We start from the raw sequence: 143369 nt of genomic DNA, 5'->3' as shown, positions 1-143369 counted from the left end.
ATAATGAATGTTGGTAAACTTGATGCCCAAAGGAGCAGTGGTGGAGAAACTCTGTACAACAATCTTCAAAGAACAGGGTGTCCATGTGGGAGAAGGGAAGCCTTTGCAGGAAACAGGGGATGTGTCCTTTTGGGTGTTTATTTGCCCCTGCTGCTGTACCCTCAGCAGAGCCAGGATGCTGCATGGCTGTGCTGAGAGCAGGCTGCTCAGCAGATGGAAGCATCACACTCAGATCAGGAGGGGAACAGGATCTGCTGGTGCCAAAGCCTTGTTACCATGACACTTAATCTGGTTTAGAGAAATCTAAAGCAATTTGTAGCAAACTGTCTGAGAGGTGATAACAGGTTTAAATTTATGCAAGGAAATTCTCAGAGAAATTCTGGAGTCCTCAAGTGCCCCACAAAGGATAACAAATATTGGAGGGCAGAAAAGAAAACACATTCTAGGGGAGTTGCTTTTCAATCATAGCTGCAATGCTGTGCAAATGTTCATGCAGATGTCAGCACTCAGTCAGAAAGGTGTGTAAGCAAAACTTGTGTTTGTTTAAAAGATAATTGGTGCTAGTGAAGTGTAGCATATTTTGTGCTTACCTGAGGCATGATTACCAGAATGGCAACTGGTCCTAATCTCCCAATATCAACAGAAGGACCATTTTTTTTCCTTAGCTAGCCTGTTCCACTTTGTATATGTTAGTGGTCCATACCACAAATAAAAAAATGTTGGGCTCATCTTTATTTAGGACTCCATCTTTGTGACATCTGCAAATTTTTCCACAGTTATTTTCTTTTTACTTCCATACCATTCCATGACGAGCCTCACTGAGGACTTGTTGAAATCTTTCAGCTAGCTCTGAATCCGTGCACTGTTTGGGTTATTTGTATCACCCCATCTCTATCAGGATGTCAAGGCTGGAACACTGAATACACACTTGTTCTTTTATCAGATTCTTTATCTATTTTGCCACTCTTTTACCTGAAGAGGACAAACATTTTGTTTGTTTGTTTGTTTGCACAGATCTCCCCCTATATATGTGGATATTTTTAGTGTCAGCACAACAGTTGCACTCCTCCAGTCTTTGGGAACTTCACACTACCTGCATTTGACGTTTTTAATGCCAAAACCTATCAAGAAGTAACAGTAGGCCAGAGCTGCTCCACAGTCTCCTTTTTCACAATTCTTGGGTGCAAATAAAACAGGTTGGCTTAGTAACAGTGTCCCAAGAGATGCCTTTTATCATCATCTGACTTATTTACTAACTTGACCACAGTTCATCATCTTCATATGATGTGGGGATATCATATTCCTTCCTCCAAATATAAACTGAAACCCTTTAGTACTTCTGCATTTTCTGCATTGTTGTTAACACGTTTATAATTTCCTTTGACTAATGGGCCTTCTATGATAGCTAGGGTTTATTTTGTTCTTAATGCATGTCTAAAATTTCTACTTGCTATCTTAACTTCAGTCCCGCTTCCTCTTTTAACAGATTTCTGCCACACGCTGGCAGTCGCCCGGCCTGTGGCAGCTTGCCATGAAAACCTGCCTTTCAAGAGGTTTTTTCAAAAATAATCCTCCCAGGAAGGGGCTTCCTGGAAAAAAGGCCGCTCACACACAGCAGGACAGGGGCTGCCTGCAACCCAGGAGGCAGCAGGGCTCAGTAATTGTTTACTGAGGCCATCCGTACCTGTTTGGAGGGTTTTAGCTATGGTGGAAACATTCCTGTCACAATATTCATGTGGATATTCAGGATATTCATGTGAGTGAGCTGCCTGTGGGTGCTGCTGATGCACTGACTGATCCCCTGATGGGCTGAGCATGTCTTCAGGGAGGAGGTAGCAAGGCTGTGATGTCCAGAGAGCCTTGAGGTCAGGCTGTGGGTTTGCCTGAGCCTGCCAGCTCTGAGAACGTGACATTCACCAGTCTCTGTGACCACTGTGCAGAGCAGAGGCCTTGTGCACAGGCCACAGAGGTACAAAGAAGGGAGGAAATGGCCTGCCAGAAAATACACCCTGCCTTCAGCACAGTGGCAGAACCTGGGCTTGGTGTGGTTTGTAGAAATCAATAATACTGATTTGCAGCAGAGGAAAAAGCTGGAGAGCACATGGACACATGGAATTTCTGGCTGCCTGAGTATGAGTGCCAAGTGCCATTGGAGGTGCTCTGAGCAGTGGGGCTGTGTCTGCAGCTGCAGCTCCAAGGACAGGCGTGCTCATGCAGCTCCTATTTCATAGCTGTCAGCTCCTTGGGAAAGCTCAGGATACCTTAAGGCATCTCAAATGACAAAAAAATGCAAATTGTTGGGCATTTGAATTAAGTCTATTGAGCAAGAGTCAGATTAATACACCATAATTGAGGAAGCTAAGTGGAGATACTTTATTTGCAAATGAAGCCTCCTTCATAACCAATGGAAATCTAGGGAATGCACCCTAGTAATTTGATAAAGAATAGGGAGGTGCATTTGGGGAAGCTGAGTAGCTCATTTGAAATATTGTCCATTGGAATATGGGACACTTTTGCCTCAACAGAGGCCCATTGTGTCTGCTCAGGTACCTCACCTGGCCCCTGGCTGCTGCTCCTGGGGTGCAGGATGTGTGTTACAGCTGCCCTCCCTGTGTAGATGTCACTGATGCAGCATCTTAAATAATATTAGCCATTTATGTGTGCAACAGGAAAGCCAAAACCAAGCCCTAGAACTCCACTCCAAAGGAACATTACTCAGCCAGCTCACACAGAGATATTTCCATTTTGGTGTATTAATCTGGAGCTGAATCTCACTCGCTGTGTTTGATGCAGGACTCTCAGATTTGTTGAAATAATCGTTATTTCCCAGCCTGAGGTTGTGCTTAGTTTGTTTGGGAAGGTAACATTTCTACTCTGCGTGTCAAAGCGTAGCTGCTGTGGCCACAACTGTATGTGGTTTATTTTTAACCCGTGCCGGATATGTCCTGGGCTCAGATGCCCCATTTGAAAAAGCAGAATGTACCAGAAGCTTTCTGTCCTTTGCACCACTGAGCCCTACAGAGCCTTCACATGATTTATGCCCATTAGTGACCACAGGGAGAGGAGAGCATTGGCACACCCAGCAATGTGCACCATGGCCTGAAGTGAGGGAGGCTCACTGATATCATGTGGGCCAGGAGCTGCAGCACTGTGTGATTGTCCCTTATAAATTACAGCTTCTGGCACCTCGGGTTTGCTGTGCTTTATTCCTGATGTGAAGAGATGTTTTGCAAGAGGAGAAAGAGGAAATTGCAAAGACTTTCTCAGGCACCAGTCTGTTCCCATCAGAAACAGAATCGTTCTACTTCTGCAAACACATCAGCTCTCATCAAGGCAAAATTCTCTCACTTTCCTGGAGGAGAAAATCACTGGAAATGCTTTGTGGCATCAGTGACTTTTGTGTGAGCAGAAACAGAGAAGAAATCCCTTCTTTTTCTCAGCCATTCAACATGTCACCAGATGGTTCTGCCCTGATGCACTGGAGAAGATTCACCTGTGAATGGGGCTGAATAATCATTTGGACATATTATATCTATCAGGAGAAGATTTCAAATTGCTTTACAAACAGCAAGAAAGTAAGTTTCATAACGCTTGGTGATGTAAAGCAAGGTGAAGGAAAATTCATATAATGCTGAAAATATGTGGTTGGCTCAATTTTGAAAAATATAGGGCTTGGAAAAATAAATGAGCTGCCTTATCATTGTACTAAGAGCAGAAATAACTATGGTATTAAAAAACAGAGAAAGGAACAAAATATACACTGACTGTTTACAAATTAGAGGTTAGAACAGCTCGAGCTCTTCCGATTTTTGGCAGCAGGAATGAGAGCTTGCAGGCAAAGACAATTTTGTGCTGCACTGAAACTTTTGGTAGCTTGTTTCACTGGTGGTTGGGTAGCCCACATATTTTCTAAAAGTCTTCCTATAGACTTCCAGTTTTTCAGTTAACTGTATGCTTAGTGACTACCATTTTTTCTTATCATTATTATCTCTTCTTGATATGCAGATAAATATTATAATAAAGCTGATTGATAGGCTTCAAAATCAGATTGCCATAATCCCTCCTGTATTCCTACTGCACCCTGCAATGTTTCACACTGTCCTGGCCTCAGCTCTGGTCTGTAACTCCATGGCATCTCTTGTTCTTGCTTATACTGATCCATCCTATACCATATCTATTTCTGCCTTAAGATTATGCGGGTATAACTCATTGTTTAAATAACTTTGTTTCTTGCAAACCATCATGTTCATTTATGGATAGTAAAATTTTCAAGGGGTGAATCACAGACAGTGCCACCCGTGTCTCTCCTGTTTCCTCGTTCTCAGTTCAAGATTCAGATATTTTCATTAGGAATGATACAGTTTGATGTTGAAACTTCTCTTGAAAATGCTGCTTCCGGGATACGTTCTTCAATCTAAAGTGGGGAGTTGGGCTCTGGAGTCATCGGTACTGTGTCTGTGACAGAGTGTGTGCTCTCCAGAGCTGGACTGCAGGGTACCAGACAGCTTCCCCAAGGAGACAGCACTCCTTTGTTCAGTTCTGGCTGTGTCCTTGGCTTATTAATCGAGTTCTTGGCACAGTTGTTGGACAGATGTCCACAGCGGTCGCAATCACAAGACTGTTGTGGGTCTTCTGGTTGTTAGGTTTGGTTTCTAAGGAGCTTTCAGCTCCCTTTTCATTGTCTGTGCCCTTTTGAGAAATAGCTGTCCTCTCCACCACCTTTCTGAAGGGTGAGGCAATTTTCTACATAGCTCTCTCTCAGACTGATAGCATTGCTATGTCATCATAATTCAGCTGTATCAAATCCACAAATATTTTTTATTTAACCATTGGAGAGATGGTAAAAAAAAATTGGAGGCGCTGCCTCTGCTGGGTTTTTACTGTTTATACTAGCTTCACCTGAGTCTTGCAGGAAGTCCCAGCAAAATTCATGCTGATTGTGCCAGGCAATGGACTGACCCTGGTGAAATATGACACAATATGACTCAGGTGCTGAGCCAAACTACAGTTCAACAAGTGACTGCAGAGAAATCAGCTGAGGCATTCCCACAATGACAAGGAAACAATCTGTATAATGTATTTTAAGAGCAGTGATGATAATGTAAGAATGTTTTTATTGTTCCTATGAAAGGTCCATCTAGCCCAGCACTTGTTTTCTTCAAAACTTTCGAAGTGGTGAATACTCTGGAGGGAGAAGTGTTATATTTTTTCAATTGATGATGGGTTTTTCTTTTTCAGATTTTCCTAGGCTCACTTGAAACCTGACTGAACTCCTAACATCCACAGCATCCTGAAGCAAGGAGATCTACAGCTTAATCACACAATCTGCACATTTTGTGGCATTTTCCTATGCCTCTTTTTGCAGTGGAGTATCTTTCAGTAAAAGGTCTCCAGGCTGTGAAGTCTGACGGATTTGTACTATGGTATAAGGCTGTTCTCAGATTTGTTCTTGTTTCCCTTGCTGAAAATCACTAAATGTTCTGTTTGCAGTTTTACTATTGCTGAGTATTGAACTGCCAGCTTTTTGGAACTCTTACAACCCAAGCTCTCATTCCTCAGTGGTAACAACCAGTTCAAGGCCCCTTTTATTTGCTGTTAGGAAGATTTTTGCAATTATGTGCTCTGCATTTCAGCTTGCTCTGTTGCTCAGTATGATTAAGTCTCTCCCCACACCCAGCATTTATCTTTACTACCCCAAGTAACTCAGTATCAGCACATTTTTTTCATCTCCCTTCTCACAGCAAATCTTGCATTATAGTATAGTTTTTTATGACTATGTTGAACAGCTTTAATGCCATGCCAGTCCCCAAGGAAGGAAAATGCCTTTCTTCACAGTGAAAACTCTGTTTAAATCCTGCCTTCTTTTTCCCCAGCTTTTTTGCCATTTTTTTGAATATTGGTGGTCAGTTTCTTGAAAAGTCTTGAAAAATAACAGCACTGAAGGTGTTTTAGAAATCTGAATAGGCTGGATGTGCTGGATGTCCCTTTTCACATGCCCACTGACTCCTTCAGGGAACTCCAGCAGATTTGCTTGTGAGGCATAAGTCTTCTTTCTAAGAACTATGCAGACTCCTTCATAACACATTATTGCCTCTCCTAAGTGTTTTACTATGCTCTTTATTAATTCACTCTGATCCAGATGCCACGCCTGTAGAACCCTAACTTTTGGAACAATTAAAGAAAAATCACAGTCACCTTTATTGTCTTTCTCTTCTCAGAAAAAAGTGCTGCTTTTAAGCCAAAGGTTGTACACCACAGTTTGGCTATGTTACCTTAGAACTCCTGGGAAAGGAGGTGAAAGGGTCTTGCATGGGAACTTCCCTAACTCTCTTAGAGAAGTAAGATATTTATTCAGCTTTTCTGTAATGCTGTGGTATGATTTTATCTTCTCTGAGGTTAACTTTGAACTTCAATCATATATTGACTCTACTGATTCCCTGGTTTGTTTCCTGCACTTGATGCATTTGGAAAAGGATTTACTATCAATTTCTATACTTCCTGCAAGTTGCTTTTAAACAACAGTTCTGGCCTATCTTACTTTGTTTTTAAGCTTTTAAAATTCATTATTATGTATGTATTTGCATATGCATTGAGTTTTAAAGGACACAGTGATACATTCCACATCCTTTCAGGATGTAAAATATCTGCTCAGGTTTGCTCAGTTCAAAAGGAGGATTGCAGCGAGGATGCCTGCCAGGAAGATGCTAAAAGCAATGTTAAAGAGAGTTAAAGTCGTCATGTCAACAACTGTTTAAAGGTAATTGTGGGAGCAACAGGGCAAACACAGCCCACATACAAGAAGGATTTGAGAAATGGCATGAGGATATCATTAAGCTCAAAGGGCAGGATTGGGTGTCCTGTTGTTAGGGAGCAAAGCTGAAAACTGCCTGCTTTCCCTGGCAGTATTTGCCAGCCACACCAGCAACTTCAGCTCCCCCCACCAGGCAGAAGTCTGCAGGAGCTCCACACTTCCTCACACAAGAGAGGTTTTGGTGCTGCTGCAGCCTTCAGCCCTGGGATGCTGCTCCTTTTGTTGTGCCCAAAATAAAGCCTGCTCCTGAGACATGTCTGCTTTCACATTCTCCTAATGATGATTTCATACCTCAGTCCTCCTAGGTGGTACTGAAACCTGTGGCCACCAAGCTTGCTGGTGTTCCTGCCTCCATAGACACGTCTGCAGCTGGAGAGCTCTGCAAGGCTCCATTGCTGTGCTGGGTTTGATGCCCTTCACCATTCTTGGTGTGAGCCATCTTAAAAAGGCTGTAGTTCTGTGAGTAGTAATTTCCTTCTGGAAACTTCTCAGCCATGTAAGTTATATCTCTTTGACTAACAACACCTCTGAACGTTGTTAGTCACTAGAGCAGGCTGGAATTGTTGCGATGATTTCCGTTACCGAGCACTTTGCTGCAGCAGCCTGGAAGGAGTAGGAGGAGATCACAGCACAGAGCACTCAAATCGTGAATTGCACGTTGCAGGTTTAGCTGTGGGTTGTTTGGGATTCTCTGCCCCTGCAGCTGAGCCTATCTTCCATTTGCTCAGTTTCAAAAGTGAAAAAAACAGCACGTTACCTTGAGACTTGTTTCACTGCCACTAAAAATTTGGTGTTTACTGTCATTCCAATTATATGCTTAGTGTGAAACTGGTTACATTTTGGATTTTAAGGAAATACTCCTTTGGAACTCGTGATGGAAACTGATGTTTCTCACTGGGCTTGCCAGAACACAGGTTAGCAGATGAGGTCATGTGGGAAAAGTTGATACTTTGTGCTAACAAGGGCAGGCAAGTTAAGGAAAACACATTTTTCTAGTCTCAATAATGGCCTTCTCCTCACTTAATAAGTATAATCACAAGGATTGAAAATCCCAACTATCCACAGTGTGGTTATTTCCTCTGAAAACAAGGTAGGTGACCAATTACTTCCTTGGAATTTTTACAAAACCCTGTTTTTCAAACATTGTTCATGCTCTTTCTAGATATTTCATGGAACTGCAAAACACATTAGTCAAATGGGCATCCCTGGGTTTCCCATTACAGATCTCAGTCGTGTAGATGCCAAACCCAAATTGTAGCTGCTTCCACACAAGCACACCGAGAGGCAGGCAGGACAGAGTGTTGTTTGCTGCAGAGAGGAGTGACACAATCTGCTTGCAAATGCAGTACAGCAAAAAAGAAATGGGATAATCTGTGATGCCAGGGACAGCCGTGACCGCAGACAGATCACTTTACCCTTGTCCAGCACATCAGCAGCTCTGCAATACTGAAGACAAGGAGGGATGTACAAGCTGTCAGCCAAATATGTTGGAGAAGTATTAGTGAGTTTATTTCCTTAAAGCTTCAGCCAGAAAGCGTGACAGAAGTAGGCAAAATGCCTTCACGAAGCCTTGCTTTTTCTGGCATGCTTCCCCCATCCATAATGGATTGTTCTGTCTCTACAGGGATACAGTTGGGTCCTGGAATTGGTTATGTAACAAATTAATTGCAGTATTTGTCAGCATAGAAAACAACAACAAAAAAAGCCAAGAAGGAAGTTGTATTTCGACCATAGTTTTGGTAAAAGTCCTATAAACACAACAGCATATTGCTAATGAAAACATTTGCTCTTTTTCACATCTCTTTGTCTTTGGAATTTAAATGTTTTTCAAGTTTCTCTGGCAATTCTAGTGAACAAACAAAGAAAAGTACCCTTTGTACCTAAATATGTTGTCATTTTAATGCATGCCTGTTGAGGAAAGGATCAGAATCCTTTTACTTCTTGGAGCAAGGGAGAAGCATGCCATTATTGATGTGTACTGCTCTGTTACTGAGAGGCCCCATTAGGGCCCCTTGATCGTGTCTCTGGAGCCAGACTTGTCTGCATTCCCATGGGGGAGCAGCTAAAAGAAAGAGCAGCAAGCAAAATCCAAAATGAGCACAATTCTGGGGTAAACAACAGAATGACAAATGCCTGAGCATATTTAAAGGCTTAGGTGTGTTGAATATTTAAACAGGTAACCCAGTCCTGAATCCCACAGTCAGGACTCCAGCTTTTAATCTGTAATTCTGTATTTCTGTCATTCTCTGATGCTTTTCAAGCACAGCACAGGTATCTGAAATTTGACACAAACACTTTCATTCCTTGAGACTGAGCAGGTTTTTGTGCTTTTTTGGTAGGGTAATTGGCAGAATACAAATAACCAAAACAAAAATCCCCAAGCACCGTGTTCTTATTCCCACCCCAGGAATTTGTGCACAGTTTGCACTTTGGATGGTGCCTGATTTGGTGCAGACAGCTTATACTGGGCTCCTCATGACTCTGTGTGCCACATGACTGAACAAAAAGCAAGGAAAGAAACTCTCCTGGTGCAGCTGGAGCTCAAAGTGTGCAGTGAACCATCACAAGGGGGAAATCAGGTATAAGCAGAGATTGTGCAAGAAACAAAAAGTCTGATGGCCACAGGCAAAATGTGTCTCAAGGCCAGGAAGTGAGACTTGCCAAGTGTCAGCTAAATTAGACATGGGAAGGCAATTATAACAAATAAACCAAGGCTTTGCAAGCTTGTTTAAAAAAAAAAAAAAAAAGAGAACCAGGAAGGAGGAAGCATAGCCACAAAGCATTGAGGGACAGTGTCTTTCTCAGAATTCTAGGTGAGCTCGTTAATGAACTCACGAATAAGTATTTTCATAAGTCTGTTAGATTTGGAGTCTAGTTCAGCTAAAAATTACATTTTATTTTTCATAATGAGGATTATGCAAATTCTGTATTCTGGAAGAATGGAGGGGAAAGCACTATCAGAACTACAGTCCCTTCAATGTGATTTGCCATATGCAAATGTGAAGAAAAAAAAGACTATGAAGATGTAGAGATAAATGAGATAAACCAGATTTTTTCCTCAGTAGTAGACCATGTCAGGCTAACCTGACCATTCTCTTTTATAAGAACATTATGGGTTATATTTACTTGAAAAATTGGGTTGGAATGTTTCCCCACAACAGCAGATTATTGTAATTCAAAACAATTGGATAGCTTCAATGACCACCAAACCTGCCAGAGTTCAAGAAGCATTCATACAATGCTTTCAAGCACATGGTGTGATTTTGGGGGTATTCCTGTGCAGAGCCAGGAGTTTGACTCCATCATTATTGTCTGGGTCCCTTCCAACTCAGGATATTCCATGATTCCACAATTTCAAGAGTACGTATTATGTGGACTGCTAAAAGCTTCATATTCAAGTAATGAGTTTATTAGTTTGAGACAATTGAGAAAGAGCAAACTCATAAAATAACTATGATTTCCTGATGTTACACAAGTGTGATCCTAAAAAGTACTGGGCGCAGCATTTCCAGGAGGAAGGAGCAAGCCTCCAAGTCCTCCCAGCTGGATCCCTGCATGCAAATTGGTTGACAGAGAAAGCTTGGCGTTTTCAGGAGCAAAATTCAGCTCAGAAGAGAGATGGAGAAGGGCCTGTTACCCTGTAACACAGTTTGTATCAGGGTTAGGCTTGGTTTGTGGGTGGGGAATGTTTTCCTTGCGGAGGGCCGAGTGTGCCTTTCCAGCGAGTTTGGCAGCCCCCTCGTTAGCATGCTCTGCTATCCAGCAATAACACACACAGTCATTTAATCACGGGCTGTACCCTGTAAAATGAAATCACAGGGCAAATTCAGCCAGCAAAGTGAAGGTTCCCCGCACCTGCTTCAGCTTAATGCGCTAATCTGCCTTCTCTGGAGACTGAAAGTTCTGGGTTTAGTCAGGCAGGAAAATAAATGCTGTAGTTTCCACCAGCAGTCAGGATGTTCTGACACAGAACTCACACCAAAATCGGTGGAAGAGCTGCATTCAGACAGCTTTCCTGGTTGTGGTCTTCCTATGGGACTTGTGTTACCCAGCCTGCCCACGGCTGTGCACAGCTCTCAGTCTCTGTGCAACAGAAACCTGAGGCTGCTGCTGGCTGCAGCTGAGAGAAAGCTTAAGAAACTTCATTTTCCTTAGGCCCTGCCAGTGCAACGCCTTCTTCATACTCAGAAATGATCTTTCTGTTTATACTGAGGCTCCTTCACATGCTATAGCAGATGTTAACAGCACCGTGTTTATGTTACAAATCAATCAAAGGTCATCACCAAACCCCATTTCCAGCTTTGGTCAGTCCCTGTTGTACTTTGAACACGGGGATTTCATTTCACAGACCAAGACCCCTCTCTATTGTATTCAGAAGAGGGATTCTCTTTGCTGCTTTGTACTACAGTTCTGTGAATGACAAAGAGAAATACTAATAAATAGCATTGACAGGAAGTATTGCACCACCACTTTATTTTCTGACCACAGAAACTACTCTGGTACCACCATAAAGGTCAAAAGCTTTAAAACCAGGTTGAAGTATAAGCTGTGTAATCACTAAAGAAATCTGCTACTTTTTACTCAAACAAGCCTCAGAATGATACATAGATCAATGTAATACTGCCTTATTTTATATTTTTGTTACAAAAGTAAATGGAGTTAAAACTGATCACTTTGTCCTTCTCAGAATAGTAATTATTTAATATTAATAATTTAAATTTAATAGTAATCATTTTTACGAGACAAAAACCACATTTTAAATTACTGAACTTTTAAAAATAGGTTTTTAATATTTTTTTCTTATTTTGCTTCTGCATACTTTTAAATGTAATTTTGATTTTTCACACCTCTGCTCATATCACAGAATAAGCTGAGTTGGAAGAATCATCAAGTCCAGCTCCTGGCCCTGCACAGGACCATCCCCACAGATCACACCATGGATCCAAGAGCCTTGTCCAAATGCTTCCTGAACTCTGTCAGGCTTGGGGCTGTGACCACTTCCCTGGGGAGCCTGTCCCATTGCCCAACCACCCCAGGGTGAGGAACCTTTTTCTAATATCAATCATAAACTTCCCCTGACACTAAATGGTTTTCAATTTTGTGACTGAAAACCACATAAAATTTTAAAAACCAACCCCCAAACCCTTCTTTTTTTACCTACAACTCCTTCCGTCCCCCTCCTCAAACATCTGGGAAGTAATAAACAGCAAGTGGAAAAACAAACAAAAGCCCATTAAAATTTAAAATTTTGAATTATATACTATACTATAATTTAATATATACTTCCATATCTTAAATTAACATTTAACATGCTAATTTAACGGGAGCCAGTGCCTGCATGGGCATCCCCATGGACACAGGACACCTGGAGCAGTGCTTTGACGGGCTTCCCAATGGACACAGGGCACACGGGGCAGTCAGTGCCTACACGGGCTTCCTGATGGACACAGGACACACGGGGCAGTGCCTGTACGGGGTTCCTGATGGACACAGGGCACACGGGGCAGTGCCTGTACGGGGTTCCTGATGGACACAGGACACACGGGGCAGTGCCTGTATGGGGTTGCTGACGGACACAGGACACACGGGGCAGTGCCTGTACGGGGTTCCTGATGGACACAGGGCACACGGGGCAGTCAGTGCCTACACGGGCTTCCCAATGGACACAGGACACACGGGGCAGTGCCTGTACGGGGTTCCTGATGGACACAGGGCACACGGGGCAGTCAGTGCCTACACGGGCTTCCCAATGGACACAGGACACACGGGGCAGTGCCTGTACGGGGTTCCTGATGGACACAGGACACACGGGGCAGTGCCTGTATGGGGTTGCTGACGGACCCAGGACACACGGGGCAGTGCCTGTATGGGGTTGCTGACGGACACAGGACACACGGGGCAGTGCCTGTACGGGGTTCCTGATGGACACAGGACACACGGGGCAGTGCCTGTATGGGGTTCCTGATGGACACAGGACACACGGGGCAGTGCCTGTATGGGGTTCCTGATGGACACAGGACGCACGGGGCAGTGCCTGTATGGGGTTCCTGATGGACACAGGACACCCGCAAAGGACTGTCACCGTTTGTAGCTATGCTATGCCCTCCTTTCGCCCTGCCCCTGGTGACTCCCAGGCAGGCACCCGCTGCCAGTCAGATAAAAGCCGCTGCCCAGCTCACGTCCTGTGGGGCTGCAGCTTCTGGAGGCGGTGGAGTCACGGTCCCGGAGGTGTTTGGGGGAAGACTACGCGGCCCTCAGAGCCCTGGTCTGGTTGACACGGTGGTGCTCGGTCACAGGTGTGACTGGACGGTCTGGATTCGGTGATGCTGTGCCAGCTGCAGAGACCCGAGCAGGGACCGCCGGCAGCGTGCAGCGTTCAGCACAGCCCGGCAGAGCCCGGCAGAGCCCCGGGAGGGCGGCGCTCCCACGGGCGGTGCCGGCGGGGCGGGAGCGGGGGCGGGAGCGGAGGCCGGGCCGGCCCCGGCAGGTGAAGGAAGGGGCGGGCGCGGGGCGCGCTGCCCGCAGCAGGAATGAGCGGCCGGCGCGGCTGCCCGCGGAGCTGAGGCGCTGTGCCGGCGGGAGCGGGGTGCGAGGGATCCCCGGTGCCCGCGGCTCCCCCGTGCCCGCGGCTCCCGGCCCTCTTCCCGCCGCGGCGCTGCTGGAGGGCGCCGGGAAACTCCTCGGGTGAGTCACGGGAGCCTCGGGAAGCGCCGGGCCGGCCCCCGCCGAGCCCCGGAGCCGGGCGGGGAAAGGCGGCCCCCGGAGCCGCCGCCCGGGCTCCCCGGGGAGGTTCCCGCGGCTCCGGGGAACGGCGGGACGACACGAGGTGTGTTCAGCTCCATGGGTTGATGCCTTCGGTTCGGTGCCGCTTTGCTGACTGCAGGTGGGAGGTGGGATGGAGGAAAGTCGTCGGTGTGAGTTCGCCCGTGGGGAGAGGAAAGGCTCTTCTGGGCGCAGAAAAAAGGTGTAGTCGCTTTCCTTTGGGAAGGGATGAGTGAAAGAGCTGTATTGCCCACTTGTGTTGAGCTGTGGCTTTGGTGTTGAGTTGGGAGCACCAGGATTCATTTCCTAGCATGTTTCCAATGATAATATATATATGTTAAAGGATGAGGCAAGACTTCTTAGCGTTGAAACATAGCAGTGAAACATAGGGTACGAATGTGTTGTGCAGCATTTTCTTTAGTGTTGCTATCTACTTTAATCTTGCATGCCCCCTCTTTACCTGGGTTGTGTCTGTCACTTCAGCCTAGGTATGAAGTTCGTGTCCCTCTGCAGGTGTAGGTGCTGTGCCGCTGGGAGCAGTAGAGAGTGAGGACACCTGGCATGTGCTTATTTAATTTGTCAGCTTTTATCCCCAAGTGACCAGTGCAAATTGGATCTGCTAGCCCAAATGAGTTGAGATGGTGGATAAATGTTTCCCCTCCTACAGGGAAAGCCTGTCTGCTAAGACTATTTTCTGATCCTGATGCTGACAAAGTACAGGTCAGTAGTGGGACTGAACCAGCCTTGTGCTGTGTCTAAATCCATCATTACAGGTGCAGTAGTTCCTGAGTGCATGCCACAGTCTCCTGCTGATGTGTACTTGGTCTGGCTGTGCATTGAAGTTTCCTCTTGGAAATTAGTTGCATTAAGCTGCTATGTTTCTTACTACAAGAAGCATTTGTCCACTTCTTCTCTGCTCTAAGGGTTAGTATGTCACAGTTTATTATTAAATTTAGATCTGAATAATTTTACACCTCCTCTGTTTATTTTTGGTTGTATTTGTACAGGAAATATAGAGCCGAATCCTCTGTTGTTTATTTCCTTTATGCGCCTCTTTCACGCTTTAGACAAAAGCAGAATTAACTTGCTATTTTTCTTCTAGGCATAACACATTTCTTTCCCTTCCTGTTGCAGTATTTTATAGCCATCTTGGTGTTGCAGGAGAGCTGATTAATGGATACCACTTGCCAATATTCCATTATTGAGGAGTCAGTACTGGGTCAGCTTAGTGGTGGGTCAAATACTGCTTCCTATTTGTCATTTTCTTGTTTTAAAATCTCTCAGCTTTCCATGAACTTTTCCACAAAGCATGACAACTTCATGCTAAAAGGTTCAGAAAATAAAGAGCTTTTTAGAAAAAAAGTGGTAAAGGAGGGAGATGCAGAGATGACAGTTCTAGAAAGGGTTAAAGGGTTTGAAGTTATCAAAGCAGTAAGAATGAACACACCAAGATAAGTTCTTGCAGAAACCTGGGCAGGGCTGTCTGAGCCAGAATTCCTGTGTTTGAGGCCAGTCTGATTCAGCTGTCTGAATCTGTAAACTCCTACAGACAGATGAACCCCTTGTACTTCGAAGGCCAGATTGCCAATCTAATATTGTTGCTAAAAAATTAACTTGCCTACAAAAAATGCAAAATAGAGACCGTGAAAAGTCTCCTTGTGTAATTTCTTAAATGGATGTGAAGCAGACTCCTTTGACTGAGAACCAAACATGGCAGCCACTCTGGTAATGATGCTTAGTGGAAATGCAAATGCTTTAAGAAGTGTTAACTTCTTTACAGCGCCAAAACACACACATGGGTGACCAAAAGGCACATGCATATTTGTCATTTTACCTGCAGGAAAAGTGCCCCTGACACTCAAACCTGGTGGTTGCAGTGTTGCTCTTTGCCCCACAGCCCTTAGGTTGCTGGTGCATTTATTGCTCTGCATTACAAGGTTGCAGGAATAGAGAGGTGTGTGTGTTTTAACCTGACAACTCCGACTTTGTGTGGGTGCATCTCCCAGCCTGTTTGGCATGGGATGTTAGACCATGGGTAGATTTTACTTTTATCAGACAATTCAACAGCTTCATAAGCTTGGAATGTGCAGCATTGTGCAAGCATTGTGTCCATTAATTGTTTCTGGCTTAAGCCCTGATCTTAAAAGTACTTGCAGATGTAAGTAACTCTGCGATTTGTAGACTTTTAGTTTGTGTTACTGAAGGATCAGGATCTTGGCTTGTTTGCTGCTTCTACTGGACCTTGCAGGAATGTTCATAGAAGCTCAGACTCTCAGTAGCTTTGATGAATAGTTCTGTCAGGAATGGTGAGGACTCCTGACAGCTACCAGGCAGCAGCCAGGATAAATTAGTTTTGTTTAGATTTAAAAATATTAGTTGATACAATGATTCAGTGATTCTTCCATTATGTGTTTTGTCTTCTAATAGGTTGGTGTTTTTTTTGGTTTTTTTGGTTTTTTTTTTTGTTTTTTTTTAATGGAAGGAGAAAAGAACCTCTTTGATGTTTATTCCTCTCTCATGTAGCTAAGCATTCTTCTGGCCTTTTTTTTAAGGTAATCTTACTCCATGAAGGCATTTCCTCATAACATTTTTTCACTATTGCCTTGGAACCTGTACTGTAGTGGAGCAATGCTGGTAAGGGAGTTTGGGAGTGTAGAAATCAGGGGGATTTAAGGCAGCCTCAAAGGTAATCTGAGGCTGACTCATTTCTGTAAATATAGTACTAAAAGGAAATTTGTATTTCTTACACTTATCACATGTACATATGTCACTGTCTGTTCCTCCAAAATTTATGAACCATTGCTAACTCTTGTTAATCAACACCCCTCTCCTCCTATCAACACTGCTTGCTTCATGCTGGAATGACTGAGTTATGCCTTTTGTGATATGTGGAAGGGAGAATTGAAGGCCCTGAAGTTTTGATCAGCATAACTACCCTGCGTATGGTTGCTAACTCTAGGAATTATTTATCATGGTTTATATTACATATTTTATATGTGTCTCTGGTTTGCTTGTTTCCAATGACTAGACTAGACCACGTGGCAGAGTTTCTCTACACTGTGCTTTTTAAGAGCAATATAGTGGCTACAGTATTTCTCCAAGATCTGTTTGAAGTTTTTTTTTTTTATCTTGTCTCTTTTCCGTATGCTTCTATGTTGAAATTCTTAGTTTTTCCTTACAAAGAAAGGGAATCCAAGAGTCTACATTTCATCTCACACATGCAGGAATTTGAAAACAATTTTTCTCGAGATAAGGGATTAATTTTCAGCAAGGCAATAGTTACAGGAAAATGCAGGGACATGAATTCCTATGGAAACAAACCTAAATGTTGTTCTCCCTCTCTTGCAGCATACCAGCATAACTGAAATAATCTATTTATTTTGTTTTTGTGCCAGCTCATTTCCTATAATGACTGAGTCCTTATCTCTTCCAAGGTGGTTTTGTTGCAGTAGTTATGCATGTCTGAATATCTTTGGCAGAAAGATACTTCAGGGTGATTTACAGTGCAGAGAAAGAATTACAATCACTCAGAAATCAATACTTGGCAATACTTTTGGCTTCAGCTCCTGCAGACTGGGGTTTTAGGAGCAGAGAAAGGAACAGCTTGAGTGCCTATCGGGAGGATTCCTCTTGTGGCTTTTTGCTGTAGTCATGGGCTGGTTTAACCAGGCTAATTCAGGGACACCTAAGGTGTAGCTAGGGCTCTTTCTAAAGTGCTTCTGACAAATCTTAATTTCATGGAAAGTGGACATTCTGGATCTGTCTCCTAAAACAGCTGTAAACAACTGAGCTAGATAGATGGTGTGAAATAAATAAGTGTAAAATTAGGCAAAATTTAGGAATAGCTGCTTGCTGAATTTTGTTGCTGGATTAACTTTCATGTCTGTAGTTGCCCTGAGGTAGGGGAAGCACACTTTTGCTTCCTTACTATCTTTTCTTTCTAGAAAAGCCACAGGTAAAACTTCCAGTAGTCCAGGGAACACTTGTTTTCATCTTCTTGATGTTTGAAAATTCTCACTGTTCGGCTGGTTATGGTTAAAGCTTTCTGGATTTTTATTTTCTTTATGCAAAGTAATATCAGCAACTGACAACCTGTACATCATTAATCATGGATGGTCAGGATCACTTCCATCCTAATGGAACAGTAGGTACATTTGAATCCTTAGATCTCTTCTGTCTTCTAGAAAATGTATATGTCTCTAATTCCAATGTTGCTCTTCAAGTGTTAATTTGGCAAAGAAGGAACTTCCCAATTCAAACTGGCTTTGTATCCTTATGCTTTTTAAAGGTAAACACTTTGCTCCTAGTTAAACTTTGCTCTAGGACTCTGCTGTAACTTAGAAAAACACAAAATTTGATTTGGTCATGGTTCACCATTTCCTTTTATCTCTTAGGGCAGGAATACAGGAGTTTTGGGGTTCTTTTCTTTATATTTTGACTGACTCATTTATGTAGGGGATGCTCCTATGTATGGTAGTGTGTGACCACTTAAGGTTGCCTTTGTTAATTCCTGATTATTCCTCATTAATCAAAGTGGATTTAGTTGCCTACAGAGACTTTCACTCTCTTATTAAGCACTTAGAAAAATTAGTAACTACACATGCATTCAAGGTCACTTCATGAAAACTTTGGAGTGCTCCATGTAAACAGATTAGGGCTTCTGTTGCTTGATGTAGTAGACATTGCAACTAAATTTTGTTTTAATTTGTACAATATCTTGACATGTGCATGCACAAAGGACTTGTGTAAAACTCTTCTTTGAAATTCTTGATTCTTTCAGTGCAGGGACTGTATTGCAATCCCCAAACAGGAAAATTCTTGAGCGTGTTTAACCAAGACTCTTATTTTGTTATCCCTTCAGCTTCGCTAAATAAATGAGTGCTAGGAGAAAGTCAGATTTCTGCCTTTAATCATGAACTCTCTTGTAAGGACTCTTCAAACAGGAAATCTGTCATGCCAGATGTTTTCCTCTGAATATGAAAATGGAATTTCTATTGGAGCTCATATGGGAGCAACAATTGAGTGAAGTATCAATCTTCATTTTAAAAAAAATCTGATAGCTATGCTGAGTACTATTTAACCTCTTTTGGGGAGTACAAAATCCCTGAAATTTTAAAATTTCTGTTGTTGCTGGCAGAAGCACTGCACAAATATGCAAAGGTCATGAATGAGGTACCTAGGGAGAAGACAATATCTGTGTTTTAAGCAAGCATTTATTATTCTTTTCCCTCTTATGTGCCTGTACTGTATGTTTAAGCCTTTCCTCTAATGGGATGGATAGCATGCAACTGAAAAGAACCAGAAACTAAAATCCCTCATCATTGTAGCTAGGGCCTGAAAAGAAGCAGAGGAGAAGCAGTAATATGTACACCAAAAATTTACTTAAATATGCAGTTCTGAGAGGTGGCTGTTAGTGTTTTGTGTTCTGATTAATCTCCTGTCTTAACTGATTTGTCATTTTTCAGCACCTGGCTTAAGCCTGGTTACCAAGTTCCTGTTAAGTGGTTAGTCCCAACTTGCTGTAGGAAAACAACCTGCATTTGGAGTTGGAATGATTCCTCATTCTTGCTTCTGGCAGGACTTGGAAAGAAAGGGCTGGGAGGCAGTGGCACCAGTGTGCATGTCTGGAACTGCTGCTGCCTCAGAGATCTTTTTGTCCAAGTGTTGACAAAAGAGAGAGGATGGGAGGTGTGCTGCAAGACTCATCATGAAAGGTGATTTGTGCATAATAGACATGACTCAAGGCAAAAGATTTCTCATTTTGAAGTGTAGCCAAGTAAATGAGAGAAGAGCAAATTGTAGAAGGAATTAGGAGAATTTAGTATCCCTAAGCTTTGTACTTGTATGGTCAAGGAAATGAAACAAAACCATACTGGGTGGTGGAAACAGAGCTGCATGAATGCGCTCTCTCTCTTAAAGGACAAGAAAATTAATTTAGATTGGACTTCAGTACACTCAACTCCATTGTTATTCAGTGTAAATATACTTTCTCATTGTTGAGGTTAACTCCATCTTTTGGTGTAATTCTGCTGTAACAGATGGAAATAAGGTCAGGTCTAGTTTAGCTGGCAGTATTCCTATTTAGGTGAACCATGAACCTGTGCTGTGCAACTTAATAATTAATTATAAAAAAAAAACAAAGCTTTTCAATGCTCTTCATATGAAATGACTGCTTCATCTTTTATTATCATTGAGTTTTTTATTTAAAGATATGTAAAGTGAAAAACAGGAACCCTTGGAGAAGGGAAATCTGAGTTAGCATGTCAGTTCCCACTTCCATCTTCAGTTCTTCCCCAGACAAATAAGCTCCCTACTCTCCGGCAGAGCTTTACTCTGCTGAAATCAGTCACTGAGATGACTTTATCTTTACTAATGCAGCACTTCAGGGCAACATCTCAGATCCTGAAATATATTTTAATAAGTGTAAAAGCATGTTTTACTAATTTTCATTTTTAATGTGATAACAGCTTAGTAATGAAAAAGGAAGAAGAGAAGTGGAAGTAGAGTGTCGTGAATACCTGGGTCTTGTCTGGTGAAACATATTTTGTAAGACAAAAAACTAGTGGTTTTGTAGGAAGCTTTGTTTCCTTGTTCTAATTTTAGCTTAAGCTACTGTAGTGGTAGACATGAATCATCATTCTGGAAACAGTAGTTTTTGCAAATGAAGATTTTTAAAAATATTAATAGAATTAGCAGTTAGATTTTTTTTTTTTTATTGGTGGTTTCTTTCAATATCTTCATGTTAATCTTATTGCAAATCAACATATCTTTGAAATGGTCCTTCATCTCATGTTTTATTAGCTCTTACATGATTCTCCAAGACTTAAAATACTTCTAAACCTCAGCTTGGGTGACTGACAATTTCTCTATTGGTGTATTTGTTAAACTTGTTAAAATTCTACTATGAAGTAAAAAGTTTTGGTTTAAATTCCACCTCAAACTCTACCCAGTTCCCCTTAACTTCATCAGAAGTTGCATGTGTCCAAGTGCTGAGATTGGTGTTGAAACCAGACCATGGTTACCCTTCAGAGCTCATTCCTGCACCAAGCAGCAGAGGCTTAGATTATTAGTCTCTAATCCTGTGACTGCCCTAAACTAAACTACTGAAAACTAAAAAGAGTACTACTACTACTAAACTAAAAAGAGTAAATCATTACCTTGATGTTGCTTAAGAGTAATTCTATTACAACACATCACATAATTGTTTGCTTCTCCTAGACCAAGCTGGAGCTCTGAAGAGACTTTGGTTCAATGCGTGAGGACTGCAGGACAGTTATTTCCTCAAGTGGAGCATCTCTCATCTCAGACTGCTGTGGTATGGCTGATCACTGGCTTTGCTTTTCATGAAGTGTAATGTCTCCTAAACCTTTTACACAGACCTGTGGTCACACTGTTTTCACCAAGCACGTGTGCTGAAGCCAGCTTCTGGTATTTCCTTATACTAATAAAACTGTACACCTTAGACCCCTAAACTCATGTAAGAACTTCCCATCTTTTCTTCTATTCTGATTTGTACCTATTCCTGGAAGGATTAGCTTTTTTTTTCCTATTTTTTTTTCCTGACAATGATGTAAAGAGAAATTTAGCACAAAGAAACCTGGACTATGAGCCTACAGGTCCTACTGGCAGATGAAAAGCTTATAATTAGCTAATTCAAAACTGATCTGTACGTTTAACTAATCAAAATAAGGTACTTTGAACTATGTTTGGGTGAAAAAGTGACCTGACTGGAACAGCTGCTGAGCATCTGCAGCTGTTAATTTCCATTAATCAGCCAGGCTTAAACATTCAAGCTTTCCACTGTAATTTTTCAGTCAGTTAATCAGACTCCACTGTGGTGCCAGGTAGGCATGTTTCCAAAGCACTGTGCATTTTAAGTGAGTAAAGTGGGATTTGTTTATACAGGCTTTGTACGTGTTTTGCGGGGAAAACCAATTTCTGCCGTCCAAGTGGGTGTACCACGTACAGGAGCATGGGACAATTATTCCTCTGCAATCTCTGCTTGGTGTCTAGGAAAGAATCCTTACCTTCAGTATGTAACTGGAGACTTGGACTAGGTGAATATACTTATCAGAATGCTGACCAGAAAGGCTTTTCTGAGAAGAAAAAACACCCATTGCAGGAGGGGCACACAAGTCTTGCTACAGGATTTGTAGTTTTCTTCCTCCTAAAGACCTGGAAATAGAAAACCACCTTGAAAAAATAAAATGAGGTTATATACAACAGAGTTGTCATCCTGGGTTTAGGAGAGCCCAAACAAATAATAAGATGATGCATAGTCTGGCACAAATGTATTCCACTCCCACCATCCATAAGCTTGTGTGGTATTCTTACTCAGGAGTAAATTAAGCATGGCAGACTGCTGGGATTATGCTGGATAAATACTTGCTGTGTGACTGCACTGGGGGAGCATGGGAAATCTGGAAGGGAAAGAGGAATATTTTAAATGTACTCTTCATGTTTAAACTAGGAGAACAGAGTTGGATAGCCAAACTATTCTCTAGCCACTTAGAGGAAATTGCTGTATTTGTGGGAAGCTGTTATGGGAAGAACTCACAGTGAAATTCTTTTTTCCTTCGATACTCAAAGCCTTAGTGAGTCATCTGTCTCCTGTCTTCTTCCCCCCCCCCCCCCCCCCCCCCAAAAAAAGAAAAAAGGAAAGGAAAAAGCCCTTATTTCTGTCCCTTGGCAAGTGGCACAGCTGTTGTGAAGAAGGTTTTAGTTCAGAATGCCACTGACTCAAGTGGCCTGAAGAGCCCAAATGAAGCCTTGTCCAAGGGATGTGTGGATGTGTTAAATCTCACATCTTTTGCTTTGAGGCGCAGATAAGCTTTCTCACAATGATGGAAACAACACTGATAAGGTGGAATACCATGTTTGCAAATGTACACATTGCTAGATGATCCCAAAGTGATTAAATCTGGAAGCTGTCTCTCATGTTGGCATGGTGCCTGCTGTGCCTGTGCTGCCAGGCTGTTTCTCCATGGCTGCATGATATCCCCATTCCTTCAATGGTCCTAGTTGTGTTTGGGGGCTCCTCTGCTTCCTTCACTGGTTCCTAGAGGAATGAGAGGACTGCCAGGAGCAGAAGGATGTGAGAAAGGTGTCGGTGCTGCTGCACTTGCACTCGCGGATTTGGCTCCCCAGCAGAATTGGGTTGGCAGGTGGCAAGGGCTTAGTGACAAGTCTGTTAATTACTAAAGATGTACTAATTGCTGTTCTAATGGGCTACAAGAGTGTCATGGTATTTAATAATTACTGGGTAGTAGGAAGCTCTCTGCTGGGCAGTTGAGCTGAGAGATGAGTCTCCTCCTCTTCTGGGTTGGAGGTGTTGTTCCAAGGAATGTGTCAATCAGTTGATTGACAGGTTTTGCTTCTTGGGAGGAAGACAAGCAGAAGGGATTTGCAGCAGTGTCTTTGCTGTGAAATCTAGCAAACACAAGTCTTTTTGGTTGAAACTCTTAGTTTGGCAACTTTACACAACTCCCTTCCTTCCTGGAGCGTTCCCTTCCATTTTAGGTAGCAGGAAACGTATTAATTAGATGCTTCTAATTAATCCTTGTTTCTGTGCCTACACCATTTCTATCTTTCTAGTGAACATACTGAGTAATTTGCCTGCCATGTGTTATTCATGCTCTGTAATTTTTACAGCCCTTAGGAGATGAAGCCTTAGCAGAATTTTGCTCTAAATGTGCTTGCTGGTCTGTGCTAATTGAGGTGGTGTGTGGAAGAAACACACCTGACACATGAATCAGTAGTTTGAAGTGTCATTCTTAGAGAAACAGCAGTTGTCAGGAAGCTGTCTCCCCACAGTCCTTAGTAGCATTGGGCAGACTTCCTTTTCCTTAGTTTCTTATTGCTGGAATTTTAGGGTTTTGAGCAACTCGGAGGCAAAGACCAAATATAAACTTGGCCTGATAGTCAGGCTTTAGTCCACATAAAAAGCTACTACAAACCTGATGTGATCCTAATATTCCTGTGTTAGGAGGATAAACTGTATCACTATTTGCTATTTAGCCCTAGTGCCCTATGGTCTGATGGGTTTATGTTGCACATTTCAGCAAAATGGTCTAGAAAAAGAGGGAGGTTGTATTAGAATGAAAGGGTTGATGATAGTGTTCTGTAGAACAGTCAAAATGTCAAATGAATGGGGAGTCTTGGGGAATAGATTCCTTGTGATCTCTAACGGAACAATTTAATCTCCAGCAAAGTGGAATGAAAAATAATGAAGAAAAACAATACAGCATTCCAAAGAGGCAAAAAAAGTGAGGTTTAAAATTCCAAGGTATACAATAGGTAGGAAGAATCTTCAACAATTCTCTTGTCCTTGCTGACTAAAGGATTGATTTTCCACATTCAGTTAAACTATAACTAGTGCAGGCTTTGCACTTGATTGTACCCTGCCAGCTGCTGGTTCTTGGGTAGACTGCTCAGGAGAGGAAGTGGCACTGGAGCAATGGCTCTGACCCACAATGATTTTGTCATTATATCAATCTTTGTTAATCTGTGATGATGCCAAATTTAGAAAATTTTCATAAAATTCTGTAGACAATTTTTTTTCAAGTATGTAATGGGATAATTGTAGTTTGAAGTGTTTGGGTTGTTAGATTTTGATCTGTTGGAGAAGTCAGAAATTCTAAATTAGCTCTGTTGTGTCTTGGAAATGTATTTCATTGATATAGTGTCTTCCTAATTAAAAATAAGTGACTGAAATGGATGAAAGATTGTCACATGAGTTCTGGAAGAAGAGGAGGCTTTTTGAACAGAGAGTCCAAAAACACTCTGTCCAGAAAGTTTGGACACTTTTAATGCTTTTTGGTACACCTCCAAAGCTGAGAGCTCTTTTTATGGCTGTAGAGATAAACAATTAACAAAGTGCAGCTGCACTTTGATAGAGTTATTATGTGCAGGTTTTTAGAGGATGTTAAGTGGATCAATCTGTATGATTTTATACACTAAATAAAATACCATAAATAGCATTAAATAGTTTTAAATGTGCAGAAAGGGTGTTTTCCTCCTGTAAAGTTCAGCTTTTGTAGATCTTTTATTTTGCAGTAACAGTAATGCCCACAGCTGAATCAATCATCTGTGATGTTGTTTGGCTTGGGTCTAGATGAACTCTTCTGTTTACTATACAAAGATGTCAGGTTTGATTACTTAGGTTGGCACAGGACCAATCCCACTGACCTAAATTTCTGAATTTCCTTTGTGCAAGTGAAATCCAGCCTCAACTCTTCATTGTGGACAAGAAGTGATTTGTATTTAGAATGCCTTAAGAATATCTGGGATGTGTATAGCAGGAAGAGATTCTGTAAATCTGCAAAAGCTTTTGCTGGAAATGTTATATGCTCCATATAAATTCTGCGTAGGACCAAAACCTGGAAATGAAAGAATGCTATACAGACCCCCTGGACATGATGACCTGAGAGCTCCAGGCAGTGCATAAATGTCAGATTTTGGGGGTTGTGAAGGAGCCCTTCTGTCATAACCAGGTCATCTCTGTAAAGAGTCTGGCTGCACTGTTTTGAGAGAGCTTTTCAAGGAAACTATAAAAGAGAATGGTGCACAAAAGCAATGTATTCTTTGTAGCTCATCCTGCCAAGAATAGGACTGCTGACATTCATAACACATGCCATTTCTTTAAGAACTGTAGATATATTTATTTCTATATGTGTGTGTGTGTCTTTTCAGTCTGTAATAAAGAAAAGTTAGTTTCAGTGGTGAAAAGTCAGTGAGGCCAGGGATCAGACAAATGACCTTTGGACCATCTTTGTGACCATGAGAATGGAAAGAATGGGCAGTGCTATAAGATGCTTGAGAAAGAGAAATTGCTTATTTCTAAATTCTATGATAGGATAGGTTAATGTGATGCCCAGAAGCATCTTCAAATTTAAAAAGTAGAGGCAATATTCTAATTAGACTGTAGAGTGGATGTAAAAGATTCCAGGCTCCTGCTAGATTCAAACTTTGTCTGTAATAATTTTTAAAAGTGTTGATGGGAAGGAAATGGAAGTATCTTTTAAATGTGGTCCCATTTACAAACTCTTTTTTTAGCTGCCTTAATGGGTCAATAGGAATGGCTGTATGGAGTCAGATCCAAGGAGAGCTTGCAAATGAGTGTAAGAACTTGGCACAGATAGAGAATATTCTTCTAGCCTAAGAATTTGCACCTCAGGGGCTTATTGGAGTAATTTTGAAGTGCCAGAGACTGAGGTCTTGGAATCTGAGATGGATTTCTGTATTTCCAATTTTTCAATCACTGTGTGAGATTGTGAGATGTGTTACAGTGCTTTATTTTTCTTTTCCTTTGTTTTCCTTCTTTGAAATATTAACAATTTCCAATCTAGGAAAGGTTGTGATTCGCATGTGCAGTATCATTGCATCCATTCCCATTATATGCAGTGTTCTCAAGTCCTCTCTCCAGAATGAAGAAGTTGTACTCTTATAAACACCTTTATAAGGTTTGTGTCTTGACATACAGAACAGGTTTGAAAAGGAGCTGATTTGAGAAGAGCTACATGACATCAAGATCAGATGCAAGTAAGAATCTAGAATTTGGGTTTTAGATCCTTGCCTTTGGGCTATCTTACTGTCAGGGTTTCATTATTTTCATAATATTATGCTGGGGGTTTGTACCTATTTAGAAGCCTTGCTGCAAACTTGTGGCACCATGGCAGTAATATGTCTGATTAGGCAAACTAGTTTGTGGTGTAAAATATCACTGTTGTTCTTCATGTCTTATGAAATACTGCGTATCAATGTCTTCTGTGCTTGAAAATAGCCCTGAGTGAGCTCACATTTGAATGCAGTTCTACAACTCTGGAGATTTGAGTCAATCTCAGGCTAATCCTTGCTGTTGGAGTTCATTTAAACAAGCTTTAGGGGGAATGAATTTCTTTCTTTTTAGTCATCCTTCTGAAGGAAGTAGTGATTTCCATAAAGAAATTATAATAGAAAAGGTCGTTGTCCAAATTGTCTTGTAAAAGTAGCCCATTGGATGAGATTATACATTTTTATGGTTATTTTATGTGATATGAATTGACTGTTCCCTCTCATGTCCTCCAGGTTAAAATTGTTTTTGTACTGTTGTCTTTCTGGAGTAGCTTTGCAGTGTACATTTGTTTCAATTTTAAAATCTTCACTTAAAATCCCAACTAGACATGATGTTTATAATTTAATTAATCTGTTGTAGAAAGTAAGCGTGAACTTACAGAGTTTCTTCTTTCTGGTGCTTGTAAAAAAAAAAAAAAAAAAAACAAAAGTAATAAGTGACGAAATACACGGTAGCCTTAAACTCTGGTTATTGTAAACCGTGTCCTTACCAGTTTCAGTCCTTTGATCCAGTGTTTTGTGTCAGTGGTAAGATACTTATGCTTTACCGCATCCTCTGGAGAAGTTCATATTGGCATTTAAAACAAAGAATCCATGTTTCTGGTGCACCTACTTACCTGCATGAGGCTTGGAGCATAAGGAGCTTCAAAGCTGCTGGAGGTGGGGACAGTCCATTAGTAACACAACCCAGCTGGACCTTCTCATTCTATAAATCACACTTGCATGATTATTAGCTTATTTGGATATTCTGGTTCATAGTCAGAGTTTCCAACTCTGAGAACAGCAGACTGTGAGATGCTTCACTGCATAATTATTTAAAACCTGGCACCACCTACTGTGTTGTACAGCAGTATGGTACAGAGAGTCTTTGCAGTTACTGTGTCTTTAAATTGGATCCAAAGTCTCTATACAGCAAAGCAAAAATAGAAAAATCTTTGTTTTGGTTTGTTTTGTTTTGTCAGGGTCTAGCAGAAGTTGAGCTTCCTCTTTGGTGCTGGCTGCAGCCATTTGCTTGAAGAGGTATATTTGCTTAACTATAAGGTTCCTGCAGCCACCAGGAGAGGGAAACACAGGCTTGAAGGACTCACAGATGACATGAACAAATGCTTCCTCTAAACCAGGCCTTGCTGCATTTGTTTAGGATTCAATTAGTAGCTTGTTATTGGGGTCAGTGTTTTTATGAATTTACTCACTGCATTTTTTGTTGATAGACACTCAAAAGGACGTTATAACCTCTATGTAGTTTTGTTGGTTTTAATATCCAAGTGCAGGAATGTTTTAAAATTGCTTATGTTCAGTAATTTTATTGTTGATTTGCATCAACAATACTCTTATTAGCTGTAGTAGTCTTGGGTCTCAGTTACATTAGTCTTGTATAAGCGCAGTATACAATGAACTCATGGATGTTGTATATCTTGCCAAAATGCCTTAGTATCAGAAAAAATTAAATCTCTTTTCTTCTTTTTTTTCCCTTTTGGACACTTGATGTACTTTAAATCAATATAAGTAAGATTCTAGGAAAGCAGAAAAAATATTTCCTAACAACAGACTTAACTTAATATGGCAAGATATCTGCTGGTTAATTGTACCTGTTGGAAGTGCTTTAAAATCACTAATAAATATTTGACCCCTTCCTATGTATTTCTAAAAGCCTTTAGTTAGATGTTGCTTTTACTAAAGTTCAGTGGTTCTCCAGCTAAAATGCTTAAAACTGTTTTGACATCTAGACAGAAATTATTTTAGCATCCAACAGTTCTTCCTAATTTATCAGTTTTGAGTATCTTAGTGATAGAATTGTGTGCAGTTAATCACAAACCAGCCTAGCAGTAAAATTGTTGGAACTGAAAATTTCTGCCAAGGAAATGTCTTGTGGAAATTCCCACTTTCAGTATCTATGTGTCTTTGGGGAAACTCCCTGTGCAGCTGTCTTCAGGAATAGGATCTTAACAATCACATTTGTTCTTCTGCTAGTTAGATAATTTTTTTAACCTATGCTCTATTTTAAATTGTTCTACAAGCACTGCTGAAAGAGCAGTTAATCACAGCCACAGTGGCATTTACAGTCTTTTGTCTGAGGACCTTGTATATAAATAGCAGTTAAAAGGAACAAAGAATGTGTTCATCTATTTTCAATAGTAAGTGGAAATGGAGTGTTGGTAATGTATCGAAATTTATATAAAAAATAAGCAAAAGGCAGCAAATTATCTTTGGGAGTGCCTTCCAATGTAAGCGTTGTTTATACCAAATGTTATCAGTGTGATCTGACTGGCACAGACTTGACCCAGTTAACTCCCTGGGGTTTTGAGGGGCCTTTGGATTCAGTAGAAATCTGTGAAACTTGAAAAGCTACGCATAACAAAATTGCCAACATCTAAAATTATGCTGGAACAGCTGTACTGATCTTAATTCAATCCTTATTTCATAGAACCATTTAGGGTGGAGAAGACCTCTAAGATCATTGAGTCTTAACTTTCAGCCTAGCACCAACATCTATTCACCACTAAACCATGTCCCAGGTGCCACATCCACATTCTTTAAACGCCTCCAGGGATGGTGACTCCACCACTTCCCTGGGTATCCCATTCCAATGCTTGACAACCCTTTCTGTGAGGAATATTTTCCAGATATCCAACCTAACTCTCCCCTGGCACAACTTGGGGCTGTTTCCTCCCATCCTGTTCCTTGGTACCTGGGAGAGGAGACCAACCCTCACCTGGCTGTGACCTCCTGGAAGGGAATGGAGCCAGTGAGGTCTCCTGAGCCTCCTTTTCTGCAGGCTGAGCAACCCCAGCTCCCTCAGCTGCTCCCCACAGGACTGGTGCTCCAGACCCTTCCCCAGCTCCATTGCCCTTCTCTGGACACACTCCAGCCCCCCACTGTCTTTCTGGAAGTGAGGAGCCCATTAATATAAAGTCTTGCATTATTTTTCAAGGCTGGCTGGTGTAAGCGAATCTGTTAAATAATGATGTTCTTTTATTGAGAGATTGCAGATGGTTCTTGTCTTCCAGCTGCTCAATCTAACTTGCTTTTTTGGAAGCTATGCATAAACAGCAAGTACTTTGTGGCTGTACTTTGATTTGTGGAGATTTGAGCAATATATGACATTAACTGTATCCCAAAATCAAAATGATGCTATCATCTTCTAGGATGTGTGCCAAACTGTTTGATGAAACAATCATGAAAAGTTACAACTTTGTTTTAAAATTGATATGCTCATTCTCTGAGATATGGCTTTTCATTGCAGACTGGTGCTGGCTGGCATTTTTTTAACGTTCCAAGCCAACAATATGTGTGTAGATATTCACAACCTAAGAGCTGCTGGGGTGGGTATAAGTAGAAACTTGGAAGCTTTTAAGTGTTCACTGGATATATATTCGATTGAATATATATTATCAATACTTCAGTTACCTATTTTAAGTATATGTAACAAATAAGTAAAAATATTATTAGGACTTCATGTCCTCTGAAGTAAGCTGAAGGAAGGGATGATGGTGGAAATTTAAAGTATAGGAGTTCTTTTGACATTGAAAGAGGATTTTTGGAAGTTGTGGCCTCATGCCTTCTCCTTGTTGCTGACTTATCTTTATAAAAAAAAGATAATAATGCAGTTCACCCAGCAGAAGCAATTCTGATGGATGGTTGTTTGTATTTTCACAAGATTGCCTTACTTAATCAATGAAGGATTCAGTAATTTACACTTGCTCTTCTATAATCTGCAGTTGTGAAGCTGTTTCCACTGCCATCTAGAAACTTGAGACTAAACTAGTTTGGTAGAATTAATAAAATAATAAAACTTCTAATAATCTACTCCTGACTCAAACTTAGGGCACATTCTGTTCATCCCTTACTTTCTTAATGCCTTATTATACTGTGGACCTCTGTAGAAATAATGTATGAAACCTTACATTATTCTGAGTGGAACTTAACCACTGAGCTGACTTGCTGCAGCTGACAGAAAGTGTTTTTCATGCTATTTTAATATTTTTAGTGCTTTGTTGATTTTTTTGTGCCTTGCCTGTTGCTGTGCTTTTCTTGTGCTGCTTTTATTTGCAGTCCATTCTTGCAGTTTCCTGTAAATTTGTCAGCAAGAGGAAGTGCTCCTGCTGCAGACAGAGCTCAGCCCTGTGGTGAGTTTACCACAGTGAGGACAGCGTTCTGCCAGCTGTGTGTGCCCCCACATGCCATTAACTAATGATTGCTAGGATTGCTTTGGGCTGCCAGCAAGAGCTACTCCTGACAATGCCAGGGAAGACTGGCTGATTTCCTCAGCAGCCCTGCTGGAGTGAAATCCAAGTGTTGGTTTCAGATGCTTTGGTTCTTCCTTTAAGGCTGAGTGATAACTTATAACATAAAAAAAATGGAATATCTCTTTTGGAGTGAAATTCTCCCTAGGATAGCTTGGTGCAAGGCTGCTTCTCACCACTGATTTCATGGGGACAAATGAAGATTAATCTGAAAACCTTATGCCAAAGGTCCATGCATAATAGAATTTTGCTTTGTGAAGGAGGATATATTTAAAACTCTTTCACTTCCCTGGCAGAATGGCAATCAAATCCATAAAGTTTTCATGTCTTTTCAGATTCCTTATTTGCAATTTTGAAGTACAGTCCTTCTGGTGAATGTTTGGTCCAGAAAGCTAAACTGAATCTAAACCTTGTTGTTGTTCCTTGGTGGAACACCTGCTCGTGTGCGTGTGTGTGTGAAGTGTCTTCTGTTCTGATTCTAAGAACATCTTGATAGTGTTGGAAATCACTAGAGAAGTCGAAGTGGGATCTTGGAACTTGAAATGAAGAATTCTGCTGCATTTCTGAATACTGAAATGAAGACAGAGAGAACACAGCATGAGAAAGGTTAGAGAGGAGAAGCAGTACCTCAGGAACACTTGTTGGATGAAGGAGGCATGGTTTAATGAGACTGCTGGAGCCAAAGAACATGGTACTAGTAGTTGTGGAGCTTGGAGGGGAAAACCAGGAGTGAGGTGTGTCACATCAGAAAAGGGAAAGAGGAACTGAAGGGTTTTTTCCAGTGTTGCATATGCTCAACTGCTGTCATTCTAAATCTATTTTTTTTACTAAGTTAGAGAAATAGCTTGCAAAGATGCTAATGCAGATTTAGCCGAATATGCTTAGATAACAGAACTGAGGGAGGAAAGACAGATATAGGGCAGCGTGCTTTAAATGGGTAACTGATACTGTAACAAATAAAGTAAGTGAATTTAATTCACAAACCACTGAGCTTAGTCCTCTGTAATTACTTTGTGTGACAAATCTGTCAAGCCACTGAGACAACTGGGTATTGATCCTTATTGAAGAGGAATCTTGTGTTCTGATATGTGAATCCTTTTGGCTCACAACAGGTTTGTGGATTTAAGATTCAGTTTTCCTTCCCATAGAGCCTGGCAATGGAAGGGGTGCAAATGGGTGCCCTGTGGTGAGAGCTGTTTTTCTAACCCGTACAGCTGTGAGCAGTATCTAAAATATTACTTTCTTTTGTGCTTTGACTGTTGGGTCATTTACAAAAAGAGATGTTGCATGGAGCTTCTTCCTTCTATTTTGGGATACCGATTCATGTCCGCTTCCCCAAAAATATGTGAAGTAATCCTTGCCTGACATAATTATATATGTTTCATCCATCACTCTGAAATTTGCTAGTTGATTTTGTCTTGTTCAAACTTTTGAACCTGGAGTGTTTTTAAATTTGGACAAATCAGTGAAACACTTGAACCCTTTTAAGAACTCCAGATGAAAATAAGTGTAAAACAACGACATTTATTCATTATCGGTTGGTAATACTTGTGAGCAATTGTTCACTCTTGAATTTGGATTTTGTTGTCTCTTGTGGTTTGTGTAGCATTAACTGTACAGGCAAGACATGCTCTAAAGCATGTCTATGCTGCAGAATTTTTCAGGATGGCTATTTTGATTGTCTAGGGCTGAAGAAGAAAAGACAAGCTCCAGCTGTGGGGGAGAAAACAGATTAAATACTTACAGTTCTGTGGGGCAGTGCAAGTACCTGAGGCACAGGCTCTTCAGGAGCACAGGCAGCATTTCTGAGCCGTCTCTGCCAGCGTGGGAGCTGGAGCACACTGAGAGAAAAAAGGACAACTTTCTTTTTCTCCCCTAGGAAAGTGGTTGATTGAAAGGTGAGTGGGAAGAAAGCGAGTGCTGGAAAATCCCCTCCGCTCTGTATCTCGATGCCTGCCAGGCGTTTGAGCTGTGTGGGAATTGATTTATAAGCTCTCTGGGAAGCTGGGAAATCTGACAAAGAGAGCGCTGCCGCTGACAGCGGGGGAACAGGAAGTGACAGAGGAAACAAGTCATTGCCTCGGCGTCACTTTTGGCCACAGGGCGCTGCAGATGCACCCGCGCCTGGGCCAGGGCTGCTTTCCCTTCTGTGCGTTGGGCAGACGGCAGCTACTGCTGTGGCTTCCAACCTGGGATCCCCCAGAGGTGGGAGAAGCGCAGGGATGTTCCTGCCATGCCCGAGAGGGGTCAGAAGTTGTTGATGGCTTTGTCATCCCAAAGGAAACAATCGCTCGGTGGAAGCGGCTGCAGAAAAACCATGTGTCGGTCGGACAAGGGCTCCAGGTTAGTGCTTTTGTGGCTTGTGTTCCTGTCATCTTGTCTCCTTCAGGTCGAGAGCAGACTGAAACTAAGAGTAGAATATGGTATCTGAGCTAAAATTCCTTTAGCTGAACTAAAACACTTTAACTCATGCAGAAGATTAAATGATAAAGAATTGGAGTGGGAAGAGATTAGTTGGGTATTGGTTGAAAACTTGTCAGAAAAGAAAAGCAAGTTGAAGCAAGTTAAAGAGAGTAAATTTAGCTACACAGTGTATCTCAGGCTTATTTCTCCGTTCCCTTTGTCTTGAAAGATATTTTTTTACTTCAGTGTTTGTACTGTGCTATTAATCTTTCTGAGAGAGTATTGTGAAAGGGGCTGTTAGAAGTATTAAGAAATGGAATGTGTAACCAAAAAAAGTAGGAGAGATATGGAAAAGTATTTCAGAAGTATTGGAGAATGGTTAATAAATAGACAAGAGACCTGATAATTCTGTAGAAAGCAGTTATAAGAACAGATGGTAAATGTTTAAATGCTTGAATCAGAGAAATCATTCTAACTCAGAATTGCTGAGAGCATATAGGGGAAACTTTTCATGTTCTGCAGTGTGTAATGCTGCTTCATTTTTGGTAAAGCCTGGATACTTCAGTCACCCTCTGCATGATTTGAAGAATATATTCATTTCTGTAAGTTATCTATTATGTATGTCATGTTATTTGGAAGTTATTTATTCAGTAGTAAACTAGCATCTGGCTTAGCTGGGCTTTACTTCCACATAAAACTTAAGGACTAGAGGTTATGAGATTACAGTTGTAAAAGTTTTCAGATGTAGTTGGCATAGAGAGCATTGTTACAAATTCGGATCAGGTTTACTTTCTGTACTGCAACTTTGGAGGCTGTTTTTTTGGTTTTTTGCAGCATGACCACCAGAGCCAGATCATAAATATTATTATAACAAGTGAGAACTTTTAAAACAACTGTTGGCAGCTGTAGTCTCAGAGAAGAGAGTAATATTTTTTTGCCTATATACTGCAAGATGTGGAGATGATCACATCTGCCATATATTCTGCTGAAGTTAAGCAAGAACTGAGGGCTCTTCCAGGATGCAATCCTTAATTGAATCAACTTGTATTTGCTTTAGTTGGGATGAATGCCTATAGCTCTTAGGGCCAAGAGGGGTAAGTGTTCTTCTACAATGTAATCCAGATTTTTAACCTGGCAGGATTTTACTTTTACTCATGGAGGGACTTTCAGCCTATAAAGTTATGCCCTAGCCTTCACTCTGGCTGTTCTCTATCCACTGAGTGAGGGATAGATTACAATTGCTTCACAGATGTATACATTTATCTAAAACACAATAACAGAAGTCTGCTATCCAGTCAGAGTTTCAGCTTGGTAGCAGTACTATGATTCAGAAAACACTTCTGCATCTGAGTGGCCCTGTCTTGGTTATGAGAAGAAGTGTGTGAATTCACTTTTATTCATGCTGTTTAACTTTCAGGGTACTTTGAAATAAAAACTGGCTCATTGTGATAGTGTTTGAGAAAAGTATACTGATGCGATAGACTTGGGCTGACTTTACTGACACATGAGCAATACACTGCAATTTGGTTTGGTTTTCAGTCTGGTGGACCAGTTTGTATATAAGAAGCAGTTACAATAGTGATTATATAAGCTCTGTATCATGCTCCAGAGTGTTGATTGCACCATTCTGTCTTACCAAAAGCACCCTTGAACGATGAAGCACATCCTAGAAACTGCTGTTCTACTCCCTCCTGCTTCACTGCAGAGCCTTTCATCTCCCTCCCAAGCATAGAATTGTCACAGGGATCACCTGAGAAACAAAGTGATGCAAGACCTTTCCCTGACTGCTGCCATCCTCTTCTTGTTCAGAGGGTTCCATTCAGTGGGGGAGAAGATTAATTCAATAGCCACATGCAGTGGGTTTGGTGGAAAAACTGATTAAAAAATTTAAAAATATGCCTCTAGTTCCTTGGTGAGTGAGAAGAGAAATAAAGTGTGTAGCTATTACTAGAATCTTTTACCAGACAATGCATGGGGGTTGTTGCCTTCTGTTTGTGACAGAGGATCAGTGTCAGAAGGAGCTTTGGCTGCACTGAGTAAGGCCTTTCTGTTAATTTGGTTGTCAGCCCTGTGGAAGAGGCTCTCCAATGCACCAGAGGTGAAAATCTGTAACTGGGGCTTTGGCTTGTAGTGTAAGAATGTGACTGCAAAAGAAACAAGTGGGAAATGTCCCTCTGTTCTCAGTAATGCCAAAGTTAACAGTGACTTCAGTGACTGCTGTGGCACCTACCTGGTAATGCAGCATCCATCTGTTCTTGATGTAATCTGTTAAATAAATTACAACAGGAATATCAAGAGTTGAAGGAACCATTCAGTGAGCTAAAGGCCACCATACTATAGATGCTAAGACCACAAAAATCTTTGAGCTTCAATTTTTTCCTTCTCTTCCACCCCTACAATAAAGATTCTGAAGTTAGATTTGTGTTGACAGCTTTCTCCCAGCAGTAGGATGCAAAATAGCAACATCTGTCCTTACAGAACTGTTTTCTACAGTCAAGAAAAGAATAAAAATCAGATTAGGTCTAGAGTCAAAGTACTTAAATGCATTTTAGCAGCATAAGTGAAAGATTTCATCTCAGAATATTGAAGTCTTCCCTAAGTGTCTACCATGTTCCTGCAAATGAAAGTGCTTGAGGAGTGTACAGATATGATGAGGAGTGTTATAAGCCACACTGAAATCCAGATAATAGGCTTAGCTGCCTCTAAATCTGTTGAAAAGCCTGGTGCATTAGGTGGGCTCTTTAGTTCATGTAATCTGTACTTGATGTCATGGATTTCAGCTGTGTCTCTTTTTACTCACTTCTTTTATTCACTTAGCTGGGCTGGGGAAGTTCCACGTTTTGGTCTCTGTTTTCAGGACTGTTTTATAGTAAGTAGCCAAAAATAAGAAATTTTTGTGAAAAGGGGAAGCAGAACCTGATACTCGGCTGTCCTTTCCTGTCAGGTAAATCCCATAGTCTGCACACTGTAAAAATGGATTAATTTTTTTTTTCTCTGTTTCCATAGTTTTCTTTCCTGTCTGCCTTAAGATCTGTTTTTTAAGGTAGAGGAGATAATGCCCATCCAGACATGCTTTAGTGAGTGGTCTGACTAGGGCACTCCCCTATAGAAGGCAAACATGACCAGTACAAATATTTCTGCTTTCTGTATTTACCTAGGGTGCCATATACTTATTGCCAGTGTTTGACTTTGGCTTCCTAGAAATTTCAACTCACTGGTTGTTTTGGATAACTTCTCTGAGACATTGACCTCTGCCTCTTCTGATAGGTTTTCAGCCTACATACGGAACACTGAAAGAGTTTCATACCATGCACTGGGTGCTTCAGTCCTTTCTTTTGTTTGTAGTAAAGATACAGAGGATTGGAGGACCTAAGATGAACATGAAACTCTTGGATGGCATTGAGACTAATGTTGGAAAAGTAGCATCAGAATATAATCATCTGAATGAAAAGGTTTCATTTTTACTTAATCTATTTTCTGAATGTAACTAGAAACAGACTGAAGTAATTTAAGTTCTAATGGTTAAACACTGTTGTGTGTATTCTTAAAAGAATAAGCCCAGTTGCCTTTGCAATCCTCATTTCAAGGAAATCACTCTTAGCAGTGCTCATGTGGTTTGGTGTCAGCAGCCAGCTGGGTAACACTCTCCTTTTCCCTCACTTCAACTGTTCTGCAAGATGTGGAGAAATAATTTGAAGGATTTAGGGGGGCAGGGGGAATGTTAGCTTCTGCTACTATTTTTTGATTTTTATTCTTAAAAGCTTAAAATACATGAGTAGCTCCTTTTTGGACACATTGCTGTTGCTAGAAATTTTGTTGTGGAGGAGGAGGAGGAAATAACTCAGCTTGGAAAGATCTCAGTCATTTAATAAGAACAGGGAGGAAACAGCAGAAGGAAGGACACAGCTGAGTAGAACAAAAGCAACTTACTTTTTGGTGAGCAGGAAGGTCCAGGGGGAAAATTGGGATACCATGGTGTCTTGACACGTCTGCTGTGGGAGCCTTTTAGGGCCTTGGATCCCATCTTCTCTGACTGTATCTGCTTCCTAACACTGGAGACCAAAACCTAATTTATGTGATTAAATCTTCTCGACTGCCTAGAGAATTTAATTTAGTTTAAACTCTCCTGGTAGAAATTGCTAGGAATTTCTCCCCTTTCCCACACATGCATCATCACCAAACAGCAAACAGATCTAAATCCTAAACTGATCCTAAATGCAAGATCCATTCATTTGCATTTCTGTTTTCCCTAACCCATACAATGGGTACACACTTTGCTGTTGCACCTCAACAAATCTGAAACACTTCCTTGTTCTTTTCAGAATGGAAAAAGCAGTTTTAGGTTGGAGGGGCAAGTGCTTGGGTAGGGTGTTGTGCTGAGGCTCTTGGGTTCTATGCTGAGCCTCACAATTTATATCCCTTACTATCCCTTTTGGGAAAAGGAGAAATGAAGAAGATCCATTTAATTTCAGTCATGCTCTGAAAGTTTTTCAGTTCTAAACCATCATTCATTTATCAGAAACTAATTAACTGGAACTTCATTAGTTTGCCTTTCACCTTTACCTACACCTGATGGTAACAGATCCTTTTATGTCTAGGTCAAAATTCCCATTCTATCCACATGTGATTTCTTTTCCCCATGACACAGTAGGATTTTTAGCCTGGTTCTGTTAGTAGTTGAAGAAAGAAAGGGCTCATCATGATATATCAGAATAAGTTTCTACCTCAGAAACGAATCTATTTGGTTTAAGATGACAGCAGAAAGAGTGCTAACTGCAGAGATGCTTGGTGGAGCATTACATAAATAATTGATATATAAATCAAATGGAAGCCTGCAGGAATCTGAGAGTACCTTCATTTGCACAGTATGCTGTCACATTTAACATACAGTATGAGATTATATACTAATCCTTTTAGTTAAAGAATTAAGAGTTAAAGAATAAAACATGTAAATATCTGGAGTAAGTAGTATTGGATGCTGCAGTTACTAAACCTTGACTTGATTCTCTTGTTGCACAGACAATGACATTTTCTGTATATACGTGTGTCATGTGGCACTTGGGAGAAGAAACCAATTTTATTTCCAGTCACCTGCCTGATTAAGCCTTGCAGTGTTATCTGGAGTATTTTTAAAACATAACCACTTAAGCAACATTTACTAAGCACTTTTTCTTTGTTTCAACAACTGTCAATCACTTTTGAGAGCTGTATAAAAATAAATCGGGGCTTTTTGCACCACGTTTTTTTATACATTACAAAGTTCCTGGAATCTTTGAACACCCTGTCTGTGTTACATTCTTGAGTGCTGAACCACATTAGTTGTTTGGAAAGCTTGTTTAAGGAAACAAGCTTTGCTTCTCAGTACTCTCATTCCTTAAAGTAAATCTGAGTTTTAAACTGTTTTTAATTATTCTAAATTGCAGAATGATGGCCTCGCAGGAGCAGGTCTGGCCAGTTCCAATGAAGGCAATTGGAGCACAAAACCTTCTGACAATGCCTGGAGGAGTCACCAAGTCAGGGTATCTTCATAAAAAAGGAGGCACCCAGCTGCAGATCCTCAAGTGTAAGTTGAATGAGGTATTAACTAAATTAAATGTTTTAAATGCTTGCCTCTGGGCCCAGTAACAGATTTTGTGTTAGCAGACTGTTGAAGCTGTTTTTCCACTTTGTATTGGAATACAATTTTACTGGAATATATATATATGAAAGACTCCTATTGAAAGATTTTCCTTTAATTGCTTTGCAACTTTAAATCATAGATAATATATGTTGTGGTTGATTTTATTTTGCTTGTTTAGTTCTCTTGTCAAGTCCTTCACAAGTAAGATTTTCAAGACAAACAGATTCCCAGGATATGTATGTTTTCTGAAAGAAACTCGTACTCAGCTTTTTTTTTTCCAGTTGGTTATTCTGTACTGGAAAAAATATTCCCATCTCCCACTGCTGTTGTGAAATGGAAATTTTCTCACTGCCAACATTGGGCTGTACTTAATAACAGTAATTTCTTCTGAAATCAGTGTTTATTTACATGGGGAAAAGTTCATATTTTGGGTTTATATATATGCTATTCATTTGGTATCCCTGTTTATACTGAAATGATGCTTATATAGTTAAGGACAAAGATTACTGCCTTTGATAAAGGAAGCAGTATTGGCCTCTTTCAAAAGAAGAAAACAGGATACCATTTTATTGGCAGGATTATGCACTTGAGGTGAAAGAAGAGAGGGAGATAATGGTTTGGGGATGGATGTAAATATGTGTTTGTACCCTGTGGCTGCCTTGCTGCTATTGCTTATTCCACTAATAAAGGAGCAGAGGTGCAGGTCAGGCCTGCAGTCTCTGAGGCTTCTTTTGAAGCTTTCAGATCAGCTGCCTCTCATGTGAGGGAATCAAATATTACCCTTAGTGCAGAAACTGCAAATGGACAGCTTCACTGTGTGGCTGATCATCAGTGAGCTGTCACTTAACTTGTTTGTGCTCATTTACAGCAATTCATATGACTACTAAGGTCTTAAACAATAGTTCTACACATGCTACGAGGTTCTGGTTGTTCTGCTGCCCTTGCATTTATATTTTCATCACTTTTTATCTTTTCAGGGCCACTGAGATTTGTGATTATCCACGAGGGATGTATTTACTATTTTAAGAGCAGCACATCTGCATCTCCCCAGGGTGCATTTTCTTTGAAAGGTTACAACAGGTAAGTGCCAAGGAAGTTGTTAAACACCCAAGCTCCTTTTACTTAATGCTAGGGGCTATGGGTTTCATTTCTAATGAAGTTAAACACAGCTACATCTGTTGTTTGGGTTAAGCATTGATCTCAGATTTCAAGAAATTTATTCCTTTCAAATTGTATATATGACATTTCCTGTGCTTGGTGAGTGGATAGCCTTCTTTTTCTGTCATTTAACCAGTAAAGCTGTTTGAATTGCAATGGCCTTGCTCCTGTTACTGATTAATGCACACTGCACATGCAGATAGATTCTTTCAGACAGACCTTCTTTGTTCTGTAGAGACCAGAAAGGAATCAGAAGAGAAAATTTATGGAGTTACTAATTCAGCAACTCTAGTTAGTGTTGAAACTGTATCAGCTACAGAGTGCTAAATAAGAGAATGCATGTGCAAAGTATCTGACTCATTTCACTACACATTTTTAATCTTTATATTTACTTTGCAAGTTGAAGACAGGACTATGTGGCTTTCAAGTTAGCCAATACTATCAGAATCCGAATGCAGCAGAAGTACAAGGCCTACTAATAAGAGTCCAGCCTAACTTTAGGGAATTGCTGTTGAAATTGGTGCTAAGAAAGGTTTAGCGAGAAAGAGGGAGTGTAGAGAAATATCATTGTGTTGATCCTAACCACTGCAATTTTATGGCAATTGTATATGTGTACCTTTCGCTGTATAATATTCTCAGAGTTCTGGAACAAGGAATTGCCTTTTCTTGGATTGAGAGCTTTTCTAACAGAGCATGACAATGGCACATTTTTAAGGGAATGCACTTGTTAACATTGTAGCTAGTTAAAAATTCAAGGGTAATTTGTAGGAGAAATCCGCACTGTAATTTTGTCATGATACCAATTTCTGCTATTAACACGAATGTGAACAATACCATGGAATCTGTAAATGCTAGAGATTGTTCATTCCTTTTTATGTATCTTCATTCTAGCAGCCTTGGTTGGAATAGGGACCAGGTCTTGATTAATATAAGGCACAGAGAAACATTATTGAAAAAGAATTTGAACAGAAAGCATTGTTAGATTGAGTAGTTGCATAAGGGGTTTTTAGATTTTTCTTCCCCCTAGGATCCCCAAATGAAGAAATTCGTTACACACACGAAAAAGAAAGTGGTTAAGTTATGCTTACTTTAAACTAATAAAAAAATGTGCAAGAAAGTGTTTATAAGGGAAACATGTAAAAATGAAGTTTGCTTCTATTATTAGTTTTTCCTTATTTTCATGGGAAATGTTTTGATTTCCCTTCTGAAATAGTGACTTCTTGAAATAAGGGCCACGAGCACCCTGAGTACCTCTTGCAGTGTGTGGTGCTTATGAATAAGTGTGATTAATTAACTCTTGAACAGGCCAAAGCAGCTGTTTATAAAGGTCTGGCTGGGGGATTAACAAGTGCTCTTCCTTTTGTATTGTCCCTTCTACCACAATAATGGAGAAGTACTGCAAATGCACAAATGGGGATTTCTGTGGTGATTTTCTGGGCTTGGGGATATTTTCCACAAGGCAAAACTGGTCAATGAAACTGCTTTCTGTCAGTGTTTATGCCCTGCATAGCAGCATTAACTCTAAATGAAGATGTTTCTGTATTGGTTGCTCTGTTTCTCAGGGTGATGCGGGCAGCTGAGGAGACAACATCAAGCAACGTGTTTCCTTTCAAGTTGGTTCACATAAGCAAGAAGCACAGGACGTGGTTTTTTTCAGCTTCTTCTGAAGATGAAAGAAAGGTAACTTTCTTCTTTTGCAACAGCATTTTCTTTGAAGCAAAAAGAGAATCCTGTACTTCCCTAAAATCTAAATGAACTGGAAATGCAGCTGAAATTTGTATACCTGGTTCTTGAGCTCCTCTGAAAATCGTGTCTGAAGTTTTAACCATTAACTTAATGTTAATTTAACTTGTAATTTAGGGAATGGCTGTGACATACTAGATAGTATGGGTTTCTCCATATTTCATAAATATTCCATATTTATTTTTCATCAAGTAAAAAGTAATAATGTGTAAGACTTTGATAAATTCTGAAAACTGTTCAGTGAAATCTCTCACTCATAAACACACTCTGAATATATATCTGGCTTTAGGAATAACAGCCTGAAATTTGCGAACTGAAAATTTAGTACTTCAGTAGGTTCCTACAGCATTTTAGATAGTCAAAACATTTGACTGCTGAGGCTTTTCAATAAAAAAGCAATGGATAAATATTATTTCACTGTATGTTCCCTGCACAGTTACTCTGATCTTACAGAGGACAAGATACATCTGCATTTAATGATTTAAAAATTGATGTGTTGAATGTTGTATTTTCATTTTTGTTTAGAATTGGATGCTCTCCTTGAGAAGGGAAATTGGTCACTACCATGAGAAGAAAGAAATAATAACAGAATTTAGGTATAAACCTTTATTCTTTATTGGCTTTTTTATCCCTTTTGCATTAGCTCTTTACAGTGGTGTTTTAGGCTTTTTGCACCTACAAGTAACTTTCTGTTAAATAAGAGCAGGCACAGTAAGACCCAAGAGGAAAATCCCATCCCAATTTATACTTTAAAGAACATGAAGAAAACCCCAAATCTTTAAACAAAGAGCACTTTCAATGTCAGCTTTGTGTAATAGAAATGAAATCTTTCAAAAGACAGCAACAACATATCTGACTGTTAATTGGGAAATAGGAACAGATTGCTTCTGCTTTTCCAGCATTCCTTTCCAGTGCTGCAGTCCTGCTAAACAGAAGTAACTCTGTCCTTTCTCTTGCAGTGACTCTGGTTCTGATGCTGACAGTTTCTATGGCTCAGTAGAACGTCCCATTGACATCAAGTATTCCCATCATTCAGCAGATAATGAAGGTGACAAATTCAGACACTGATAAATAAGGCTTCTTTGTTGCTGATTTATTTCTTCTGAATTCTGCAGGAATTATTCCCATAGTTTAAGTAAACTGATCCAATTTGTAACTGGTGTTTTTTTACAAGGTGTATCTCTGTAGTTTTAAATCAGCAACAGATATTCTCGCCATTAACTGTTGACACAAATAAAGAATTTCAGATCCTTTAAGGAGGCTGATTAAAAGTGAGACAGAAAGCCTGTCAGGCAGGCATTCGCAGCATATTTCAGCAGCTCATTTCCTAGTCAAGAAAAATGTTTGTGAAAACCAACATGAGAAACCTTGCCTTGAGGTTCAGCAGGGATCCTTTCCTTTGCCTTTCCCCCTCTGTCCTTTCAGATTTCCAAGGGCAATGTTGATGGGAGCAAGTCCTCTCATTTCCTGAAAGGAAATTCCTGATTATTCTGCAGGAATGGGTCTTGTAGGAAATCCTGTTCCATTGCTGCAAGCAGAGCAGAGCAAACTTATCAGCATTTCATGTGGGGTTGCAGTTTAGTCCTTCTGATTTTATGGGAGAGGAGGCTTGTATACAAGATAAATGATGATAAGAGGCCTGGTAGGAGTTTAAATTTGGAAAATTAGAATAACTGATTTTTATCAGATAGTATTACCTATTTTTAGGGCATTCCTCTGCATGTTGTCCTTCAGGCTCCTCTTATAATCAATGATCAGAGATTACTGCCTAGAAGTAACATGTTTTTTGTGGCTTGGTTATTCTGATTTACAGTTAAAGGCAACACGGAAACCACTTAAGCAGTTTCTTGTGGTGCCTATTGTTTGTTGTTGTTGTTGCCAGAGCAAGGCAAAATAATTAAATTTGTTTTGTGGATCACTAAGCTTGTTTAATCTTCCAAATTGCAAAATCCTAAGTTTTTCTGTGGTACGGTTAAATTCTGTGAGTTTTGTTGTTTTTTTTTCCAAGTATTTTTGTCAATGCATCCATGTGGTTGTGTCTCTGCAACTTATTTGAACTTCTCTCAGGAAGGCTGGAACACTAGAAAGGGTCACCAAAAAATAATTTTTTTCAACTTGTAAGTTGAAAAAAAAATTTAACGTGCAGTGTACTTGATTTGCCTCTGTTATAAGAGATGCCTTTTTTAATTGACATGAAAAATTAAGGAAACGCCTAGAGAGCAGAGAGATGGATCCAAACTATTAATTTTTTTCACCTCTTCAGAAAAAAATACCTGAAAAATATCTGTTTTAAGGAGCCCTAAGTACTTGATATACTCTTTCTTAGGTTTCCTAGCTTCCAAGAGTATTTTTCAGAGTCTGACACACTGATTTTTATCTGCAGATTATGACCAGGAGGAAGAGGATGAGTCTTATTTGCAGCCAGATACTTCTGACATAGTGAAAGATGGTAAGTGATTTCTTTGATTCCCCATGAAAGGCCCCCAGTGAAGGCAATATTCATGTGGAATGCCAGGTTATTGTCTTGTATTAGTCATTACTATTCCAGCTGGTAGGATAACTGAAGTAATGCAGAGGTATCTAATCCTGAGAGGTATTTAGGGTCAGGAGTTTGTAATAACAGCAGTAACCATTTACAGAAAGCATGTCATTTCTTTAGGGGTGTTTTCTTGGAGCCTCCTGCCTGGAGTGACCTGTATGTGGTCATCAGTCTGGAGCAGCAATCATGTTTTTAAGGAAAAAACAATACAAAGTGAAGTCTTTGCTAAGCCATCGTAGGCCATCATGCCTGAAGAAAAATAGCAGGAGTTTATTACCTAGAACTTTCAGAATTCTGCTGAAAGTTAAATGCTTATCCAGACTGTTGAGTACTGTCAGACCCTATGCCAGTGAAATACCTTAGATCACATAGAAAATTGATTTGAGCAGTCTCCTTTGATGACATACTGTATTCCCCCTCAGTGTGTCACATTTTTTATTTTTCTTTCTGCAGACATGGTGCTGCCCCCTGCGTACCCACCTCCGCCCGTTCCTCACGTCAGGAAATCTCCCTACTCCGAAGCAAGGGCACATTCCTACTCTGGCAAACCAAGTGCACCAGTACCACCACCCCCTCCTAAGAGGAGCTTACCTGAAATCAAACTAGAGCCACCCCCTGTGCCCCCTTTACCTGTGTTCAAAAAGCCTGCAAGTGGCAAAGAGTCTCACCCGCTGCCCCCAGAGCCTGCGCCTCCAGCCCCAGCCCTTGCTCCTCCAGAAGCGTGTGAGAAGCTGAAAACCTTAAACCTTTCCCCACGGACTCCTCCTCCTCTGCCAGCCAACAAACCCAAGTTGTCACAGCTTGCTGAAAAGCTAGCAGAGCCCAAAGTGCCAAGGGAACATGGTAAACCTGGACTGTTTGTGCCACCCGTGCTCCCAAAGCCACATGTGCCAAGCCACCAGCCCCCTGCAGTCAAGCCCAGAACAGAGAAATCTTTAGGTCCCCAGTTACAGTAAGTATGAAAACACAATGCACTATTTTTTTCAGTCACTTATTAGTTAACAAGTTTAGGCATACTCAGATTCATACCAACATCTGTGTCTCTTCCCTGCACCATCCCTCTCTCTGTTGTGCTTTTTTTGCCTGTTATTTGAAAATCTGCAGTGAATCAGCTGATCTGGTTGGACCTGTTCTGTGCAGGAGCTTGGACTAAATGATCTCTAGAGGTCTCTCCTTACCCAAATTAATTTGTGATTATCTAAATTAATCTGCAAGTACTGCCTCCAGCTCTGGGCCCCCCAAAACAAGAAAGAAACTGTTGAAACTGGTCCAGAGGAGGCCACTGAGCTGATCTGAGGGCTGGAGCACCTCTCCTAAGAGGACAGGCTGGCAGAGTTGGGATAGTTCAGCCTGGAGAGGAGAAGGCTCTGGGCAGACTCTTAGAACGCCTTCCAGTACCTAGAAGAGCTACAAAAGAGCTGGAGAGGGACTTTTGACATGGGCATGGAGTGCTAGGACAAGGGGGAATGTCTTTAAACTGAAAGAGGGGAGGTGTAGGTTCAGATTAGATATTGGGAATAAATTATTTACTGGGAGGGTGGTGAGGCATTGGCACAGATTGACACAACCTGTGGCTGCCCCATCCCTGGAAGGGCCACATTGGATGGAGCTCCAGTCAACCTAGTCTAGTGAAAGGTGTCCCTGCCCATGGCATGAGGGCTAGAATAAGATGGTCTTTAAGGTCCTTTCCATCCTAAACCATTCTAGGATTGTATTATTTGGAGGTTAAACTGAAGCTTCAGTTCTAGTTTTGCTATTCCTTCAGTGTTTAGTGTAAATTTGTTCTGCTTTCCTGATGAGATATCCTTCAGTTTTCATTCTGTTTCTGCCAGGAGATCACCACCAGATGGACAGAGTTTTAGAAGTTTTTCATTTGAAAAACCAGCACTACCCTCCAAGCCAAGCCAACCTGATGATGACTCTGATGATGATTATGAAAAAGTAAGATGAAGCAGATGATACATTCTAAAAGAATATTTTTTTCCTTGGTTATGTATATCTTTGGGAACATTTAAAGTGCATTATTTCAGGACAAGAGTTGTTTTTTGAAAACATAGTGTTGTGTATTTTTTTTTTCATTTCTTTTTGAGCTTTAGTGAATGCCTTGATAAGTTACAGAGTTTAAGATTGGAGAAAGAAGTGAAAAGTAAAGATTAAATCACTGTTAATAATTTTAGATTATGGCTGTAGCTTATTTGCATAACAAGTTGCTAGGGATTTGAGTTGTCATTGACTTAATGGTGATTTATTTTCTTTGTATTTTTTACAGGTTGGGCTTCCTGTTTCAATATTTCTTAATACCTCTGAATCCTTTGAAGTTGAAAGGTAAAATGTGATTTTAAAATAGTTCCTTAGAAGTCCTACAAAAACCTGTACTGAACTGTAATCCAAAGATAATTCTGATAACTTGTGTTTAAAGCATGCACTGAAGTGTTTAATATGCAAATCACTTTCTAGATAAATTAGTTCAGTGCTGATATATCAATTGACAGATGAGAATGCAATGTGATTTGGCTCCATCTGGAGGAGGCTGTTTTGCCAGGATGCTGGATGGACCAGAGAGCCAGATGATCTGTGCTGCACTGCTGGTTCAGGTGCTAGAACAGTGACTTTGTTTCACCTATGATCTACTATGAATTATTACACCCAGACCAGATATTTGTATTGAGAATTTTAAGACTGTAGGTATTTGATTTTCTGAGTGCTAATAATGTCATGTACATGAATGATTGTAATATATGTCATTGTTTATTCTTTTTAGGATATTTAAAGCTAGTAGCCCACAAGGACAACCACAAAATGGATTGTACTGTATTAGGAACTCATCTACTAAGCCTGGAAAGGTAAATTGCAATTTCTGAGTCTAATCCCCAGAAAACTTCTTGATTGAGATATACTGCATTTTATATATGTTAAAAGTACTTAACAATTTAGATGTGGTCTTTTCTTAAAGCAAGCAAATATGAGAGAATCCCTATCATAGTGTCAGTGATTGTAAAAAAACTTTTTGGGCTTAATTTTAATTAATTCCTTAATAATACCTTGACTTAGAAGAGCTTGGTGGCATAGACTGAATACATTGCATTTTTCTTCTTCAAGGTATTGGTTGTATGGGATGAACCTGCAGGAAAAGTGAGAAACTACAGAATCTTTGAAAAGGTCAGTAGCTGCACTACACTTGCATCTTTAGATTAAATATGTCAGTGTGTATTAAAAGGGGGGGATGCATATAGGTAAATATCAGTCTAAATTTGTTCCCACCTCTGACAGTAAAAATCAGCTGATTTACAAATATCTGATCTAGGATAAAAGTTCAAGTACTCAGATCTGGGCTTTTTAATTGCTGTATTATATATCATCATAAATTTCAGCCCCAGTCAAATCCTAGTAAATTCCTGAGTTTAATTTGGACTTATTTGTGTGACTGACTAGTTTGCAAAGGAATAGTGTATTTGAAGGGACTTAGTTCTGATGATGATGTTCTGGCCCTTTTTCCTTTAGACATTGAGCTAGAAACACTACTGTCAATGGTTACATTTGTTTTTTCTACAACAGGATGGCAAGTTTTACCTGGATTCAGACATCCTATTTTTGAACATGGGAAGTTTGGTGGAATACTACAGCACTCATGTCTTACCCAGTCATGACAGCCTGATTCTCAGGTGTCCTTATGGTTACTCCAAGCCAAGGTGACAGGACAGCCATGGCTCAGTGCCACCCTGCTGCCCCTGAGGACAGGACTCTGCCTGCTGGACATCCCGCTGTTTGCACACACAAACTGGGTCTGTGTCCACCTTTTATTATTCTCTCATAAATTGGTATATAAATTCCATTTAATGAACTTCTGGTAAAACCTTAGAGTCCAGATCAGTGGATTTTATGGTCTTTTTCTTTACAAAGATCTGAACTGATTGTGCTGTGAAAGCTGTCCAGGATACCCATACCTTTTATAAAACTGCTGCTATTACTAATCTCCTTGGAATGTCGAAGATGAACATGAACAGAGAAGTGATCTGAACACAGCTGATTTAGAAAATGGACACTTCTGAAATTATGTCAGAATTTATTTGTGACAGGGAATACTAATTCTCTGACTTGGAGGAACTACTCCTAAAGTCAGCATTGGTGCTCAACTGAGATATTTTGTATTACTTGTATAGCTGATGTGTACATAATGAAGATTTCTGTGCAAATTATTTTATTTACTATAGGTAAAGATGATCAGGAAATGAGGCTTTTTTTTAAGCCACCTCTTATACCCTTGTACCTTCTGAGTACAGTAATCACTATCAGGTACTGTCTGGCTGATATGGGTGTGGCATACACATACTGCTTCATGCCATGCACTTCAGAGAAGTGTGGGACAATATTGATTTGGCTTTCATGGGAGCTCCATTGTCTGGTTCTGAACTGGAAGGGTTCCTGCCACTGGTATTTTTAAAGGGAAAAGAGAAAGGGCTACTTCAGATTTTGGGGGAAGGGAAGGGAGCCATTTGAATGCTCCAAATTCCAATTAACAGTTTGATCTCATGTTGCCATAGTCAAAGTTTCTTTAAAAGAAAGCACAAAAAACCACCTGAAACCATGATTGTGATGCTACTATCAATCCAAAAATCTTTGTGGTCACACTTTACTGTCAGCCAGCTGCATTCTTTTCTATTCTAGGGCAAAACACACTACCCTAGTCTGCTACCAAGACTTCTTTTTTTATTAAAATTTCTACTCAGTTTGTAGTTGCATGCAAAACAAAATCTGTCTTTAATCTGTTGTCAGTGATAGACATTACCAGGGTGCTTTTAACATTTATTCCCTAATATTTTTGGGACAGTTATCCTAAATCCAAGGGCTTGATATTTATGCCAAAATTACTCAATTTCTCCTCCATATTAAAATTCAGGAATAAATTTAGTAACGTCTTAAGTAATTCTGTTGATTCAAAAATAATGTCATAATGGTCTCATACTCTAATACTTGTAATAATAGTAAAAAAAAATCTGTCACTCCTGAAACAGGAGAAGGCATCTAGTTTTTATCAGTCTGAATTTGTATTCATAAACTTCTTTTTCTGTTACCCTTTAAAAGTTTATTCATGCCCATTTTAATCTTGTTACCATTAGATGGTCACAACTTTAAAATCATTAAAAAAAAAATAATCAGAATTTGCTTTTTATGAAAACAATAAACCAGGATTTAGTCCCTAGGGAATTTTTCTTACTAATCAGATGGAATATGAGGATCATATACAGGAACTGAGGCAGGAAATTCTGCCTCCATCTTTTTCAAGAGACACAGACATACAGAGTATCAGTCTTTTGATCCCTGTTCCCACCTGTTCCTGTAATAGGGCTTATGTGTGTAAAGAATGTGAAGTACTTAAAATTTAGATTCTCTTGAATGCTGGATATTTTTAATTTTATTCCTTTTATTTTAAATTAGTATCCCTGTGATGCACTATCCTGACATTGATCTCTCTAAAGAAGGCTCAGCCAAGACAGAATTTAAAAACACTTCTTTGGCAAATATTTTTATGTATATCAGAGTAAGTTCAAGTTTCTTGCAATATTCACACCTGTCTACAGAGTAAGATTTTCTCTGTCTGAGAACAATTGACTGCATTGTGTCATTACAATGTTATTTATAGTATGCTCTCTTTGGGGCCCTATTCAGATATTTGATTGTTTGCTCAACTTATACTCAGAAGATTTTTAAATTGTAAACATCCATTTAAACCCTAACACACTCTTTACCTGTGTAATACAAGAGTTGCAGATATGTAAATTTTTGTGTAATTTCCTTTTTGTATCTAAATGTATAGATTTCTGAAATGGATAAACTTTCAATGCCAGTCCACCTCATTTTGTGTAGTTGTCTTTAATTTCATGGGGGTGGGTTCTGATGCTTTTGTTCATACCCGTGTTCTTCTAATAGTGGAGTTAGAGGAATTAATTTTCAGCATTCCTAAGAAGCAAATCTTCATGTTCTAAACAAATCTGCAATCATTTATATTCTTTCTTGCTCTTGCCCCTACATACTAGTCTAGTCTGTTTTATAACAAATCAGGTGAGTTTCTGGTGTTTGTAGAGAGGAAAGACACAGCCACAATGCATGGCTCAGTATGTCTCCTGTATTTCTCACTAATCTGCCTCTCCTCGTTCCTTCACCACAAAGCAGCCTTTGTGTCTACAACCTCCTACAAACTCCTTAACTTCCAAATAGTTTGTGGGGAATTGTAAAAACAGCATTTGATGTGCAAAAAGAATGTAGTTCATGAATTTTGGAATATCCAAGCAAAAGTCATTGATACTAATTTGGAAAAAGTCTTGCCTCCTGTGACTCCAGATAAAAGTGTTACAGGTCATATTTGGATGGGGATTGCTGTTCTAGGAAAAAAAAATAGAGTGCTTTTGAAAATAAAACAAGGGACAATCAATGGCAGCATGTCATAAAAAGTGAACCAAAATCCAAACAATTTTTCTATGACAATAGAGGTGCTTTGTGTCAGCAGTCAAGCTTTCCCCACCTCAGAACTTCAGTTTTCACAAGAAGGTGAGTAAGTAGCAAGAGTATTTGTGGCCTCAAGTGGCTTCATCCTTTGGAACATGTAAAAGGGCACTGAAGATTTCAGGAGCTGAAAGTGTGATTATGTAGAATTTGGGGACATCTGCTGGTCAGCCTGTTCCACACAGGGATCCACACAACAGGAATCCAGCAGCTGAGCATGTGTGTGCAACTCATTTGGGACAAATCAATCTTAAGTGACTTCAGATAGAAGCTAGAGATCAAAGCTAACTTCAAGTGGAAACTTAACAGGCTGGGTCTTTGAAACTTAAGACTCTTTTGGCATATTTGCCTCAAATAAGTAACAATATTGTTTAGCGGAATTACTCATCTGAATGTCTTCTAACCTAAAGAACAAAGAGATAAATTAATCTTTGTGTTTAAATTATTCTTAAAATATACTTTGAGGCAGAATTTACATAGTGGACCTCTGAGCACCACCTAAATTTATGCACATCGTGGAACATTAGGCAGCTGTTCTGAACATGAAATACTTGACCTAGCAGCAAGCAAATGTTGCAACAGTTTCCATCTTATGAAATACCTCCTTGAAGTCAAAGAGGGTTTTTTTCGCTAACAGTGGGAGTGCTTGAGATGGCCACAATTACAGACCCCTAAGTGGGAGAGCTTATAGTCCTTTTACTCTATTTAAGTACTGAAATATCAAGTACCAAACACTACTAGAACTTCTAGATGAAGAGCATTTGAGCTCACTTTAAAATTGCATGGGCTGAAGTGATTATGTTCAGCAGGCTTCAGGTATGGAGTAAGCCTTGGAGCACAGCCACCTCCAAATCTATTCCTCAGGGTTCCCATTCCTGTGTTGTAATTCCAGCATGGTCATTACTATCCCTCACTTGTACCTTCCTCCCTACAGTGTCCAGTTCCCAGGAAGGGGGTAATTCAACATGTCAGGCTGATGACATGGGCATGTAATCTTGGAGATATCAAAGAATCACTTCTAATGTGGTTTTACTCACACATATCTCTCCTGGAGAGATATGCACAGAAATGACAGTGATAAAAAACATTTGAAGGATTAGATCACTGGATATCTAAAACAAGGGAAAAAGGCATATAACCCTTGACTTACCACCTTCCCTGCCTTTGAACAACCACTTCATGCAAGCTCCTGCTGGGCACTATCCCAGCACAGCTGGTTCTTGGACTGGCTGATGTGCACTGAAATTCTGGCCTCGACAGCCTTTTGCATGGAGTTTTGCACCTCTGCTGAAGGCCAGTGATGTGAAAGGGCCACCAGAGCAGCACAGAAAACAGGAGAGTCTGTCCCATGGAAAGTTATTAAAGAGTTTTATTACAGGGCTAATATGGAAAGGTGCTCCGGCTGTGGCTTCACAAGCTGTCTGTTTTAGGCTTCACTGATTATGTTGTGCTTTAATTTACATTAATTTGCACTGTGCTAACATTCATGCTGATTTATTTTTCCAAGAAAATGACAGCCACACCCTAACCATGGGAGTACTGCTGAAAATGTGCCATTCAAAAATTAAATGTGAGTTTAGGGAATTAAAAATTTGATATTCTAATATTACAAAGCTTCTCTCAAGATTAATTAACTTTCTCCTGTATATAATAATTAAAATAGTAACTACCTTAAAATATTTTTCTTATGCTTCTCAGCCCTCCTCATTAGATTGAACTTACCCTGATATGATTTTCCTTTCTCTGCTTTACCCTCTTGAGTCTGCTTGTAGTTCTAAAGTTAGTTCAAAAGTTCTAACTTCTTTTAATGACATTTTTACTTCTCCTCCTATTAAGGATGAAGATGTCATTACAGAGCAGCTAAAAACAATTTCAGCAGCTCTAGTCACACTGGAATTCATGTAGAAGCAGCTAGAAGAAAACATACAACTAGAAGGCAGATGGTATTCAGGAAGTCATAGATGTTGCAATTAAATTAATTGGCTTTACTTGGAAAAGCATTTTGGAAAAACAAGCCCTAACCTTCACAAAGGCTATTGCAACATTAAAAGAGAATGCTGGTTGCTGGAGTTCCTTTGTGTAAAGCAATCATTGCACTTTTGCTTCTGTGTAACTGCAACTGCTGTTAACCAGCCTGAACCATGCAGCTCCTATTGCATTTTATCTCAATCATCTATAAAAATTTCCCATATCCCCTTAGCATAAAGTCAATATTTTTCCAACTTAAAGCCCAAAGTGGCCTCTCAGATTAAGATTGTATAAAATTTGGCAACACTTAGCATCAACCTATTCCAGCTGCTCCGCCCTTTTGCCCACCTGCTGTTTCGGTTCCCAAATTTTTATTTTTTTCCAGCTCAAACAAACCTCAGATGTGTCTTTGTTTGGCTGTGAAGAGAGATGAAAGTAGACCAGTCCACATAATCTTTCTATTGAACCTACATTAAAATTGTTTCTACATGCTATTTTCAGTCCATTAGAAAGTTTTCCTTCCTTGCACAAATGAGTAAAATTCAAAAAAGAGCTCCCTCTGAAGAAAAAGAATTCATGTGCTTCAGACATAACCTTACATACAATGACCAACTTTAGTAATACTACAAATAAGCCATGAGATATTACTGGTGTTGTGCACAGCTGAAACGAAGAGAACCCCTTACATAACTTTGAAAAAGGCATTTAAATGCAGTCATTTCAAAGACAAATCCCTCATGAGCTTTTCACTAGTCATGCTGCATGTGTGTAAGCTCCCTTGTCCCATTTCCAGCAGTCCTGGGTGCCAGTGAGAGAGGCAGCACTCATGGGCCCGTTCTTGGGGTATTCTGTACAGGTAACTTGTTTGTCCTCACACACCCTCCCAATACTCCAACTGTGGTAGGACTGGCCAGGGCCTGGCTTTTACTTTGCTGGCACAAGGAAATTTTGCTGTTAAGACTCTCCTTTTGAAGACCCATGGAAAAAGCAACAGAGAATTCACATACAGGCATTGCTTTATTTGGAGAATCCAGAACTTTCTCTGGGAAATGGAGTCTGTGTGAGATGAAGTACAGATGATGACAGTAGGCAAACAAGTCCTGCCCAGTCAAAAGATTGTCAGGACAGAACAGTCCTGGCAGGTCAGGAGAGAAAGATCTACCTTACTGCTACCTTACTGTCCAGTTTATAGGTGAGAAAACTGACCTGGAACTGCTTATGTGGAGTAAGTGCACGCCATATAAAGGAAAAGATAAATGTCCTAATGCCATCAGCCTAGTGCTGTGCTTCTCTCAGGTAGCTGGGAGCTACTTGAGCATCCAGAAGTGTTAATGCCAGGTAAAGAGGGCAGGTGCCTAAAAATAACTGTACAGTACTGTTTTTCTGATATCTAATAAAGCCTCATGAAAATAATTTGTAAATGAATACATTCACATTGACTCTTTGATTGAGACTCTGGGATGTTGGTTGAGTCCAGTGCTGCTGCTGGAGCCTGCTGAGGAGAACAGCTATTATTTGAAAGCTAATAATTATTCTCCAGAACATGTGCAGGTGTGCAAATGGCAAGTGTAAGCCTGGCAACAAGCTTGCCTTGGTCTTTTTCTCAGAATCCTCACCAGCAACCCAAAATCCTGAAGGAATCAAAGTGCTGCAGGCTGAAAACCACAGTGTAGTTCATGTTGTATCTTTTGTTGTAGCTGTAATGCTGCAAACCCAGCTGGTAAGAGTTAACAAAGACAAGTTCTTCATGTCTTAAATAATGCAGAAGTGCTTTCTGAGATTGTCTTGTCTTTTTTCTGCAGCAGAGCACACAGCTTTAGTCTGTGCCAGTATTTGTGAGCCCTCCCTTGACTTTCTGCCCATGTAACCTTGCCTTTGCCATTGCACCAGCACTGCCCTTCCTGCAGCTGGGCAGAGGCAGGTCAGGAACCGGGGCAGGCCAGAAACTGAACAGGGAAGATAAACACAGTCATGCATCAGCTGTCACAGTCTCAGCCTGTGGAGGGAGTTGCTTGATTCAGTAGAAAGCTGCACACACCCCCCCCCTCCCCAATTTTTCTTTCAGTTTAGCCAGGTGAAACAATGGCCTCATGATTACGAAGGATAATGCAAGGGGCAGGGGGAGAGCTGGAAGGGGACAGCAGGAAGCTGTGCCCTTGGGCAGGTCACAAAGTAGGACAGCAGAAGAGAAAGGTAAAGGAACAGCAGCAGAAGAGCCAACAGGAGCTGACAAAAGGCATCCTTTGATCAGCTCAAGCTGCTCTTGTCACTGCACCCTGCAGTTACACAAGCACTTTGAGCCAGCTCTGCCAGAGAAAGAAATTACCCTGCCCTCCCCCAGCCCTGGGCACTGCTGCTGCCCTCAACATCCCCATCCTTCCTGCCACTGCTGGTCTTAGAGCCACACACTGAGCTGGAGAGGAAACCCATTAAGTTGGAAACAAAGCAGTATTTTTTTGCTGAGTTAGTTCTAACATGGATTCATTCTCCCATTTACTTTCCGAGACAAGAGAGAGCTCTGTGAGTTAAATGCCGTGGTGAGAAAGGGAAAGAAAGGAAGAGAGATGCCAAGATGGAGTATTTTGACAAGCAATCAAAGAGAAGACACTGCATGGGGCAGGTGGCTGGAGCCTGCAGGTGCAGAGCAGGGGCAAGGGCACACTGCCATGTGTGTACACACATCCACTGGGTTCACAGGGATCAGCACCAGGCAGGTGAAATATTCAGATACAATTTGCTAATCATTAGTAATTACACTAACACATGTCCAGCTCGGGGATGGTTTTGATTAGGCAGATCCATGTCCAGGACGGCCTTCTTGTCAGATGTACTGTAATCATCTTGTGTCATTACTTGACACATGAACCACCACTTTTGGTGGCTGAATTCACAGGCATGTTTATGCATATCTCTATGGCCTGTTTTTAGGTAAGTGGTGCGTGTTTCCTTGGTGGAGGTGATTGGAGCAAGCTAAATTCCTCCACATTCCACAGGAGGCGTTTATGGATCCTGAAATCCATCAGATTCCACTTGCTGGAGTCTTCCCTACATATGGGTAACTTGGGGATGAGGGTTATAGACAGCAGAGGAGAAGGGTTTACTGTTTTGAGAGCTTGTTCCCAGACCACCAAGTCTTCATTTGCCCCGTGGCAGGCAGCATTCCGTACAACACGCAGACGTGTAGACCAGCAGAATTAACATTATACAGAAACGATAGTACAAATGGACAGAAAATAGAGAACGGAAGAAGTTAACTTTACAGTTGGTGCCGTGACTGTGACAAACCAGGGTTATACCAGCACACAGCTCTCCAAGGATGCAAAGCCCTAAGGAGGCGATTTAGAAAGCTCTGCTCAGGCTGCCCTGCGCCAGCCGTGCCATGGATCCGCACACTCCCTGCACCGCGCGGCTTCTCGCCGACCTGGCACTTCCCGTCCCCAGGATATTCCACTGCTCGAACCCCTTCGGCAGTGACAAGTGTCTCCAGCCCTCGCCACGGCAGGTCTCAAGCTGAGTCCTGCCCTCCTGGCCCTGCTCTGAGCTGACAGCGATCGGACACCGCCGCCGCAGCGCGATAACGAGCCCTTATCGCGGCGCGTCCTCGGCGATTGCCGATGTCCGCCTGCGCCTATCTCCGGGCCCGCTCTAAGATAAGCTCCCCAGGCGCCGCGCCGCTGCGTTCCGCTGGGACCCAGCGCCACAAGAAGCCTTTCCCCGTGTCCGGAGGCTCTCCCCAGCCCGTTCCCGGCCGCCCGGGCCCCCCCGGCGCTCCCGGAGCCGCGGGACCCGCCAGGGGAGGCCCGGCCGCACCGCCCCTCGCCCCCCGCTCCCCTCCGCCAATGGGAGAGGCGCTTACTCGTCGGGCGCGCGCCCTCCCGCCAATGGGCGGCGCCGTTGTTGGGTTTGCGGGCTGTGGAAGCCGCACCCTGTCGGGCGGGGGCCGCTCGGTGCCTGAGGGGGCGGCGGGAGCGGCGGGAGGCGGGGACCGAGACAGCGACAGCCTCGTCAGGGGACCGGCCGCCGCGGCCCCTTCGCTCCTGCCCGTTCTCGTCTATCCTCGGGTGAGCGACGCGGCGCTGGCGGTGCGGAGGAGGCTGAGGGGCGCAGGCAGCGGCGGGCGGGCTGTGAGGGGGAGACGGGAGGAGGGGGCGGCAGGAGGGGCTGGGGCGCAGACACTGGAACCGGCTCGGTAAGCCCGGAGCGGAGCGCAGGGGGCCGCGTCTGCCTGGAAAACGTGGCGGGCTGTGCGGAAAAACCACTGCGCGCAGCGTGCCTGCGGTGAGGGGCTGCGGCGGGCTCGGGGTCACCGCGGAGGCGGGGGCGGGACGGGGCTGCGGTGCCGGCCGGGATGGCTGAGCCGCGGGGGCCGGTGCTGCCAGCCCTGCCGCCTCGGGAGGCGCCGTGCCCGTGCCGTGCCCGTGCCGTGCCCGCCGGGATGCTCCAGCCACCGCCGCAGGAAGCGCCGGTCGGCGCTGGAATCTCCATTGCAGCCGAGCGCTGCGTCTGCCCGCGCTGCCCCCGCCGCCCTTCGGCTCCAGCTGCCCCGGCTCAGCCCGAGGGGTGACCTGCGGAGCGTGCGGGGCCAAACGCGGGCTCTGGAGAGCCCAAGGCATCGTCCGCGGAGCACGTAGGAGCGAGGGAGGGTCTGGGATGTGTGCGAGCGGTGTTGGGGATTGGCGGGGCACCAGCAGCAGGCGGGCAGTTGTTGTTTTGTTTCCTCTGCTTGAAGGGGTATCTAGATTTTAGCGTTTCTAGGGTCTGCTTTTGATACAAAATGTCACATGCCTTTCTGCACGTAATTGCTGCGCACTCGCTGTGCTGCTTTTAGGGTTGATTCTTAATCTGTGTTGGCTTTAGTTAAAACTAGCAATTAGGGAGGGGGAAAATCCAGTCCAGCTGGAAAAATACCCATGGCTGTGTTGAGGTGGGGGCTAGGAATAGCACTGAATTTACATCTTTCGTGAGATGCTGCTGTAGCTCTGTGCTGTAAGCTCATTGCTGCTTTGGTTTTATTCTTTGCTTTTTAGAAAGTTGCTGTAGATCATAACATTATCATAAACCAGAGGTATTCAGTTTTTTTGCTCTGTGACTTACGTTTTTATACGGAGCTTTACAAAACCTTACCTTGAGTTTATGAATTCTCAAACTGCAACTGCTGCTGGATAATTCCTCTGTGCTCTGCTGGAAGCTACAGGTCTCTCCCTGCAGACAGGCTGTTTACAGCTCTGCTTCTTGTAATGTGACTATATGTGCCAGTAGAATTCTTGACAGTCCTTAATTGTCACAAATTCGGGTTTTTTGGTGTTTTTTTTTTTTTTTTTATTTAATAGAGCGAAAGAATTTATTTTCAAGGCATACAAACTATTTCTAAGATTGGCTTCCATTTTTTGTTAAATTAAATATAATGGTATAAAAATTTTGTTTCTCAGTAAGGAAATATTCTTTTAAGAGCACTTGTGTAATAAGTGAGGAAAAAATGCAACTATGGGCTAGACTTCTGAAACAGGTGGCTTTGGTATTTCTTTCTAGTCAGTAAACAGATTTGATGCCAGCAAATTTGATATAATCTTGAGTGAATGTAATGATCTGTACGATTTCCCTCACAGAATTCAAACTTGGTGGTTTTCTGAGGAGAGTTTTGAGGAAGAGGCATTTGCAAGTTTTTACATCTTTACTGTAGCAAGATAAAAACATGTGCATTATTGTGTTTGCATGTTTAAGTGTCCTGTAGTTTTACTGCTATGAAGTTCTGTGCTGAGAACAGTGCTTATAAACCAAAAACTGTTGTATTAACTGAATTGTTTTCTTTCTGTAGTTGATGATTATAAGTGTGAAAAATGTGAATGTGCTTCAGCTGAAGCAAGTGTTTTGGCTGGCATGTTGTGCCAGTGCGTTCATTGGAGCAGGTTCACTAATGCTGCAGAGGGAAGGAGGTCATTCACTGAAGCAGTATTTTTCTGTGACAGTTTTTATAGAAGTATCCAACAGAAAATGACTCACCTCTTCTCTTTCTTTGAGATTCACCATCAATATTAAATGTTAATTTGCACATATGGGATAGGCCTCTGAGCAGCCTGGGCTGGTGGAAGATGCCCCTGGCAGGGGGCTCAGAGCTAGGTGATCTTTAAGGCCCCTTCCAACCCAAACCAGTTTGTGATTCTGTGTATGGACTTGCATCATCTGCTGAAATTAGGTAGAGAAAACCCCTTTGAGCACTGAGAGACTTTGACAGAAGTAGGGCTAAAACTACTTCTGCCCCAAGTCTTGCTTTTTGAAGTGTAATTTCACAGCATGAACTGCCTTTGGCAAATCTCATCCAACATTCCATGACTTGGCATAGGAGGAAAGAAAAAGAATTTTGGAGTAGCTGATTTTGTTAATAAATAGAATTAAATAATAGAACAGAAAGTTTCAAACTAGGAGAGGCTGCTTAGCATGTTGATTGCTACTAGCATGTTTCTATGTGACAAGTGCTTCCTGAGGAGCCCTGGCAGTAAATCTTGCACCCACTGCTTTTCTGACTGGTAGAAATAGCTGTCTTCATTATTAAAGACTTGTAGCAGTGGTCAATAGTGAGTAATTTGTAAACCCCAAACTTTTGCTGTGCAAATGAGCCAGTCCTGCTTTGAGGGGAAAATGCATATAAATAAAACTTGCCCACTACTTCAGTGAATCAATGTGGCTTTTGCTGTGCAGCAGAGACACCTGAGGCAGGAGGGCATGAAGAAAACACCATGCTGATTTTCTGACTTTGGTGGCTCCTAAATTAGAACTTACTCTTGGACCATGCTGCACCACAAAGTGATTTGTGAAATAGTACTGTAGCAGTAACTCAGGCTGCAACTAAATATTTCTTTGTCAGTTTTAGGGTGGTATGTGCTTTATATTTGAAAAGTGATTGTGAGCAGATGTGAATGTAAGTTTCCTCTGCTGATTCCGTTGTGCAGGACATTTGACATCTGCTGAGGATCCTGTCCAAGGCTCTTCTGTGAAGTTATGCATCTTCTATAACAACAGATTCAAAAGAAGATATATTTTTAAAATTGTAGAAGTCCCTAGATCACCTAAGTTAGGCAGTTTTCATTCATGTAATTTAATCAGCCTCCTCAGGGGAATAGGAGAATATTACCTAGTCTTGCTACTTATTCAGCATTTCTCTTCAAAAATACTCTGGTTTTGCTAGGGCTGGGAGCAGGAGCTGTACAAACCTGTCAGTGGAAAAAGATGTAAAATGTAAAGCATGTGAACCGGTTCCTTTCCTGAGAAAAGCTTTTCATTAGAGGTAGTAATGCTTAAGAAGTACTGCTTATACAGATTTTGATCTCTAGTAATTTTTGCTTCAAATTTACCCTTTTCTCTGGCTACTTTTTCTCTCACTTTAAGGTATCATGTGTACAGTAACAGGGTTTTGTAGGAATGGATGGTAACATCTGTTACCATCTCAGTAAGCATCTGTTGTTTATTGAGCATTACCTTGCTAGCCTTTAGTCAAATTGAAGCAAGTCATTGGTTTCTTTGCTCAGCACCCCGTGGATGTTGTTTGCTGTGGTCTCCTCAGTTGAGAAGGTTTGGTGCTTGGGAGTTGCAGATGTTGTAGGGAAAGAGGCTCCAGGAATGCCCTTTTCAGAAGTACTGCTGTTCCAACCAGGGTGAGCTGAGATGGGCTCGTTTGCTGTTGGTTTCTCGGCTGTTTAGGTGGCCTGGAAAGGCCCAGGGTGGCCTTGGACAGCCCGCGCTTCAAAGGACGAGGAGAGACTTCTGATCTTGTTTCGGTCTCGGTGTTTATTAATTGTTTATCTAAAAGATTTTCTTTCAGCCCGACAGAGGTCTGCACAGCAGCCAGCCATGGGCACACTGAGAGCCCCCGGGGCAGTCACCTATCTTTATACCCGAAGTTACGTGTACAATATTTATCATTTTTCCCCAATACCTTCTACTCTTATTAACCGGTGCACTTCTAGTAAAGACCAATCCCAAAGTGCCACCATCACCACAGAAGATGGAGGCCAAGAAGAAGAAGAAGAAGGACAGGACACGCCCCAATTCCTCCATCTTACTTCTTTAGACCCCCCTGTACAGAAATCCTAAACCCCATGTTTTACACTCTAATTAACTTATCCCTTCACCATTCACCCAGTGAAATCTCCCCATCCTCATACAGGTGTCATCTCCTGTGTAGGATCAAAGTCCTGCACCAGACACTTCTGGCAACATTCCAGGACTCCTGAGCCCCCCAAGGGTGGTCTCGGCCACTCTGCACCCCCATCCTGAGGGGCTGAGATCCCACAGTTTGCCATCAGGACTCGGGTACAACAACTCAGTAAACGCTCCTGGTCTTCAATGAGTTTAAGCATTGCTGCTGCTCTGGGGAATTTCAGTCTGGCTGTTCTTCACTTGAGGCAAGGAAAGGCTCAGGGCAGAGGTGGCAGTGAGTGACTGCTGCCCGTGGGGCTGGCTGACCCCTGGGTGCCTGCTGCTGGGGCTGGGCTGCCTGGGGCCCCTCAGAGGGGCTGGAAACCTTGTCCTTGAACGTGTGGCCAAACAGGAGCAGCAACTTCTTCAGTCCCTTCCTAGCTTGCTCCCTTTGACCTTGCTGATTGGATTGCATGCTGAGGAGTGAGCTCTGCCTGCTCTGCTGGATTCACTTGGTATCCAGTGGAGGATCAGCCTTTCAGACTCACATCAGTTGCACTAACGAGTGGAACAACAAACGAATTTTTCACTATCACTTATTTGTATGGTTTTCCCTGCAGATTAATTAAAAATGAGCAATTATATATATATATAGCAAATATATATATATAGCAAATATATATATATAGCAAATATATATATATATATATATATAAAATAAATAAAAGCAAATCTCAATTCAGTTTTAGAACTGTGATATTATGGACTACTCTTTTAAACTGGGATTTGGCATATGTGTGCTCTTCAGACTAATCAAACATTCCTTTGCATTTTTAATTGACAAATGTCTTTTAAATCACTGATTTTTGTACCATATGTTACGTATGATTTTCAGATCTAGACTCAGGAAGTTTCAAAAAATAAGAAGTAAAATATTTCAGAATTTTGAGATTTTGTTTTTCTTTCATACACCTAACCGAAGTGCTGTAAAGAAGTCATGGAAACAGTAGTAAATGCAGTTAATCAGTAACAGTTTATGGGATTTTTGATACTTTCAAATCAAATGACTGGATGATTGTTGTGGTACAGTTATGCTCCAAAAACTAGGGGGTAAAAAAAAATCTAGGTTTTTGGTTGGAATCAGTAAACATCCAAAAGCAAATTTGGATTAAAAGCTGTAATTTGACTTGGAGCCATAAAAACTTAGGTTTTTGGATGTTGTTTTTGATTTGTTTATACAAATTTCAAATGTGTTGTATTTCTCTTTATGCTTTTTATTTCTTGAGAAATACATCTTGAGAGGTCAGGTGCACTGTTTCAGTTCTATTATAGCTTGTGCCAGATTGAACCAGAGAGTGTTGAGGAAAACCTTGACCCATGAAAACTGTCTTCTCTGTTTTTTCTATTGGCTGTTTTGTGTTGTTGTTGTTGTTTGGGCTTTTTTCTTTTGCTGCTGTTCTGTGTGTGTGTTACAAATGACTGAACATAAAGTCACTGTTGGTGCATTGTGACTGTGGAGATGAAGGATAAAGCATAGCCTGAGTTTGGTGTTTTAACAGGTGAAGCGATTTCTTTAGGTATTGTCACTCCAAAATAGTGATAAAAATCTATCAGGTGTGTACACTCGTGAAGCATCCATTCCACATAAAATCCATTGAAAGAACACATTGCTGCTGTTGTGCATTAACTGAGAGCTACCATGTACTTGGCTTTTTTTTAATCCAAAAGATCTTGTCTAGCAAAGCCTTGTGTGGTGACCTTGAATCAGCACAGCTTAAAGTGTTCCAGAGTTAGAGGGACTTGATTTTTCTCTTCAATTTCTACACCTGTTAGCTCAACCCAGCTGAATTGAACAGGAAGGTGGTGACTTCAAATATAAAAGGTTTCTGCCAGCAGTGAGATGTGATGGCCAGAGTTGTGTCCCTGCTGAGAGAGGGCCGTGGCTCGGGGCTGGCTCTGGGCAGCAGGGGGGTGGCTGTGAAAGTGTCACTGTCACCCAGCCAGGCAGGCCATGGGCAGGGCTGTGGCTGTGCAGGTGTCACACACACACTCACACACACTCACACACACACACAGAGCCAGGCAGGCCATGGGCAGGGCTGTGGCTGTGCAGGTGTCACACTCACACACACACTCACACTCACACACACACACTCACACTGTGGCTGTGCAGGTGTCACACTCACACACACACACACTGTGGCTGTGCAGGTGTCACACACACACTCACACACACACTGTGGCTGTGCAGGTGTCACACACACACACACTCACACACTCACACACACACACACACTCACACTGTGGCTGTGCAGGTGTCACACACACTCACACTCACACTGTGGCTGTGCAGGTGTCACACACACACACACTCACACACACACACACACTGTGGCTGTGCAGGAGTCACACACACACACACACACACTGTGGCTGTGCAGGTGTCACACACTCACACACACACACACACTGTGGCTGTGCAGGTGTCACACACACACACACTCACACACACACACACACTGTGGCTGTGCAGGAGTCACACACACACACACACACACTGTGGCTGTGCAGGTGTCACACACTCACACACACACACACACTGTGGCTGTGCAGGTGTCACACACACACTCACACACACACACACACACACACTGTGGCTGTGCAGGTGTCACACACACACACACTCACACACACACACTCACACTGTGGCTGTGCAGGTGTCACACACACACACACTCACACACACACACACACTGTGGCTGTGCAGGAGTCACACACACACACACACACACTCACACACACACTGTGGCTGTGCAGGTGTCACACACACACACACACACACACACACTGTGGCTGTGCAGGTGTCACACACACACTCACACACACACTGTGGCTGTGCAGGTGTCACACACACTCACTCACTCACAGCCAGGCAGACCATGGGCAGTGCTGGTCCAGCCCCAGTGGCTGTTGTCACTGTTGTCACTGTTGTCACTGCCTTGGCCAGCCTTGGAGAGCCAGAGAGGGGAGGAGGGAGCATGGGGCTCACACAACAAGTAGGGGGGACATGAGAACTTAAAAAGGATAAATAGGGAAGCATATGAGACTTCAGTTGGTAGCAAATAATATTTCATTAGTGTCATAATTTTTCTCTAGTTGTTTTCAGTTACTGGAAAGGTTTCCGTGATTTTCAGGTGAAATTCTACACAGCTAATGTGTCACTCTATTTTTAAATGTCACTTCAAATTTCCATATGATTTGAATAAGAGATTCAGTGTAAAGCACAAGATTCTATTTTGATTCCAAAGTAAATTTTCTTTCCTTACTGTGGATATTATTTTTAAGTCTACTAGTGCATAGCAAAGTGTGGGGTTTTTGGTTTTTTGTTTGGGTTTTTTTTTCCCACACCCTCTTGGGCTTAGAGTAAAATTTATTAGATGGTGAGTCTTCAAAGATAGTCTGGTGACTTCAGTTATAACTGGTGACTTAGAAATATTTTGGAATAAATTTATGACTTTTATAGGTGAATTAAGGATAAAATGGTTTTGTTTTTGTAAATTATTTTTTGTGAAGTGTTGGTGGCCAGAAGTATACAGTTAAATTTATTTGGATATGTACAATGTTTATGATACAGTATTGCAATGGTTTTTACTCTATTCACAGGCAGAAAAAATTAATAATGATCTTAGATGTTTGCTTAGATCTCAGCTGTGCTTATAAATCTATGGCTTTTCTCCTGTTTAGTTATATAGGGATTTTGGTAAAAAGTTAGTAAATTCTGTAGAGCTTTCCCAAAGCAAGTGAATCATACATGATGGAGAGGGACATCAGATATCAGTCCTTCATCCAAAGGAAAGCTGTTTCACCTCTGTGTGTCAAGGAAGGTTGGTGGGTGGGTTTCTGCACCTTGGACTCAGAGAGGACCATCCTGTTCTTTGATTCTGTTGCTGCTTTTAGCTCAATGTCTGTCTGTCTGTCTGTGTAGTTTTCCACTTTGCTTTCAGTCTGTTTAGAACTTGCACTGATCTTGATGCTGCAGAGTTATGTGGGCCATCTTATACTGAGTTTCTTGCCTCTCCCCTGGAAGGGGAATTAGTGCTTGCAGCATAAGGTGACGATTTGACAGGTGGGATGTCCACTTCTGACCTGCCACAGTCTTTGCTGTTGCCCTGGGACGCTTTCCTTGACTCAGCTCCGGTCTGTGAATGGAGATGTTGGTCTGGGGACAAGGAGAGGCCACACGAGGTGCCCCTGCCCTTGCCTCACCCAAGTGGAATGACAATTCTTCCAGTATGCTCCTATTTTCCCTCGCTGCAGAATCCTGGGGAGGAGCCAGGAGCAGGGAACACAGAGAACATTTTGCTGCACAGCTTGGAAGAAGGTGTCTCAGAAACTGTCCCCTGGCCTGCCCAGCCACCAGGAAATAAAGAGCTCAGTGAGAGCCAGGAGTGGGGAACAGAAGGCTGGGAAACGTGCTTAAAACCTGAATGCCAGCCAGCAAAGCTGCACTTGGGCAGTCTTGCAGATTATGAGGGCAGCCTTATTAATTGAACATTCTGGCTGGTGGAAAAGATGCCTGAGGCTTGGAGTCTTTATGGGTCAATATTTACCACTAAAGTGGGGAGATAACTCTCCACACCTCAAGCAAAGCACACAATGTCAAAATTAAACCTTTGTAGCTGCATGTGCTACTTCAGCTGCAGGTTCTGTGGGTTTGGGATCCTATCTAATGCGAGCTGGTTAAAGCATTGAGATAGATGCTCTCCCAAAAAGACAGGGACTTCTATTGTTCTTGCTTTTTTAATCAGCCATTAGCATATGGTAATGTGTGGAAGTGTCCCAGGTCAACAACAAAGACTGTGGCAGGTCAGAAGTGGACATCCCACCTGTCAAATCGTCACCTTATGCTGCAAGCACTAATTCCCCTTCCAGGGGAGAGGCAAGAAACTCAGTATAAGATGGCCCACATAACTCTGCAGCATCAAGATCAGTGCAAGTTCTAAACAGACTGAAAGCAAAGTGGAAAACTACACAGACAGACATATTGCTACTGTATAATTATAATTGTTAATAAAACATCATTAAGGTTTATATAATGTTTATATAATTTTGTATTTAAGCTTTTATTAAAAGAACTCTGAAATACTAAGAATGTTAAAAATTGCACAATTTAAAAGTGTTTAATAATTAGTTACTTAGGTTATCCTGGGTTTGTTTTTCAGAATATCACCTTTTTGAGGAGCTTAAGCTTATTTGTACACTGCCTGGTTTCTGGGATCATTACTGTGCCCACATATGTTGTTGAAATATGTTAGTTCTGTATGTATGTATGTTCTGTTCTGAAACTATATTTTCACTATATTTACACCCCCAAGGCAAATGGGAGAATATTATTGCCCATTTTCAGTAGTGTAGCTACTCAAGCCACTTTACAAGAATGAGGCAGATTTCAAGTGCCTTTTTCTCTTTGCAGACCTTTAATCAGAACTAGACACCTTCTAAATAATTCTGGTATTGGTTACTGGTATGAAGACTTATTGTGATACCAAATAGATGTTTTATGATAGAGGGAAAAGTGAGATCTGAAACGTTGTATTTGCTACATTGTTTCTTGTACTACAGTTTTTGCTTGTTTAATTTAGTCCTTAATTAGATGTGTTTATCATTAATGAATAGGATGAATTCAGTTAATTTGACTGAAACTCAAATCTAAATTTATTCTTTCAAGGATTTGATGATCTGAGAGAGTAATCTGGTAATTTTCCCCTCCCTTCTCTCTGTTGCTATGGTAATCCTAAATTGGAACCTTGTCTCTGCAGACTTTTTTTTCCCCTTTTACCCTTAAGTAAGTTTTATAATAGCTGTGCAGGCTATTCTCAAGCCAAAATATAGATAATACAGGTTTTCTTGTTGTTTTTTCTTTATTTGGCTGATTATAGGTGAAGCTGAAATTAAGCAGCTTTAACTTGCCTTTCCTTTTTCTAGCTCTCAAGAGACTTTGTGGCATGATTTTTTAATTCATGTTTTACACAAACATCATTTAGGGAAAAAGCAAGGGAAAAAAGGCTCACTAAAGCAAAAAGACCCAAATGTGTCTGAGTGTCATGAAAAGCTGTTTATAATTGTAACTGCAGAAGTGAACATTCAAATTGCAAAGTCCATAAGTTGTTAAGCTTCCAAATGTTCTTGCAATTCCAGTTTACAGCAGTGTTCAGGGCTTACTTGATGAGGAGCTTTCAGCTGCTCCTGGCATGGCTGAACTTCTGATGCAGCAGTAAATGCAGGTAATTCTGGCAACTGTAAAAAATATTTGTGCTCTTACTAAATGTTGGGTTTTTTCCATGCAGAAAAAAGTAGAGATACAAGATCTAGCAGGGTTGATAACAAATTGAAAAGGATGATCAGGAGTAAGCAGAAAACCTGAATAAGAGTCTTTGTGTGTCCTGTCAGGAAGCATGGGGGTAATGAAATAAGACTAAAAATAATTTAGATACTTGAGAAAGACTACATGGAAAGTTTGCCTTAATTTTCACTGAAGACATTTTGAACACATGCACATAAGTCATGCTGAAGTGAAGTTACAAAGATGATTTCCATGAAGATGGAGCCCACCTTGCAGGGTGCAGGTTAGTGGAACTGTGTAACATTTACTCTGCAGTTTTGAAGTAGGTGATTTGTGTAATTAGAGACTCAGTTGCAAGAATTGTTGTTAAATGGCAGGGCAGAAGATATTGGATGGCTGGAGACCAGTGAAAGTACTCACAACATCAGGAGGAAAAGGTGATTTGGGATAGTAATTGCATCATTAGTGTGACCTTAGTATGCAGAGATTTGTTTAAATTTAGAATGAAAAGCTGTTCTGTGTGGAGCTAAGACAAAAGGGTATGAAGTGACACAGCTCCCACCGGAGGAAGATTTGTCAGAGGAATCCAACAGCTCTTTTTGTGAGATCCCTGACTTCTTGGAGAGGATACATGGCTAGAGCTCACCCCTTGTAGCTTCGAAGCCATATAATGTGCAGAATGATTCCATGTAAAAATCAGAGGGATGTTTTTGTGACAGTTGATGTTGATTGGTGACAGGGTGTGTCAGGTATGGATAGAACTTGATGACCAGTGGATGATGTGTTGGAACTGTGTAAGCAGTGGAATTTGTCAGGACCAGTTTTGAGATTTAGTATTTTCATTTAAATCATTTATCCATTCCTACTTCTCGTGCCAATCTCATGATCTTCATCAGTTGTCAGTCATCACCAATAGAGAAGAAGGTTTTGCACAGAACAGAAACAAAGGTGAGACCTTAAGATATGACCAGTAGGAAAAGGAGTTGTATCAAAGAGCATGAAAAGAATTGTAACACTTCAGGATGACAGACCTCTCAGAGTTAGCAATGGAGATCAGTATTAGGATAACAAGTACACTGTTGTTGCCCTGCTAATATTTTTCTTTAAAGTAAAGGGATATTAACTTTTTCTGGTACTGGTGAAAGCTTACTTTAAAAGCTGCACATAATTCCTATAAGCCACCATCAAGTAAAAAGGACTAAAGGAGATCCAGGGACTAATTCCTGGAACTCAGACAGTGTTGTGTTTGATCTGGGGAAACAAATCATGGAAGAGGTTGCTCTTCATAAAAACAAGTGAAACAACACAGGTGGATAAAAAGAGCTTTTTATGGTTGAGGTGTAAGAACAAATGGGTATAAACTGTCCAAGAACAAACCTAATCTGGAAATTAGAAAAGATGGTTCCTAAGCAACGGAGGCATAGGAGTCTGCAACAGCCTTCCCTTAGGAGTAGTGGAACAAGGCTGTCTTTAAGGTGGAGCTGCTTAGCTTATGTAAGGGGGGGAGGGGATGTCATGTCATTTTCCACCCTACCTTGGGATTTGAACTGCTTGACCCAGAATATCCATTTGTTCCCACAATTCCTGTCTTTAACTAAAGATGGTACAAGAACTTGACCAGATACTGCCCTGACACCTGTGGGTACATGGGAGGTCTCTTTCCTGGACAAGTGCACCAGTTGCACTCTGAGGTATAGAAATGCTGATATCAGGGGATAAGAACTGTTAGACAAGTAGGATGTGTCAAATATTGTTTCATAGAATATGCTACATTGTGTTTTTTCTAGTGCCTATGTATTGAGTTTTGCCTTAAGAAACCCCAAGTCAATGCAGCATAGTTCGATAGATTTTGTAATGAATCCTGTATTGTTTTCTGCTGCTTCTGTCCTGTGTGATTGAAGGGAGCTGCCCACAGCATGTGCTCAGCTATGTCATTGTCTTCATATTTCTCTGAAAATCCTCCTTTGAGCTGCTTAAAAATAACTCCCATTGGTGCAAGCTGAAGGGTTGATGTAGAGAAAACACCCTAGACCTTGTTGCTGTGTGTTGCCCTGTTGTTCCTGTGTATTGTCCTAAGACTGGCCATCTAATAAATTTGAAACATTATTTTTTGAGGAAGCATTGTGCTGTTGCAGTAATGAGAGACAGTCCTATATCTCTGCCTTTTAGAAAATGATGGTTGTAAAGGACACTTGACAAAGAAAAGGGTTCTGCTGTCTTCTCCCTGACAGAAGAACACTAACTGGCAAATTGAGAAATTTATGTTGCCTGAGGTTGCAATATTTTTCTAATTTATTCAATTGTTAAGACATGTTCAATCATGATTTAATTCCTGCTGAGGTATTTCAGACCCAGGAGGGAACTTGTGAACACTCATTTGAGCAATTGTTTTATCTATATCAGCAGCTTGTATTACTGGATGTGGTTTTTGTATGTGCAGAAATACAGTAACTGGTTTGTATTTTTCTCTACTCCATCTCTGTTACTTATATGTTCTAAATGTTCATCTAGAAAGCTTCATTTTAGGAAGGAAGTTCAAGCATGGAAAGTGGTTTGGATAGGACAGGTTAGAAATTTAATGATGTTTGAAAGGTTCCTTCCTGACTGTGCCTAACGTTTTTATTGACTTCCCTTCAGCTGTTGGTTGAATTTCCTGTTGATTTTTTGGTCTAAATAATTGCCAAAGCAGTGCCTAGCCCTCTCTGTGTGCTAAGAGGATTTTTCTTGATTCATAAATTTAACAGTATTCTGATATTTTCAAAACTAATGTAGAAGACTAAGAACCAGATCCCTTTAAACTGCTGTATTTACACACAGTAATTAGTGTGAATGGTAAATAATGACATGGGTATAATGTCAGTGACATAAATGGTACTTTGCATGTGTTTAAGTGTTAGTGCTAGCTAAGTTACATCCCTAAATACAATTTTGGGAGAACAGTGATTGACAGTTAAAGAATAGTTAATACTTTAAAGCTTGAGTAAGTGTTCATTGTTATGTGAATATTGAGTAAATTCCATTTAACCTGTTTTATTATTTAGACATTCTGTCTTGTCATTTATTGTGGAACTGGTGTGGACTAGAGAGTCGCAGGTATTAAAAGAAAAGTCCCAAAGTCTGAAACTGTTAGTCAGTAGTCTCCAGAGCATGGATGACTTAGCAGGTGTCATCTCAAGGCTCTTCTAAGGAGGAGAATTTGTTTATAAATTTTGAAAGAATGTATTAATGTGTGTACTATAAGAAAACTCTACAAGTGATTATCTTGACTTTTTATTCTTGAAGCATGTTTTAAAATTAGACTGTATTGGATTTGTCATGGTAACTGAAAAGGTGTCAGATTAAAATAAATAGTGTTATTGCCTTGGAGTAATAGAAATAATTACTGAAAAGTCAAACAATTCTTTTCTTCTAATTTGTTTAAGGCATATGACATTGGAAACTTAACAGTTTCCTGCTTCTAGTGAACCAGGTAATATGTTTGTTAACTAATAATATACTATTAAACATCAGATAGAAGAAAAAGGACTAAAAAGAAAAAAATTCTAAAAATTCATATACAGAAAGCTGGCTGTATATTAATTTCTAGACTTTTTTTCTTTTTAGTCCTTTTATCTGTCAAAATTGAAGTGGAGTATTGCTCAATTGTCTTAAACTGAAGTAATCTTTTATTTATTGTGTGCTCTAGAATAGCAATCCCTGCAGATGTGGCCTATGCTACAGCTAGTTCTAGAAAGGATGCAGTCAATGTTGGAATAATGTCTCATTTGTGTTTTCAGCAGTGTGTTTAGATCTGGCATTTTGGTCTCTTATTTCATGAGAGTCATATCAACTTTTTTTAATATTATGTCTTGTTAGCTGGTGTCACTTTTTAAAAAAGTGACTGTCCTTAGAGGTAATTTTTCATGTTGACACTGTACCTCACAAAAAAATAAAAGCTGACTGTTTTATAAAGGGAAGGTTCATGTTGCTATGCAGTTTGATCTTTGGAGGATGAATCAGACAAATCTCATTTCCCTCTCTTCTCCCAAAGAACAGTGTGTGTATCTCCTTGCCAGGGCTTGCTGGCTTCCATCAGAGTCCCTGGGAGCAGCTGGGGTGTGCTTGTGGGGAGGGTGCTCTGCAGCACCTGCACAGAAGGGATTTGCAGCAGGGAGACACAGAGAGAGCAGTTACCGCACAATGGGTGCTTTGGCTTTTGTTGCCATCAGTTTCTCTTTTGGTTATGAAATTTTAGAAAATGGAAACAAGTTAATTTGAGAATGGAAACAAGTTAATATAAGCCTTGTATAGCTTGCTTGAGACTTGGAGGAGAGCAGGGAACTTAAGGATGACATCAGGAAAGTTCAGGGGTAATGTTGATCAGAGACCTATAAGTAAGAATAATTTAAGCTGGTGAGATATATTGCTATTGTGTGTCATTGCATATCTTCATAAAGCCATCTGAATTTTATCAAGGTTGATAGAGGTTCAGGAGACTAAAAGGGGGGAGATGAAGTATTATCTGTCTGTTGTTAGCTGATAGATTTATGAAATTCTGTAGTGTCTGGTACTAATAGGAAGTAAAATAGTGAGCAAATATGACGAAGGGGAGAAAATGAAGGTTGGTTTAGTTTGGAGAAGACAGATGAGAAAAACTGAAGTAAATAGAAAAGTATGTTGATCCAGTGAGGTCAGAAACAGGTTTAGAAATCTGGATTGCCTTACACTAGGGATTTCTGTAGGATTTTTTTACATGTATTATGTTTGCACACTTTTAAAAAGTCACATTCTATCTTAGCCCATGGGACTTTCTGCTATGAAGTATTGTTACAGTCAAGAGCTTAGCACAGTGCAAAATAAGATTATACATTTTATATCAGCTATGCTTGGAATGTTAGAACATATGTAACTTTTCATGGTGTAAAGAATAAATTGTTACATTGCTGCAAGTGTGTGTGTGTTATTCTGTTCTTAAAACTGCACGCAGGCAGTAGTTAATCAGGATATTTTGAGAGTTAAACCATTAGCATGAGTTTGACAGTTTTTGCCCCTTTAGACAAAGTTTTGACGTTTGCTTATAAAACCCTAAATGGTTTTGACTCTGACAGCTACAGAAAGTCCTTGTATACAGAAAAGAACACTACAGAATCTCTTCCTAATGAAATCAGGGCAGTTAACTGAATAAACATCAGACTTTATATTTGAACAATAGAATTGCTGAGCTTGTTTTGGTTAAAAAATAAAGAGAAAAGCTGTAAGATCTGAATATTCTAATTTCTACCTTCAAAGAAGGTGAAGTTGAATGGCCAGTGTACATTATATATATCCTGTGTGGGGACTTCTGGGACAGACTTCATAGAGTATGCTGGTTTCTGGATATGCATAGAAAGGTAACTGTTCAAAATGGGATAGTAAATGCCGTTAATCATGGGGCCCTACAGAATACATTTTGGAAATATTTCTGTTGTGTTTCATAAGCTTTGTTAGATGCTTTGTTACTGAACAGCTCTGCCAAAGTGGGAGTTGCTTGGGGCCTAATATGCACTTAAGTTTGTGGATGTGTTAGATCCTATGGAAATCCCTTGAGGGCAAGAGCTTGTGTTGAGCAGATGTGATTGCAGGTTTGGATTGGCAGGGCTTGTTTTCATGTTCCCTCCCCTGCTCTGTGTGGTGGCAGCTCCCAGCATGGCCACACACACAGATGTGCAGCCTCAGCCTTGTGGCCAGCTCAGTGTGGAGATGGCTTCCCACAAGGAAGAGTGAAGGTAATACTGTGCTCTGGAGAGAGCACGGTGCCCTTAGACTACATGGAAAGAAAGACTTATGGAGTGGATTTTTCTACATATAAAATACAGCTGTTGTAAAAACAAATACCACAGTTCAGCTTTAATGCAAGTGATTATTGTTTCCATTTGGCACAGTTGTTTGGCTCCTCTCCTTGGAGAGCTGCTTACCAATTTCTAAGGTTTTGTTGAGATCACTTGGGCTTCACATGGGCAGAAGTTGCTGGCCTGAATCCAGCTGCACGCTGTTCGGGAAATCGCTTTAAAAGCTGGGTTTAGAGTTCTGGCTTTGAATGCTGCATACATGTCATGGTGCTTTGCAATTTTTGATGCCAGTAGCCTCTCAGTGAACTTGAAAGAACTGCACATACGTATTTTGGCAATAAAACAGCAGCAGTTGGGTTTCTAGAAAGAGTTCATTTTACAGCTTGGGTCGGGAATGAAAGTACTTAGTGCTGTGTGAATTATTCAGGATCTGACTCCCAACTGATTTGACACATCTTTGTATCCTTGATGTTCATTATTTTTAACTTAAATTTCTGTTTCTGGAATTATAAGCCCTATGCTGGCAGGGTGTGGTTTTTAGAACACAGTGGGGAAAAGTCACTACTAGTCAAACATAAACAGGAGTACTGGTACTGTATTTTTAGAAGTTTTCTAGGTATTGGTGGTGGTAAGGTTGAAGGATGAGAGTACATCCTGTCTGTGGATGGAGTTGCTGTTGCTTGGATAGGGATCTGAATAAAGAACAATAAAGGTGATATAGCCAGTGGAGTTTGTTTTAGACAACCAATAACAAGATTGATATTTAAAAACACTGTTTTTTTTCCTATTAATCTTCAAATGTTTGTCAACTAAAATAATCCCTGCCTAGAGATAGTCTTTAAAATGAACATTATCCATCCATAATCTGGAAGTAGGTGATGTTTCAAACAGGAGCCTTTCATGTTTTGCACTGGGACTTGAGTTCAGTAAGTGCACGATGCCCAGAAGCACAGTTTCAGTTTGGTTCTTTTGGGTTTAGTAACAATTTAAAATTAGTTTTGTAGAACATTAAAGCTGTGCAAAATGGTGTGCATGCTGTCTTTAGGTAATGTTTGGGGATGAACCCTAACAGTGGCCTGGTGTGCTTGGGACTGGTGCTCTCAAAGCTGTGTGTGTGGAAGAGAGGAGGGAGAGCTGATGTGCCTCTCCTGGGGTTTTGGGGTCATGGCTGAAAACACCCAAAATGTAAATGCTTCCAGCCTGGCCTCTTCAGGGAAGGCAGCCTCTATACCAGCAGAGGATGAGTTGCTGTCAGTTTACCTGGGCTGTGGTGTGTGAGCTCGACAGCCAGTTCTGCTCCTTGTCCTCCTGCAGTGCAAACAGAACCCTGGGCCATGCTTGGTGCCTGTCCTTCTGTGTTTTGTGCATGCTGCTTTCTTCTGTTCAAACTTCAACCAAGGAACGTAACCCTCTGCAGGAAGGTCCTGCTTCAAAAGTAAAGAAGATGATCTAATAGAAAGTGTGAGAATGGCTGAGATTCCTGAAATGTTCAGGTCTGGGCTGGTTCTGATTCTGAAAGTGGCTTCACTAAAATGGCCAATAAATACCGTGTTTACATGGTTTGCAGTGACTGGAGAAACTGGACTGCTGCTTTTCTCTTCAGATATAACTCTGAAACCCTGCAGAGGAGAGTAAATAACATCTTTTTGCCACTGCCAGGTGCAAACAATGAGAATCTGAGCTGGAAGAGAAATTCTGGGTTTACATGATGTTAATTTATGCAGCCATGTTCAGTTGAGTAATACTTGCCTGACAAGGGAGAGCACAGTCAGGAAGATGGTTTTCTCATGGGGTTTCATCTGTTACCACGTGGGTGTACATGACCCTTGAGGTTTACCCAGAAGTAGGAAACTGCTTAATTTTTGGGCGGGGAGCACATTCACACTTGCCTGTGAAAAAGAAAAACACAGATAAGCTGCTCCTAAAATAGAGTTCGTAGGGGTTTATTGACATGCTATTTCCTAAGATGGAAAGAAGAACAATCTAATGCAGGAAAATGGCTTCTAGTAACACTTTAATTCATAGTTGATATGTTTTAATCTGTAGGTTAAAGTCATCAGGAACATTCTGAGATGGAAAAGAGAGTGCTCTTGGTTTTGGGAGCTGTGCAATGACATGAACTTTGTCTTACCGTCACTTCTGGGACTTCTATGAAGATAGTGCTAATATCCATTGTATAGGGCATGTATTTTAAATACTCTCCAGAAATGTTTGCTGATAAAAGATGGTGTAACCACTGTTTTCCTAAAATTTTCCAGCTACCTGAAGGATTTACAAATATCCAATTAAGCACTATGCAAAATAATTTTTTTGAGTTTGAATAGCCCTGACTGTTAGCTGTCTGTTTGGAAATAGAACGACAATGCATATGTGAGGTTCACATTTCAAAATTGCCTTTATGTGCAAGTGCAGTATAAAATCTCACATGGAAGGTTTATGTCAAGATTAATACTTAGCTTTGCATGCTTCAAAGATATCTGTTGCCTCTTGTGTATAGGCTTTTTAAAACTGTCCAATTCTACTGTGTTAAGAGAATAAATTTTGTCCTAATTTGTGTAATTTTCTGTCTTTCTCTCCCTCCCCCATCAAAACTGGGAAGTGCTATAAAAGAACTGGGGAGTGTCACTCAGAAGAACCCAAGTTGAACATGAAGGAGAAAGTAATGAAAAATTCAACATCTCTGCTGCCTTTATCTGCCGCATTCAAGCCTGCTTGAAATCTCTAGTTTTCTAATATTAAGCTTCTACTTTATTTATGTGCTTGGATTCACTGTCTTCTTGCTTGATCTGATAACATACCCATCCACAACATTTGTGCTGCTTATATATGAAACTTGCTGGTTCCAGCATAATGCCTGCACACTCTAATCATGCAGCAATTTCTGAGTTGCTTGGATGCTCTACCAGAAAAAATTGGCAGAATTCATGCATCTAGTAATGAATATTCAGGTTAGTTCCATCTCAAAAATCTCAACTAACCAGCTAACTAATCATAATAATGCAGGGTTTTTACTTGTGAGGCATGTGCTGTAGGATCTCTGAAGTTGTGGGCATATCAGTCATGAATTCATCAAGAAACTTGAATTTCTCCTTTTGGCAGTTTCCAGGTGGTGGCACATTCTGTTACTTAGCCTCTTCATCCTTCCCTGTGTGCTTTCCTAACGTTTTGGAACAGCCACACTAAGTCTTTAGAACCGCGTTAACATTTCCTGAAAAATGTAAAGAAATTACATTTTTAAATGTAATTAAATGATTCTTAAATTTGATGCTAAGGGGTTATTACATAATAATATTTTGAGTAGCAACAAGTGCTGCTAGAGTATACTTAAAATTTGTGATGTCCTCACCTCACAAATCCATCAACAACATGGAATATTGTTTAAAAAGGGCAGGTTTAGTCTACCTCTGATTCAAGTAAAAATGGCAAAAGGGTGGGGGTGTAAGTCAAAATCTCTGAAAACTAATCATCACTGTTGATGGATAGGCAGGTAACTTTTATTTTGTTCCAAAACTGTATCTCAGAGCAGGAGCAGAGAAAAACTCAAGCAGGTTTAATGATTGTGAAGCCTTACCATCACAGAATTAGCTGTCATTTTGTACAACCTAACTTCAGTGACACTGTTGCTATATGTAAGGAACACACTAATACTTTTTCAGCCTGGAAAGCAAAACTGATTTGCTTATGCACTTTTTGTTTGCCCTTGCTTGAATAGGATGTCTTGTCTCCAAATCAGGATGTATAAGAGCTTAAGAAAGAGCTGTTATTAAGGTCTAATAATTTCTGGTGAATGAAGAAATTGAAGTAGAATATTTAAATTTTGCAATCTTTTTTTTCAAAACTCTTTCATAAAACCCACAATCAGAGCAAACTGAAAAGCAAAATCTGACAATTCATGGGCTTGAATTTTAACATTTCAGTTTGTTAATAGACTTTCTTAATTAAAAACACCCCAAAACTTCAGTCTTTATTTATTAACTCCAGTAGGTCTAGACTCAGATGTCTTGTGGATCAAACCCCACACAGAATCTTTTCATACTCACCTTTTTTAAACATTCCAGCTTCAGCTTCTTACCAGTAATAATAAATGGAAAATTTTTCATTTAGGTGTGATCTTTTCCATATTAGAGGTGAGATAAACAAGCTGAGTCTTGGTGCCTGTGTTCCTGTGTGGCCATAGACAGTTCAGAGGGATTTTGGGCAAGCCCCCTTCACTGTTACTGTCTGTGGGGTTTGTATCCTCAGACTGTAGTGTGGGATTCCCCTTAACACTCTGATAAATTCTATGGCTGACTTGAACCCTTGGAATACAGAACTTTTAAATTTGCTCTAACATTGTCACTACAATTGTATTTAAATCTAAAATGATCTGGTTTGAGGTTTTTGTATCTGATCAGTTTAAGAGTTTATCCCAGGACATCTTGTGTTCCAGAGGGTAGTGTCCAAATGACTAAGTCAACAGATTCTTCATTCCAGATTCAGAAATTTTTTCAGTTTTTAACCTAAATGAACATTTAAAAAACCCAACCAAACCCATAAAATAGCTCTCATGCTTGCACAAAGTGAAACTGTAGTTTTACCAAGTCGAAGGTGATGTTTTTACTGTTTGTATGTAACTGAGGGAAAAAGAGTCTAACTACTTTTCTCTTCCCTGTCAATAAATAAATAAATAAAGTCACCAAATGTCATCCAGCTGTTCTGGAAGAAGTTACTGTTGCAGAGTAATTCAAAGGGTTAAATGACATTGCTCTGTTCATTGCCAACAGGCTTCAGAAATCGGATCTCTTGCTATTCAGTCTCCATGAAAATAACTGGATCCTGGCCAGAATGGGGCCGCTGTGCCTGAGCACTGCTGCTTTCAGTTGACCCTTTATGCATTGTGATACTGATATTTTAGGTGTGAATACTTAAAGTTACTGAATTTTCTTACATTTTTAAGGTATCAGAGAAGTATCTATTCCTGCTGAAAAATGAGTTTTAAGTTCTTCTGTCATTTGTAGGAACTTTTGTTATTCACAGTGCTTTTTGAAATTTTGACAATGGTGAGCATTATAGTTACTTTACATTTTAAACATAAGTTTTCCAGGTTTTTTTGTATTTGTGATAGCATTGGGTATAATTTTGAGATCTGTTTTTTCCCTAGAGACTGATCTAGTATGACCTTGTTGAAAAACCTAACAAACATGTAAATAAAATTATATTTTCACATCTTATTTTAGAATGTCCTGTCCCCTTTATTTAAAAGGAGTGCTGTATAGGTAATACTATGAGAAAAATTATAAAACCTTATGGGTAAAGTGAAACAGTGCTACTGTGGTCACATTGCATAGTGGAGGAGCTCATTCATTTTGCTTATTATCTACTTTGTTACTGAACCTACAGCAGCTTGTTTTAGCCAGCTCTAAACTGTGTGCAGTGTTCAAAGGGGCTCTGGAGTCTTCTGCCTTCTGCTGAAACTGCTTCTGACCTGCACAGTTCTCATGCAGTGCTGCAGCCTCCCCATTGCTGTGGGAAGAGCCTGTGCTGTGACAGAGGCACCCCCAGGTTTACAGGGGACAAGGTAAAGCCCTGTCCTCACTCACAGGTCCTGCCTAGTTCTCACTGCTGTCCAAAGCCACAGGTGCAGCCGCTGCCCATCCCTCTGAAGCAGCATTGGATTGTCCTCTGGTAAGTGCAGATGGCTTTGGGGCTATGTGGAGTACTCTTAGGGAACCTGGGGACTTCCATGGCTTTAAGGCTGTTGTTTCCTAAGAAAACCTGAGTTCAGATTATTGTACGTGGAAATTATAGACATTTTCTTACCTGATTATTACATTGGCAGATTGAACATCCAATTTCGCTTCAGTGCATTTCTTTAAGCAACTTATTTGTTCATTTGTGTCTTTTTACAAATCCAGTCTTGGAATTAGAAGTCTAGCAGCTTTTATAACTTCAGTTTAAGGCCAGTGTTCATTTTTGGGTCAGACATGCTGACCAAGCTTTGCTTCTTGGATAAAGCTGGGGCCCTGCCCTTGGAAAGCTGGTGATCTGATTTGACCTGGGTTCAAAAATCTCAGGGCAGTGGCTTATTGGTGTGTTTGGTGTGAGGCTTGGGAAGTGCATGTGGGTTCACAGAAACCTAAAAATAAGCAGTATTTGGGTTAAACCTCTTTATTTGTATGGACTAGTGACCTTGATAGCAAAAATAAATATCCATTTAGTTTCTCGTACTGCTGCCACCATCCATGAATTTTAATGATGTGAAAAATATTTTAATTTTATGTTGTCTTGGTGCTTTCTACACAAGTAGAGGATGAAAGTGTGAATTAGTGACTTGACTCACTCTCGTGCAGTTCTGTTCAGTGTGTGTAGCTGAGTCTCTGTGGCATCAGTGGTGAATTTTATTGTCCCAATAAAGCAGGCTGGAAAAATACTTGGCACCAATGTTTTTTGTTCAAAAAATTGTCAATAAGGCATAGAGTGATGGTGTTTCCAGTGCAACCCTTTTTATTATACAGGCTGTTAAACTTAACATTTAAAAAGCATTAACCTGAACAAGTCAGTTTCCATGGAGTGAACTGCTGAATGCATCAAAGAAGCCAAGAGAGACCTGCTCAGGTATTTTGAAACTTTTGTAGCTTTTGTAGCTGAAATTTCTTGGGTAAGGTATTCCTGAATGATTCAGGAATTTGCATTTTGTGCTACTGAAGATAGTTAAAAAATAAGAAGAGTTATTCTACCTGTTCTGACAGAAGACCTGTCCTGATAGCAAGTCTGATCAGTTTGACCTGAGCGTAGGAGAAGGATTAAGGAGGATTTTTGGTTCTGTCTCTGAGTCTGACATTCAGTCTCCAGCTGTCAGCAGCCTACCAGCACAGGAAGGTGCTATAAAAAAAAAAAAAAGGTGTTGGAAAACTGGAAATGCATTGGAAGCTGCAAATAACATGAACATATTGTGCCTGTGGAACTTATTTTTCCTAAAGCTGAAGAAGGAAGGGCAGGGTCATAGTTTTCAGAGCAGATTCCGATCTCAGTGCAGACAGGTAGTAGAAGGAGTTCTGGAAGTTGTATTAAAATATGGGTTATACAAGTATTAAAATCCATGAAAACATGGGTTATACAAAGGTTTTTAAAGCTAAAAAAAATAGTTTTTATACAATACTGAGTATTGTATAAAATACAATACTGAGTATTGTATAAAAATGGTATTGTATTGTATATATGTGGCTAGGAAATTTCCATTTCTGGAAATTTCAGTATTGTATATATGTGAAATAGTTTGTTAGTAGACTATTTCATTAGTATTGTATATATGTGGTTAGGAAATTTCCATCTCTGTTCAAGGGCAAATGTGTCTGTTATTCACTCCCAAGTGTTACATGTCTCCATACTTTTGTTAGCAGGACTGAAAGGCCCTGTCACCTCTGTGACCAGTTCATTTTTCTGGTTCACTGAATATGCCAAGCTACCAGTCCTGCAAGTTACACTTCTACTCTCCAGATTGTTTTTGTAGCCTTCTGTGAACTCTGATACTTCATGTCTATTATTGAAATGGGTGAAATAATATTTTAGTAATGGGGGGGGGGTTTGAAGTTAGGGAAGGTAATTTTTCTACTTCTGTTTTTCATTGATTTTGCTATTACAGTGGAACACCTGGCCACAGGAGAATCTTGGCAATTTCTGTGTAGTGATCTGTGACAGATCCTGAATTCCCTTCAAATTTTGCCTTTTCAGCATTGAGTATTTCTGGTGTAATTTTTGTCTCCATTTGTACTCCTTTGCATTAGCTGTGTTAAAATGAGTTTGTGATATTACACTATCATTAAGTAAAAACCACAGAATCAAGAAACTTACTTGAATTGGGAATCAGATTTCTGCAGTAAAATTGCAGGCAATTCAGCTTCAGTAGTATTTGGCAGTGTAATTATAAGGACTCATTTTGGGAGGGCTCTTTAAGTGCAGGTTTTAATCTCAGTGTTGCAGTAACTTAATGAAATAAATTTATCTGAAAGCCACGGGACTGCTCTGAGCAATAACACTGAAGCCCGTGTTTTTCACTGAACTGTAAGGAATTATTGCTGGGCAGAATCCATACTTGCTCTCTGTGCCTGAAGAAATGTAAAAGACACTGGTGAAATTCCTGATTTGGCATATGTATGCACATTTTGTGATACATTTGTGAAACTCTTAGAGTTTCAGCAGAAAAGCTTAGGTGTCTGTGGCTTAAGATACTTATTTAGAGAGTTGCTTTGTGTTTTATGAACAGTGTGACATTTTGTTTTCTGTTATCACTTTCCCTAATCTTTCATGAATTTATGCAATGAACACTTCCAGAAGTGCTGTATGAGAAACGTATGGAGCTAGTAGATAAGTCTCTGAGTCAAGGAAGTGAAAGAAAGGTAATTTTGATGTTGAGTTAATAAGTAGGTTTGAAACTGTTAGTTTTTCACAAAATCTTTTGATGCTAGAAATGGCAGTTCTGTTGTTTTTTTCATAAATTCCTTAGCAGAAAAATTGGAGAAAGAAAAGAGTGGAAAAGGTGAAGTTAAAAGGCTGGTAAGCAACCAGGTACCTTGTCAACAGGAGATATAAGTTAACAGTTTGAAGAGGATTTTTTTAATCTTTATTTTTTAAATAATAATTTTGATTTTTAGATTTGGACTCCTTACCATTTTAATTAACTTGGAATGAGCTCTTGGAAATTTGATCTTTCCCTCATAAATTAATAAATCATGTTAGGGTTTAACAGGAAAGTTGTATCAATGGTGAGCACAGGCTGCAGCTGTACCTTGCAGTGAGGGGAAGAGCAGCAGAGTGTGCTGCCCTGCTCCTCCCTGTGCGTCCTTCTCAGCTTCCTGCAGTGCCCACTCTCAGGGATACAATGCTTTTCCAGGTCAGGGAGGAGAGTTCAATGATTACTGTTTCTAAAAGTTTGATACTTTTGGACTTTTAAATCCTTTATTAAAAGCAAGGAAATAACCTCTCTGTGTTTTAGCTTTTAAATTGATTTTAATGATTTTATTCTCTCTTGTTTGCAAGGACTGAATTATGAGTTCTGACCCATATATACTGAAACTTCCGCAGAATTTAGACAGCTGTCTTTAACAAATATCCCCGCTGAATCTGTCCATTCTGGCATTAATCTTATGTGGCCTTTTGCTAAGAATCATAGAACATAAAACATAAGCCCAGGTTAAAAGGGATCTCAAAAGGGTCATCTGAGCCAACCTGTTGTGGGAAACGTAGCCTAAGTGGGATTATCCAGCACCCTGCCCTGTTGTGTCTTGACTATCTCCAGTTGATGGAGATTCCACCATTTTCCTGGTGAGAACATTCTAGTGACTGTTCTCAGTGTAAAAATTGTCTTTCCTATATCAAGGTGAAACCTTTTCTGGTGCAAACTACACCTGTTACCCTGTGTCCTCTCCATATGGCTCCTTGTGAAGAGAGATCCTCCGTCCATTTTGTAGCCAGCCTTAAAATTCTGGGAAAGTGTGATGATGCAAGCATTTTCTTCTTCAGGGAGAAGGGAGAGGACCTAACTCCTCATTTAGGCTTTCCTCATAGAGTAGGATCTACAGTCTTTGCTCATCTTCGTGGCTTTCATTTGGGCCCTCTCCAGTCCATCTGTTCCTTTTTTTGAGCTGTGTGACCACAGCTGCACACAGGAGTGCTCCAGGTGGGCCTGACAAGCTCTTGGTGGTTTGGGATGGTGACATCTCTCATCTCTGCTGGTGGTGTCCCTGTGGGTGCATGGCAGCATCTGATGTGCTGTCACTGCTGCAGAGCTCCACTGCTGGGCCCTGTTCAGCCCCCCCTCAGCAAAGGATCCCAGCCTGTGCCAGGCTCTTTGGTGTCATCACTGCTGCAGGACCTTGCACTTGTCCCTGTGAACTCCACATTCCTCTTGGCAGCTCCCTGTTCCAGCCTGTCCTGCTCTGTGAGATGGCTTTCCCTGCTGGCATGTGCACCTCACTGCCCAGTGTGGGGTCACCAGCAAACCTGGGGACAGTGCTCACACTCTTGTCATCCAGGGTATTTGTGGGGATGTTGAGAAGTGTGAGTCCCAGCATCATTTTCTGGGGATTCCCCCTTGTGCCAGGCTGCCAGCCTGGGTTAAACCATTGACTGGCACCTTGTGTGGCACCCTGTGGGCCGGTTCCTGCCTGTTTTCGCCGGCCGCCAGCCGCCGTCGTTCGGGTTTGTCTGCGAGAGCTCTGTGGGAACCAGCGGCGAAGGCCTCCCTGAAGTTTGTTAGACAGTATCTGCAGCTCTGCCGTGGCTGACAGAAACTGTTATTTTGTTGCAGGTGATCGGGTTGGTCTGGCATGATTTGCCTGTCCTGAAGCTGCTCTGGCTTTTCCCAGCCACCTGCTTCGTTTGGCTTTGGGAAAGCTACACAGCAATTACTGTGTTTTCCAGCCTGGCGCAGTCATCATGGAGGTCCTTAAATGTTCTCTTAACACAGCAGCTTAGCCTGGCTTCTTTTGTAACCTTGAGATCACTCACTTCCCATTGTGCCTTGCCTCTGATTTCAGTGTTTTAGAGAAGGTGAAAATAGGATTGGTTACAGTCTGTGGATTTCAATAGAATCAGTCTGGGTTTGTTTCCTTGTTCTCTAACACAGTTTGCTTTTTTCACTATTGTTGCAGTTACTAAAGTGTGATATTACAACTATAAAATGCAATACTTTTGGTTATATAGACTTGTTGCTGGATTTCTCTAAATTTTAGAGTCCCATATTTAACTTGTATTATCTCTGTTAAAAAGCAAAATGTTGGTGCCCACATTCAGAATTAGAGAAATAACTGTTCTTATTCATGAAATAGTCTCTTCCTGCTTGAAAACAAAGAACAGAGGAAATTCTGAAGATGCATAAGATTGGGAACATTTGCTAAAAAATAATATAATTGTTCATGATACTGAGTACGTTGTCTAGTGAATAGTACAGTTGTTATTTACTTTCTTTGTTCTTTGACTTCCTAAGGTAATGCCAACTTTTCCTTTAAAAAGTTCAGTTGGAAACATTTGAAATGGCAAGAACAAATCCAGTGTCATTGATGCCAAAATGCTGTCACTGAATGTTATGGAAATTGTAGTGCAAATCATAAATAATTTCTCTATTATAAAATTATATTAATTTTTTAAGGAGAAAGTTTGGCAAATATTATTCTAAAGTAAAGGAAATAAAAAAATACAAAATGTATCAAAATATTGAGTAAAGCGCTAGCAGTGCAATCTTATACTTTTTTTTGCATTCACCAAGTAATAATGAAACCGTTTTTTCTGTAGATAGATATTCTGCTTCCATGCTTCCTTGGTCATATTCCCACCCACTTAAATTTCACTGTAACTCTATTTGCAGTGGCTCATTTATCTGTAGGGTTTCTTCTGCCCCACCCCAGTGCCGCCTGACCCATTCCCTTCCTCTTCCTCTTCCTCCCTTCTGTCACCTCACGGCTTCCCCTTTAAGTAATTTCAGCTCTGTGGCTTTCTGCACTCCCCCAACCCTTTCCTGGGCTATAAAATTACTCTTATGCTTCTTTTTCCCTGTCCTATTGTGTTTGCATGCAAAACCGAGCTTGCTTCCCTCCCCCTACCTGCACACTGCCTGACCTGTCACTTGCATGAGATTTTTAGGGAACTTTTACTCCTCAAAGACTCCTGATTGCACAACAGGAAAGAAAATGTGAGTTGTTTTGCTACCCCCTTATCCCTTCCCCAGCAACTTCTTGTCTAATGTGTTTTCACCTCTGTTAGACATAGTGGCATAGTTCTGGTGTGAGTGGAGATCATTTTTGGAAAGAACTGTTAGAAAAAAATGTATACAAACCAAATTACAATATCATTGTGAGAATAGGTCTCAAAAGCAACATATTCTGGAACTGAGTGCCCCTGATTTTTGTTGCTGCTACGTGGAATGAATGAGCAGTTGAGAAGTTGCTGCTCATTTAATTTGCAGATTTGGCACAAGGTCCCATACAGGTGTTCTGTTTGTGTGTTGTTTTGTACAAACAAACTGTAAGCTACCAGGAAGAGAGCAGGTTTGGGATTTTTGGTTTTGTTTGTTTTGGGGATTTTTTTCTCTCTGAAATAACTTGCTTTTGTAAGGTTTCGGTCAGATAACTCTTCTAAACATAAACCCCATTGCACATGCTGTCTTGTGAAGTGGCAGTGTATTTTGAATTTTTTAGAAGTCTTATGTTTCCATGTCACCTTGTCACAACCTTCTTCCTGCTTCTCAGAGTGTATTTTTATTTTGATTTGGCCTCAGCAGGCTTCAAGCTGTGTTGGTGTGGAGAGCTGTGCTCTGTCCTTTGGTGGCAGGGAGCCCTTAGCTCAAATTCCATTGACTGCAGCCCTAGTCAAAAGCAATTTCCTCAGGGTGTGGAGCAGCGAAAAAAATCCATTACAACTTATTACAAAACAAAACCAACCTTTAAATGATTGCAAAACCTTTTTTTTTTCCACCAAATGTAGTTAACTGGTCCTTGCTAGAGTACATATTGTGAGGCATTTCAAATCCTCCCAGTGTTCACACAATATCATGATGGTTTGGTTGGAGACATTGGGCCTATAAGCTGTCAAATGTGTAAATACTTACATCTGTCCCAAAATCCATGTATCAAAATGAGTTTAATATTAAAGTTTTAAATAAGTTTTTTTATCTGAAATCAGGTCACAATCCAAATCAATTTTAGGGGTTTTAAGTATGTAATTTTTCAGATTTGAGTTTGAGATTTTTATGAATCCTTTACTTGTTGTAAATTTTTATTGAATATTATTCAGTCTTACCTGTTTAAATTTTTTTGACTATATTTGCATTGGCTGAGTACTGAGGAATGCAAGTTGCTTTAAAAATTATGATTTTTTTTCTTTGTGGATGCTAATGTGAAAAAACTTATCATCTTCCTATTCTAAAACTTTCTTCTTCTGTTTAAACTAAATTCTGGTAAACATTCTGAAATTTAGACATTCTGCAAACCAGGTTTATAAAATTTATAGCTCATTTACAGGTACTGAGTGCTGTACCTAGAAATGAAATTTACAGGTATGTGCTCAGTACCTGTAGATGAGCCATGAATTTTATAAACCTGGTTTCCTCCAAGAGATTCACCAGCAGCCCGTTTATAGCAGCTGCTCACACATGCTCACCCCCCATGGTAAATACGTTGTGCTGCGAGTTTGTGTGCCGGGCCATGTACCTATGTGTGTACACAGGTATTGAACAATGGGTGGGATTGTTTGTTACTCTGAGGTGCAGTTTGGATGTTGTCACAGCTGTTACTTTTCCTCTGCTCCCATAGTAATAGGTGCTGTTCCCGCTGTCTGTCTGTGTTTGACAGTAACTGCTTCTGGCACAAGGTTTTCTGTGCACTTATATTTTCCCGCTGTGGCTTTTTCAGTTAAGGGTGTGGCTCTTTCTGGCACAGTTGTGTTAGAACAGGCTCTCACACAGAAACACTTATCATGGCAGAAAGTCCTCTGGCATTCTTACAGCTTATCTTAGTGAGGGGCTGTAGTGCAGTACATCAGAAAGAAACTGTCTGTACTGAAATGTTGTGGCTGTGAAGACAGTCTGAATTTTCTTTCTAATATGTGTTTTTACTGCCTGGGCAGACTTGTGGTTTGCAGTGTGACCTTCTAGTTTATAGAATCACTGGCCATTCCCCATGGTGTGTTCAGATTCCTTTTATTTATTTATTGGTATTCATATTACTGAAACTCTTACTGGAGAGTTCATGATGCCTTACTCCCAAAGGGTTTTTCAAGGAAACTCATAAATAAATTTCAGTGGCTTTGCAAAGTGTTGTCAAGCATGTCTGTTTCAGTTTGAAAGTTGATCCCTTTAACATCAGTAGCTGACAGCTATTAAAACAATTACTATTACAGTTATGTTAAAACAATTAATAATTAGACCTTGCAGGGAGGATTACATTAATTTTGGGTGTCTGCAGAACTGAGCTGTGAAACATATTTAACCTTAGATATTAAATCATCATTGAATGCTAATCATTGATTTTCATGTGAAATGATTGCCGCTACATAGTGATGAAGTAATAGCTTCCCAAGGCCTTCTTGAGTGCCATTGTGTACTGGGATGGAGGAGTAATGCAACTTTGGCAAGACACTGTGATCCCAATTTCATGTTGCTCTTGTGGGCTGTTAGGGACCAGCCTCTCGCCAATGTGAGTAGGAAACTGAAGTAATTGTGTGTGCCATTCATTCAGAAATAGGTTTTGGTACTCTGAAAGTAAGATGGAATTAGTCTAAATAATTAAATGCACAATTACATTTGCAGATGTGTGTACAGTTTAATTTAAATGAGATTGTGCATGCACAAACAACATGACACTTAAACCTAGCCTGAACATCAAATGCCTCAGCCAGCAGGAGCAAGCTGTTCTCTGCTGGTGGTAAGCTCAAACTCCCCTGTTTTCCTGTGCTTTGCTTTCCAGTAAAGACACATTTGTGGCTGTGCTCAGCAGAGTGCAGTACAAAGTGAACTATTGAGTGGTTCTGGTTGTCTTCACTTGCCATTGTGCTGTTTCTAAACTCCCTGATTTTTTTGATAAGCAGAGTCTGGTGAAGCTCAGACTTTGCTTGGGCTAAGTGAGCTGTTACTGCACGAGAGTAACAGCTCTTGCACTAACTGCTGAAACAAATGAAATTTGGGTCTGCAAATTGTTGTTTTTCAACAAAGCCCTGGCTGTAGAGGCAGTAGCATGGCTGATAGAGCTCAGGAGGTTGGAAAAAGTTTTAGTAGGCCTTCAAAAGCATTTTCAAGGAAGGAAGAGGCCAATGGTGCAGGCTGGAGGTTGTGAAGAGAGCAAGAACTTAGAAGGAGTGTATTAGGTATCTGAACCTGCCAAAGGAGAGGTGTCTGCTGTAACTTCACTTGCTTAAAAATTCCTAGGTCTAATACCTTAAAGGGTTTCCCTTGTGGATAAAAACATTATTTCTCCTTGCTGTACCCTGTATTTCTCTGTGGGTGAAGGAAAGTGAGCAATTTAAATAATAAAGATGTGCCTATGAGCTTTAGAGAAGAAAACAATAAACCATGATGTTTGAAGTCTAAACGTGAAAATGAAATATTTTAAGCATTGCAGAGGTGTCTTTGTGTGTTCATTTAGTAACTCAGTGGGTGGAAATCATTCAGTGTTTAAGTGCTAACATAGATTTTCATAGTAATATCCTGTTCTGCAAAGTCAAGAAAAATACTTTATTTTGGTCATTGTGTTCCGCTTTCTCAGTTCACTGGGTTTTTTTTTTCATTCTGATATAAGAAATAAGTTGAATTTTGAAACTTCTTTCCTAATGTAAGAATTAAAGAGGATGAAATCTGCTAATTCTGGAGTCTTGAAGTAGATAATTTTCTTCATCTCAATGATTTTGTTTGCCATAATCTGCATTTCAAAATTTATGTAAACATGTCTTTGCTGTGTGCATCCACATCTGAAGTGGTTTTAGCTAATAAGCATGCAGAAAAATTACTAAGCAAATTAGAAGCAGTGTAAGTTAAGTCTCTAACAAAAATCTAAAAATGGCAAAAGAATATAGACATATGTAAAACCCTACTAATTTTAGTTGTAGATGATGAATAATTCCTTACATGAAGATATACACAGTCTCTTCTATTTAGTTGTAATTTGATGTATCAGATGACCAGGAATTGGAGGCTTCAATCTCAAAGTGTTGTGAGGGTGGCTTTATTGAACTGTCTTTTTGTCAGTGGAAGGCTTCAGAATTCTTCTGAGAAGCGTTTTGGAATGAGGATTGTGATGCTGTGCCCAGAAAAGTGGGATGATGTTACACCCAGGAATTGCTGTGAGTGGAAGAGGGAGCTGTGTGTGAGCAGTGCCGGCTGAGCTTTCAGCCTTTCTGCCAAATGCAGGCATTGCTGAACAGGACATGTACAACTGAAAGGGACCCTGGCCAGGGGTGGAGGCTCTGTGTTCTGTGCTTTCCAGACTCCAAAACCACATGCTAATGTAGTGATGTGCATGTTATTGGATGGACCTAAAATAAATGTGAAAAGAATACTTTGGGTTGCAAAGTCAAGATTTCTGAGTTTGTATCCAGAAATGTGTTGGCAGTCCAAGCATGTTTTGGTGGAGCTGATTCTTCTTATTAATGGACATGTTAAATCATCGCTGCAGTTCCTATATTAAATTTCTGATTTATGCAATATTCTTTTTCTTATATCTGCTTTAACTTTTAAAGAAAAAAATAAAAGGCAAAAGCCCCAAATTAATGAGTTTAGACCTCGTGTCTAGAACTTCTGTCCTTGTCTCTGAGAAGGTTTGAAGGATTTCCATGCTTCTGAAAAACAATCTGGCCAAACAGCTAAAGAAATCTTTTCCCCACTTTAAATGGGAGCTCTCATTAATTTTGAGCTGAATTAATTTATAAGCATATTGGACTTTTCATATATGTTAGCCTACTTTTCTGATCTTGTGTATTAAAATCCTTCAATCACTTTTCTACTCTAGAACATTAGCATCCAGTTGCACAAACATGATTTCTCATTTGAGAAAACATGCTAATTTTAGATGGATTTGAACCATTACTTTGAAGGTAGAAACACATACAAATTTGGTCATTATTTCCTTGCTTGATTTATTTATTCCTCTTCTCTGTCCTTCTTCATAGGTTCCTTAAAACTGTGCTATGAATGGTGATTCTGGTGTGGGGGTGGTGACTTCACCACCTCCAACAACAGCCCCTCATAAAGAGAGGTATTTTGATCGAGTTGATGAAAATAATCCAGAATATTTGAGAGAGAGAAATATGGCACCTGACCTTCGCCAGGATTTTAACATGATGGAACAGAAGAAGAGAGTATCCATGATTCTTCAGAGCCCAGTAAGAAAAGAAATGGTTCATCTTTGAAGTGACAAGTTTAATATCTCTTTTGTTCACTATCAGTATGGGATTGGAGAATTGTGTGTTATCTTAGATCCATTTGTTGTCTTTTCCTATTGGCCTTTCCTGATTTTTTTCCTCATTCTATCTATCTGTTTGAATTTTTATGCTCTATTCACAAAGCATCTCTTCATTCTGGCTTTTAGAATCCTCTGTATAATCATCAACATTTTTTCATATTTTCCATTCAATCCTTGTAAAACATTTTTCACTGGTTTCATTTATTTGTTTCAATGTAACTCTCTTAAGAGTAGCTTATACAAGGCAGGTCTGTCCTGTACTCAGTTTTCCTTTGGAATTTGGACATATGAAATATTTTTATAATCTCTTTCTGAAAAGTTGCACAGTAGTGAAGTATGAATGAGTGACATTTAATATTGAAGATGTTCCCTTGGGCAGATAGTACACCAACAAACTTTCCCTCATGACATTTGTTCCTTTTGTAATAACTAGTGAGTGACTTTAGATACAAAACATTACATGACATAACTTCACTTGGAATAGGGATGTGGTGGTACATTCACAATTTTCCTATTAAGCCAACCCATTTGATTTATGAAAATATTAATAAATCACTTAATAAAAAAGTAATGACCTAATGACTGCAGTACTTCTCTTTCAGTGCAAATTCCAGCATTCTTGTCAAAAGCAGGAGCTATCAGCAATAATAAAAACTCTGGTTTTCTTCCTTCCCAGTTAAAATATATTTTAAAAAGCAAACAAAAAATCCCAGGAAAATGTAAACAACCCCTCATCTAAACAGGTTTTAAAAATGTAATGTTCATTGTTTTCTGTGTTCCTGGATGCCTTCTTGGCTCTCGGTTCCCTGTGAGCCACAGTGACAAATTCTCTTTTCTGGTTCTGCTCCTTTTCATTTCTCATTTTTGTGTTAAAGTCAATTGTACATTCTCCTCCTTCCAGAAATTCATACTAGAAGGCTCAAAGACTTAGAAAAAAGAATGCTGGAATTTCCATAAAAAACCCCCAGGTGACTCAGATCACTGGAGCTCCATAGAGAATGTTTTGGAGTTGCAGTATGCCCCCAGTAGTTCTGCCTTGAGGTGTTTGTCAGAAGAGGAGTAGGATGGTTCCATCCAAGTGCTAAACAGAAGCTATGTATGAAAGGCTGAAGTTCATTTAAACATGCATTACAACATGCAGTGTCTTCCTACCAGGCCTTCTGTGAGGAATTGGAATCCATGATCCAGGAACAGTTCAAGAAGGGGAAGAACCCCACAGGTTTATTGGCTCTGCAGCAGATTGCAGATTTCATGACAACGCACGTTCCAAATGTCTACCCTGCAGCACCTCAAGGTGGAATGGCTGCATTAAACATGAGTGAGTGCACCTTCAGTGATCAGAGCTGAATTCCTTTTCTTTTCTTGAAAGGCTTCACATGAAGACAATGTGAATATAATAGAATACTGTGAAGTTTAAATGCTATCCTGTTCTGCTCACACAAACACTTGAATTGAATTGATTAGTTTCTAAATGCCACAGTGGTATGCAATGTGATTATGTATATCGTTTATATCAAAAGTTATTTTAAGGATGGTATCTAAATTGAAAAACAAGCCTGATAAGTCAGTGCTATTAAAAATTTAAATATTTAAATAGTGCTAATTACTACATAGTTTGTCTTCTGGAAAATCAAACACTTATTAGTAGTCTGGTAACAGTAAAGGGCTTTAGAAACGAATTATTTTTGCCATTGAAATAGTGTTTGCAGCTTTCTCCTGTGAAGTGAAGCTTTAGACAAGAAACATCAACAAGCAAAACAAAGCAAGAAAAAAAACCAGAATGTGTGAATGCATGTAGACACAGGTTTTGTGTTAAGATAAAATAAATCCTTGCCTGTGCTCCAAAAGAAATCTTTAGTTCTGACTGTAGCATGGCCTGATTTTGCTTTTTCACAGTTACTTTTAAACACATTTCTAATTGCACTGTAACTAGAATTACAGTATTTGTATTTTTTACTATAACCTTCCTCTCTAGCTTGTACTTAATTTTTCTTAATAAATGAACCTGTGTGCATCTTTTTAGGTATGTAATTCTTCTTTTTGGGAATACATGTATCACAAAAAGTGGAATATTTGGGATTGCATTTTTCTTTTAACAATTAAGATGTATTTTACAAACAATCATTAGTTTGAGAGAGAAAAAAAAATTTTTTGCTAAGAAATGCACTGTCACGGTACCACTAATTTATTGTAGGGAAGGAAATAAATGCTGAGTCTACCAAAGCTGAATATTTTTGTAATATTTTGTCTACCAAAGCTGAAAATTTATGTAACATAAATAATTGCATTATAGGAATGAAAATTTGCTGTCCATTTATTAGGTTAACATGCTCATATTAAACAGTAAGAACAACTGATAAAATAGTGGTGCTTGTTGCTAGGTTTGAACTGATACTGAACTCAACTTGCCTTGTGCTTTTTGTACCCCTTCTCCTCAAGGTCTTGGCATGGTAACACCAGTAAATGATCTGAGAGGGTCTGATTCCATTGCTTATGAAAAAGGGGAGAAGTTGTTACGATGCAAATTGGCAGCTTTCTACAGATTAGCAGATCTCTTTGGCTGGTCTCAGCTTATTTACAATCATATAACAGTGAGTATTGAATCAACAGATAACTGAACCAATTGTTTTAACATACAAGAGAATTGCTTCCCTCCCCTATCTGTCATTTTCTCTTTGTGTGTGAGAAGAGCAAAGTGGTATTGAAAGCAGTATAATAGTGAAGAGATTTGTCATTGCATTTCAGCTTGGATGTCAGCTACCACAGTCTGAATAGAGTCTTGAGAGAGTGTGCATGAGAATTCTTAAGATGAAATAAAGATTGCTGAAAGACTCAGTCTTTTAGTGTCTCAAATGCTTTGACTAATTGTATTTATTATTCTACAAGGTCAATTCTTGGTTTTCTTGCCTTTTTTTTTGTTAAGTACTAAAATATCTTCTTAGTAATTCAGATGAATTTTATAATTCAGGTACCAGTCTTTCTGAAAAAGAAGCCATAGTATTTCTGAACATGAGTGAGCTTCTCTGCTTAATGCAGTGTGCCAACAATTTTCCTTGTGACTGAGTAATCATTGGCATCCATAAAAATAATGACAAGGAGGTCAAATCAAGGAGGTTTTATATGCCAGAAGAATGGTCAGCGTGAGTCTCATGAGTAAAGTCACAGCTGTGTGTGCAGCCCCGTCAATTGTTGTCCTAACAGAGCTGGATTGTTTTTTATTCTACATAGTAGAGGTTGTCCTTTATGTATTTTCAGTTCTTCTAGCTGCAGTTGGAATGAAATATGGTAATATTATTTTTACTGCTTTTTGAGAATTCAAGGCATATTATTTGTGAACAGATGAAGATGATAAATGATATGTGTAGGCATAGTATCAAGCCAGTATTGGTTAGATCGTTCAGTTCCTGTTGTAAGGGAACATATCCAACATAATGGTTCTTGTAAACAGCTCTGTGCCACCCCCAGATTTTTCATATGTGACAGGAGAAGTGGTTTTGTAAAAGGGACATTAATGCACTGAAAAGCAAACAGGTTTGGAGATGGCTTTCTAGTTCAGCCCTGGGAATGTTTGTACATTTAGATAAAAGATAAATGTATTGAAGAGCAAGCAGCGTGTCAAGGGAAGGGGTTGAGGCAAGGGTAGGTAATTGGGGTGGAATGCCTCAAGTTTGCTTTCTTTGGGGAGGAATACAAGGAAGACATCAGTAGAGGAGGTACCAGTTGAGGTGGAAGACAATCAAAACACTTGGAAAATGAGATTCTGAAAGTGTTTTAGTCACTTCTGAATGAAAGGTACTGGAAAGCTCTTGGCTTGTCAGCAGCAGTCCCAAGTCATAGTTGTCTTTTACAAGCTCCTCCAGTGAGAACAGCATTCTGAAGGATGACTGAAAGACATAGGTTATCTTCAGAAGCTGATGCAGAACAAGGTTGTTATGTTTATTAAGTAGTACTAAGACACCCCTTTGGAATGTGATGAATGCTACCACTTCCTGCAGTGCTGGTGTTTGACTCCAGGTTTTCACTTTTTTGTGAGTGGGTGCTGTAATTACTGGGTGATTGCATTCAAGTTAAAAGCTTGTGCCACTGCCCTTGTGAAGTAAGAGAAAAGGTACACAGCCTTCTGTGGGGTTCATAAGCCTGTGTGTTAGGGGAGAATGGGATATCCTCTCATACCCTCACAATTTCCATCTGGCCATATCAGGGAGTTGGGTGGAGTTATCGTTGCTTTTTTTGGATCCTTATCAATCACTGACAGCTACTGTATGTGGAATTGCTCAGACTGGTGCAGTCCTGATGCAGAAGCAGAATTACAGAGCATCAAGAGCTTTCATGCCAAGTATAATAATGTTGAGTATGCTTGGATACCTCCAGGGTTTTCATGTCATGTGCAATAATGTAGAGTAAACTTGGTTGTCTCCAGGGTCAGGCAGAATTTGAGATTACAGGTTTACAGAAGGTAGACATCATTCACCAGGTATTGGTTTGCTTTGGGGGCATGAGCTGTTAATTAGATCTAATCCCAAAGCAAAGTAGTTTGCTGCTTGTTTGTCTTTAATTTGAGCTTTCTTATTAGCTTTTGGGATATTTTGAATAATACTTGTTCTTTGTCTTGCATAAATGAGTAAGAGATTTTTCTTGATCATTTGCACTTCTGTAGTGGAGGACTACTTTGGTGATTCATAAAAGTACAGATTAACTTCAACTGACTGCTTCAGTTTAAGATTCTTATGCTGTAGCAAGTTCCCAGCTGGTTGTAAAGGAAACCAGATCTGTGCTAGAAGTTTTTGCATGACTGCACAACTACTTATTAGAATTTTTTCCCTGCAGTAGAACTACAGCAAAGTATATGTGTATTTAATGTTGCAAGTAGTAGAAGCCATGAGGCAGAAACAGCATAAAGTAGCTACATCTCAGGAAATTCCAAACTTATAAATATCTTTGAATTAAAAAAACCCAAACAACAACCAAACAAAAAATCCAACCCCAAAACACAAACTACCCAAATGCTGGGTAGACTCATAGCAAAGTAGGGAGTTGTCTCATGTGTCCAGTAAAACTTAAGAAGCCTATTAGTTCACCATCAAAAGACACTTTAATTACCTAGATGTCCTGTACTTTTCATTGCACAGACTTTAAAGAGATACATCACAAGATGTGAATGCTATGAAGTTAAAATTATTTTTGTATTATAAACCCCTGATTGTGTGAATGAGATGAGAGAGAAAAAACATAAGTGAAGGATACTTGGTAGAAAACTTGCAAGTGTGCAAGCAAGCAGCTGTACTGCTCACAGATGTCTCACAGGAACCAGCATCAGTGACAAAACCCTTCTCAGCATCAAGACCTTTTAGATGTTTAGATGTGTTAGTGGGCCACTTCTTGTGTTTTCTCACAGCCTTTTACTTTATACCTTATGTCCTGGGGTAGAAATAGTTGGAGTGTAAACTCATTCAACTGAAAAAATGAACTTTTTTTCCCATTTCTCTCAGTATTGTTCATTTTATCCATAGTGGGCAAGCTGTCATTATAACAGAATGTAAGGGTTTACTAAATTCCACCAATCTGAAGGATGCTGGCATGTTACTGCCAGCTGGTTTTGTTCAACATTAGTTAATTAGCAGTGCAGTGCATTGATTATCTGTTGTAGCATACATGAAAGTCATAATGTCTGTTACAGGCATTCTTGCCCATTCCATAATCAGGATGTAAAAGTACCTTTAATGGCTTGGGGTCTTCTTGTATGCCTTAATAAAATCTTAGTAACTCTTACTCTTGTTTTATCCTTAGGCCAGAGTAAACTCTGAGCAAGAGCATTTCCTTATTGTACCTTTTGGACTCCTCTATAGTGAAGTCACTGCATCTAGTCTGGTAAGCAATTGTTAATTTTCATAGATGTAAAAAAAAAAAAAAAAAAAAATATATATATATATGAATATATATGTCACTTCAAATTCTGTCCTAGAGAATATTTTACTCTTGTGTAATATATGTAGAACAGTGTTATTGAACATGGCTGGTTTTGGTACTGCTGAGCTATCTGAGATTTGTTTGCCCATGTTCACCACCAGGTGTCCTCCAGTTGATCTACCTGTAAAGAGTGAATCACCTCATGCCCTTTAAAGCTGCTGGCTGTTGAGTCCAGTTTGTTGAGGGAAACTTTAGGCATTTCAGATAGAAATGATAACTGGTTTTGGAGTCTCAGTGGTAGATGCTGAATTAAATCAGGTTTTTTGAGTCTTGATTATGAAAGTAATTCTTTTCATTCCCAGGTTAAAATCAATATTCAGGGAGATGTGGTTGATCGTGGAAGCACTAACCTGGGAGTAAACCAAGCTGGCTTTACGTTGCACTCAGCAATTTATGCAGCTCGGCCTGATGTGAAATGCATTGTCCACATCCACACACCCGCAGGAGCCGCGGTAAGCTCGCTTCCAGCTTTGTCCTTGTCCTGTTCCCCCACCCCTTCAAAGGGAAAATACATGGCTCCCTCAGTCATAGATCTGCTTCCTGTTTGGAGGGCAGAGAGCCTTTTAGTCTGTCGTCAAGTATGGTTCTCTTTAATCAGAGCCCATCCTTACTGGGTTGTTACCTGAATGGTCAGACAGTAAATGGACTTCTGTCACTGAAAATATGTATGTCACATATGTGTGTCCTTTCCCACAAAAGACCAGATCTTTTGACAGGGAGTCATAAAATCTTTAGTATATTTTGTTGGTTTTGTAAAGCACAGTTTGTCAAGGTTTTCTGAAATATTTGAAACTTTCCCAGTATTTCTGTTTGGAGCAAGTGATTACAAGTCAGTTCTGCCTCTTTGGAATGTTTTGAGAGAGTGACTTTCAGTGTTCATGTTCTGATGATTTTTTAAATTATTGATTAACCAGATTAATACAAGCATTTTAAGGATAAACAATCAAATTCCTAATATTGTGAATTACAGAGTAACCTTTTAAAAAACATTTTTAAAGTTTATCTGCAGTGCTGCAGAATTATCTGTATCACCAAAGTTGTCCTTTTGGCATGCAGGCAGGAGGGGGAAGTAACTGAGTGGAGTGGAAGGAATGAAGGATGCAGTTCATTTTGGGGTTTGGTGGTTTCTTAGGGTTTTTTCCTGAGTCTTTTTATATTGGTGTTGCTATTGTATAAAAACAGCCATATTGAGACAAACCCAAGATCAATGTGACTTTTGTATCTAGTCCAAAAGTTATCAAAAATAGAGGCTTTAAGGATGGAGTATAAGACCACTGTATCTACCGGTAGAGATAAATGCAATTAATACATAAAAATATATTCTTATTTTAATTCTCATCACTATACTTTTTTCACTTTTTCTGTTGCTAGAAATTAAATCAGTTGTCTTAATATTTCTCAGGTTTCTGCAATGAAATGTGGTCTCTTGCCAATTTCACCTGAAGCACTTTCTCTAGGGGAAGTAGCTTATCATGACTACCATGGTATTTTAGTGGATGATGAAGAAAAGGTGGTTATTCAGAAAAATTTGGGGCCTAAAAGCAAGGTCAGTATTTACACCTAGAATTAAAGAAAAAAAGGGGGGGCAGTATATTTGTGTGACAGGTATGTTCTTTAATCAATAGCAAATATTCTTTAATCAAGAGCAAGAAAATACTTGCCATACTGCTGTTAACTTTCTTTCAATGTTTCTCTAGGTCCTTATTCTCAGAAACCATGGCTTAGTATCAGTTGGAGAGACTGTTGAGGAGGCTTTCTACTATATCCATAACCTAGTGCTTGCCTGTGAGATACAAGTAAGAACTTTGATATGTTATGCAGTAATACAGCTTGCTGTATTGACCTCAGCTCACGGATCTAAACTAACACAACAATGTGTGATGTCACTATATTGTGGGGGGACATCCAAAACTTTGGTTTCACTGACAATATTCCAGTACTCTATTAAAGCCATCAATTTGCTGCCCATTAAAACAGATACTTTCAAAGACTTAAGACAACTTTTATACAAGCATATTCATTTATTTAGTTGTAAAATGAAGCAGATTTCTTCTGGGTTTATGCCAAGTTTTTAGAGGGTTTTTTGGTCACTTTCACCCCATTCCCCACAAGAAACTTGAAGATGACTCTACTGTATTTCAGGTCCGTACCCTGGCCAGTGCAGGCGGCCCTGACAACTTAGTGCTTCTTGATCCTGGCAAGTACAAAGCCAAGTCTCGCTCCCCTGAGTCTCCAGCAGGTGAGGGTACTGTGTCCCACCCCAAATGGCAGATTGGTGAGCAGGAGTTCGAAGCTCTAATGCGAATGCTGGATAATCTGGTAAGGCAGGCCTTTTGGTCTCATTTTTGTATGATAATGTGTAAAAGGCATTTTTTAAAGCTGCATGTACTTGGGAGAGTTTATACAGCCTGCAGCCTGTTCTTTTCCCAGGACTTGGGGACAACATGAAAAGCATCTGTTCTTTGTACAGATTGTACAGATAGCAGATTTACCTCTTATTCATAATCTGTTTGTTATTGGTGAGATCAGAGGTGATCTTGTGGGATTTGACACTTCCAAATCAGAGTACTGTGGTGCTTGCACTCAATCTGTATCTTCCCCTCTTTCCATCCTCTTCCAAGATGTGTAAAACTATTAATGTCTTATTAGGTGTGAGATCCAGCATAATTTGACTAATATTCTACTAGAAGTAGAAGAGTTTAAAAGTACTTAGAAGAGTTTAAAAGACAGGCTTTAAATAAGTAAAAGCCTTCAGATAAAATAGTTTCAGTAAGAATCCATCTGTAATGAATGACCAGACACCAGCATTTACTATCCAGCTTCAATAGGAAAGATGTGGCTAAGCACAGCAGACTTGTTGTATCTGACTGGTACCTTTGGTAGATCCAGTTGGATTTCAGTTTCTCTAGGAAATACCAGTTTTATGTTTCTTACTGCACATAGAAAGCAGCATCATAAAAGAAATGGCATTGTACTCAGTAGGAATGTAGGAATAGAAAGGAGCTTTCAGTCATACAATACAGACCCTTAGTATTATGATTAGCCACATATTGTATTGGGTAGTTAATGGTATTAGGTGGCATATAATTACTCAAGATTTGTTTTGATCATTAAAAGTTGGAGCAGAACCCAAGTAAGACCTAAGGAGTGCTTAATGCATGAAAACTATAGAAAGCTAAGTCTGCATAGTTGGGGCTGATGTTTCTTTACAGCTGGCTTGATTTGGGAACTAAGCTATTCACAGTTTTCCTTTGAGCCATTTTGAAAATATTTTGCTAGTGGAAACTTCTTAAAGAAACTGTTAAATGTCCTTCTCATATGTTAAATGCTGAGCATAACATGAAAGAAAGCATGGGCAGACATGACTAGTGTGAATAGGGGAGGTTAAAGGTGGAACAAAATACAGTTCAGAGGAAGTGGGAGAGTGAAACAACATAAGGTTAGGGAGAGGAATGAATAATGACATTAAAGTAGCATTCTTGAAGTGTTCGCTTGTATACTGTATGTTGATTTCTAGATGTAAAAACACAGTGGAGATCTTTTTATCTACCCTATCATAGGGTATGATAAAAAGATCATGTTTATGTCCTTTATTTAGAATTGTGAGAACCAGTCAATACCATTGATTACAGTTTTTAGAAAAGTGTAAATGAGTAGCTGGAATGTAGTACAAAGCAAAGTCATGGTTCTGCATTTGGACTTAAATCCAACTCCAGAGACTTGAACAATTACTTGAAAATTCTATGCAAAACAGCAGGAAGCACTAATATACTTTTTTTTCCCTTCCTAAGAAAAGGTATAAAAAGGATTTTTTAAAATGTGTTATCATATTAAAATACAGGTGGTAAATTTTTTGCTCGACTATGAGAAGAGGCTGACGCATAGCACTGCTCTTGATGACCTTCTCAGTCACCTCAATGACTTTTTGCAGGACTACTGGAAATATTTCATAAACGCTTAATACAATATTTTTGATGTTTGATCTACCAGAAATGGTGGCTGTCTTAAATTAGTGGTTCAGAAGTTACTTAGATTGGAAAGGATGCTAATGTAGCCTCATTTCCGTGCATTATCCCCTTTGACATGGCTGTGCCCACCATAACAGGTGAGCAGCCATGTGAAGAAGAGGTGGTGTTGTGGATTGGTTTTCACAGTTAAGGGTATCAGTGAAATTTCAGTTGTCTATTGAAAAACTTGGAGATATAGAAGACTAATTCTGCTGCTCTCCTTCTCCAGGGTTACAGAACCGGCTACCCGTATCGATGCCCTGCTCTGAGAGAGAAATCTAAAAAGTACAGCGATGTTGAGATTCCAGCTAGTGTCACAGGGTACTCCTTTACTAGTGATGGTGAATCAGGCATTTCCTCCCCCCTCAGACACAGTTTTCAGAAACAGCAGCGAGAGAAGACAAGGTGGCTGAACTCTGGCCGAGGGGATGATGCTTCTGAAGAAGGGCAGAATGGCAGCAGTCCCAAGTCGAAGACTAAGGTGTGGACGAACATTACACACGATCACGTGAAACCCTTGCTGCAGTCTCTCTCGTCCGGTGTCTGCGTGCCAAGCTGTATTACCAACTGCTTGGTCTGTGCCTACCTTACTGTTCATAGTTAGATGATGTAGAGCAACTTGGGGTGGCTGGCACTTAGAGGCTTTGGGAAGAAAAAGATAACTTTCCTAATTATTTTCTTCTTTCTTATATTAAAAAACATTAAATGTGTTTTACTAACCACTCTAATTTGTATTTGATTAGGTGTGACCTGTAAAAATGATCTTGCTTATTAATACTTAAAACTGCTTAAGACTTTGGAGCTTTTAATTTTTTTCTGTCTTTTCAAGCTGTTGACCAAACAGATTGAATTATAGCTTTGATTAAATGGGTTCTGCATTTCAATGGTTTAATTAAGGACAGCTATGTTAGGGAGCTACTAATTCTCTCTGCATGAAAGCTTTTCAGTTCAAAATCAAACTAACAATTCAATCTTTTGTACAAACATATAAGAAAAAAATTAAGTTTCTACCTTCTGTACCATATACCAACTTAATCTGCAAGGTATTTGCAATCTTTTCTATGAGAGGGTAGAATTGATTTCAAGCTATTTCAATCTTTTTTCCCACTTAAGCAGTTTTTCTTGTCTAGTTTCTCAGCTCCTTTTCCTGTCCTGTTTACTACATTTTTGTCTACCCCAAAGCCTCTGAGTGTGTTCCCAACCAGCTGCCTTCTGCATGTAGTGTTGCATGTAAGTAGATGGCCATAAATGGAAAGTCTTTCCTAAAGTATCAGCTGGGTGCGGCATGACTAAAGTGCAGCTCAGGCCATCAGCAGGCACTAATCGATAGATTCTGCAACCGGTGCTTTTCTTTTGTTTATCAATGCTGCTTACAGTTAAATTTTGCACTGAAAGATATGTTAATTGAAAAGCAGAAGTATCAACTGCTTTCAGAGGGACATCGTTAGCTGTTGGTGTGTAACTGTGGGTTTGATATTTTCTGGGGCATATACAGAGTGACTGATCTGAGGGCAGGGATTTGCACGAATACAGCCTTTTGTAATGGTTGACCTCAAGCTCAGCCACAGGAGCTCAGTAGTACTTTGGTAGTGGTACTGTGTATAGTAGTAGTATGGTTACAGGTGAGTCTTAAAAATATAAAACTAGTAGTCTTGAAGAACCCACCACATTATTTTTTCCAGAACACCTTAATTTTTATTTATCCCTACAAAAGTCTGCTACACTCAGGGTTCTCTATATTTTGGATACTTTTATAAAATGATTCCTCAGGCAGTATGTATGCTGAAATACATATTGTTAACATGTAGAAAGTCCTGAAAAAACAGAGGAGCTCTCTCTGTGGTATTTTTGTGGTGTTCTTTTTGGTTTAAAAATTAATAAATACATTTGTTGTTTGTACTATCAACTAAGCTAAATTATCATTTAACACTGATTATAGATTTACCTTGATGAGATACAGTTTTGTTATATTGATCTGTAGTGATGCAGATTTACCTTGATCAAATAGTTTTACCATAGCTTAAAGCTATGTATATGTTTGGACCAGTTTGTGCTTTTCACCCTCAGCTCACAAAGTAGATAGTATTTCATATTTGAAATTATCAATGAAAGACTGAAGCAAAATTCTTCATCACAAAGTAGACTGGTTTAATTATATACTGAAGCAATAGATAATTTCATACAGTATAAAAGGTTCGTGTATTTAAATTTTTTAATGCTTGCTATTAACTTAAAGAAAAAGTGGTTTGTTATATTGAGGTTGTTTACATATATATATATGTTTTGACTAAAAACTATCTTTAATAAAAAGCTGGAGTAGTTTTTATCTGAGAAGATAATCATCAGTGAGTATTTCACAGCTCCATGTTCATTCCATTTTTTACTTTACAGTTGCAAAGCATTTTAAAATTCTGTTGCTTTCTGAAGTCTGACAGTTTCTGGCTATATTATTGTTTCTTGAAGTTACTCAGGAAAAAATGCATAGCATTTGCTCAATAAACAGGTTTGCTTTACTGTTCGGTGCATTTTCTATGCAATAATGATTGGAATTTAGGACATTGTACAAAGTAAATATATCAAGATAAGCAGTTAGTTGTGCATCAAATTAAACAGGACTCCGTACTAAATGCACAGATCAAATAAAGCAACCATCTATGAAGAACCCATGAAGCGCTTAAAGCTTGTGTTTGGGATATTTTTGTAACCTTCTGAGCTATGAGTTATAAAATATTTGACATCACCAAACTGTTCCTTTAGGTTGCTGTGCTGGTACAGCTCTTTGTTTGTGCAGAAACTAATTCTGGTAACATCATTTTGCTGAAGTAGCTTATTTTAATGCAAAACTTTGGTGATGCCCACTCCTGCTTCACAGTACAGAATCATTCACTAAACCTGGATAGTGACATCACATTGCTTTTCATACTTCTGTCATCTTATGCTTTAAGTTTGCTTTGATGTTTGTTGGGTACCAGAGGATTGAATCAATGATCTCTCTGTCTCTCTTGTGTTATTTTGTAAAAACAACAAGTGCAGAAAGTGAAAATGGCAGTAACAGGGTCTTAAAGCTCATGCCTTAGATCTTGCTGTACTTCTGTTTGGGTAAGGAATAGTGTCCTTTTTAAACAAGTATCAACTCATTGAGAAATTGCTTATTAAAAATGGCCTTAAAAATAAGTGACTATATTGGCATTTTCCTACTCCTGTCTTAATATATCTATTCATAAATTGAGAAGTAGGTGGTTTTTAGAAACACAGAACACTGCAGCTGTCAGTGTGGTCAAGTGCACAGAAAACCAGCTTAAAAACCCCTCAGTCTTCATAATCCCTGAACTGCACATAGGAATGGCATTGTTTTGGTGAAAGTTATTTGCAAGTGAACTGGTTCTCTAGTTGTTGTTGTTACTAACCTGACTTGATAGAATGGTTCTGATCTCTGGAAATGTATCTGAAGGTACAGTTTATATTACTGAAGAAGAAAGCAACTTAGTCGTAGGAATGAATAGAAGAATGCAATCATTGGTTCAGTTCTCTGCTCTGTATGATGCATGATCAACTGTGATGTGACTTTGCTGCTCTGAGTGTCTGTAGCCATTACAACAGTTCTGACTCTGCAACTGTTCTTGATGTTACAGTGGACTAAAGAGGATGGACATAGAACTGCCACCTCTACTGTCCCTAATCTGTTTGTTCCATTGAACACCAATCCAAAGGAGGTCCAAGAAATGAGGAACAAGGTTTGTAATAGCAGTAAAATAACTTTTTTTGGTCATTACTACAATTAAGTTGTGTACTTGTAATAAACTAACTTACTTTGCTATAATGGCATTTTGTGGGCTCAGTAACACAGCTCTGGTGTTGACCTTTTTCTTTATAACTAAATAATGAAACAATTCCTAAGTGTCCTGAACTCCTCTTGGAAAAAGTTGGTATTTTTGTTCACCATATGAAGACTTTTTTCTGTGATTAATTTTTCTTAGACTAGTTGCTGGGTACTTCTGAAACAGCCAGTCCTGAGTTGATAGTAGTAATTCTGTACCCTGAGATCATAGTTTTACATTAGTGACCTGTTTTCCTGTTTTGGAAATACCAGTTGAACTTTTGTGGCCTAGACAAAGTAGTCTATAGAGCTCTTTCCATATTTCAATGTACTGTATTATAATACACTGTGATTGTTACAGACTTTATTTTTTTGTCCTTGGAACTGCAAGTTAATATTTTTGAAATGAGCTTGTAGTTAATTTTCCTGGTTTTGAGTTTCAGATCTTCTTGTCCAATCTACCAAGAGGAAAGCACTGAATTGATTGGGGTTTTTTCACTTTTTTTCTTTTACAGTATAAAATATGCCCTGGTATCTTGTTAATATTTAACTTGTTCTGGATTGTTTTGATACCTCTAACTGATGGCCACATGGTACATGAGAGTTAGTATTCTTCAAAGAAGGGCTGTGTGCAGGGATGCTAGCAGAATCTAAAATAATTTGTATATGGCTGACAGAACTTATGCTTGGCACTGTAAAATAATAACCACATGAAATGAGAATTACAGTGAAATTTCCAAGCAGTTTTTTTGTGTTTCAAACACAAATATTGCTTTATTAAAAACTTGAATGAAGTGACTAAGTCTTCAAATGTTATACTTTCTCAATGATGAGAAGGGTAGTAAATTAGAAACAAGTGAAAAAGATGGGGGAGCCTTGTGCTTTCTGAGATACCAAGTATTAATAATGCTTCTTGTTTGTGTATTTGAATGCATATATTTTTCATAAAGTCAATGTCATTCTTAGTTATAAAGTAGAGGTCTTTTAAGATGCATGCTTTTCTTAATTTATCTTGGAACAAGAACCAGAATATTTCAGAAATAAGTTTTGAGTCAGTTGTTATGAATTCTTTACCACTGAAGGATATCTAATTTAAACAGTTACTACCTAGGTTTAGAGATCTGATTTCTGTCCCTATCTTCTGTATTGAAATAACTGGGAGGTATTTAGGATGCAGCAAAGGGGTGTTCTTGAGAACTCCAGAGTGTCAGTTTATCCACAGAGAAATTATTTATATGTCCTTTTGAGGATATTATCCTGACTAGATGCAAAAATGGAAAGTTGTGCAGTGTTTTACAGTAAGTTCCATAAGATGATATTGTGGTGCCATATCAGTAACTAATGGCAACTGACTTGTCAGGTAGAATAGACAGACAAGTACAGAGGTAATATTTCTATTTCTCCTCACTTTTCCAAACTAGAGTTGTCTGTTAACCTGTTTTGCTATCACCTAGTACTAAAAAGCAAAGGACAACACCTTCTGTGGTACTTAAAGACTAAATTCTGAGAAATGTGAGGAAACAGGCAGGAACCTGAACATTTATGTTCAAGTGGTGTTTATAAGCTCAGCTTCATTTGACAGCCCTGTGGCCACAGCAGTTAGCACTGGTGGTTGCCTATTGGCAGGTTCACTCACCCTTTTTTCAAACACAAAAATGTGATCAACTTTTCTCTATTGATGTGATTGTTGTTCATTCTGCTGTTTTCCTTTACAGATCCGAGAGCAAAATTTGCAGGATATTAAAACAGCAGGCCCTCAGTCACAGGTTCTTTCTGGGGTAGTTGTGGACAGAAGCCTTGTACAGGTGAGAGTGTTCAATTCCTAAAACTATTAGCTTAATCTGTAATATCCCCTGCTTTCACCTAATATATCACTATGAAATTGTTCTTTAATTGGCAGAAAGTAACTGTTTATAAGGTAAGTCTTAGAGGTAACACCATTGTCTTTGCAAGAGTGCTCAGGGTCAGAAATCTAGAGGCTTCAGCCATGTAGCCCAAGCATGTCTGTGGAGGATGCTTCTTGGTTTTTTTGCTGAATGTAATGCATGAAATTCAGAAGCCATATTTATATGGGTTACATTCTTGTTCAAAACTAGTTGGGCTTTGTGACAGCTTTTTGTTTGTTTGATTTCTGAGTTGATGTATCTTGAAGGATTAATACCGGGCACACCAGGCTCACTGTGGGGCAGTAGTGCTTTGTGTTAAATAAGGGATTTCATGCTTCATAATATTTTATTTGAAGAGCAGTTTGGGAAAAAAGCTATTACATCAATGACACTTAAAAGCAGTATATCTGGATATATAAAAAACTATAAATCATAGCTCCAAGTAAAGTAAGAATGAGAGCTGTACAGTTATACTGTATAGCTGAATAAAGCTTTTTATATCCAAGTGCTTTCAACTGCCCCAGATAAGTATTTTCTGATAATACTTTTTAAAGATTGGCAAGTCTTATCATGACTACAGCATTATTCTTGTTGGGTGTCATACTGTGTGCATGTCAATTCATTGTCATATGCAATTTCATCTACAGTTACTGTTTCTCTGCATGTTTTTAGCAAGCACCACAATGCTTTGGTTGATGTTGTACAGCCTGGGCTCGGTTTGCTCTGTTTACTCAATTTACTGTTGCAGGATGCTCCCCTCTCAGACTGTACGGAATCTATTGAAGGGCTCGATCTCACAGAGCAGGCCTTTAGTCCCGCTAAATCTCTGTCTGTTAGAAAGGTACTGCCCTGTCCTACTGCTCTAAATCCTGTTGTTCACCCTTCATTTAACCTCTCCTTACCCTGACCTTTTTCCTCTGTAAGAAATGATTTGGCTAGAAAACTTTAAAAAATGAAAATAGATGGATCTTCAAATTATGTATATGCGATGATGCAAACAGTTACTTTACTCTGTTAAAACTGTCTTAAGGGTCTTGATCTTTGTCTGTAGCTGCTGAGGAAACACCTTTGATGTTAAGGTGCTGATCAGGTCCTGCATATAGAGGATTTCTTTATGCATGCTGTTAGTGTTGAATTATTCTAATTTGAGATCAATTTAGAGTTAGCTGATTACATCAGTGTAATTCTGAGGAGACTCTCTGTGTTATGTGACGAACACTGTCAACTCTTGATCCCAGAGCACTGGATGCCTGGCTTCCTTCATACTTCCTGCAGTTAGCTACAAGAGTTGCTAAGTAATTCTCCACATGTGCAAAATCAATTGGCTTTCACACTTGTTGTCATGTTTGTCTTTGCATAATATCCATTAAATATAGAGTAAATTCAAGAGGTGTGGCCATGTTGGGGTGGGCAGTCCTTGGCTGACTGAATGAAGTGGCTGCACAGTGCAAATAATGTTTCTTACAGCACATCTAGTGTAGAAGCACAGTGTGTAAATAAGCATCAGTGCCTCCTCTGCTCCAGTGTTTCACCTAAAAGATTCTTAAATCTTGGTTTTAGGTTGTGCCTAAACACCTAATTTCAGAATAGCTTCTGCATGAAAAAAAATATAGAATACTTCGAATTACATCATTGTTGGAAACTTGTGGTTTTATAACTCTTTCTAAAGTGTAATGAGCCGGTTTGTGTTATAGATATTTGGATCTTACTGAGAATATGATGGTCATGTTTTTCACATTGCAGTTTTTGTCCATATTCTGAAAGGAAAAATAATAGAACACCTTTTCTGGGTTTAAGACAAAAAGTAAAATAAAGCCAAATTCTTTCAGGCAGTGCATGGCTTTTATTTTCTACTTAATCATACCTTCAAAGCGAAAAATTACTTTTATGATAATTGTCACAACAGAGGTCTTTTTTTAATGCTGATATATTTCAAGTAGTGTAGTCAAACAATGACACAACTTTTCTATAAAAGTAGTCAGATAGTTTACATGCATTTTCACAGATGGCAGGGAACCAGCAAATAGTCTGTTAGTTATGTGATTTTGTCTAGTAGTATCCTGTTAGGGTTTAGATGTCCAAATTGTTTCATTTTTTTGTGGTGTCATGAAAGTACTTTCTGCCTGAAATAGTGTGTAAAATTAGATCACAATGTAAATTATAGGAGTAGTTATGAAATAGAAGTGGCCTATTTCATAATCTTTATTTTAACGTGGTGGATTTTGATCCGAATGCTTAATAATTTCCTGTTTGGGGGGAAAAAAAAGAACAACCCAAGAAACAGAACCAAAACAAACAAGCAAAAAAACCCCAAACTAAACAACCTTCTTCTAAAAAATGTCACCCAAACCAGAAAATCCAATGAACCCAAAAATAACAGCAAAAAAAGACAACCGCCAGAGAAATTTCCTTGAAAGATTCTTCCCTAAAACAGTTGTGTTTTGTGGAACAGAGGAAGTGTAAGCAATCTTATGATGCCCACGCAAACCTCACCTGAAAATTTCAATGAAACTGAAGAATCCTGTACATCAAGGAGTTAGGGACTTTTAGGTACCAAACAATTAGAAATTCTCAGTTGACAAATTCTTTGACGCTCAATGACAGTTCATGTAAAAAGTTTCATGTAATTGCAGTGACACAATGTATTATATTTTCAGTTAACACTGAGATTTATACCAAATACCAATGCACACTATTTTGGATGCAGAAAGGCCTCCTTTTGTACAGTATGCATGTAGTGCTTTGAGCTCCTGTGCCCATGGCTGCAGCAGTGAATACTCCATCTTGCCTTGTTGCTTGCTTTATCCATGTTCTGAGAAATCCTGGCTGTGTTGCAACACAACCTCTTTGTGCATCCTGTAATTTTATTCCTGGTCAGACTTGGTTAACCAAGCTTCTGCTGCAGTCTTTGCTGATTGACAGGGAATGTTGGTTATTCTTACCACCAACCATTCTGCAATCTCATAAGAAAATAAATTCACATGAATTTTCAGTAATTGGGGAGTCGCCCATTTTGGGTCTCTTCCTTTAGATGGAAATTCTGTGGCTTTGCTCTTAATGCAGACCCTGTCAGTGCTGTCCCAGAGGTGGCACTGGGTTTCAGTGGTGACCTCTACATGAACTGTACCTCAGGAATCTTGGTGTTTTGGATAAGGGCACTGCATTAATGTCAGATTGTGTTAGGAGCAATTGTTAACTTAGACCATTATGATGAATTTCCTGTCTGATTGAAAGAAGAACTGGCATATATAAAGTGCCAGTTTTGGTCATATTTATCCCTGAGAACAAGGTGAAGTGCTTGCCTGTTAAATAATGGTCAGTTTTGAATTTTTTTCTAAAAGCCAGGTTTGGTCTAGAAGTTGCAAAATTGCTTGATTATCTAAATTTTCATGTAGGAAGTACGAGATCCATGTTTAATATGAAGGCATATTGCCTATCATTAGCTATAAATGGCTCTCCCTTTGTGTCTGTGGGAGTGTATGCCCTTACAGAGGGAAATGCATTCTCTTCATTAATAGAATCCATCCTGTGTTTCTGACAGTGGAGAAAATGCTGCTGATATTTGAGTGCATACACATGTGATCAAGTTTCAAACAGTCATCTAAATACTTCTGGAATCATCATCAAAGTAATACTAGGATCAACCTAGTCTATGGGAATTTATTCCCTCTCTACAGGCTCTTTAATACTGGAAGCAATTCCTCACCAATTTTCTTGCTCACTTTTTCTGAACATTCTTAGGATTCTCTGAATGGCATGGTCAGGTTGATAGCTCTGCAAAGTCTTGTCTATTTTAGTGTCACATTTAAAAATTGGAAATATGTTCTGTACTGTCTTTTTAGTCCTTTATACTTGTTTTCTTTCTGTCCCACATTTCATTTTGTGTTGTATATTTTTATTTCAATTCTTAGGAGGCTGTTCTGTGGCCTATTCTGTGAAATAAAACATATCTGCTTGTTGGTTTAGAAGTAATGATGGTTTAGAGTAATCATATTGGTATAGAGTAACCATATTGCAGAACTTATTAACATGCTACCATAATTTATTTCCCACATAAACTCAATACCTCTACCAGTATCATTTTCATTGGTGGCCTTTGAACAGCTTCCATATTATTGATACTGAATAAAACTGGATAAAAAAAAGTTTTTTAAAATAAAAGTTAAAATAAAAATCTTTCTTTCTGATCTCTTGTATAATTTTTCTGCTTTTATGATCCAGCGTTGTTGCCTCTGATCTTTTCAGTGCTGCTTCTCTTGGGTCAAAGCTACTCAGCAAGTGCAAATACTGTTTGCATTGATTGTGGGTGTTTTTTGTGAGGGTTTAATTTTGGTTTCTTTTTTTTTTTCAGGCTAATAAATGTGATAAGCTTGATTTGCTGCTTTCATTCCCGGTATTTAACAAAGATAAAGTGTAGGAGACACTAAGTAGGAGAACATGTCATGCCAGTGCACCAGGCATCTGCAAACTGCCTGTCTTGCTGTTTGTCACCATTAAATCAACAGGAATTCAGTAACGTTCTGTTTCATTAGAAATTGTTCTACCCAGTGATTCTGGATTTAATTTGCAACTTTCAAAGAGATTCTTAGAAATTCCAGGGATGCTAATGGGTACTGTATCTTGTTTCTCTCTTGTTCCCAGAAATTTCTAGAAGCTCTGCCTGAGATCGTGGCTTTACAAGGCCCTGCTCCGTATGCTGAGTTTCAGTAAAAACTGTGGACTTAGTTTGAAATGTGGGCAAAGACAGAAAGGGAAATATAAAATTTCCATGAGCATCAGTTTTCTGCCATCATTAAAAGCTGAGACCTGTAGTTTTAGTTTTGAATTTCCTATAAAACAATTAGGATTTGTACAAAGGCTGATGTTTCCCTGACCCTTTTATGCATTATCTTCTGAGACAAGCTGTTGCTGTCAAATCAATGCTTCATGGATATAGTTGAGAAAACTATACTGGCATTCTGCATATAGAATGAATTTTCCTCTTATTTTATGAAGAAATGGAAGTGATCTGTAATGTTTTAGAGCTGTTTCTCTCCTGCAGTTCCTTTCAGGAACTTTCCTTTCTTGCAGTGGAAATTTGTTGTTAGGCTGTTTGTTCTCTGGTGTTTGCTTCCTGAAGAGCAGCACAGATTCTAACAACCATCTTACCTCCCTGGGTTGCTCTAGACCAGATTTCTGGAGATCTCTCATTAGGCTTTCAGAACTGCTCTCTTGTCCTCCTTCCATCCAGATAGCCTTGTCTGTCTCGTCTTTGGTGCTGACAGCTTGTCCAAAGCAGCTCTTGCCATCCAGAACACATTCTGTCTATTTGCATCCTCAGTTTTACAGTGGCCATGCTGTGCTTGTCCATGAAGTGTGGACATGGGGTGGAATGTTTGTCTCTCTTTAGGCACTGCATATTTTTGAACTGTGCTTTCTAATGCTTTCTTCTAAATATTGGTATAGGCAACACTGAATGTGGAGATGACTTGGGTCAATCAGTGGCCCATACCTCTTGGGTAATGGAGTTCAAATTTCTCTTTTTTTTCATAAAGAAGACAGTTTGGGTGTCACCATGACATGGGGCACAGGTCACACATCAGTTGTTAACAAATTAGCGTCAGAGTTCTGTATGTCCAGTGGAAAAAACCAAATGCTTAGACAAGTTGTTTGAGAGATAGAGCAGCTATCTCCAGGCAAGCATTTTCTGTACCTGAGAAAATGAAAATCCAGTGGCTGTAGCCTTTACCAAAGGATTAGAGAATAAAAATGAAAAACTTTAACATTAGAGAATCTCTGATGCAGCTGCTTTTGTCCACCAGAACTTACTGTACTTAGACTTGCTTGTTATATTTTTATTTGTATAACTTTTTGTCTGGCTTATATGACAAATGTTATAGATGTAAATATGCTAACTTGTATCTGATTACAGTTAACCTTAATTACTTTAAAATGGCTCATAATAAACTGTTAATCTGGTGTATACAGAACATATACAAGATGGCTTTTTACTATAACATCTGTTAGGTGTAACGTAGTAGCTGCAAGAAATAGCTTTTCTGTTGTTAAAAAAATACAAAGCAAAACAAAAACCCAAAGCAAAATAATTAAAAACCAAAACAAAACAGAAACAAAAATACCCATGAGCTGAGTTCTTGACCCTTTACAAGTATTCTGTGCCCAGACTGCCATGCAGGTGGGACTGGTATCATGTTTCTTTTGTGGTGAGAAAAAGAAACTTGATCAACTTTTGTGACTTCAGATATAATTCAGCTAGACTGTTTGGCTGCTATTTGATTTACTGCTTAATGGTGGATATTCCCTGGTGGAGACCTGTTTTCTCCTTTATATTAACCTCCTGTGAATCACATTAAAAAAAAATCTGCAATAGATTTTTTTTTTAATCTGAAAGAGGAAAAAGTAGCATTTTCCAGGTTATGTTTTTGTTTTGTTTTTGGTTGCTTTGTAGCCTCTATACCTCTAAAGGTTCTGCAAGTTACTGCTTGATTGCAGATATATCTTAATTTTCTTTTGCCAGGGAGAACTGGTGACTGCATCAAAGGCAATAATTGAGAAAGAATATCAACCCAAAGTCATAGTGAGCACAACAGGACCAAATCCCTTCAATAAACTCACTGATCGAGAACTGGAAGAATATCGCAAAGAAGTAGAAAGAAAGCAGAAGGGACCAGAAGGTTGGTTCTCTGTGTGTGTTTTTTCTGCAATAGACTGTAATACCAGCAAGTTTCTTAGTAATTGGAAGGTGGGTTACCTGCAAAGGCCATGGATAAATTACCCAGCTTTTGCATGTTTCAGTTTCCCCAGTGTGAATTAGAAATTTGAAAAGTATTTTAGAGATAAAATGTGTGATCTAAGTGTTTTAATGTGTTCTGTAAAATGCATAGATCTCACTCAAAAATTGTCCTTGTAGACAAACTGGGCAGTAGGGCCAGTTACTCCTGCTGGTAGGAAGTTGAAAGCTTCCATCAAAAAGGTGTTTTGGTACTGGTTTTGTTCTGCTTTGTTTCCCTTGCCCTAGAGCCTAGGCTAAGGTCGGGGAATGATGGTACATTGTAGCAGCAACACTGCAGGTTTTTAAGTCCTTGAAATCTATGGATTTGAGAAATACATTGAATGGAGAAGATACAGAATAACATTGATTGTTGCTTGGAAATGTGACATCTTGTGGGGACTTCTACCAAAATGGACTTTTTCAATTATTCTAGAATTATGACAGATTTGTGCTATAAAAAGAGGCCGTTGCTGCCTCTGAAGTGGTTCTCCTGCTTTACTTTTGAATAATTTTAAGGGGTGATACTTAGAATACTTACCTGTTTTGAGGTTTTGAATATGAGTGATGCAAGAGTCCAAAGTGCTGTTTCTTTCGCAGTGTGTGTTCCCTGCAGTTGCTTTTTGAGACCACAATGTAGGAACCCTTGTGTTTGGTTTATGAAGTACTGAGTGGGATGGGGTGGGGGGGGATGCTGTGCTGTCATGCCTGTTTAACTGCATACCTTTGTTCTCTCAGTAACAATGCCACATCCTTCTTAGATAAGGTATCAAAATATGGAGAGACTGTGTTACTGAGACAGACACCAGCTGGGGAACAGAGTGCAGTGCTTAGAAATCAGACCATCAGTGAGCCAAACACGTCAGATAAAAAGTCTCTGGATTTGAAAGGCAGATCAAACACCTTTCAAGGAGCAGATACGAAGACTTTACAGGATCGTGACGTATCATCACTGTCTAAGTCTTTAGATAATGTTCAGTTTGCTGCTGCATGGGTTTCTTGTCAGACCATGCAGCAAAGCATCCCACATCTAAATGGAGAAGAGCCAGATGGGCAGAAGTCCTCCCATAAGGAATTTCATACTGCAGTGATCAAAGCATTAAGGTCCGATCCTGACCTTTTGGCTGAGGCCTCAGGTATTACTAACATGGTACAGCTGTGCTTGCAATCCAAGGAACCACCTCTTTATCTACAACATGTGGAGATTCTGTCAGTTGACTCTCATCTTTGGGACTGATTGCACTTCAATTGTGTAGGTGAACTGGATGGAACAACGCTTTAGTGTTGTTCCTAATATAGTGTACTCTATTAATGTTTTCCTTTGGATCTAGGGCTATTTAAAGCTGGAAGCAAGGGGAATTCTCCTTACTAATAACAAATAACTCAAACCACTGTGAAATCTGTTTGGAATCATATAATTACTGCATGTTTTTCTAATTACTGTGCAGTCTTCTTTTCTTTCGGGATGCAATTTTGTTTACTCCAAATTTCAGCAATACAAAGCAAGCAAAAGAGAGTTATCTTGTGTAGGCCTGGTAGCATATCCCCTCCTCCATATTTTTTTATATATTCCTTGTGGTTTTTCTTCACAAGTTTTCTTTATAACAGCAGCATAAACCAATTCCTAAATGATTTCATTAATCATGCCTGCTTAAAGAAAAACGAAAACCCTCCCAAAAGAACTACAGAGCACAACAGCAACTTAAACAGTTTTGTTAATATCAAACTGTCGCTTAATTTTCTTTTGCTTGTTTTGGTATTATTTAATATCCTGGCAGAATTTTGATTCAGAAAAATGTATTGATATCTTTTGTGCATGGAGCAAAAGGACACTTGTTTTCTTACATGCAGAGAGGTTTTCTTTGCCTTTTTAATTTCCCTTTGCCTACCCCTGCAGAGCCTTCAGAAGATGGCAGGCCACAGAAAGAGAAGAGCCCCCCTGACCCCAGTTCAGCTCGCACTCCTCCCAGCACGCCAATTAAAATAGAGGAAGGTACGTTCTGCTCCCTGGGGGCTGGGGGAGCCAGGAACTGCATCCATGACTGATGCATGGAGTACATGAACTAGAGCTAATACCAGTCAGTGACTTCTTGTATTTCATTGTTGTACTACCTACAAGGTACTCCACTGAACTGTGAGTCTAACAGGTTTGTTTACAATAATAAAGAAGTGTGCATTAATATAAAGACAAATTTCCATCTCTTCAGAATTGTCATCTCTTGGTGTTTCTCAACTGATTTACCTTTTTGTACATTTTCTGCGAGGTAATTGCTCTTATTAAATGAAATAGTGTCTGATGGTGAACCAGACACATATCTAGATACTTTGGTAAATCTTCTTCACTGATTGCACATTTCTTAAACATTATTGTACTTGGATTACACCTCAGTAAATATTTTTCTTACTCAATTTGAATGTAAATTTGCTTATTTGCTCACCTTATCTCATAGTTTTAACTAAAGTGAGAGCAGGGCTGCTGAAGTTGCTAATTCCCTAAAAAAGGGATAAAATTATAATCTTGATCGGGTGTAATCCAATTATTGTCTTGTTTCCCTTACCTTGTACATTGGATATATCACGTGTCTGTTAGTCTGCCATTCACTACTTCATCTCATTCTGTTTTCTACAAGAATGGTTGCAACCATTCTTCTAACGTAACACAATGGCTGTGATGAATGCATAGATTCTCTACTTGTGCTTTTTTCTTCTTGTGGCTGCGTTACAAACAGGAGATGGATATGCTAAAGAATACCTGTTACCATAGTAAGTATCATTCCATACTCTGACCTGCTTTTGTGCTTTGCTTCACTCTTGCATCTTTGTTTACTAAGATTTTTTTTTTTTTTTTTGGTTTTGCTTTTTTTAAAAAAGCAGGCTTTTTCAGTTGAGATGTTGAGTTCTTTAGTTCTCAATTCCATGTAATTCCAGGCAGTTGCAGTTCTCATGTTAAAGCACACTCCCCCTTTGAGACAGACTGTGAAAGTCACCTTCTGTGTTTCCATATCTGTGTGTCCGATTCCTCAGTTTAAAAAGGAATAGTCTGAAGCTGCCTGGCAGATATAGCTGAAACAGCCCTGGGAGTTTCTGCCCCAATAGTTTGCTGCTGCCCACACAGCTTGGGCCAGGTAACAAAATGGAAGAGTTCCTAATCTATTCCAGAGCAAAATCCACTGATATGCATTTAAATTTACCCAGCAGACTTCTGCATGGAAATGGATATGGGACTACTCCTATGTTTTATGTTAACTGTAGGGAATTCAAATTCCAGCCAAGGAATAACAGCAAGTATTTGGTGGCAGCAACTTCTACAGCTGTTTTGGCTAGCTCTGCAGGACTCCTTCGGATTATACTTTAAAGGAATAAGGATGTTTGTATGTCCTGTTATATCCAAAAGTCAGTGTGTTTGTCATAGGTGTGAAAGTCAAACTATATTGTAGACACCTGTGATGTTACTGATCAAGTTCTAAAACCTGGAAGTTCTTTTAAACAGGGAATTGTGTTTGACAAACTCTTCTAGTTGTAAAAGTTTTCCAGGACAAACATACAAAGCTTATTTTAGAGAATAACTGGAAGTTTGTATCGTGGTGACTTTGGTTGGGAGAGGTTCTATTGAATGGCTATGTTGTCAGTATACAACCTCTTCTCAACTTTCATTCATCATATTCTTTCTATTTAAGTATAGCTGAAATCAGTTAAGTGTTTTTTAACTCAGTGATAGCCTAGTTTGTATGTTTGTCCACATTGTTGTGTTGAAAAAAAAAAAAAAAAAAAAAGCCAAAACCCCATAAACATTTATTTTCATAAATAATGTGAATTGTAAACACACACCAGTATTGATGTTATGCTTTAAACTCTTAAGCCACAGTATGTATATATATATAAAAAATAAAATGAGAGCATACATGTAAATGTGATTATCTTAAAAAAAAGTTTAAAATGTTGAGGTGCTGCCGAGTTCTTAAACTGTAAATAGGTTTTCCAGCAAAAAATATATTTTTAAACATTTCTAGTTATGTTACTGAAATCCATCCAGTAGAGTAGCAGGGCTTTTACATGTTGTGTGCTGGATTAATTGAATGTGGAATTTGTAAATCTTCTGAATTCTAGTAAAATATTGCCCTTGGCAAACTAGATAAACAGATGTTTGCTTGATTCCAGCATCACATTAATCTGTTTATTAAGGATGATGGGATCTTGACTAACTGGGAAGGATGGCAGTCCTGACTTAATGAGTTACAAATCCATTTATATTTATTCAATGCTCAAGCCAGCTGGCAAATGCTGTTTGAATGCCTGTAGCTTCCTATTCTTTAATTTGAAGAATCTCTAAACCCTTTTATAAGATTTCACAACTACCTTTTAAACTTAATTTAAAAATATAGAATAAACCTGACAGTCCAATATGGTGTCCATTCTAAAAATTGGGCCAACTAATGAATAGAATATAATATTTTTACTTGGAAGGGACTTACAGTGACCATCTAGTCCAATTGCCTGACCCAATTCATGACCAAAAGTTAAAGCTAATTGTCCCAATGCCTCTTGAACACTGACAGGCCTGGGGCCTTGGGCAGCTCTCAGTAAGAAGGAAGCCTATTTCAATGTCTGACCACCCTCTCGGTGAAGAAATGCTTCCCAAAATCCAGTCTGAACTCCTCTGGGGCAGCTTTGAGCCATTCCCACACATCCTGCCACTGGATCCCAGGGAGGAGAACTCAGCAATGTGCTCAGTTAATTCCTGAAAAGTCAAATCCAAAAGCAGGGTAGTGGTAGTGAAGAACTGTGACTGGTGTTTCTTATTAATGTGTGTCTGCCATACACAGACAGGCCAAACTACAGCTTCAGGAGGCAACTTGTACTGTACATAACTGCTTTCTCTTTTTGCTCTGATTTAAATCCTGCCTGCATTATAACTTTTAAATGCTAACTTGTGCATTCTGAGTGAATACTAGTGTGTGGTGCTTATTTAACCTATTAGAAGTTCATGGTGCTCTAGGCAAAACATGTTTATTTCCTAGCAGGTATTCACAGAACAGAGCCCTCTAAAATATATCAGAGAATTATTAATCCCATCTGGCAGAAGTAAAAAGAGCACTGTCATTTTTATAGGAAAAATGTGAAAGTATCAAGTATTTTCTGTAATTTCTTGTGAAAGCCTTCAGTCTTTTCAAATTAAAACAAACAAGACCTCGAAAGGAGGAAAAAATAGTTGCCTTTCATTTGTGCCTCACAATGAGCACGGCCTGGATTTTGCTCTAAATTCCTCCTTATGTAACCTCAGTGGGGATGGATGTGGCCCAGCTCCCAGGACCCTGCTGGCTGCAGGCACGGACAGCAGTGCAGGGAACCCCACAGAGTGCTCCTTGTTCAGCCCATGCCCTGAGAGCAGCCCTAAACTGAGCATCCTAAAGCAGCACAGCCAGGAGTGGGGACTGTTCCAGTTGAGGGAGGAGTGGTTCAGTTCCCCTTTGGACACACAGCCACCACTGGACTCTTGATGTTCCCTTTTACAGGGTGAGTTTGGCTCTTGACATCACATACAATAAACAAAACAAGCTGTATTGCATAACCTGCTGAGCTCATTTACTTTGATAAACTACATGGATCTTACTTATAGGAATCCATAATATGTACTCATATCTTGCAAAAAAAAAGTGAAGCCTTTGTGATAGGAAGTTACATTTTGAAACAATGTCTGTTAGATCTCATGGAAGAATGTTATGAAAATCTCTTCATTGGGATTGTAAATTGGCAAACCAACAATTTAGAAATTAATGGATTTGCATATATAGGATCACTGCAAATCAGCAATTAGTTTTATCTCTCCAAAAGAAATAAGAATTAAAGTATTGAATTGCAAAACACTCTACTGAATGCCAGTGAAAACTGTAGGTTTAATTCCTGTTTTATTGTACAAAAGCATTGTGTTGCCTGCAAATATCACGAGTAAAACGGGGCGAGGTCTGAACAGTTACTTTCTTGCTGATGCAATTCAGCTTTATCTGTTCTGTGTGAAGAAGCTTAAAAACAAACAGACCTTTGGAATATCTTATTTCTTCTGTGCCCAAAGCTGGAGAACAGCCCTATTACAAAGGCTCTCATGCAAAGTAAATATATTAGTTTCTTGTAGAGCGCGCTCACCATCCACTTGCCTCGCCTGCCCTGCTCCAGGGACACTTTTGTAAACTGACTGTTGCTGTCTGTCCGTCCACCAGAGACACGGCAGGACCAGACCTACAGAGATGACAGTGATGCTGCAACCTTCAAGCAAACCCTCCCAGATCTCACCCCCGATGAGCCTTCGGAAGCACTCGGCTTCCCTCCCTTAGGGAAGGAGGAAGGGAGATGTGATCATGACGTGCCCAAAAGCCAGACGGAACCACCTGCAGTGGAAAATAAAGAACCCCAGTCCCAACCCACTGAAGAGCCAGCAACACCAACGGCTGAGGAGGGGACAGCAGCTGATGCAGGTAGTGATGAATCTCCAGGGAAGTCCCCATCGAAAAAGAAAAAGAAGTTCCGCACTCCTTCCTTCCTGAAGAAGAGCAAAAAGAAGAGTGACTCCTAAAGGCCAACCCACTGCAGAAACACTGTCATATTTTAAAATCCATTAACCACTAGAATGTACCAGATCGTACTGAGTGTTTTGTCTTACTATGTAAATGAATGCCACAATTAATCCAACCAGCCCCTCAAGTTATGGCTTGATTGTTTAGGGTTATAACCAGAAACTCATGTCCAAAAAGGTGCTAATCCTGTGTGTTCAGCAGCTGCCACAGATCTGAGCCCTAGTTTGTAATCAAATGTAAATGACTTCCATGTGGAAGGCATTGATTCACTATTTTTAATTTAAAGCCTGCACTGCTTTGCAAAAGAATATAAAAAACTCACAATTAAAAATAAAACACCCATTGCTTACCACAAGAAGTGTTCTTTCCAATATTCTGTTCCAAGTCACAGGTAAATTTCTTAAATTTTGATTTTTAGAGAGGATACTTTTGCAGTGGTGTTCTCAAGGGGGGTGAATTCTTGAACTGACATGTAAACTTCTGCAAGCTTGTGAATACAGGTTGTGGTTTGGCCAAGCTTTGAGGCTCTCCATTGCTTCCTCTCTTTCTCCCTTCTCACTGTTGTTACAAAATGAAAGTGTTTTTCACTTTGTTTTATTTTATAACTGGCTGGTGAAATCAGTCTTTGTCTAGGACTGAAATGTCCGTGGTGTGTTCCGCTCATGTTGTGTGTTCAAAGAGCCTGATCTTGGCCTGTTTTTTTTTCTTTCTAGTGAATTACAGTTTAAGGGAAATCTGTCTTTGCTCTTTCCTCAGTGAGTCATGTGGTGATTTGGCTGTTAGAAAAGGTTAAAAAGTGACTGAAGTGAAAGCTGGTGGTGTGGAGCATGGGCAGGTGTGTTTTGGGCCTTAGCACAGTTTTTTCATTCTTTTAAAAATCCCTTTGTTGCACATGCAGTCTTGCTGTGCATGAACCCCACGTGCAGCCTTTTGTGTTTGTTCCTTCCCACTGACAAAAATGTAAATGCATTACACTGAGTATTTCACCTTGTTTTATAGTAATTATATTTTCACTTACAAAAGCTGGCATTTCTTTAAATCTTTTTGTTGTTGTTGCCAGCGGTCAAGTGCAGAAATCCTGTGTAACCTTAAGGTGTATTTTCACCGTTTGCTATAAATGTTTGTTCAATGTGCAGCATGGCAAATCACTCTCGCCACTGAGTTCACTATTTCCCACTTATTGCCATGCTTGTGTCTCTCACTAATTACAAAAGTAGTTTAAGATCAGGCAGGTCAAGCTTGTGGAATTCTCTGGAAAGCGGGCGCCGTTCCCCGGCCCAGGGCCGGCGGGGCAGTGACCATTCTGGTTTCCAGAATTTGCATTTTGGGTTCAACAGCAGCAAACCCCAACACCCCGCGGGGGTGAGGGCAACACACTGACTCACAGTAAGTGTCTGTAACACAACAGAACATGGATGTAACCTTTTAGGACAATATTAAATGTTGCAATTGGTAACCTAGCAGAGAACTAATGCCTTACATTGATGCAGCAGAAAGCGCGGAGGGCCGGCTGCGTGGAGCGGCTCTGGGCGGGCAGAGCAGGGTCCGTGCCGGCGGGGAGGTGCCGATCCTCGGGCTGGTTTTGAGCGGCCAAGGGGAACAGCTGGAAGTGGAATTGAGCTGTCAGTGTTCAGGTGAGAACTGAGGGGTCGAGGTGGCCGCTGGGGCCGTGGGAAAGGTGACAGGGCCGGTGTGGGCCAGAGCAGGCGGGCGCTGGGCAGGAGCCCCTGGACAGCAGCACACAGGCAGGACTGCATGGCACGAATGGCTTTCAGCTTCTGCTCTAACATTGTATGTCCTTGTACACTAGGAAGCAAACAACACTTATTTTGCTAAATTGTGTTTTATTGCAGGGTCGTAACTAAATGACTAATTGCTGTATGTTTCAGTTCTTTACTGAAGTCCCTCCATTTATCTTGACCACATATGCAATGACTCTTAATTTCTAATTTTGTAGTCTGTTCTTTTAGTTCTTTGTATTACAATATGAAATGTAGTCATGTATGGTATGGTTACACACTTTGGGGCAGAATAAAGTCCTGTATTTTTCTTTCTTTCTTGTATCATTAAGTTCTACTCACAAATAAAACTCTTGAAAAAAAAAAATCATGCTCTGCTTTCAAAACTTGTACACTTTTATTCTGTAGCCTCATTTGCTTAGATTTCTTTTAATGATTAAGGTGTTGACTAGTGATGGCATTCCTTCCCAGAAAATATTCCAATTGGCTGTGGCAGGGCTCCCTTCCCAGAGATTCCCAGCTCAGCAGTGGGCAGAGCCTGGTGCTGGCTCCTTCCCCCACCCATGAGCTGGGTCAGCACGGCACTGCCATCCATGGCTGGCTCCCTCAAGGAGGCCTTTGGCACCTTGGGTAAAATCCTGGCCCCTTTGTGCCTCAGCCAGACAGGGATGTTCAGTTCAGAGGGGGTAACAACTGTAATGAACTGACCACAGGAGTGTTCAATGCAACACTTTATTGTAATGCAAAAAGAACAGGGCTTGGTCATCAAAAACATCCCACAGTATTAGAAATATAAAACATGTCTCCAAATTCAATTGTATATTAAAAACAGTCCATGTACCAAAGTCCCAGTGGGGTACCAGGCAGCCTGTAGTGTGCTTCTGCTTTTGTTTGACCATCACGTTTGCAGGTGTGGATGCAGCATTTGCAGAGCTCTGGTACCACTTGTACAAAACCCCAGCAGAATGGTCCTGAGGGGTTGTTCTGTGCCAGCCCAGCCCCTGCAACAGCACCTGGGGAGTGGGGAGGGCTCCAGGCCTGCTGCTGTGCTGGCTCTGCTGCTCTTAATGCCTTTCTCAGCTCTTGGTCAGGGTGTGTGTGTCTGGTTTTGTTTGTTTGGTGTTTCTCTGTTTGCAAAGCTAACCCAGCTGGCTGGGAGGCCACCTTAAACATAACTGCTGTGTGTTGTTGCTGCAAATGGTCATCGTGTATCTCCTTCCAGAAGATCAAAATCTTCCTGTTTGCTCAGCAGAGCCAGGTGCCAAGAGTCAGGTCTTACAGAAGTCCTTGGAAGCTGGTGATGGTTTTGTGGTTCCTTCCTACTCCTCCTTTGTCTGCTGTTTTATAGACCTGAGCAGAGCCAAGGGGACAAGGAAAAAAGCACCACAGACAGTGAAGCAAATCTCTGCCCCAGCCAGCCAGTAAACTGCAAAGAAAAGGGAATTCATCTTGTTAGTGTGCTTGTCCTTGCAGATGTGTGAATGCCCTCAAAGCTTTGTGCTCACACAGCGCCTGCCCAGCTGAACAGAACTACTGAGCCCTGGGTGAGCCAGAGGGTGCCAGGAGCTCAGCACAAGGCTGCACTCAGCAAACAGGTTCTGGCTTGCTTGCTGTTATCATCAGCCCAAGTTCAAGCTCTGAGGCTGCTTCCCTTCCTCCGTCCCCTTACCCTGAAATGCCCAGGGGCTCTGACCCCATGCAGGGGGTTCTTGTGCCCCTTCTGCCCCAGCTGGGCTGGCAGGTGCCAAGAAGAGGAAGGAGCCCGAGGCCACGCTCACCTGCAGCTGCCAGGATGGGTCCCAGGGCTCTGGCCAGGGCGCCCAGGCTCCTCAGGATGCCCATGACTCGTCCCTTCTGGCCGGCAGTGCCTGTGCAAGCAGAGAGCGACACTGTGGGTCTGGGCACAGCTGCAGCTCTGGGAGCTTTGGCTTTTGGGGCATTTCCCATCTGCATCTTCCCCTCCCATCATTTCTCACCCAGTCCCCAGCCTGCCCTTGCCCTCCACCAAGGCCTCACAACTGCAGAAACACCAGGGCCTGGCTTGGCTGGAACAATTTGCAGTGTACGTTCCCAAAACCCCCCAGCCTATCCAAAACAAAAGCTTCACATTGTACACGAGATTTTCTGAGAAGGCCCAAGTGTACAATAAACACAGAACTGTGGCTGCAAGTTAAATAAGAGCAACATAAACATGACCTTAATGAGCAAACCCTTCTTTTCCACCTCAGCAAGCCCTGCAGTCCTGGCACACAGCTGACCCAAAGCCGTGTTATCCACAGATGGCACCACAGCTACATCTGCTTTACAAGGTAACAGAGCAGCCCTGCCAGAAGGCTTCAGAAGGTTCCTCAGAAGATCTTTTCTAAGGAATCAGCAAGAAATTATTTCACTGCTGGCAGGGATGGCTGGTGTCCTTGTCAGAGAGCCCAGACTGTTCCCTCCTCAGTGCTGTTTGTGTCCTCTGCCCACTTCTTCATCACCACCAGCAATGAGGTTGCTGCAGTTTCCCCATCACACTGGACTGAGCTGTGTTACACAGCACAAAATTGCAGTGTGATATTGATGGTCACCGAGCAGATCAGTGCTGTTAGTGCTGGAATTATCAGTTATGAGCCATGGGCTGGTTCCCTGTGCTCCTCTGCAGAGGGATCCACAACTGTTCCTGTTGATGCTTAACTCAAGGTCAGTTCTGTGCAATTTGAGCCAAGTCAATACAAAGGTCAGCAGGAAAGACACTCACCATAGCCTGACACCACTGCTGACAAACACGGGATAACAATGGCTGCAGCTGGAAAAATCCACAGAAGAGACTGTCAGCGAACAGCAGAGCTCAGAACAGACAAGAACAGTGACAAACATGTGGCCCAAACTCGTTACTGCTGCAGGGAAATATGCTGAGCTCTGGGCACTCTGCCCCCACTGAGTCACCAGGTTTAATCCAGGTCAGAGATGGGAACACCCCCTCCGAGGCAACCTGCAGGAAGAGCCCAGAGCTGGGAGTGCTCCAAGCAGATGTTTCACATTAGCATCCCTCATTCTGTGAGCCCTGGGACAGGGATGGACAGGGCAGGTCAGCCAGCTGGCAGCTTCCCAAATCACTGTGCTCTTATCAGGTGGAGCAGGGAACTGCTCTGTTCCAAACAATGAGGTGGCTGTACCGAGTGACACTGTCCCTGTGCAGGCAGGGCAGTGGACTCAGGGAGGAGAGGCAGCTACAGCTTCTCTTGGGAAAGTCACATCCAAGAGGAAAAGATTACAAAATTTTTTGGACACAAAAGCCAAGAGTTGTTCAGCAATCACTGCCCTCTTACTGAAACAGGGGCCTTTTCTGCCAAGAAAGAAGTGCCTCAAACATATAAAGCAGGGGAAGGGAAGGGGAAGAGCAGGAATGGTCAAGGCTGATTTCACTGCAGGTGCCTCAATGTAAATACCCCTGGGGGGTTTCTCTTCTCCTTTTCCTGCCTCTCCTGGCGGAAGAGAGGAGAGGAGGAAAAGAAGGAGAAGGAGAAGGAGAAGGAGAAGGAGAAGGAGAAGGAGAAGGAGAAGGAGAAGGAGAAGGAGAAGGAGAAGGAGAAGGAGAAGGAGAAGGAGAAGGAGAAGGAGAAGGAGAAGGAGAAGGAGAAGAGAATCCCCCCCCCTCCAAGGGGCATTTCTAGCTGGCTTAACTGGGAAGAGATGGAGTCTGCACAGGGAAGACTCAAATATGGTTAAATGTAATGAACTCTCACTCCTCACCTATCAGACACACAGCTGGCCCCAGACAAATAATAGGCTCAATAGGCACATTTTGTGGTTTAGAGTTTACTCCTAAATCAAGCTGCACCATGCAAAAGAGAAGTCCACTTTGGTAGTAGTGCTTAACAATAGTTAGCAGCATTGGTAATACCTGAAATCTCTTTTTAGACATCCAGTAGATGGATTTAACTTCATTCATGACTGTTTCCCTGAACAAGAGCTTTGGCAGAGCAGAATGTATACAAACACTAAAAACATCTCTCTGAACACCCTCAGAGTGTGCAGGTCTCCAGCCTCAGCAATAATGCAGCACCACTCGGGTACTAAGGTTCCCTGCCTTGCTTTTTTACCTGAGCTGAGCTATTTAGTGCAACTTTGCTTCTAGGTCTGCTAAGAGGGGGTAAAAACAGCTCCACAGTGGGACAGGGCAACGGGAGCACTGGGGATGCTTCCAAATACCACCATGCCAACTTCCTGTGATACAAACAGCATCAGAAAATACCCCAGACACCATTTTGTCCATATTTCACAAACCCAAGAGTCAACCTTCTTTTGTAGTTTGAAATCAGAAGTGCATCTTTAACAGTGTGAATAAATACATGAAGGAAAATCCTTTGTGCTTAGCTTGCAGTGCCGTTTGAACAGCTCACCGAAGGAGTACAGCAGCAGTCCAGCGCTCAGCACGGTCACATTTGCAGCCCATCCAATTAACAAGAACGCGGGAATCAGCAGCACAATCGCCTGCAAGAGGAATGAGTCACAGGTTACACTGAGCCCGCTGGTGAGAGCCCAGCCCGAGGTGTCCCGCCAGTTCCCTTCCAGGGATGGGACGGCACACGAGTCTCACGCAGAAGGCTCTTTCTTCCCAAGCAGACACTTCAAAGGCACCTGGATGGCCACACACCAGCACAATGAACTTTTCTGCTCCCTCTCACTGTCACATGATTGCACACCACATGCAAGTTCTCTCTGTACACATCTGCCCTTTTGGGGGATTTTTCCTCTTGTTCTGTGTTAACCTGGCTTTAACTCTGCCTCTCCTGAGCTGGCATAAGAGAAGAAAAAGCTTGTGTGCAGCAGGACTACAGCTCCTTTTTCACAGCGTTATTGGCTGATTTTACCTTTAGCTTTCAGGTTTCTGTAGCCAAGAGGAAAAAAAGGGGAAGAGGGTGCATCTAAGATTCAAACCCCCAAAATAAAAAGCATTCTTCATCTCCTCCAAGAGCTGGACTTCCATTTCCCTGTGATGTCTCCCTTGCCTACAGAGCTCCTGCAGAAAAGACAGATCAGATGTGCTTTGTGTGTGATAAAGGAGGGTATTCACTGCCACTGAGGGCCTCATTTTGAAGATTCAGTGATAAATGAGCTGCTGTAAGCACTGTGCTAAGACAGGCCACTTTTGCCATATGGTGCAGATTCACTACGTGCCAGAATGGCTTCAGCAAAAGGGGGAATTCCCACAAAAGCCACGGGCATCCCTGGAGAAGAGTGCCCCAGGGCTGGGGGTGTTCCTGAGGAGCCACCAGCCCAGCAAATGAGTGTCTGAGGTGACTGCAGTCCTGGGGCAGGCCTGAGGAAGGAGTGTAAAAATGAGAGGTGCAAAGGGCAGTGCAGTGCCAGCAAACCCAGCAGGCTGACAGGGGGAGGCTGATGTGGAGGATGAAGCAGCACAGCTGATGTTCATCCACAGGGAAACGTGACACCAGCAGCCTGACATCAATTTTTGCCTGCCAGGGACCAGGGTGGAGATTGTTCCACCAGCAGAAATCACTTTAAGAAAAGCTGAGTCAATTCAGGAATGCAGTGGTTTGGAAATCTACCCTGCCACCACTGATATCACACAGGCCTCAAAATAATGTAAAATACATTAATCAAGGCTCTAGCAGTCCAAGCAAACCTATTGCCAAGGAGCCAAGGCAGTGCTTTGTTTGGTTCCACACACAAATGTAAAGGACACATCTGCTGTCCCAGAGCTGTCTGAACTGCAGGGAGCTGCTCCCTGCCATCCCAGCACAGCAGCTGCAGTGGCTCTGTGGGGAAAGAGCCAAGCAAAACAAAGGAATGTACCCTTCTGTCAGTGAAACCTCAGCCTGAACACTGATACATGCTTTTGTTACGTGTAATACTGATGAACACAAACCAAAGATTGGAAAAAGAATCTATTTCTCCTGCCCAGCAGTGAAATATACTCTAGGGAAAGCCTGTCAAGCACAAAGATAGCCAGATTGAAAATAATTTCCCAGAAAGAAAGCAGAGATCAGCCCTGAAGCAGCTTTAGTAGTTTCTGCACTGCAAGAGAAATCACTAAAATAGAGCATACTCTTCACAGTATTCTACCTAACCTGCACAGATGGACAATCTGTTCTCATTCCTTACTGCAATTAAATATGAAGAATGCAAAGTTTCAATAGTACTGTTGCTCATATCATAAGAAAGAGCTCTAATGTTACAAAGTTTATTTACACAGATAAGTGCCCAACAACCAGCTCTGAGAAGTCATTTAGCTGGACAGATGAGACAGCAATTTCTTTTGATTGGACAAATACAGTTACAACCTCCAACTACCCTTCACTGCACTTCAGACTGAAAATTAACATATCAGATTTGTGGGGAGGAAAGAAAAAGAAATATTGATTTTTTTTTTTACCCTTTTTACAGCTCTGATTTCATTTCCTGGCTTGATTCGGCGAGCATAGCCTCCCTGGATCACAGCCATTGTTATTCCAATAAAGAAAAACATCTTGCCCTGCTGCATGCTGGAAGGGAGGCAAAAGCACAGAGTCAGGCACGGAGCATTCCACCCTGGATTCACCAGTCCCGGGAAAGCCCCTGAGCAAGGGACACAGAAACCACAAAAGGCCCTCGGGGCTCTCTCAGCGCTGCAGGGCTCTCACGGCGCTGCCAGCAGCTGCCTCGGCAAGCAGAGAGCAGCCAGGGGGAGCTCCGAGCTTTGTCTGTAAGGTGGGACAATGCTGGCAGGAGCTGCAGCCACCTCTGGGCTGCCGCGGGGTAGCTCAGGGTTTCTGGGCTGCCCACAAAGACTCAGCACACCAGTGGGTGTGAATTATGCTGTGAGCAGCTGTGCCATGTGCATGGAGATGCTGGTTTCCAAGGTGCAGCTCATGGAGGGTTTGATGGAGGCCAGTGTGGTGATCTGCTGTCACACTGGGAAGTCTGAGACATCACTCCCTCCTTTAATTTTCTTCAAGTTTCCCTTTGCCCTCTCTCATTGACTGAATTATGTGGAATTCTGCTGCTCACTGAGGGCTGCCCTGAATGCACAGGACACAGCAGAGCTCAGAGCACTACAAAAACCTCTCCTTGACACACATGGATTAGTTAAACCACAAACTGTAATGAAAGACAGGCAGGGAAAGATGAGACAACCCTCTGAGAATTACTCAAAGGGAAGGACACGCACAGGAATCAAATTGCAAGTTCACATTCCTGGCTGGAAATTTTCCTATGAGCTGGCAGAAAAAGTATTTCAAGCTGAGCTGTTGGAGGATTCTGTTCTTTCTTCTCTGGAGGTTGACTACAGGAGATCAGGCTCTGTGACATGACTGCATGCCATATGCCATGCAGAATTTGCTGATGAGCAAATATCAGCACACAGATATCTCCCCATTCTTTGCCTCTTTGAGCTTCAGGTTTTGTCCTGATACCCAAAAACTCTTTGAGCAAGAAAAGGTTTTACTATAGTCAATACAACTAGCACAGCTATACCTATTTCAGGAGCTTAATTTAATCTTGGGTATTTATATTCCCTAATTTTTAGAAGCTGTAGATGGAGTACCTCATTCATGATAAAAATTGTGCCCATATTTCATCAATTCTTTTTACAAAGCCCAAATACCACCAAACACAGAGGTGGGTTTACTAATGTCAGAAAGCCTCTCTTGAAAATACATGAAGAGATCTTAAATTAAATGATTTTGGAAAATATCCTAGTCAAATATACACCATTTATTGCAATACCTGCTGAAGTGGAATCTCTGGTGAGTGAGAAAACTCAGTGTGTACTCCAAACCAGAAAACAGAAAGAGGTACAGGAAGTAGGCCAGGCCCAAAATTTTGAGATTCTGAAGATCTGAAAAAACAAAAAAACCCAAACAAACACCAAGGGGGTGGGAGGTGGAGAGAAAAACGTGGTGGTGTTTTCCAAGCAAAGCTTGACAATAAAACCACAATAGAAAAGTAGCATTTATCAAACTGTACAGGGAAATGTTCTCACCTCAGATGCTCATTTTAAATATCCATACAAGACATGCCACAAAAGCAGTCCTACAGAGATGTAGAGAAACCTACATCTCCAAGTTGTGAATTGAGAAACAAAATTCTAGTCTGAAGTTCCTGGTTTGCAGCCTGAATAAGCAAACTCACATCTCCCTTGCTCATGCCTTGATCTATCTTTAAATCACTTCACTTACTGCAGCCAGTGGCTTTGGAAAACATAAATATCAAGTCAGAAATCTTCAAAACCTTCTTTTGGGAACAAAAGGACCAAGGTCCAGTGGAACTTCTGATTGCCTGTTCATAAGTTATTGAGGTGGGTTTTAAATGAGTAAACAGAGTCCTGCTTCTGGAATGGTCTGAGTACAGTTTTCACTTAGAGGCCAGTGCCACACACAAAGGACAGCGTTACTGTAAAAAGCCACCTGACACTTACTCTGCTCAGAGGGGGAATCCTTGCCTCGGGTGACTGCAGAGAACTGAAACAGAGCCAAAGGACTGAGCAAGTCAACTGCTGCCTGAAATCCAGATGTCACAGAAGGGACCTGATCAAAGACACAAAGAGGTTTATTTAAAACCTAATGCAATAACCACGGCTAGGAGCTGACAGGAACCACCAAATGTGCCTCTACACCTACACAAATCATCTGAGATGAAACAAAGCACCTGGCACTGGGATTTGAGTGGGCCCCAGTAACAACCCAGACATTCTGAACTCGCCACTGGTGCCAATGACTGAATTGAAAGGTGCAGCACTGACAGCACCGAAAACTGGAGACACAAATCCTTACAAAGGTTCTTACAAAGCACAAGTGGCTCGTTCTCCACAGCCTCGAAGGTGGCTTCATTTGGTTCACCTTTTGCATCATCACTCATGTCCAAAGAACATTTACTAGGAAAATAATGGCACATCTGCCTGCAAGCTCACAGGCAGCTGAGGATTTGCTCTTGTGCTACAAATCTGAGACCAGTGTGTGCAGCACATCAAACACTGGTCTGTTTTGGTACTGGCTGCTACTTTAGCCAGCCAGTGACACCTCCTGGGGAAGAGAAAGAAAATATAATTTTTACAGAGATTCTTTGAAAATATTTTAGAGGAATTTCCAAGGAGATTCTGCCCAGCCACAATGGGTGGCTTTTTAAAGAGGAAGATTTATTTTGTAACACTTCTGGGCCTTGTACTGTGTACATCTCAACCTAATTATGTACCTATGGCACTCTCCCTGCTCCTTACCCACAGGCACTTATTCCTCCATCTAATGCTTATTCTTTCATCTATAGATAATTTACATTTTTATTCTTTTTTTTTTTTAATTCTAAAATACAGAAAATTAAAGAAAACACGAAAGGAAATAATGTCTGAATGACCAGAAATCAGATTAGAATGATCAATGATTAGAAATCAAATGAATAGAAATCCTACATTAGTAGGAAAACAATTTTTTTGAGTAGAACTTAGCCCGTCACTTTACACAACAGTCACAGACACTCAAGAATCCTGAATAATCACATGGAGTATTTCATGCCTTCAAAGCCCTGCACAGGCTCTATTTGATGAGTTTTCTTCTCTTCCCAGATAGGGAGGGAGGGAGCTACTCTCTCTCTGAGGGCAGAGATTAAAGGTCAGATTATCAGAGGAATTTAATCTCAGTGCATGACCTGAGGACTCATTATGGGCTGGATTTAATGAAGCTGTAAACAAATCAACCTTCAATATGGTATTAAGGACCTCTCTTGTTTTGACAGTCAGAGCTTCTGAGTACCCAACACAGAGTCTGGAGCCCATGAGTCTCACAACAGCAACCAGTCCAATAGGCTGGGCTGGCCTGGGGCCATGAGGCTGCTGATTCACACAGAAAATATTGGGATATTTATTCTCCCTCTCACTGCATGTATTGCACGCCGTACAGACACACCCAAGAAGTTTGCTCACCCTGTTGAGGAGTCTGAGAGGATTTCCTGAAGCTGGCCTGTGGCAATCCCCAGTTCCTGCATGTGTTGGTAGGATGGGGTTTGCACTCCAGCACAGAGAATCTGGGCACAAGCAACTCCCTGCAAGCATCTTTGCCAGTAACCAAAATACCCTGTAGCTTGTACCAGTTCTGAATTATTATCCATGTCAGACAGGATGCCAAGCAGCCTTGCACAAGGCTGATTTTAGTTTTGTCTAATTACAATACATTGTAATTGCACATTTAAAACCTTAAATGTTTTATGAAATATATACACCTATTTGATTTTTTAATGTAGGTGTGTTTGTGTGTGCACACATAATTTTTTTTTCAATTTCTCCTATCTTTGCCATAGAAACAGCGGTCTAGAAATTATTTAATCTACAGATCCATAATGAAAGCATTGTCCTAAAACTGGCTAAAGAGTTTCACCATCCCCCAAAAAGCACACACTGCCAATTTCAGTCAGTGTCAGCAGCTGCATGAAGTTGAGTTTCTTCACAGGTTCAAACTCTGCAACATCCAACTTGTATTTCGTTTCTGTGCTTATGATTCATTATCCCATAATTGCTCAACTCTACTTCATGATCATCCCCAAAGGCACCATGAATGGCAGGCATTTTTCAGAGTGTGTCTGCTCATTCTGTTTTCCTCTAGTGCAGTAACAGGTGTGCAAGGCAGAGTCAGTCCACATCAGGATTGCAGCCTGGGCCTGCCAAGCTGCAGCCTCACCTCCCACAGCAGATGTGTTCAGTGTGCACAGAGCACAGCTTTGTCTTTCCACAAGTCTGCTACTGATACTGCACAGCCCCACACACAGTCCAGCAAAAAAGAGTTGTAAGATTCTCCCTCTACCTCCCTGCTCATGGCTAGCTTAGCTAAAAACTAACTCTTAAAGGGGACAGATTCCACTAGAGACCTTCCTATTCTTCCCTTCTCCCAGTCAGGTCACAGCAGGAGCTGTTTTGGCTACCATAAGGCCAGTATGACTCTCTTGACCTGATCAGCTCATGGAACAGTTGACAGAAAGAGGAAGGAAGAGAGTAAAAATGCTGTTCTCTTTGTATGAAAACATATCCTTGTTTCCCATCCCCCTCCATTTTCCCTTCCTCCAAGTTAATTTCAACATGAATCAATATGAAACACTCTGTCCTGTGAAAAGCAGACTGATAGAGAAACAAGGGTATAATGAGAACACAGCAAACTTCAAGGAAACAGATGTCTGATCCCACTGGCACATCCTCCTACCATTTCTCATGATGATTTCCCCTCTTTTTACAGCTTTGTCCTTCCAACACATTCCACTCCTATACCTGTGAGAGCACCTGCTGCAGCTCATCCCAGCCAACTCCAGAAAGGCAGCCAACACACCTGCCTTTCCTCTGCCATCCACAAGCCAAGAAAACTACTCAGAAAGTGGGAGGAGTTACCAAAGAAGAGAGCAGAGCAGCCTAATAACTGAAGTTACAAATATGCTGGAACCCATGGATCCCATGGCCAGATGGAGGCTGAGAGCACACGAGCACAAGAAGCCCCAAACCTGTCCCCCCACCCTGTCATGGGCAGCCAAACTCTCTGTGCACTTTGTGTGACTGGGACCTGGCCCTGAGCAGCTTCCATTGCAGCACCCACTGCTGCACAGGGCCAGAGCCCCAAACAGCAGTGACAGAAAGCTCCTTTCCCTTCCTAAGTTCAGTGGTGCTGGCTAATGCAGAGCAGCTGCTCAGAACTTTCAAGAGGATAACAAAAGGAGGAGGGATCTGTTCAGTCATCACATGATCCCAAAGGCACTGCAGCCATTTAATCACTCTACAGCAAAGGAGAAATTGTTTATAGAATACAGATTTGCTCTGCAGCACTCCCCTACATCACCACATTGCCACCTTCCTGCACTGTGCAGCTCTAAGAGCAGGATTTTATCTGGAAAGTTTAGGAACAGCCATATAGGAAAGAGGAACAGATGACACATGGAAGAGTTGTTAAAAGAAAATAACATAACTGTAGTGCTTGGGAACACAGTGTGAGCAGCAGATTTCCCATGGGACACAACCTGCTGGGAAACACTCAGGGAAGGTGCAAAGTTTTGTCCTGGTAGGATCATTGCAGATAAAAGTTTCCTGAACAATTCTCTGTGTCAAATGGGTTTGGCTATTCAGAGACCAAGCACCCTCCAAAAACTGAGTGCTGCCTAGAAACCAGGGATCACAGCAAAGACCCAATCAGTAAAAGCCTCAAATCAAGTGCAGATACCCAGGGCTGAATTCCACCTCCCTCACTCTGCAAAGGAGACTGCTCTAAGAAACTAATCACATAGTGTCCAACCACACAATATTAAATTCTAATATTAATAGATGTTTGGCCCCACAAATCCAATCAGTCACTGAATTTTAGGACATGTAGGTATTTTCTATCTGTAGAAACAGAAAAGCTCAGGAGTAAAGTCATTTGCTATTTAACTGTTCAAAATATTCAAGCAAATACAATATAATAGGTAAGAAAACTTCTAACATATACTGGATGAATGAAAGAAAATCCAGTCTCTGATGCATTTATTTTTATGATTTGCTGAAATTCTTCCCCAAGGAATCCTTGTGGTCATAGTTTAAATTTCACAGTCTCCCTCCTATGTTCACATTAGGTTTTGAGAAATTTAAACATTACACACCAAAACCAGCAATGAAGCAGTCATGTTAATTATAAAGATCTTGTATTAAACTGGGCTAGGAGATGGGACCATCCCTGGAAGTGTTCAAGGTCAAGCTGGATGAGGTTTTGATCAGTCTGGTCTAATGGAAGGTGTCCCTGCCAGTAGCAGGGGGGTTGGAAATAGATGATCTTTAACCACCTTCCAACCCAAAATATTCCATGATTCTATGATCATACAACTGCTTTGACACCAACATTAATAATAATCCAAATCCCAGGAATGAGCTAAATTTCTGAGACACTGGCTAAGCCTGTTCTTTGCTGTTTCCAATATTTCAACCATTTTCAAATCCTATTTTTACAGAAAAAACAGATCTTGAGACCGATGGTCCACTTACCCGTTTTTCCTTGGGAAGAGTCTCTGGAAGAAGGAGAAAGATGAAAATGAAATCAGCCACGGCAAACGCGAGTGCTGACAGCGCTGAGCGAAGGTAGAAAACTTCTCCTTTCTCTGCCTGCATGGCAAGGTAAGCACCCATCATGGGGCCCAGGGTGAAGCCCAGGGAGAAAGCAACACCAATCATGGCCTGCAGGGATAAAGTCAACACACACAGAGAATTTTGGACACCAGTTTTTTCAGGTTGTGAAACTATTTGGATTAACCAGGCACAGAACTCAGTCATCCTGAGGATGCAGGGAGCATGAAGCTTTAAAAGCCTGCTGTTTCCAAATAACCAATTTTGTTTTCTGTCCAGTCAGGGAAGTGGCAGGAACAGGCAGTGGCCCATCACTGCTTGGGAATAGCTCCAGTCAGATGCTGTTTGTCTCCCAGAAAGCAGAATGAACATGCCTACTTTGCTTTGGAATAGAAAACGATACAAGCCATGTGGATGTGAGCCATGCTGCACTGACTTACTCTCAGGCCCTAAAAATAGGCCCTGACCCATTTTATTTACTAGTGCTGTAAGGCTACCTCTCTCCACAAATAAAAATGCATTTTGGCTCCCCGAGATTATGATAATTTGCTTGGAAGATTCATTAGCTATCACTGTGAAATCTAAAGCCTTCCCCTCCCAAGAAGCAGCTGTCCTCTGTGGTGGCTTACAACAATCTGTTAAGATAAGTCTGGGCCTGTAAGGTTTTTATAGGATAAAAGATATAACTGGCAATTCACAGGCCAAGTTCAGCCTGCAGGATGTTTCCATCTGGGACACTGCCTTCTGGAAGTGGATAGGGCAGCTGCTCATCCTTCTCAGTCAGCCAAATGTCACATCCTCCACCCAGTGAGCTCAGATCCTGAAGCCAGTGCAGTGTGCAAGAAGTCAGGAGCACTCTGTGCTGTGCTGCTGTGCTTCCACAGCTTGGGAAGGTGAGGAAGAGGGGCTGCCCTGCAATTGGCTTCCAGCTGCCAAAATTGGGCCATAAGACCTTTTGATTTCTAAGCTATTATAATCAAAATTAAAGTTACCAGCAGGAGAAAGAGTTCTAACACTGAAACAAGATAATTTTCCCATCTCTAGAGCATCTGTGTTTCACTTGGTCATAGGCAAAAGTCCAAGAGGTCCCAGGAATATGATCTGGCACCTTTCCAGAAGTGAGGTGGAACGTAAAGTCATGTTTGCACTTGATCAGTGAATACACACCTGATGAACACATACTGAGCACCCAAAATCAATTAAAAGCTGCCTATTAACACTAAACATGTGGCCCACAAGTGTAACTCACCATGCCCTTGCTCCGTGCTTTTGGAGAGTGCAGGTCAGCAATGATGGCTGTGCAGAGGCTGACATTCCCTTTGCTGATCCCCCCGATGATCCTGGAGAGAAGAAAAACGCCAAAAGTCCGAGAGGCAGCCCAGAGTGAGTATGAGGCTATCAAACCCATCTGCAGAAGCAAGAAAGGGTTCTTTATAAAGCAATGCAAAGTTGATGTCATTTCTGCCCACTTCCCAGCCAAACATTTGCATTGTTTGTTTGTTTTCAATGGCTGCTCCAAACCCCATGTAACAGAACTGGCTGAATAAACTGACACTGCACCATGTCTTGAACAGCAATATAAAAGAAGTGGAAACAAGTCCATACAAACTACATATAATTGGGATATTTCTAACAAAATTAGAAGAGCAAAATTCTGTGGAAATTAAACCAGTCCTGGGTACAAAACATTTTTGTACATCCCACTCTATTTGTTTCCAAATTCAAGAGAAATCTGACTTCAAAAGAAGAAGAATGTCCACATTCATAAGAAATGCATCTTGCAGTGCCATACAGAACTTCCTAACCAACAATTCCCAGGCTCTGTGGAACAGGTCATGAAGTGATCAGCCCTCATTAATCACTTGATGAAGTAAAATACATAGGAATTAAGCCTAACATTTGTCAACAGAGCATCTGAAGTCATCCTCCCATACACAGGAAATAGGGGTTTAGGAATATGACAGAAACAGATAAATATTTTGGTGTGTTCTTTGAACAGTTCTGGGTCTGGGAAGCTCAGTTTAAGCACTCACACTTGGAAGTGTGGCCAAGTGACTTGGCAAGAAAGAGTCAACAACCAGCAGATCTTGAAAATTCAGTTCTAGAGCTGAACTGAGACTGTCACAATTCAGTTCCTGTGCTAAGCACAAGATCATGGTGCCTTCAGCATGTGACACTCACCACTGTCACCAGGATGACAGGCCTTCTGCCCCAGTGGTCTGACACTGCACCGGTGAGGGGAGAGGAGAAAAACTGCAGGAGGGAAAAGATTGAGCCAATCAGACCTAAAAAAAAAGATAAAAAGATATGAATCATTAGGTCTGCTGCCTTTATCTTAAATACAAAGACAGCCAAGCTGTTTGGGATCTAGCACACTATGTGTGATAAAAAATTGAAATTAAATGTTAAACAGCAGCTATGAAGAATAGCTTTGTTTCTCAGAACACCAACATTGCATTTACTTAACTGAGACAGCAAATACAGACAGACGTAACAGGCATAAACTGGATTAATTCCTGGTTACTTCACTGGTGAGAAAGGGTTTGAAACTCATTGGTTATTATGGAATGATGATTCTCCAATGTTTCCCTGCTGACTACATACATTTTTTGTTCTTAAAGCAGAGATAACACAGTCTTTAACAGTCACAGTTCTTTTAAGACTTTTTGATTGTTTGAACCTGATTCTGTCACACTTAATTAGTTTTTCTTTCCTTTTTATCATGGAAAGAAGGACTTAAGCACTGCTGTTAGTGAGGCACCCTAAGAGGTAGGAGTGATTCCAACAGACTCCAAGAGTCCTTTGAAATCTGCCTCCAGCTTCTGTGATCTTTAATTCCTCTTTTCTCTTGCCATTTCTAGCTTCATAGACTTATTAATTTGCACTACACTCTCAACATGCAGGCAAAAGTAGCTTTGCTGTCACAGCTTTTCTCTAAAGGAAAAACTGGGTTATATGTTTCAGATCATTCAGCTATCAAAGCTTTAAAAGGCAGGGGAGAGACAGACCAGAAGTTCTGCTCCCATCAGCTTTGAGGGAGGCAGAATATTGATACTGAACACCTTGTTGGGAAGAGCTGCTTGTGATAATTCACAGCTCAAAAAAAAAAAGGGTAAAAAATCTTTCAGAATTTTACATGGCCAGTTTATGACACACAGTTCCCTTCATTGTGTTTCTAGCATTGTAAAAACACCCTTCCATGCCAAATATTTCCAAGCCAGCATGCAGCAAAACCAGGGCTGTTCCACAGGGAGGAAGGAGCTGAGGGTGACCACAGCACTGGCAGTGCCCTCACCAGCCTGGTGCCCCACAGTCTGATGGGCTGGGCAGAGCAGGCGCTGCCACCAGCACCCACTGACAGCCCCACACAAGGCAAGGGTTCCACACATCCTTCCAGGGATGGACCAGCAGGACTCAGGGACAGAGAAAGGAGTGGAAACAACACTATGATGTTGGTTAGGAGACAAGATACCTCCAGTGTAAGTCTGAGGTCCATCCAAGAGATAAGGACAGAGACAGCCCTGGAGACAAAGTCTGAAATACAGCTCCTGAATCACTGGTCAGAAAGTGTGTGGGTGATGACTGGGCACAGCAACTAAATATTGGTGCCCTCAGGGCCCTGACATGGGCAGAGAAGTTTCTGCCTTGAAGAGCCTGCAGTGTAATGAAAAATGAAAAATATGGCTGGCACTGGGAGAAACAACAAGATGATCTGGCAAGCACCTTCCCAATCCTATGCTCCTTGGGGCAGACGAGGGCAGTGAAGGAACACAGGCTGCAGGAAGGCTCCAGCAGCCTCTGCTTAACATCACAACTGTAATGAAACTTTCCACACAGCACTCCCAGGAGTGCAGGACACGGCAGGTAAAAGGAAAAGCAACAAGTTGGACTTGACTGGGAGTTCCCACCCCTTGTCTAAACAACCTGAGATGGTGAGAAGTTGAGAGTAGGAAGCTTCTGGTCAAGCCTTAGAGGAGACATAAGGCAGCTTCCGAGGGATTAAAGAAACTGTTTCCTAGCATTCAAAGCCAGTAATTTGACTAAAAAATGAGCAGAGAAAGAAAAACATGCCTGCAAGGATATGGTAGGAAAGAGGAAAATGGCTCATAAACTCCCTAATGCCTGTTATACCAAATTAAACTACTTTAAATAGTAACAATACATTCACACATATTCTAATTAAGTTTTGTGTTTAATTTAGTTTATTTTAAAAGCCTTTTGCTTATCCTGGGGGAGGCCTCAGCCCGCCAAAAAGAGAGAGTAGACAGGTTCTAACTAAAATGAACCCAGACACCTTCATATCTTCATACTCTGAAATCACAGACTTCTCACAACTGTCTAGATGGCAGGAAGCCAGAAGAGTCTCTGATGTGTACCATGACATATTTCCCTCTCTGTTCCTGCTGGAGCTCATCCACAGCAGTGTCCTAGAGAGAGAAAATGCTTCTGGGTCCTGCAATCCAAAGTCCCTGCTGCTTTTAATAAGACTAATGGGATTTAGCAGCAGTGCTGCACTACAGCTGCCCAAGGGGCAGGCGAGGCTGGAACACACCAGTTTGTGTTTGCTTCCTACTGATGGATCTCTGATCACGTGCACATCAACTGCAAAGGGAGAGGCATTTCTGGGACTGCCAGGGCCCAGCACAGCAGCTCCTGACCCTCAGCTGGCAGTGTGACAACAAGGAACAGCAGGCCTATATTTCTGTAACAATCTGTAGAACAAATTGAGTAAGATCATAGCATAATTCAGGTTAAAAAGGAGCTCTGGAGGTCACCTACACATAGGGTCAGCTGTGAGGTCAGAGCAGATTGTTCAGGGCCTTACCCAACCAGGGTTTGACAATCTCTGAGGATGGACACTGCTCTGGGCAACCTGCTCTACTGACCATCCTCACTGGAAAAATGTTCCCCCATATTTCCCATCTGAACCTCCCCTGCTTCTACTTACACCTGTAGCCTCTCCTTCTCCCACACACCTCAGTGAAGATCCTAGCTCTCCATAACTCCCCACAGGTGCTGCAAAGCTGCCATTCACTGCAGACCAGCCAAGGGCTCCAGACTCTCCACTGGACTCACCACAGTGGATGGACACTCCTCCCTGTACTGGGGACCAAAACTGAATGCAGCAATTCAGATATGGTCTATCCAGTGCTGACTAGAGCAAGATGATCACTTCCCTTAACCCACTGATCCTGTTCACACATCCCAGCAGCTCTGGGCACCTTTGCTGCCAGGGCTAGCTCATGCTCAGCTTGCTGCTCACCAGGACCCCCAGGGCCACCAGTGAGTGTCCAGTCTGCTGGACTACTCTTTCCCACAGGCAGGACCTAAAACCTGTCCCCACTGAATTTCACAAGGTTCCTGTTATCCCATTCCTCCTGCCTGTCTAGGTGTCTCCAAACAACAGAGATGGGGCCGTCCAACTCTTCATTGCTATCAGTGTGTTGTAAACAAAATCATTTATAGTCTAAGAGACACTTTCTGAGTTACTTAAACCTAGAACTAATAACAGGCAAGCATGTTTGTTGTATTTCTTGTCATCCTTCACATCAACATTGCAAATAACTTGGAAAGAACAGTGTTTTTTGGCTGTCAGCTTGTCTGTTCAGTTTCCCTACCTCCAAACAAGACACTGTTGTATTTCCTCTCTGGAGGTATCCCAGCCATCACTGCAAACCAGTCTACCCCACGTTGCAATGACAAATAGAATCCATCCTGAAAAACAGAAAACAGGGAAACAGAAGCAGGAAGAAGTTTATTTTCAAAGAATGCATCAAAAAGTAGACACAATGTGGACTAGAGACAATGTTAGAGGATTCCTTCCCTCCTCCTCCTCACGAGGGAAAATTTGCTCATTGATCAAAAATAGCTTAAATGGTGAATGTTAACAGACAGCAGATAGGATATGTTTGGGTGGGGGAATGTCTGAATTTGAACTTTCTCAAGCCTTCAGGCCCATTACCTGCTAAATCCTGAATTAAACAGGCATGCCCTGAAACTTTCAATTAAAATGGCAACATGAGACACATTCTGTCCTGCTGCACATGTTTAGCCTGGGAGAACCAGAAGCTTGCAGACGCAGAAGGAAAAGGTGATGCAAAAAAGGAATGATTCCCAAAAAGAGGAGGAGGACTTGAAAAGAAGAGGGTCTGAAAAAGAAGGTGGAGACCTTGGCTGTTGGAAATACACTGGAAGACCCTGGGGAAGACCCTGGAGACCAGAGCCCATGGTTTGGGTTAGAGATGTGGTTGTAAGGACAAAGGCTACAGCTGCAGCTGGAGTGGGGTTAGAAAGGGGCTGAGAGACAGAGGTGTGGGCTGCAAAAACAATTCTCCCACAACAACATGTTCATCTTGACCAGTAATGCCATTAACACCTGAGCAGGGTAACAATGAGCACCTGCACAGCCAGGATCCAACAGGAGCTTCTGCTCTGTTCCTGGAGCAGCAGCCAGCTCCCTGCTAGGAATGGAAGCTGAGATGGAACTCCACACTGGGGGAGGCCAAGTGACCTTGTGAAATACTCAGGTGGGGTAAAAGCTCTCATCTCTTTGGTTCTACAATAAACCCCAGCCTGCAGATCCATTATGAGCTGCCTCACCAGTGACATCAGTGTAAGACACAAATGCATTGGTAACCACTAGTCCCTAAGAAATACCTGAATTTTTATCAAAACAAATCTCCCAATTTAATGAAAAAATAAGGGTGAAGAGTCTTACGCAGGTTGACTAATAAATTCAGTTAATGAACCATTTATATGTGCCAGGTAATTATTAATCTTCCTACAGCTGCTTGGTTTGCCCCAAGGCAGGTGATTTTTCTTCCACTCCTCCCTCAAGAGCCTAACACTTTTTGTGGGCTGACTTTCTTTACTTACCTCAGTCTGGCTGTAATAATCAAGGATGGAAGGAAAGAGTGGCAAGATGAGGGCAAATCCCAACAGGTCGATGAAGAGGGCCAGGAAGACAATTGTAATAACACGATTATGGTTCTGTTCCTGCCTGGCATTGCTGGAGCTGCTGCTGCTGCTTCCTCTCTCTCCCAGGGCCATGTTCCCAGTGCTCTGCTCCTAAAAAAATTGCATTATATCCAGTCAACAGGAAGCTTTCTGCAGGTCTTTCAGAAGAGTATCTTGCTGATTCATTCCTACTTTTACAGACTTCACAAAAATAAGTTCTGGCTATATTAAGCTACCTGGGAACAAGGGAACAAGAGCCACAACCTTCCAGTCTTGGCTCTTAGCTCAGCACCAAGTTTTCTCCCATCAAGTACAGGCTACAAAGGCAATAAAACAACAAACTCTATTATAGGAGCACCTCAAATAGAACAGAACTAAGGAGCATTTGAAGTTTGTCAACATGTGAGCAACACTAACATGACTTCCCTACATGTTTTCAACTCAGCATTACAGTAAAATAGGCATGAAAGGGCACTCTATTCCAAATATTTACATCCAAGTAAGAGTTTATTTATGCCTTCAGTGTATATTAGAAATGACCAAAACAACAATTAAAAAAAAAAAAAAAGGCAGACTTCCTAAGTATTGCAGGAATGCAGTTTTCAAGATAAACCCCACAGAGCTACAGATAAACCCCACAAGAAACAACAGAAGAAAATTTTTAAACTTCATCTTTTATTTCTTTCTTCAGATGATAGCTACTGACCTGGGGCATCAAATGATTGAGGCAACAGTTTTATTTTGTCAGAAATACCAGAACTATTCAACTCCCTTTGATAATACTCCAAAACTATCTTAAAGCCCTAAACAAGGATGCAGATCATATATAGTTCAGTCTTTTACAAATAAAGAAGTTGGTCTCAATCCCAAAAATTAACTTATTTGCAACATAAATCAAAATCAAGGAGTAATATATAAACCATGGAACTGCAAACTTCAGAATTATAAAACATACATGATATCTCAGTCATAAAAGAATCAAATTTACAGTCCCCTCCTCTGCAAAAGTCCCTGAAAGTTTGTTGGACTAAGAATAAAAAAAGAGACAGAATTTCATCCAAAGCCAATTAATACAAAAACATTCACTGACTTTGATGAGTCACCACTGAAAACAGTGAGCAATTCTTAATATATATTCCAGACCAAATATACCATATTATATACACAAGGCACTTGCACATAGAAAACGATACCACACTAATTGAAGGCTATAAAACTTTGTCATGCTCAGCAATAAATATTATTGTGACATTTTTTGACCTATGAAGTCAGTTTAGTGGCACTGAAGCATTATTAAAGCTCAATTGCCAGGAGGTAAATAAACATGGAATGGGGGCCACCTGCAATCCATTTACTAAACTCTTGGCATAGTGCTCTTAACCAAACTGGTCTGATTTAGCAGATTTATGTTCAAGATCCTTTTATTAAAATGGCAAATCATCACCACTACAAATACTCAGCATTATTTGCTTACCCAAATGATAAAAGAGCACGTGGAGCCAAAATAACCATTCCTTTAAGAAATACTCTCTGGGCCTAGGTCCATCCAGCCAACAGCTGAGGGATGGGGTCACTGAGGCAGACCGTATCTTGTTTTTCCTTACAATTTGTTCAGTCATCCACTGAATTGTATGACCAAGCTAAACTTTATTCCAGGGTTATTTACAAAGGTAACATCCCTCACACCTTTCCCTCAGGAACATTTCTGCCAGCGTGCAGCTCCAGCCCATCGATGCTTGCGCTGACCTTTCACTCTGCTCCAGTTTTGGCTGCGTGGTTGCAATTTCCCTTACGCAATATCCCAAGGTACTGCACATTTTTGCCTTTGTGCTCCACTGGTTTGGTTGTTCAAACCTCTCCATAATTTTTTACTAGGCAGGAAACCACACAACATTTTACAGGCCCTTGGCATCCTGACAGCAAAAACAGAGCACTTCACCTCCACGGCGACATCTGCCTTGTGTGAGGCGCGCTGGGAGAGGGAGGGCTCTGCCTTTGGGGAGGTTGTTCCTGAGCACACGTGAACCCCTCACAGCCGCTGGCTCTGCCCGGCTCTCCCCAGCCCTTCCTTCCCTCGGCATTCCCCGTGTCCCATCGCTTCTGTCCCGTCCTCCGTCCGCAGGGCCGGGGCTTGGTGCCATGGCTCCCAGGAAGGGCTCAGCACCAAAGCCGGCCCTGTCCGAACTGAGATTTGTTATCTGCCAGCAGGCAGCATTTCATCCTTTGGGGGTTTTCTTACCTCACCTTATCGCCTTGTGAAATTTCCGGGGCCCGGCTTTACCTGCTGAGCCCCGGGAGGGCTCCTCAGCCTCCCTCACGCAGCCCCGGCTCAGGTCAGGGCAGGCGCTCGGCCGGGCACGGAGACAAGCCGCACTTCCCCAGGGCAGGGCAGGGCAGGGAAGGGAAGGGACGGCCCGGCAGAGATGAGGGGGAGGACGCGGGGTCCCTCCCGCCGGGGAGCCGCGCCCGGCCCGGCCCTGCCCCGCCGCTCCCGCCGCCCGTCCGCCCCGGGCACCTACCGCTGCTCCGGGCTGTGCGGGCGGCCCCCGCCCGCCAAAACCCTCCTCGGGGATGCTGCGGGCGGCGGCTCCTCCCCGGCCCTCCGCGGCGCCCCGGCCGCCTTCCTGTTCCGGCGGGGATGGAGCCGCTCCCGGCGCCGCCGAGGACGGACCCGGCCCGCCCGAGCGGCTCCGCGGAGCGCGGCGGGGCTTGAGCAGCCAGCGCAGCGCCGCGGTACGAAATGAACGGCCAACCTCGCAGCGCAGCCCTGCCTTCGCCCTTAAACAAGGTCCTGAAACACTCGTTCCAAGGGGAGCGGCGTTCCGTTTATT

General features: G+C 40.9%; 3 protein-coding genes across 26 annotated transcripts; 2 read left to right on the top strand and 1 right to left on the bottom strand.

The window, feature by feature from the left end:
- The first annotated feature begins 13461 nt into the window (after positions 1-13461).
- Positions 13462-49961, top strand: SH3BP2 (SH3 domain binding protein 2). Of its 5 annotated transcripts, none has more exons than XM_063157497.1 (14): positions 13462-13495; positions 20792-20888; positions 38475-38614; positions 39649-39751; positions 41392-41509; positions 42098-42168; positions 42532-42620; positions 43956-44021; positions 44565-45063; positions 45944-46052; positions 46381-46436; positions 46873-46954; positions 47211-47270; positions 47667-49961. In XM_063157497.1, exons 3-14 carry the CDS (start codon positions 38476-38478, stop codon positions 47802-47804), a joined length of 1530 nt encoding a protein of 509 aa, XP_063013567.1. In that variant the 5' UTR covers positions 13462-13495; positions 20792-20888; position 38475; the 3' UTR covers positions 47805-49961. The 5 variants fall into 5 exon arrangements, with proteins under 5 accessions (XP_063013567.1, XP_063013566.1, XP_063013565.1 ...); XM_063157496.1 differs by lacking the exon at positions 13462-13495 and adding an exon at positions 13570-13637; XM_063157495.1 differs by lacking the exon at positions 13462-13495 and adding an exon at positions 14309-14497.
- A 6572-nt stretch (positions 49962-56533) lies between these two features.
- On the top strand, positions 56534-120906 carry ADD1 (adducin 1). 17 transcript variants are annotated; one of them, XM_063157477.1, is made up of 19 exons: positions 56554-56641; positions 75463-75811; positions 89493-89705; positions 90941-91103; positions 92225-92376; positions 95573-95653; positions 96055-96204; positions 97155-97298; positions 97450-97548; positions 97895-98071; positions 99989-100333; positions 103392-103493; positions 105292-105381; positions 106211-106303; positions 111980-112136; positions 112993-113367; positions 114129-114224; positions 114961-114994; positions 118447-118539. In XM_063157477.1, coding segments are annotated over exons 3-19 (2454 nt in total). In that variant the 5' UTR covers positions 56554-56641; positions 75463-75811; positions 89493-89510; the 3' UTR covers positions 118448-118539. The 17 variants fall into 17 exon arrangements, with proteins under 17 accessions (XP_063013540.1, XP_063013547.1, XP_063013539.1 ...); XM_063157481.1 differs by lacking the exon at positions 112993-113367 and adding an exon at positions 117513-117745 and having other exon boundaries at positions 56557-56641; XM_063157469.1 differs by lacking the exon at positions 114961-114994 and having other exon boundaries at positions 56556-56641; positions 118447-120906.
- A 349-nt stretch (positions 120907-121255) lies between these two features.
- Positions 121256-143131, bottom strand: MFSD10 (major facilitator superfamily domain containing 10). Of its 4 annotated transcripts, none has more exons than XM_063157490.1 (13): positions 143058-143131; positions 140458-140649; positions 139200-139296; positions 135763-135866; positions 134831-134989; positions 133504-133692; positions 128944-129052; positions 128253-128364; positions 126922-127030; positions 124925-125015; positions 123280-123327; positions 122318-122407; positions 121256-121965 (listed from the first exon to the last, which is right to left on the bottom strand). In XM_063157490.1, exons 2-13 carry the CDS (start codon positions 140629-140631, stop codon positions 121859-121861), a joined length of 1389 nt encoding a protein of 462 aa, XP_063013560.1. In that variant the 5' UTR covers positions 140632-140649; positions 143058-143131; the 3' UTR covers positions 121256-121858. The 4 variants fall into 4 exon arrangements, with proteins under 4 accessions (XP_063013560.1, XP_063013559.1, XP_063013558.1 ...); XM_063157489.1 differs by lacking the exon at positions 143058-143131 and adding an exon at positions 142783-142932; XM_063157488.1 differs by lacking the exon at positions 143058-143131 and adding an exon at positions 142778-142931.
- Positions 143132-143369: the final 238 nt, after the last annotated feature.

Source organism: Melospiza melodia, chromosome 5, assembly GCF_035770615.1.
Source record: "Melospiza melodia melodia isolate bMelMel2 chromosome 5, bMelMel2.pri, whole genome shotgun sequence".
Lineage (NCBI taxonomy): Eukaryota > Metazoa > Chordata > Aves > Passeriformes > Passerellidae > Melospiza > Melospiza melodia.
The sequence above is the reverse complement of the archived record's forward strand: the minus strand, read 5'-3'. Positions and strand labels throughout refer to the sequence as shown.

Bases quoted from the DNA above. Each gene is read 5' to 3' on its own strand.
- SH3BP2 (XM_063157492.1), top strand. From the start codon at position 32,882: ATGCCCGAGAGGGGTCAGAAGTTGTTGATGGCTTTGTCATCCCAAAGG. The intron at 45,064-45,943 runs GTAAGTATGAAA...TGTTTCTGCCAG, and splicing joins TCTTTAGGTCCCCAGTTACA to GAGATCACCACCAGATGGAC. The intron at 46,955-47,210 runs GTAAATTGCAAT...TTCTTCTTCAAG, and splicing joins CATCTACTAAGCCTGGAAAG to GTATTGGTTGTATGGGATGA.
- ADD1 (XM_063157470.1), top strand. From the start codon at position 89,511: ATGAATGGTGATTCTGGTGTGGGGGTGGTGACTTCACCACCTCCAACA. The intron at 95,654-96,054 runs GTAAGCAATTGT...TTTCATTCCCAG, and splicing joins AAGTCACTGCATCTAGTCTG to GTTAAAATCAATATTCAGGG. The intron at 98,072-99,988 runs GTAAGGCAGGCC...CTCCTTCTCCAG, and splicing joins TGCGAATGCTGGATAATCTG to GGTTACAGAACCGGCTACCC.
- MFSD10 (XM_063157490.1), bottom strand. From the start codon at position 140,631: ATGGCCCTGGGAGAGAGAGGAAGCAGCAGCAGCAGCTCCAGCAATGCC. The intron at 128,365-128,943 runs GTAAGTGTCAGG...TTGTTTTTTCAG, and splicing joins GGATTCCCCCTCTGAGCAGA to ATCTTCAGAATCTCAAAATT. The intron at 127,031-128,252 runs GTATTGCAATAA...CCTCCCTTCCAG, and splicing joins CAGAGATTCCACTTCAGCAG to CATGCAGCAGGGCAAGATGT.